At 48.3% G+C, this 144,179-nt stretch overlaps 1 protein-coding gene and 1 non-coding gene across 4 annotated transcripts; one reads left to right on the top strand and one right to left on the bottom strand.

The window, feature by feature from the left end:
• The first annotated feature begins 57,175 nt into the window (after positions 1 to 57,175).
• On the top strand, positions 57,176 to 128,823 carry PRKX (protein kinase X-linked). 3 transcript variants are annotated; one of them, XM_030306419.2, is made up of 9 exons: positions 57,178 to 57,570; positions 84,833 to 85,001; positions 98,644 to 98,907; positions 106,080 to 106,199; positions 111,796 to 111,891; positions 114,379 to 114,436; positions 119,889 to 119,966; positions 122,447 to 122,595; positions 124,401 to 128,823. In XM_030306419.2, the coding sequence occupies exons 1-8, from the start codon at positions 57,318 to 57,320 to the stop codon at positions 122,570 to 122,572; spliced, it is 1,164 nt and encodes a 387-aa protein (XP_030162279.1). In that variant the 5' UTR covers positions 57,178 to 57,317; the 3' UTR covers positions 122,573 to 122,595; positions 124,401 to 128,823. The 3 variants fall into 3 exon arrangements, with proteins under 3 accessions (XP_030162280.1, XP_030162279.1, XP_030162278.1); XM_030306418.2 differs by having other exon boundaries at positions 57,180 to 57,570; positions 124,407 to 128,823; XM_030306420.1 differs by lacking the exons at positions 122,447 to 122,595; positions 124,401 to 128,823 and adding an exon at positions 122,066 to 122,440 and having other exon boundaries at positions 57,176 to 57,570.
• On the bottom strand, positions 111,422 to 111,506 carry TRNAR-UCG. Its single transcript has one exon. It is a non-coding gene; the product is annotated as a tRNA-Arg (tRNA).
• Positions 128,824 to 144,179: the final 15,356 nt, after the last annotated feature.

Here is a 144,179-nt window from a genome sequence, read left to right as displayed (position 1 = left end):
CTTGCTCTAAAATAAATAAACATTTAAAAATTAAAAAAAAAAAAGAAAGAAATAGGTTCTTTGCAGATGTAATTGAATTACAATGAGGTTATTCTGGGCCAGATGGACCTGTGGACCCCACGAGTGGTGCCCTCGTAGAAGGGGAAGAGAGATTCACACAGAGCAAAGTCAGTGTGCACACAGAGGCAGACGTTGCAGTGATATCTCCACAATCAAAGAATACCACGCAATGCCAGCAACACCACAAGTGGGAAGAGGAGAGAAGGACCCTCCCCCAAAGCCTTCTGAAGCCAGCGTGGCCCTGTGACAACTTAATTTCAGACTTCTGCTCTCCAGGACTCTGAGAGAATATTTTTTTTTGTTATGGTAGTTTTAAGCCGTCCAAATGTGTGTTAATTTGCTATGACGGTCCTAGGAAACTAGCACAGAACCCAATAAACTTGAAAACTGTACTATGTGAAAACGCAAAATACTTTGCCCTGAAGATTGAAAAAAAAAAGATGTTTCTCAAGGAGTTTGGAGAATTGGTCACTTGAGACACACTCAACTTTATAGCATTTTCAATAATTCAGAAGCAAGAGGCAAGAGCGATTACATGGAGTTTTTGAACTTGCAAATAAAACATTAAATCAAATTATAGAACTAAATACTTCATCACACAAAGACAAAACGCCCTATCTATAAATATATGCTCTCCGGGGTGGGCCCGTGTTTGCAACATCACAACATCGTATTAATAAATATTTCATAGAAACACGCCTTTGGACTTAGGCAGAAGCGTTGTTCCCGGTAGTGGCTGAAAATGGTGTTTTTTTTTTTTTTTCCCCTCCCGTAAAGCACCACCCCGACATCACTCCTGGTGGCTAGAAGTGGGCATGGAAAGCCATTCTCAAAGCAAAGCAAGGCACCAACGTAGCAGGAGCAGGAAAGAAAGGAGGCGACCAGGCGATGGGTTTGGGATGAAGAGATGCATTTCAGGTCCCAGTACCGGAAGATTCTATTCCCCAAGCAACTCCGGGACTGTCTCCTCCCCAGGCACAATCGGTCCTGATGCTGAGCTCCTTTCCTTCACACCCACAATTCTGCCCGTGCTGTCCTTGCCCTGCAGTTTCACAAGCTGAGTCTCCCAATAACCCGCACTGCATGGAACGCATGGCCGAGTCAGCCCCGGGGAACCTCCCTTTGCCCCTTCCTGGGAGGTCCCCTCCTTTTCTTCTCCCAAGAACGGTGCCCCAGTTTCTTCCGTTTCTTCCTCGCCCGCCTCATTTGACAAGACAACCGTTTCCTTCACAGCACCGTCCTCACAACGAGCAGTCTCCCGTTAACCTCACTCCCCTGCACCTGCAACAACACCTTTCTCAAGAAAGCATCCCATTCTTCAGACTTCCGCACCCTCCCTCCAGCCTTGCTTAGTTAGCGCCCACCCTCCTGCCTTCAGGATTCGCTCCGGCCCGATGGGGAGGCCCTCCCCCAAATCTGAGAGAATCGCTCCAGATTCCCCTCGAGGGCGTTTCTGCATCGTTGACCTTCCTGGAACAGCCCACGGGAAGGCTTCGGTGTGTGCAACCAAGTGCACGCCATGTTTTGTCACGCTCGAGGTCTACACAGCAGCGTGAGATGCAGAGAAACCTTATTTACCCAAGCATCCAGAGGGACGTATTGAATCGCACACGCTCCCACAAGGAGCAAACTTTAATTCCCAAGTCGGGAAGCCCTTCGCATAAAGAGGAGAACCATAGTTTTCATGGCCGAGCTCCTCTGGGAAAAACCAACGCTAAAACAGTGCTTGGGGATCGGGGCTTTTATTTCCTCTCGTTCCCTGCCTCTGTCCGTTGCTTCCCTTCTAACCTCCAGGAAACAGGTGGCCTTCTGAGCCTCGTATTCGAAACGGGCTCCACTCGCTCAAACCTATTTCCGTTCCTTCAGATAAACACAGGGGAAGCTTCCACTTTGTCCCTCCAAGGACGCACTTAAGTTGCCAGTGGAAGACGACCCCTCAGGCTCAGACTGGGGACTTATCATTCTCTCAGTCGGACATGTAACAGGACGAAACTCTCCTTTGCAGACCCAGCAGCTCAGATGCGAAATCCTTGAGCACGTGGCACTCGACAGGATAACGGAAGACTGCTGTTCGGAAAACCTGTCTACCTCAGTAGAATATGTTTTCGGTTTGGGGAGAGAAAACATACCCACTCGTTAGCTCATTTTATACCACGATCACAGTGGTTAAAAAAGAATCACGAGGGGCGCCTGGGTGGCTCAGTTGGTTAAGCGTCCGACTTCGGCTCAGGTCATGATCTCACAGTTCGTGACCTCAACCCCTGCATCAGGCTCTGCACTGACAGCTCAGAGCCTGAAGCCCATTTCAGATTCTATGTCTCCCTCTCTCTCTGCCCCTCCCCTGTTCATACGCTGTCTCTCTCTGTCTCAAAAATAAAATAAAACATTAAAAAAATTAAAAAAAAAAAAAAGAATCACGAGACCTTCTAAGGCAGTGGTTTTCCAAGGGGGTCGTTGGGCCAGCAGCATCAACACCCCTGGGAACTTATTCCAGATACAAACCCTCAGGACAGACGCCGATCTCTGGACCCATAGAATCAAAGCCTGTATTTTCACAAGCCCCCTGGGCGTTTCAGGCACACAGTAAAGCCTGAGAACCACGCTTTAAGGGTGCTTTTCTCCTAAGTAGGTTAATATCCTATTTGGTGTCTGGCTTCTGGAATCACAGTCATGTTCAAACCAACCACAATGAGCAGCAGCCACTGTCCAGATAATGACTCTGTCGTCCGTGTGTCTGGTGAGATAGACCGAAACAGACCACCCGGAGGGAACAAATTCTCAGGGAAACGATACGTGACCTCTTTTAGAATACCGAGGCACATCAAATTGCTTTTCCCGTATGAAGTGTCATCTGGAACATGATGGGTTTGCCTTGGGCTTGTCTGCGAGGACATTTGGGATGACACATCAAGAACGGTCACCAGTATGGCCCCCTGAGCACACTCACTCCCCTGGTGAGCCGACGGAGTCTGCAGACTCGGTTAGTCTCCCTTGGCCTGGTTCCCCTAACTTCAGCCCCTCCTTTTAAATGAAGAATGCCGGGTGTATACCCAACAGAAGTGAAATATGGACCTCAGAGGGATATCTGCACCCCTAAGCTCGCTGCCCCATTATTCACAACGGCCACGATACGAAAGCAACGTGTCTACTGACAGGTGAATGGATCAAGAAATTGTGGTCTAAATACACAGGGGACTATTGCTATTCAGCCTCAGAACAAGAAGGAAGTCCTGCCATTTCCAACAACAGGGATGAACCTAGAAGGTGTTATGTTAAGAGGAATAAGCCACACGCAGGTGCCACTTACACGTGGAATCTAAAAACGTTGGACACATAGAAGCAGAGGGCACCATGGCAGTTGTCAGGAGCTGAGGCTACGGGAAACGGGCGACGTTGGTAAAGGATACGATATTTCGCCCGCGTAGGACGCATAAGGTCCGAAGATTTAATGGACAGCATGGTGCCCATAATTAATTAAACTGCACTGAATATTGGAAATCTGCCAGGGGAATAGATCTGAGGGGCGCTCATCACACACACAAAAATGATAACTATGTGGGTAGATGGGTGTGTTAATTTCTTGACCGTAATCATTTCACGACGTATAGGTCTATGAAAACACGTGGAACGCCTTAAATATATACAATTTTATTTTAACAAGAGGAACAAAAACATTTAAAACCTAAAAAAAAAAAAAATACAATGACTACAGAGATATCATTTGCATTTGGATTAGACTTAAAACACCACATCAACTTAGTATTTTGCATTTACCCCAAGATGATGGTTCCATTGGAGAACCTTCTCTCACCAACATTGCACGAAGACCCATCACTTTGGCCCCGGACCGCTTTGAAGAAACGATCCCATTGTCACCTCTTCCAAACCCTCATCGTGACTCCACTCTCAAAGGGCATTGAGGAAAGCTAACCTTCCACCAAATGGTGCTTTTCTGAGAGCTAAATTATTCCTTCAGTTCTGCTTAAAACACCCTCGAGTAGAAGCCATTAAGAGATATGTATCTTTGGAGACTTTAGCCCACAGAAACAAATGTTCAAATACACATTGGGTGACACATTCATATATTTTGTTTTATTACCTAGAAAACTTTCGCCAAAATGTATGTCGTGGGAGAGACACTTGAAATTTTAAAATTCTAAGAACATTTTCCCTGGAGCTGGAGTCAAGGTTAACATATGACTTAATAAGAAAAGAAAAGAATCCTACCATTCTGTTTCTACAAAAAGTAGCTTACGGTGAGGAATTGGTGAACATTTGTAGACCCGGGCGGAGTCTATGCTTAGTTCTACATTCACTAATTACCGGATACGTACTAACATCCCATGCAACGCTAGACAATGATTTTTGTCCCCGAAATAATCAAGGAGCTGAGATCCTTGCTTACCATCTTTCTGTTTCATTCAGTGTAGAGGGAATACTACACGGAAACACTACATGGTTAGCACAGTGATGGACATTGATGTGTTTACACTCAACACAACAGTGTTTCTCTCTCTTTTTTCTACTCCTGAAATTAACACACAGAGGATCCCGGTGGACGCTGACATCCTGAGCCGCCTGGCTTCACATGACTTACAGCCCTGAAATACCCACATCTTATCCCCATTCTGCAAGTGGGAAAGACGGTGTTTTCTATGTGACTTCCAAAAGCGTCCACCTTACGTATGTCATTTCCCTCGATAATAAACCGCCTGAGGGGGTTGGGGCCCTCCAAGAGGGAAGTGCAACAGACCGGCTCCCCAAACCACTAGACCACACAGCACTTTGTCAGGGGACGGGGTAACATCTTCACGAAATGTACATTCTCAGAGTCCGGCTGTCATAATATTGAAGGATGCCTCCAGCTCTAAAGTGTTGTCTCTTTCCACTCAGCTACGAAAAAGTGCATCCTGCCAGCCTTTAAAATGATTCGAGGTACTTCTTCATTGCCATAACTATTGAGATCGGAAATCTCAGTGTGAAATTGCATCATTAAGGGATGTAGTTGTTATTAAAAACATTGGCTGTCTTCCATTGATCTGTGATTGGCTTCAGATAATAGCATCACGAAAGTTCGTCTTTCAAGGGATGGCATGTATTATTCTATGAGAGAAAAGGGAAATCTAGTCTAGGAAAGAAATTGATATTTCTTTAAATCGGCAACACGGACAAAATGAGCCACCTGTGAATGGCCTCTCACTGGATACCTGTGCGTGAGAAGATGCTTCTCCAAATGAAAAAGCCGTCTGTATCCAACACGAGGTGGATTCAAAGAAATGTTTTAAGTCGTTCTATACAGAGTGACAGGTAAAACACCAAGTGTGACATGTGGTGCATCTCTGCAGAATTGAAGAAAAGAATAATAACATCACGTGGTATTGTAGTTAACTGGTTTCATCCAAGTTAACCGTAGTCATCGAATCCATTGATGCTATTCACCCTTTCCACAATGGTGCATACAATTTGGACTCCTGAGCAGTGTCTGGCTGGCTCCGTCAGTAGATCGTGTGCCTCTTCATCTGGGGGTCATGCGTTCGAGCCCCATGCTGAGCACAGAGATTACTTTAAAAAATAATTCAAAAAATAAATCAATAATTGTTTTGACTTCTGAGCACTCGCTCAACGATGAGATTGCTCTGACACACACAAGCGAAAACGAGTGAAGGCACAAACAAATGAAAATCAAACATCTATGTGAAAGAAAAGGCCTAACCATCTTTGCTGGGTGTCTCCCACGTGCCCTCATCATCCATGGGGACTCAGTTCGTCTGTCTCCACTCTGCTCCAAGCTCCCGGACAGTTCCTTGGATCAAAGTGTTCCCTTAGCTCTCATTTCCAGTCGGTCAGAAGGCTGGGAGATACCAGCAGAAGGCAGGAGCGAGAAAGAAGGGGGAAATTAGTCCCATCCCTCCCGGTCGAGTGTCCTTTCCCACGCACCCCACCCAAGCGTCAAGATTGTGGTCGGTCTTCTTCCCCCTGCTCCTTTGTGACTCACTTTCCTGCACTCTTGCCTCGGGGTTCCCTACATCCTTCCCACACCCTTGCAAATGGTTCTTTTTATTTTTTTTAATTTTTTACTTTTTAACGTTTATTTTTGGGACAGAGAGAGACAGAGCATGAACGGGGGAGGGGCAGAGAGAGAGGGAGACACAGAATGGGAAGCAGGCTCCAGGCTCTGAGCCATCAGCCCAGAGCCCGACGCGGGGCTCGAACTCACGGACCGCGAGATGGTGACCTGAGTTGAAGTCGGACGCTTAACCGACTGAGCCACCCAGGCTCCCCACAACCGGTTCCTTTTAAAACCCATCCTCAAATCACAAAACTGGAGCATGTCATGTGTTCCTGACCAGGACCCAGTCTGAACTCTATGGCTCTTTTGGAAGGAAATGTGGAAGTTGATTCAACTTTACAGACCCAGGCTCCTACTGTTACTTTGGTTCTTAAGACCAACAGGTCAAAGGTAGGGATGTGAAACTTTTGACCAGGTGCAAGAACACTTGGGAAGACCATCGCTGTGAGTAGGAGGAAAACATATAGCACTGGACAAATTTGAACAAAGTTAAGGAACACAAGTATTTTCATGCTCTATTGTCAGAGAAGGAGAGCTCCTACTTAAAGAAGCTTATTTAAGAAAATAAGCTTACGCAATGATGAAATAAATAGTTTCTCATTCCCTCATGCAATGAACACTAGCAGGACCCAGCCTTTAGTTGATGTCACAGCCGCCATCACTCCTCACGTTGGCCCATGGCATTATGAAGGCATCTCATTGCAGGTGTAAAGACATGGGTGGAAGGTATTGGGGAAAAAAAGGTGCATTTGAGGAAAAAATTCCTCCTACAATATGAATGTAGCATAAGCAAAGTGTGACGTGTTGGTGTGATACGACCAATTTCATGTTATATAGAAAATGTATCGTTGAGTATTGTCAACATGGCTTGGGAATTTCCCAAATGGCCCAGATGTCAACTTAAAATACACATGAAATAATTGCCCTTCGGGTCCAGGATCACAATTTGAAGTGAGGTAGGAAAAAAGAAATGAAAATGCCTGCTCTACGACATGTTTCTGAAAAACCTTACGTTTTTCCTGACACGCAGCCGAACATTCTTATCTGAGGTCCTCACTTCTCTTCCAACATCCCAACATCAGCTGATTCAGGGCTGCTAACCTAAAGTCACCAACGGGAAAGGGAGACATAGCGGGGTTCGGAGACAACATTCTTCTGATTCTAGATGAAGTTAAAACTTACAGAAACCATCATGTTATTGGTTATTTTCAGACTCAGATTCGTTGCCTAACCAGGTTACTCAATCACTTCGTGAACCATCGGGATGTAATAAATCCCAAAAAGAATTAGTGAGGGACTTTATTACAGTGGATGGACACATACGATCCTCTCCCTCCAGGTCCTCAGCTCTTGGCTTTCAAATTTCTCTTCCACCCCTTGGCGACTAAACCAGAGGGAATGTGGATGACTCGGCACCTGCTGGTGTGGGAGTTCAGGAGTCTCGGGGCATCTCCGCTGCCCACTGAGCTCTGGGAAACCAAGAGTGGGCAAGAGGGTACTAGAAATAAGGTGAGTACAACAACTCCAGGCAAGGGACGCGAAACGCAGTGGGATGTATGTGAATGCCGAATTTCATATAGACGGTGGTAGGAATCCCAGGTCAAAATGCAAACAGCAGAAGGAGCAAAGTGAACGTGGAAATGGGCAGATGGTAGAGAAAAACAGTAGGCAAGGGTCAGCATCAGAAGCCAGGCACCTGCTGGCAAGGAGGTGAGGAGGCCAGAAGTGTAGGACACACTGACAGACCATGGCCAGGGATCTTTCCAGAAAAATGGGATCTACTGGCTAATCAAAAATGAATTATTATTTTCAAAATATGTGAAGAGGACACATAAAATTCTAGGCGAAGTGTTCAGCCAGGCTTTCTTAGAAAAAACACCAATTTAGGTGGAGTAAACCTGAAATCAGCCAGAGAAAACAAAACACGTGGGCTCCCCAACATTTAAGTGACCTCTTGTTTTGTTTGTCTTTGTCACTTCAAAAACAATAATGATATATTCCAAGGAAAAATGAACAGTAGGAAGAAAACAAGTTTCAAGCTTTCCACATTAAAAGTGAAATTTTCCCAAGTGATGATTTTAAAGCTCTGAAGCCACAGGCACATGAAGAGTCTGTCGAAAAGGCTGCCAAATTCACCAGATAGAGACAGTTTTGGCAAATGTCTTTTGAAAGGTCCAAAAAGTTCAATGCTTTGGGCTCCATGAGCCACAGGATCTTGTTTGAAAATACTGAACTCTAGAAAAGAACAGGAAAGACTGAATTCTGTCATTGTAGCAGGAAAACACCATGGACAGTACCAACATGCAAATGAATGCATACGGCTGTGTACCAATAAAAGTTTATTTATGAAAGCAGACCGTGGGCAAGATGTAGCCCTCGGTCCGTGAATGACTGACACCCGAAACAGAGCAATGCAGCCATTTCTAGAAGTCTATGTGGCAGTGCAATCTCATTTGAATCATCCCTTCCCCAAATTCTCAAAGCAGGTGTCTCTGCGTGCATGCCACACCTTCACCATAAATCTACTTAAATTTTTAATGAGGAAGGTTCTGGAGACCCTCCCAGATGAGCTTTGGTGGCCTCCTTTGTTTCTGCATTAGTGACCACAGTTTTTCCAATAGTCTTCTGGGACAACGCCCTGCTCATTACCAGAGATTGAAATGTCAGCTCTAAGTGTTTTGTATTGAGCAATTAAAGTAAGCCCCATCAAGGAAAACGCAGGCCTCTGCTTGTGCCCTGCTCATTCTCTGTCTCTGTCTCTCTCAAGTAAATAAATAAATAAACATTAAAAATTTTTTTAGGGGCGCTTGGGTGGCTCAGTCGGTTGAGTGTCTGACTTTGGCTCAGGTCATGATCTCACAGTCCGTGAGTTCGAGCCCCACGTCGGGCTCTCTGCTGACAGCTCAGAGCCTGGAGCCTGCTTCGGATTCTGTGTCTCCCTCTCTCTCTGCCCCTCCCCTGCTCGCATTCTCTCTCTCTCTCTCTCTCTCTCTCTCTCTCTCTCTCAAAAAATAAATAAGCATTAAAAAAAATTAAGAAAAAAAATTTTTGGATTCCTGACAAGACTTCAATGTCGCCAGAGGACAACCCGTTTTAACCCTGTTAAAGGGACCATCCATGACAGAAGTCTCCCCGGCTTGTGCTGAAGCCAAGTCTGCCAGGCCAGCCCCAGTTTCCAGCCCTGGCAGCTGGTCCCCACCCTCGGGATGGAAGGACACCACCACGGATGGATGCGTGCTCCTCTCTGTGAGCCTCGCCCATCAGCAAATGAATGGCTCCCATCAGCATGGGTCTCGGGCTCTCGTTACATTTCCTCCTTTCTAGAACCTTGGATCTTAAGCACCCAGGTTATTGGTGCCAAAGACACCACTTGACTGGTCCCCTTTGTAAGACTATCGCCCCACATCGATGATCTTCCCCAAAGACTGTGTGGCATCCCACAACCACACAACATTCACAGCAACGACAGGGCAGACCAGAGTCGGCAGAAAACCGTCCATAACAGGACCCATGGATAGTAGTCTACACCACCCACCACTGCCAAATCCCCTTTAGAGAAATAGTAGACACCCTGCATTTGTTAATTTTCTCATGCCAACAGCAATTATTGGAGTTGGGGCTGAGTGTCTAGGACTGCACCTGATGCTAGGAAATATAACAGAAACAGCTCAGTACTCCAGGAACAAAGTTCAGATAAAGAACCGACTTTTGTCCACTGCTTTTGTCTCTATCTGTGGTGTTTATCATCTTCTTCATAAACAAGAAACTGGACACTATTTTCATATGAACTCGAAGGACCAGCTATGCACAAACACACACAAACACACACACATTGAGATATACATGAGATGTGTGTATATGTAACTTTTTTTTATATATATATGAAATTTATTGATAAATTGGTTTCCATACAACACCCAGTGCTCATCCCAAAAGGTGCCCTCCTCAATACCCATCACCCACCCTCCCCTCCCTCCCACCCCCCATCAACCCTCAGTTTGTTCTCAGTTTTTAAGAGTCTCTTATGCTTTGGCTCTCTCCCACTCTAACCTCTTTTTTTTTTTTTTTCCTTCCCCTCCCCCATGGGTTCCTGTTAAGTTTCTCAGGATCCACATAAGAGTGAAACCATGTGGTATCTGTCTTTCTCTGTATGGCTTATTTCACTTAGCATTACACTCTCCAGTTCCATCCACGTTGCTACAAAAGGCCATATTTCATTTTTTCTCATTGCCACATAGTACTCCATTGTGTATATATACCACAATTTCTTTATCCATTCATCAGTTGATGGACATTTAGGCTCTTTCCATAATTTGGCTATTGTTGAGAGTGCTGCTATGAACATTGGGGTACAAGTGCCCCTATGCATCAGTACTCCTGTATCCCTTGGGTAAATTCCTAGCAGTGCTATTGCTGGGTCATAGGGTAGGTCTATTTTTAATTTTCTGAGGAACCTCCACACTGCTTTCCAGAGCGGCTGCACCAATTTGCATTCCCACCAACAGTGCAAGAGGGTTCCCGTTTCTCCACATCCTCTCCAGCATCTATAGTCTCCTGATTTGTTCATTTTGGCCACTCTGACTGGCGTGAGGTGATACCTGAGTGTGGTTTTGATTTGTATTTCCCTGATAAGGAGCGATGCTGAACATCTTTTCATGTGCCTGTTGGCCATCTGGATGTCTTCTTTAGAGAAGTGTCTATTCATGTTTTCTGCCCATTTCTTCACTGGGTTATTTGTTTTTCGGGTGTGGAGTTTGGTGAGCTCTTTATAGATTTTAGATACTAGCCCTTTGTCCGATATGTCATTTGCAAATATCTTTTCCCATTCCGTTGGTTGCCTTTTAGTTTTGTTGGTTGTTTCCTTTGCTGTGCAGAAGCTTTTATCTTCATAAGGTCCCAGTAATTCACTTTTGCTTTTAATTCCCTTGCCTTTGGGGATGTGTCGAGTAAGAGATTGCTACGGCTGAGGTCAGAGAGGTCTTTTCCTGCTTTCTCCTCTAAGGTTTTGATGGTTTCCTGTCTCACATTTAGGTCCTTTATCCATTTTGAGTTATTTTTGTAAATGGTGTGAGAAAGTGGTCTAGTTTCAACCTTCTGCATGTTGCTGTCCAGTTCTCCCAGCACCATTTGTTAAAGAGGCTGTCTTTTTTCCATTGGATGTTCTTTCCTGCTTTGTCAAAGATGAGTTGGCCGTACGTTTGTGGGTCTAGTTCTGGGGTTTCTATTCTATTCCATTGGTCTGTGTGTCTGTTTTTGTGCCAATACCATGCTGTCTTGATGATTACAGCTTTGTAGTAGAGGCTAAAGTCTGGGATTGTGATGCCTCCTGCTTTGGTCTTCTTCTTCAAAATTCCTTTGGCTATTCGGGGCCTTTTGTGGTTCCATATGAATTTTAGGATTGCTTGTTCTAATTTCGAGAAGAATGCTGGTGCAATTTTGATTGGGATTGCATTGAATGTGTAGATAGCTTTGGGTAGTATTGACATTTTGACAATATTTATTTTTCCAATCCATGAGCAGGGAATGTCTTTCCATTTCTTTAAATCTTCTTCAATTACCTTCATAAGCTTTCTATAGTTTTCAGCATACAGATCCTTTACATCTTTGGTTAGATTTATTCCTAGGTATTTTATGCTTCTTGGTGCAATTGTGAATGGGATCAGTTTCTTTATTTGTCTTTCTGTTGCTTCCTTGTTAGTGTATAAGAATGCAACTGATTTCTGTACGTTGATTTTGTGTCCTGCAACTTTGCTGAATTCATGTATCAGTTCTAGCAGACTTTTGGTGGAGTCTATCGGATTTTCCATGTATACTATCATGTCATGTGCAAAAAGCGAAAGCTTGACTTCATCTTTGCCAATTTTGATGCCTTTGATTTCCTTTTGTTGTCTGATTGCTGATGCTAGAACTTCCAGCACTATGTTAAACAACAGCGGTGAGAGTGGGCATCCCTGTCGTGTTCCTGATCTCAGGGAAAAAGCTCTCAGTTTTTCCCCGTTGAGGATGATGTTAGCTGTGGGCTTTTCATAAATGGCTTTTATGATCTTTAAGTATGTTCCTTCTATCCCGACTTTCTCAAGGGTTTTTATTAAGAAAGGGTGCTGGATTTTGTCAAAGGCCTTTTCTGCATCGATTGACAGGATCATATGGTTCTTCTCTTTTTTTTGTTAATGTGATGTATCACGTTGATTGATTTGCGAATGTTGAACCAGCCCTGCATCCCAGGAATGAATCCCACTTGATCATGGTGAATCATTCTTTTTATATGCTGTTGAATTCGATTTGCTAGTATCTTATTGAGAATTTTTGCATCCATATTCATCAGGGATATTGGCCTATAGTTCTCTTTTTTTACTGGGTCTCTGTCTGGTTTAGGAATCAAAGTAATACTGGCTTCATAGAATGAGTCTGGAAGTTTTCCTTCCCTTTGTATTTCTTGGAATAGCTTGAGAAGGATAGGTATTATCTCTGCTTTAAACGTCTGGTAGAACTCCCCTGGGAAGCCATCTGGTCCTGGACTCTTATTTGTTGGGAGATTTTTGATAACTGATTCAATTTCTTCGCTGGTTATGGGTCTGTTCAAGCTTTCTATTTCCTCCTGATTGAGTTTTGGAAGAGTGTGGGTGTTCAGGAATTTGTCCATTTCTTCCAGGTTGTCCAATTTGTTGGCATATAATTTTTCATAGTATTCCCTGATAATTGTTTGTATCTCTGAGGGATTGGTTGTAATAATTCCATTTTCATTCATGATTTTATCTATTTGAGTCATCTCCCTTTTCTTTTTGAGAAGCCTGGCTAGAGGTTTGTCAATTTTGTTTATTTTTTCAAAAAACCAACTCTTGGTTTCGTTGATCTGCTCTACAGTTTTTTTAGATTCTATATTGTTTATTTCTGCTCTGATCTTTATTATTTCTCTTCTTCTGCTGGGTTTAGGCTGCCTTTGCTGTTCTGCTTCTATTTCCTTTAGGTGTGCTGTAAGATTTTGTATTTGGGATTTTTCTTGTTTCTTGAGATAGGCCTGGATTGCAATGTATTTTCCTCTCAGGACTGCCTTCGCTGCGTCCCAAAGCGTTTGGATTGTTGTATTTTCATTTTCGTTTGTTTCCATATATTTTTTGATTTCTTCTCTAATTGCCTGGTTGACCCACTCATTCGTTAGTAGGGTGTTCTTTAACCTCCATGTTTTTGGAGGTTTTCCAGACTTTTTCCTGTGGTTGATTTCAAGCTTCATAGCATTGTGGTCTGAAAGTATGCATGGTATAATTTCAATTCTTGTAAACTTATGAAGGGCTGTTTTGTGACCCAGTATATGATCTATCTTGGAGAATGTTCCATGTGCACTCGAGAAGAAAGTATATTCTGTTGCTTTGGGATGCAGAGTTCTAAATATATCTGTCAAGTCCATCTGATCCAATGTCTCATTCAGGGCCCTTGTTTCTTTATTGATCATGTGTCTAGATGATCTATCCATTTCTGTAAGTGGGGTGTTAAAGTCCCCAGCAATTACCACATTCTTATCAATAAGGTTGCTTCTGTTTATGAGTAATTGTTTTATATATTTGGGGGCTCCGGTATTCGGCGCATAGACATTTATAATTGTTAGCTCTTCCTGATGGATAGACCCTGTAACTATTATATAATGTCCTTCTTCATCTCTTGTTACAGCCTTTAATTGAAAGTCTAGTTTGTCTGATATAAGTATGGCTACTCCAGCTTTCTTTTGGCTTCCAGTAGCATGATAAATAGTTCTCCATCCCCTCACTCTGAATCTAAAGGTGTCCTCAGGTCTAAAATGAGTCTCTTGTAGACAGCAAATAGATGGGTCTTGTTTTTTTATCCATTCTGATACCCTATGTCTTTTGGTTGGCGCATTTAATCCATTTACATTCAGTGTTATTATAGAAAGATACGGGTTTAGAGTCATTGTGATGTCTGTATGTTTTATGCTTGTAGTGATGTCTCTGGTACTTTGTCTCACAGGGTCCCCCTTAGGATCTCTTGTAGGGCTGGTTTAGTGGTGACAAATTCCTTCAGTTTTTGTTTGTTTGGGAAGACCTTTATCTCTCCTTCTATTCTAAATGACAGACTTGCTGGATAAAGGATTCTCGGCTGCATATTTTTTCTGTCTAGCACCCTGAAAATCTCGTGCCAATTCTTTCTGGCCTGCCAAGTTTCAAAAGAGAGATCAGTCACGAGTCTTCTAGGTCTCCCTTTATATGTGAGGGCACGTTTACCCCTTGCTGCTTTCAGAATTTTCTCTTTATCCTTGTATTTTGCCAGTTTCACTATGATATGTCGTGCAGAAGATCGATTCAAGTTACGTCTGAAGGGAGTTCTCTGTGCCTCTTGGATTTCAATGCCTTTTCCTTCCCCAGTTCAGGGAAGTTCTCAGCTATAATTTCTTCAAGTACCCCTTCAGCACCTTTCCCTCTCTCTTCCTCCTCTGGGATACCAATTATGCGTATATTATTTCTTTTTAGTGTATCACTTAGTTCTCTAATTTTCCCCTCATACTCCTGGATTTTTTTATCTCTCTTTTTCTCAGCTTCCTCTTTTTCCATAACTTTATCTTCTAGTTCACCTATTCTCTCCTCTGCCTCTTCCATCCGAGCCGTGGTGGTTTCCATTTTGTTTTGCATTTCATTTAAAGCGTTTTTCAGCTCCTCGTGACTGTTCCTTAGTCCCTTGATCTCTGTAGCAAGAGATTCTCTGCTGTCCTGTATACTGTTTTCCAGCCCAGCGATTAATTTTATGACTATTATTCTAAATTCACTTTCTGTTATATTATTTAAATCCTTTTTGATCAGCTCATTAGCTGTTGTTATTTCCTGGAGATTCTTCTGAGGGGAATTCTTCCGCTTGGTCATTTTGGATAGTCCCTGGTGCGGTGAGGACCTGCAGGGCACTTCCCCTGTGCTGTGGTGTATAACTGGAGTTGGTGGGCGGGGCCGCAGTCAGTCCTGATGTCTGCCCCCAGCCCACCGCTGGGGCCACAGTCAGACTGGTGTGTGCCTTCTCTTCCCCTCTCCTAGGGGCGGGATTCACTGTGGGGTGGCGTGGCCCGTCTGGGCTACTCGCACACTGCCAGGCTTGTGATGCTGGGGATCTGGCGTATTAGCTGGGGTGGGAAGGCAAGGTGCACGGCGGGAGGGGGGGCAGGCTTAGCTCGCTTCTCCTTAGGTGATCCACTTCAGGAGGGGCCCTGTGGCAGCCGGAGGGAGTCAGATCCGCTGCCGGAGGTTTGGCTCCGCAGAAGCACAGAGTTGGGTGTTTGCGCGGAGCGAGCGATTTCCCTGGCCGGAACCGGTTCCCTTTGGGATTTTGGCCGGGGGATGGGCGGGGGAGATGGCGCTGGCGAGCGCCTTTGTTCCCCGCCAAACTGAGCTCTGTGGTCCGGGGGCTCCGCAGCTCACCCTCCCTTTGTCCTCCGGCCTTCCCGCTTTCCGAGCAGAGCTGTTAACTTATGACCTCCCAGACGCTAAGTCGCGCTTGCCGTCGGAGCACAGTCCGTCAGGCCCCTCCGCTTTTGCGAGCCGGACTCGGGGGCTCTGCTTGGCCGGCGAGCCGCCCCTCCGCCCCGGCTCCCTCCCGCCAGTCCGTGGAGCGCGCACCGCCTCGCCGCCCTTCCTACCCTCTTCCGTGGGCCTCTCGTCGGCACTTGGGTCCGGTGACTCCGTTCTGCTAATCCTCTGGCGGTTTTCTGGGTTATTTAGGCAGGTGTAGGTGGAATCTAAGTGATCAGCAGGACGCGCGGTGAGCCCAGCGGCCTCCTACGCCGCCATCTTCCCCTCCCTCCAGTGGTATGTCTGTATATGTAACTTTTATTCTTTTTTTTTTTAAGGCTTTGCGGACCATTCTTTTTTTTTAACGTTTATTTATTTTTTCAGAGACACAGAGCCTGAGTGGAGGAGGGGCAGAAAGAGAAGCAGACACAGAAGCCAAAGCAGGCTTCAGGCTCTGAGCTGTCAGCACGGAGCCTGACGCGGGGCTGGAACCTATGAACCGCGAGATCATGACCTGAGCTGAAGTTGGATGCTTAACCGACTGAGCCACCCAGGCACAACAATATGTTCTTGTGCACACATTCTTTTATCTGTATATGTGTGTGATATATATGTGTAACTTGCATCCATGTGAAACACATATATATGGACAAAAGAGCGAGTGTTTGGGACACCTGTGTGGCTCAGTCACTAGGGCATGTGGCTCTTGATCTCATGGTTGTGAGTTCAAGTTGAGTGTAGAGCTTATGAAAAAAAACATTGATTCAGATATAGATATAGATATATAGATATGTAGATATATATACACATTCATAATATATATATATGTAGTACATATAAACATATAAAAGAATAGGTTTATATACATGTACATATGCACACATTCTTTTATATATTTATAAATATTATACATACACATAAAGTATTTATAAATGAATATATTAAATAAAAATAACATACATAAAAAGAAACATGGTAGATACGTAGATATGATGGATGGATCGATGGATGGATAGACAGACATGACGTATGGGTAGATGGATGGATGGAAGGATGGATGGAAGGATGGAAAGATGATAGATAGATAGATAGATAGACAGATAGACATGACATATGGGTGGATGGATGGATGGATGGATGGACAGACATAATGTATGGGTAGATGGATGGATGGAAGGATGATAGATATATAGATAGATGGATATGATAGATGGATAGACAGATATGGATGGATGGAGAGATAGATAGATAGATAGATAGATAGATATGACATATGGGTAGATGGATGGATGGATGGATGGATGGATGGATGGAAAGATAGATAGATAGATAGATAGATAGATAGATAGATAGATATGATGGATGGATAGAAAGACATGAAGTATGGGTAGATGGATGGATAGAAGGATGATAGATAAATAGATAGATAGACAGATAGACATGACATATGGGTAGATGGATGGATGGATGGATGGATGGAAAGAAAGAAAGATAGATAGATAGATAGTCAGCTAGATAGAACCCCTCGTTCTAGGTGAGGCATTCTCAGCCTGAGCTGGGAGCTGGATGACAATGCCACGTGGGGCCTGCTGACCACTGTGGCATGTTTTGCAGCATCCCATGGTATCTCCCCACCCCATGCTGGGAACACACATCCAGATTTTGCTCTCAAACCAAGGAGTCTCTGGAACCCGCCCTGGTGTGTTCATGTTCTTCAGTGCCCAGCGTCCACCCTGCCATCAGCCATCAGTGTGTTAACAACCACTGTCATCTCTGTGACAGTGACACCAGCACCCCGCTTTGCAGAGACAAGGAGACTGCGGCAGAAGGGGGCTAGGGTGCCTTCCAGGGGAACCTAAACTAGCCAGGATTGCTGTCCAGATTCATTTGGTCTCTCTGCTTTGCTATTTTTTTTCCTCCAGGGTGAGATGTCATTCGCTCAGAGCTGCTCAGGCTCCTGTAGAGGCTGGCTCTGTAAAAGGGGAACAAGTGTCCCAAGTGGTGAGCGCCCTTGAAAGTGGCCATCGTTCCTCGGCTCCTGAGCAGAAACTCTGAGCTCACTCCCAGCTCCCATCTGCCCTTGAACCACCAGGCTTCCTCGGCAGACAGGATACAGCTGTCCTGCCCCCGTCCCAGCCTCACTTTGTTCCTTCATGGTGCAGGGGGACGGGGGAGGGGGCAAACTGAAGGAAGAAGGTCGGGCCGGATGAGCCCAGAGCCAGCTCACGGGAGTGGACAGACCGCGCCAGGGCAGGGGACAAGATACCACAGCGACTCACCAGCAGGGCCATCTGCCCTCGGCCAGACCAGATCGCTCGCCAGCCGCTGACATCAGCCACGAGAGCAGCGGCTGCCTGCAAGTCCTGGAACACCGACAGGCAGAGCTGAGGTGGCCGCAGACAGCACCTGGCAAGCTGCCCTCCTTGCCCCATTCTAGAAGCCACCGAAGTCCCCTAGCAGAGCCCAGATGTCACTCGGGGACGGCGGGTTCCCTGACGGGATTGTGTCAACGCATAGACTGGACTAAAGTAACCTCATTAGTGAAATTCTAATTCCCTTGTGCATCTAGGATGGGTCACCCAGAGACACACATGTATGCATGCATATACATGCACACCACACACTGCACACATGTGCGTGCACACACATGCACACCGTACAATGTGTGATGATGTGTGGATAAACAGGTACACATATAGATGATAGATAGTAGAGAGAGAGAGAGAGAGATGGTAGATAGATAGATACGATGGATAGATGGGTAGATGGATAGATAGAGGTAGATAGAGACAGAGACAGAGACAGAGACAGAGATAGAGACAGAGAGAGAGACAGAGATAGAGATAGAGACAGAGATAGAGATAGAGATAGATGGATGCATGGATGGATAGATAAATAATAGATGGATAGATAGATACATACATACATACATAGATACATAGATACGTAGATAGACATGATGGATGGATGGGTAGATAGATATGATGGATGGATGGATGGATGGATGTAGGGATGGAAAGATGGATATATGCATGGATGGATGGATGGATGGATAGATGATAGATAGATAGATAGATAGATAGATAGATAAATACATACATAGACACGATGCGTGGATGGATAGATATGATGGATGGATGGGTAGATAGATATGATGGATGGATGGATGGATGGATGGATGCAGGGATGGAAAGATGGATGGATACATGGATGGATGGATGGATGGATAGATGATAGAGAGATACATACATACATACATACATAGACATGATGCGTGGATGGATAGATATGATGGATGGATGGACAGATTGCATCCACACACTACACGTGTGTGTACATGAACACGCATGCAGACACACATACATACCACACACTGTACACACATACGTGCACACATGCACACCACAATGCATCCAGACATCACATGTACATGCACACATACACGGTAATCCACGCTGCCCATGTATGCACAAGCACGGCACATATGTTTGCACACCACACATGCGAGCTGTGCGTGTACCACATGTGTGCATACCAATGCACACACCACAAATGCAGGCAGACGCCACAACACGCACGTGCCCACCACAGATGCATGCACGCACACACGATCATGACACACCACTTGCACACACACCCCACATAGGCACATGAGCACATGAAAACACATGTGCCATGCACACGTACAGAAATGCACACACATACACTGGCTCACCGCTCGTCCCTGGGAGGATCACATGATCTCATCTTGCCTACACACCTGAACACTCCTGAGCAAACACAATGACGGGGGATCTGTGAGTAACGAAGCCTGAGTCTTCCTTCCTCATGACACAGAGGACGCTCTTCTGAGACGCTTCCCTCCTTGTGAAAATCGATAACCACGCTGCTATGCCTGCAGTTGTGAAGACATGACCATACCAACTAATGTCAAGCAGTCTTGAGCCTCATGTTAGCTTTTCTTTCTTCTATGTAATCCAAACAGTAGATTTCACGGAACGATCCACATTACCCATCAAAAAATCATCTTTGTGACTATGCTCAATCCTAGAACCCTCGAAAGCACATCCTAGAACCTCGAAAGCACAGGCTAGAACCCTGAAAAGCACATCCTAGAACCCTTGAAAGCACATCCTAGAACCCTTGAAAGCACATCCTAGAACCCTCAAAAGCACAGCCTAGAACCTCGAAAGCACATTCGAGAACCCTCAAACGCACATCCTAGAACCCTCAAAAGCACAGCTTAGAACCTCAAAAGCACAGCCTAGAACCTCGAAAGCACATCCAAGAACCCTCAAACGCACATCCTAGAACCCTCGAAAGCACAGCCTAGAACCCTCAAAAGCATATCCAAGAACCTCGAAAGCACATCCTAGAACCCTTGAAAGCACAGCCTAGAACCTCGAAAGCACATCCTAGAACCCTTAAAAGCACATCCTAGAACCTAGAACCTCTAAAGCACATCCTAGAACCCTCAAAAGCACATCCTAGAACCTCAAAACCACATCCTAGAACCCTCGAAAGCACATCCTAGAACCTCAAAATCACATCCTAGAACCCTCAAAAGCACGTCCAAGAACCTTGAAAGCACAGCCTAGAACCCTCGAAAGCATGCATTCAATACATACACAAGAACCGTCGTTCACTAATACGTTACCTGTCCTCAAGGCTGTTTCTCCTGCTTGGCAGATGAAACACCTCTAAATGTAAGTTCTATATTTTTCCATACCCACATAACTCATCTTGTGTTGCGGGTGCAACATACAAATACATACAAAACCGTGAGTTACTTATTGTAGAGATGTCACCTGAATTAAAGCGCACACACACACACACACACACACAGCATTTGAAAGTGCTATCTCGTCCAGAGCTACAATGACAGCAAGCACCCAGACACACAAAGCCACGCACGTTTCGCTTGGGCATATTTATCCTGCCCGCGTTGGGGACTCAGGCCTGATCTCCATCTGCCACGAGCACCCGGCAGACCCAACAACAGACCCCCGCCCAGCAGGGCTGGTGCAAAGGCTCGCATTTCCATCTGCCGCGTGGGCACCAGTGTCAACAATGGGCAGAGAGCCCAAGGCCCGCCTCAGTGACAAGGCAGCGTCCCATCCCAACCAAGGCAGCGAAAGGCAGGGACACAGGCTGTGGCAGAGTCTGTGTGTTTCGTGTTCTCCCTCATCGGGCGTTGGGACGACACCCATTTACCGCGATCACTTCATTCAACATCCCGATAACACACTTCAACCTCATGGGCAATTTTGTATAGATTTAATTTGTTTAGAACCAAAGACAGTAAAAGATCTGTGCTTGCCAGGGATCCTGGGGACCGAAGGATGAATTAAAAAAAAATACAGAGCAGGTGTTACCTGGTTGGCTCAGTCCAGCGAAGCGTCCGACTCCTGCTTTCCGCTCAGGTCATGATCTCAGGGTTCATGAGTTTGAGCCCCACGTCAGTCTCTGCACTAAAGAGCCTGCATGGGGTTCTCTCTCCCCCATCCCCAAAGTGTCACTTTCCCCCATCGTGCGCTCTCTGTCAAAAATAAACATTAAAAAATAATTTTAATAAATGGAGCACAGGAGAATTTTAGCACATTGGAACTATTCTGTACGTACAATCATGGCGGACAGATATCAACATCCATTGTTTGGAGCCCATAGGGTATAGAAGACACAAGCGAGGGACCCTAGTTAATAATAGTGTAGCAATTGTACCACATGCACCACACCGATGCAGATGTTAGAAACAGATAAAATTGGGCGTGTTTAGGAAGAGGCAGGGCATATGTAAACTGTCCATACTTTCTGCTCAGTGTTTGTATAAATCCGAGCTCTGTCAATAAATAATACCTATTATTTTAAAAGTCGAATAAAGCTTTAAAGTAAAAATAAGTAAGCCATCCTCTCAATCTCTTTATTTGCCCTCACAAAGCTTTGATGTTGAAAGGAACATATTGGATCAACACAAGAGAGAAGAAATTGGAACTCTGGGTGATGATGGACGTTCTCCACATTAACCGTGGTGATCCTTTCTCAAAATACACACATATTGAGGGGCGCCTGGGTGGCTCAGTCGCTTGAGCATCCAACTTCAGCTGAGGTCCTGATCTCACAGTTTGCGGGTTCAAGCCCCACGTCGGGCTCTGTGCTGACAGCTCAGAGCCTGGAACCTGCTTCGGATTCTGTGTCTCTCTCTGTCTCTGCCCCTCCCCTGCTCACACTCTGTCTCGCCCTGTCTCTCAAAATTGAAAAAACATTAAAAATTTTTTTAAATATATAAATATTGAATCATCATGTTATACAAACGTAACTCATACAGTGTTATAGGTCTATTACAGCTTGATAAAGGGGCATCTCTTAGTTAGCAAATACATGAATTCTCTGCAAATGCTGCTATTTCTAAATACTATCCAGTTATTTTTTACATTCAAGTCTCCATGAACTTTAAAAGAAAATGTGCTCAGCACACAACATCCTTAAATTTCCTAAATGGTGTTCCTCGTACTTAAAAAAAAAAAAAAAAAAAAAAAAGATCTATTTTTTTTTTTTTAATTTTTTTTTTCAACGTTTATTTATTTTTGGGACAGAGAGAGACAGAGCATGAATGGGGGAAGGGGCAGAGAGAGAGGGAGACACAGAATTGGAAGCAGGCTCCAGGCTCTGAGCCGTCAGCCCAGAGCCCGACGCGGGGCTCGAACTCACGGACCGCGAGATCGTGACCTGGCTGAAGTCGGACGCTTAACCGACTGCGCCACCCAGGCGCCCCATAAAAGATCTATTTTTTAAATTATCTTTTTCTATCCAGGAATGACAAAATGCTTAAAAAAGGAAAAACCTAAAGGATAGTGATCTAAAATGATTACGCCCGCCCCCCCCAACCAGTGTACTTTATTTCCACACATAAGTAGAATGTGGGTTTCAGGGACCTTGAAGGGGCTCAGATATAAGTACAGATTAATGAGGAATAACGTTTGTAGTTCTGTAACGCAAAGTAATTTACCTACGCACGTGTTAACGTTTCTTAAGAAACAGGAAGTTTCCAAGCAACTCACAGTAGATCTGATCATATTTGGCATAATTAAAAAAAATTGTTTTTAATGTTTATTTATCTTTGAGAGAGGACGGAGTGCAAGCAGGGGAGGGGCAGAGAGAGAGAAAGGGAGACACAGGATCCGGGGCAGGCTCCAGGCTCCCAGTTGTCAGCACACAGCCCGACGCGGGGCTCGAACTCACAAACCGGGAGATCATGACCTGAGCCGGACGCTTAACCAACTGAGCCCCCCAGGAGCTGCGGATCCTCACTTCTACATAACAAACAAACAAAAACAGACCACATTGCAGGAAGTTAGCAAGGCAAGGCGTAGAAAGAGAGGCAGCGTCATGCCTGCAGTAATGACTCGCCCCAGGGAACTCAGGGTCAGGGTTGCACAGGCTTGTTCCAAAGTTGCTATCGGACGCGGATCTGTCCTCTTAGGGCCACACGCCCCACACAGGCTCAGCTACAGCCTTCATTGCATTGAAGAAGCAATGTTTGTGTCCAACAGTGGCACAGGTCACGTCTTCAGGAGAAAGAACCCAGAGGAAACACTGCGGGGGTCCCCGTGGGCTGGACTCCTATGTTACACATGACTTATTATCATGCCGCAAATCCCTTCTGAGCTCACGGGTACATCAGGACTCATCCACCCCCAACTCACAAGTACATGAGGGTTTTTTAAACACAGCCTCCCGGGACCTCCAACCTCCTGCCTTTATCTGGCTTTGTGCTTTTTAAGATGCCCCGCAGCTGTCTTCTTGGAACTTGCAACTTCTAAGTGCCTGGGTCTGGGTCCCGGATGCCCCTTGGAAGACCTTGAACACATGACAGTCTCTCCACGACTCGTTTCCTCTGGCTGGAAAATGGGCATCTACTAATACGTTATGGAACGACATTATTTGGCATTGTGTTGTGTGATCTATTATATTCCACGGGTCCGTGCCTTGCATGTGATCCCTACTTTCCGAGCACCGGGACTCAGTTTTGCCGTCCCAAGAACCCCTCCCCCCCCCCCAACCGAGAAGCTTCTCACCACTCTCGCCGGGCGGCCATCCTGCTCCCTGCATCCCTTGTCTCCCTCATGCTCCCTCTCTCTGTCTTCTCAGACTGCATCTTCCAGTATATTCCAATCAATTGCGCAGGTGCAGGGGAGGTTCCACCCTGAGGCGGGCATCCTGCACCCGAGAGACCAGCCGCCTCTGTCTCCTGGGGAGCCCCTCCCGTGGCATCACCGGGCTGAGTGTGCCGTCCCGGTGTTTGCCCTGCAAAACGGTGACAGCATTGACTGTGGACTTCGGGTTTCCAGCGCCTCTGTCCCACAGTGCAATCCCCTGTTTCTTTCTGGACTCTTTGCACGAGTCTCTGTCTCTCACTGCCTATCATTCCAGGTTTCCTTCGGGCCCTGAAAGGCCCTTCGCGCCTCCTGGCGAGGCAGACCCCCGGGCGTTCTCCTCCATTGCAAGACTTTCCAGACATTCTCCTGCTTCCACTTCCGTCACAGGTACAGGCAACCTCGTTGTACTTTGTCTAATCTTCTGGGCAGCAAGGTCAAGGGGTAGGAGCCACAGTTGGACCTCTGCATGCTAACTAGGTCTGACGTCTACGGATGGCGCCCATCCATCTAGGGAACACGTTTCTGATGGCGGAGGTTGTGAGGCTCCGGGGGGACAGGGCGCGTGGAACCTTGCAGGTGCCCTTGTCCCCCTCTTCGTCTGTGAGAAATTATGGGAAACGCAGGTTTATAACCAGAAAAATGGGGGAGCTGCTGTATTAAATGCGGCTGCTTAATATTTATTCCCTCTCTCTCCGTCTTGCAAAACGTACATACGTTGGCATTAAAGAGGAAACTGAGGACAGACAGAAAGAATGTGTGAGGAGGTAGCAGATAATAGATGATCCCGGAAAGCTATGGCACGAATTGGACCAGGGCGGTTGTCAAGGTGCCACCCGAGGCTGGGCTGAGAACAAGGGAACTTGCTTGAACCCCCCCCCCCCCACGCTCCTTGCAGCCAGGCGAACACGTCTTTCCAACTTTGGCAAACTACATACAACGTGTTCTTTGGAATCGAGGACAACTGGGCAAGGATATGGACAAGGAAAGAAAGCCCGCCCCTCCTAGGTAGATGCGTCCACAGCACTGAAAACAGGGTCTCTAGCAAGCACGCACATACACGCATATTCGGAGCAGTGGTACTTGCGAGACGCACAAGGTTGAACCAAGCCAAGTGTCCATCCATGGATGAATGGAAAAACTCAGTGTGGTCCGTCCGAGCTGTGGATATGACTCAGCCGGTGAAAAAAGGAGCAAAGGCCTCACACCTGCTACCACACGCACAGACGGACCTTGTGGACATGGTGGTCCGTGAGAGACACGGGACACACAGACAGCACGGTGCATGACTCCATTTATATGAAACATCCAGAAAATTCATACAGTGAGAAAGATTAATGGGTGGGCAGGTGTCTGGGAAACAGGGCACAATTACCTAACAGATTCCTGGTTTGGGGTAGCGATACGCATTGTCTGGAACTAGATCACGATGGTAGGTGCCCAACACTGTGATTGTACCAAATTCCACACATTGCTCACTTTGTAATGCTTACTTGTACGTCATGAATTTCACCTAATGGAAGGAAGACAGAAAGGCTGCAGATTGCACGTTGAAATACCCCTGTCCCCATCGTCCTCCTGGGCATTCAGAAAGCATTTCTGCTATGATTCCTGCTCGAGGAAGTGACTGACCCATAGTGTTCACTACGAATTGGACAGCAGTAAAAGAAAAAGAATGGAGTATAAGAAAGAGCTCTTGGAATTTATAACGCATGGCAAAAACAGTATTCATAACATGTCTGCATGGTAACAAATAAGCAAATCATCTAGAATAAAGGAAAGAAATAACACACAGAGACACAGAAAGTCGGAAAGAAGAGAAATTCGAGTTGGCCTCACATCTGAAAAATGGGAGTTTCAGGGAAAAAAAAAAAAAGAAAGAGGCAACAGAGAATTGGAATGATGAATTTGACAGTCCAATAAAATATTCCAGAATGGAAGGATTTGAGTGTGGACTCAAGGGGCCCATCGTGACAGAGAGGAAGTTAGGTGCGACCCGGAGCAGATGGTAAAGAGAGGTCCAGGCGGCCCCCACCCAAGCCAGAGAGCCCACATCACCTGCTCCACTGGGACAGAATCCCATTCGAATGCTTAGAAATTCGGTGGCAGAAACAGCGTTCACTTTTTTCTGCTTCAAACGAAGGCAATTCAAGGTGGAAGACAGACAGTGAATATATCCCCTTTGGTGAGATCTTTGTTTTACCCAATTCAAGATATTTCAAATAAAACAACCAAAAAAAAAAAAAAAAAAGGATGAGTTACTTGGTTGCATAGGGCGTCTCCATATTTTCAAAGATTAATGCGAATAGAGTCTATCCGTGCAGCGTGTGAAGAAGGTTGCTTACATACAGGCCTCCGTTCCCAACAACATGGAGGCAACCAACGTGTCTGTCATCGTTCTCAGAAATGTCACAGAATCCCTTGGACAAAAGTCTCTGCTGAAAGTTGCTTTGGTGTCTCTAGTTCGTCAGTAAAGGTGTTTGTGTTATTTCATCAATAATAATAATTGTGTTATCATCCAGCCATTGCACGGGCAGCGGCCTTTGTAAATGAAATGAGGGGACAGCCGCTCTATAGAACGTGGATCCCAACACGGATGCAACCCTCCAAAATACAAGTCCCTGCCCCACGTCAAGGTCTGCATGGTTCAGACCCAAAGACTCCATGGGGTTCCCAATCTGCCACGGGTGACTCAGCACCACCCACCCAGTGTGACCCAGCAGCGTTTGGGTCTTTGGAAAAGTACCAACCAACCAACCAACAATAGACCAAGTCTGTAACGACCGCCATGTCATTTTCCAGCGTGTGACTCACAGGTCTGATTGAAATGCAAACGTGTCTCCAGCTCAGGCACAGAGCCTGTGACCAGGGCCTGCCTGTCCTCACGGAACCAGATGCTTTTGTGGGTTGTCACATGACCATATCCCCAAGATCTAAGAACAATAATGGTGTGAGCTATGGTCAGGGGCGTGTTCCAGCCCAAGGAAAACACCAGGGGATGGTTGTGGTGAGCACAGGGGCATAAGCCCAATGTCGTCCTGCCGGAAGATTGAGGGCAGAGATAAGGAAAGAAGGTTCAAATTTGAAAGATCTGATAAACACAAAGTCAACAGGATGTGGTAGTAACTGTGTTCTGAAAACTAGAAGACAGAGATCACTTCTGAGTTAGGACCCGAGAGGTTTAAACAGAAATGTGTGTTTTTTATTTGTTGTTCTGCTTTTTAACAACTGAGAAAGGGAACCCAGATTGGTCAGGGGAAGATGGGAAGAAATGAATTCACTTTTTATTATTTTCTTACTCTATAAAATCAATTTTAGACCCTGAGCACGTGGAAAGAAATAATAAGAAGAAAGAAATCTTGGAAGCACATTCTTCTTGCTGTAATGTTCAAGAGTCAGGTTCCACCACGACCACATAATATGCTCCGTTTTGGGTATTCGCTGAATTTTAGGTTATCTTATTAACAGGTGAAGTAATGCAAAAGTGCACTTATCAATGAACAGTGAATTGTTTTCACTTTGACAAAGCCAAAATACTTCTAGACGAGCTCATGACATGAGGTCGGCTTGACTTCTTGCCTAGAGAAAGATCAAAGTCAACACACTTGACAGATGTCCAGTCGCATGTGGGGTATGTTGAAAGATTTAGTCAGATTCCATTAATTTCATTTTTTTAATTTGTTCTTTAAGTTTCTTTCTCTCTCTCTCTATTTTTTTTTTTTTTTTGAGAGAGAAAGAGAGAGAGAGAGAGTGCCAGGAAGGGCAGAGAGAGAGACAAAAAGAAATAATCCCAAGCAGGCTCCACGTTCTCAGCATAGAACCCAATGTGGGACTTGATCTCATGAACCATGAGATCATAACCTGAGCCTAATCAGACCCTTAACAGACTTTGCCAGCCAGGTGCCTCTTAATTTGTTCTTAATTTCACGAATCGTCTTTACTATCTATTACTCCGTTGTGTGGGTATTACTCAATGACCATTTGGATGGTCTTTGATCTTTGCTACTACGAACATCGAGGCCATGAGCGTATTCCTATATGCTTCTTGGCACACACCTTTTAAGAGTTGTTAGGGATAAGCCATCAGCAGAATGGCTCGTCCTCACTAACGAATGCCACATGGTTCCCCAAAGCGCCATAACCAACGGGCCCATCTATAGGCAGATTCTGTGAGTTCCCTGCCTCCACGTGTGTGCCCTGCTTTGCTCCTCTCCAAATTGGCACTTGGGGTTTCACTTTTGTATCCCCTGCCTACCACCTCTCAGTGAGGCACGTCCATCTACTGGTGATTTCCACTTCCTCTTCTTTGAAATGCCAATTGGAGGCTCTCATCTCTCTGCAACTGGGCGGTCTTTTCACATCGACCTGGAGGAGTTCTTTATGTACGAGGAATACTAGCCTTCTACTAATTCTTTACAGCAAATATGTGCTCGCAGTCCATGCCGTGGTTTCACTCTTTTCCTGGAGTCTTGAGGCAACAATTCTTAACTGTCACGCAGTCAACCATATCACTCTTTCCAGTGGCTTCTCCTTGTTCGCCCCTGGTTGAAGAAAGTCTGCCTTAATGCAATGTCAGAATGTTATTTGCCTGTCTTCTTCTCTACAAGGGGTTGACTTTAGCCTCTCATACCTAACAGCTCAACCTGGATAGCTGAGAACTTTAAAGCTTGGTCTGGTCCCTCTGGATAACCCAGTGTCCAAACGCCATGCTGAACAGCCCATCGTCTTCCCACCAAACAACACCAAAATGCCTTCCGGTAATGGTCTTTAATCCAGCCACCCATGCTGCATCGCAATCAAACGATGGCTTCTTGAATGGAAATGATACCGGCCGTGATAGTCTCCACCTGATTTTTTTACGTATTTTAGCAGTATTGGCTATTTTATTTTATTTATTTTATTTTATTTTATTTTATTTTATTTATTTTATTTTATTTTATTTATTTTATTTTACTTGTTTAAGAACTTTAAGTACTCTCTACACTCAACATAGGGCTCGTACTCACTACCCAGAGACCAACAGTCGCACCCTCCACCCACGGAGCCAGCCAGGCTCCCCTGCATATAAATTTCAAGGTCAGATTCTCAAGCTTTGCAAAACATACTGATGTAACTAGGATTAAATGACAGAAAGAGACAGAGAGAGGGTGTCCCCGTCTTTATGTGTCTTCATGCTACTCAATTGTCAAACTTTGAATATGATATGTTTTCAGCACATTAAGTAAAGAGGTTTGTAGTTTCTTCATTTGTTCTTACATTTCTTTAGCTAGAATAATCCCATTATAGTTATTATACATTGCTTATTTTCTATTATAAATATAATAATTATTATCATTTATATTACATACTATAATATATCATATATAAAATAACATATAATTGTATGTTACATAGTAACATAATTATGTTATAATTATGTATAGTATATGTCATATATTGTATATAATTCTAATTATGTTATATATTATTGTATATTATATATTGCAATATATAATATAGCATGATTATATAATATCACACTACATATTGTAGTATACGATTATATATTATAATATATTATATGTAGTATAGTATATGATGTATTTTAATTATATTGTATAATATATTATATACAGTATAATTATATATCTAATATTATCTTATACTAAGCATTCTTGTGTGGCTATATTAAACGGAAATTCACTTTATTTGATGATTTTATAAATGACAGTTTGCTAAACTCTGATTAATTCTATGTTTTATCTAGAAGTTGATTGGGGGGGTAATGGTTTACACATATAGAAAATACCTTGTGTAAACAGGTATTTTCCAACTGGTGATTTCCTTCTTTCCAACGCTTGTATTTATTGTTCTTGTTCGGTCTGACTGCACCGTCTACTGCCCCCACGACAGCATCAGGTTGATATATGATAAGAGCTATCCTTGAACTGTTCCTTACTTTTAAGGAGATCACTTCCATAATTTCACTAATATATGTTGCACAATAAGTTCACTGGTAGAAAGCGTTTCCCCAAGTTTTTTGGATTTTTGTGCATGTGTGTGTGTGTGTGTGTGTGTGTGTTTACTGGGCTTTGGTGTAAAAGTATTTCCAGCCTCATAAAATACCGTGGAGATGTTATTTCTTTTTCTCTCGCCTGGAGGGGTTCAGATAATACTGGCATTTTCAGCAACCTGATGAAATCACCCAGGGCTAGCATTTTCTTGATGGGTAGCCTTTTAACCACTGATTCAATTTATGAAAATGCCATGATACTATTCTGGTCTTATATATCTCCTTGAGTCAGTTTTGGTTGGGTCAAGTTTTTAAATGTACCGGGACACTTACCCGTAACATTATCTCATTTTCCTTGTAAACACAGCTGCCTCTCAAGTTATGTCTCCTTTTTATTCCTGGTATTATTCATCGGCACATTCTATTTTCTTTTTCTTTTCTTTTTTTTTTTTAACGTTTATTTTTTTTTGAGACAGAGAGAGACAGCATGAACGGGGGAGGGTCAGAGAGAGGGAGACACAGAATCTGAAACAGGCTCCAGGCTCTGAGCTGTCAGCACAGAGCCGGACACGGGGCTCGAACTCACGGACCGCGAGATCATGACCTGAGCCGAAGCTGGACGCTCAACCGACTGAGCCACCCATGTGCCCCGTTTTTCTTTTTATTTTCAATGTTGCCAGAATGTTGTTGCTTCCACTATTTCTAACTTATTTACTATATTTTAATTTTTATGACAAATTAAAATTTCATGTGAAAATAAAACCAATCTGTTAAAAGTAAAATGTAAAAAAAAAAAAAAGAAATTTAAAAAAACTTTTAAAAATGTTTTTATTATTTCTTTTAGAGAGAGAGAGAGGGAGAGAGAGCATGTGAGCAGGGGAGGGGCAGAGAGAAGGGAGACACAGAATCGGAAGCAGGCTCCAGGCTCTGAGGCATCAGCCCAGAGCCCAACGCGGGGCTCGAACCCACGAACCGTGAGATCCTGACCTGAGCCGAAGTCAGACGCTTCACCGACTGAGCCCCCCAGGCGCCCCCATGTTATTAAAATTTTGTTTAATTATTTTAAGTATCTTCTTCGGAAACCAAGCTTGTGTGCGTAAATACGGGGCACATGGGGTCTAAATAAACATTCGCCAGGTGCCACGGCCACTCCATTCCACCTTCTCTGCGGTGCCTTTGGAAAGAAGGGACGCTTTCTCAGGCTTTCAGGAAAACATGCGGGCACGGCTGGAGGCAGGGACAGGATGCCCTGAGTCCCTTAACTCACGGGCACTCCTGTCACTCAGCGAGAAACCAGCAGACAGATGGATCTCGGCGCCTTTGGCTTTGTGCTAAAAGTATCTGTCACCGTGTGGCTGAGGGACCCGAAATGGCACCAGCAAGACCCAAGTGGGAGAACGCTCCAGAAGAGAATTAGCCTCCCTTCCTGTGGGTTCCAGCGCTCGGGGAGATGCTCCGTGCCCCCAGCTTCCTCCGGGTGGAGGACAGGGGTCCCTGCTGGCTTCCAAGGGGGACCGTGGGGGCAGAGGGCTGCAGGAAGGGGCCCGGGCACAGACCACTGCAGGGAAGCTGGGCTCAGTGTCCCCGGGAAGGTCCTGTCCATCTTCGGACTGCTGCAGCACCCCCCACCTGTGCTTCCCCAGCAGCACGAAGGCACAGAAGGAACCAGCCTGGCCCAGCATCCCGTGTGGGTACCGATCCTGACTTTGGATCCCCACGCTGGCTGGGGGCTCCTTCTGCATGGACTCGTTGCTTTGCTGACATCCGTTCTGAGTCTTCGTAAAAAACATCGCATTAAATACAACCTGCAGGGGGGCGCAAATCCTGGGGGACGGGCAGGTGCACCTTCGGTGGGAAAGACATCGCGCCCGCGATGCTCATGCCCCTTGAGCCCAGCTTTGTGACGACACTCGGCACGCGGTCCAAACAGCGGAATAAAGGACACCGAAACCAACCAATAAATCCAAAACCAAACAGGCAAAGAAAAACAAAAAAACAAAAACAAACCCCTCTCTTCCCCCCCGCCCCCCACCCCAGAAACCATTCTCACAACACTGTGATTGCTTTGTGAACGCCGGGGACACAGCTCGACTTCCTTTCCTCGCAGAGAAACGTGCTCCCTTTATCTGGAAAACTTCTGATTATATACTCATTAGATTCGTAATGGCACTTGCATTATGCGCTAGATTAGATGGTTCGCGTAATTATAGCAACCGTTGAAATCTGTATTAAAACCATGTAATTGCTTGGGAAGGGCCACGCGGGACCACAGGCCGATTCTCTGGAAAACGTAGATACTGAAGGAAACCCTCCCCCACCCTCCAGGACGCCCGTCCCTGACACGATCCTTTCGACAACAGAGGAGGGTTCTCAGCAGTGGCACACTGCCCAGAGGAGACTTCCCAGTAAACCATGAAGCAGGGAGAAAAAAAAAAAAAAATTGGCGGACAGCAGAGCTCTGTGTGAGCGTTTCGAGTGTTTGGGTGGTCGCAGAGAGTCAAGCAGGAGGCTGGGCTCTGAGTCTGTTTGAAGAAAGCATCCGTGTATTTTAACGCGCTAGTGGAAATGCACGCTGCAGAAACACGTTTCTGCTTCCTTGTCAGCAGCCACACCGAAGGCAGAGGGTGTGGCCAGTGGAACCGTTAGAGGGCCCCATGTGGAGGGTTGAATGCGTGGCCCCCAAATGTATGTCCCCCCGGAACCTGGGAACGGAACCTTAGTTGGAAACAGGGTCTTTGCAGATGGGAGTAAGTGAAGGATCTGGGGATGAGCCCATCCTGGATCACGGGGGACCTAAATTCATAGCAGTGCTTTAAGAGACAGAAGGGGAGAGAACAGAACAAGAAGCCACGTGAAGAGGGAGGCAGAGACGGGAGGGAGGCGGCCACAAGCCCAGGGACGCCTGGAGCCCAGAAGACGGAGAGGCAGGAAGGACCCTCCCCTGGAGCCTCAGCAGGGAGCACAGCCCTGCCTGGATCTCCGTGGCCCTGCCCCTCCTGGGTCTCAGTGGCCCTGCCTGCCTGGATCTCAGAGGCCCTGCTCACCTTGGATCTCAGCGGCCCTGCCCTGCCTGGATCTCAGGGGTCCTTCCCTGCCTGGATGTCAGTGGCCCTGCCCCACCTGGGTCTTGTGGGCCCTGCCCCTCCTGGATCTCAGTGGCCCTGCCCTGCCTGGATCTCAGCATCCCTGCCCTGCCTGGATCTCAGTGGTCCTGCCCCTGCTGGATCTCAGTGGCCCTGCCCTGCCTGGGTCTCAGTGGCCCTTCCCTGCCTGGATCTCAGCGGCCCTGCCCTGCCTGGGTCTCAGCGGCCCTGCCCCTCCTGGATGTCAGTGGTCCTGCCCCTCCTGGATCTCAGCGGCCCTTCCCTGCCTGGATCTCAGCGGGCCCTTCCCTGCCTGGATCTCAGCGGCCCTGCCCTGCCTGTTTCTCAGCGGTCCCTGCTCTGCCTGATCTCAGCGCCCTTCCCTGCCTGGATCTCAGCGGCCCTGCCCTGCCTGGATCTCAGCGCCCTGCCCCTCCTGGGTCTCAGGCGGCCCTGCCCCTCCTGGATGTCAGTGGTCCTGCCCCTCCTGATCTCAGCGGCCCTTCCCTGCCTGGATCTCAGCGGTCCTGCTCTGCCTGGATCTCAGCGGCCCTGTCCCCCTGGATCTAAGACGTCTGGTCTCCAGAGCTGGGAGACGACCCATATGTGGTGTACCCTCTTCCTTCTTTCTCCTTCCCGTGTACTTGTGTCTGCCTCCCAACAACGTTGTGCCCGTAGCATCACACGCCAGCTGCCCTCTGTATCTTCCGCACCTTGGAGTCTCCCAAGTGGCCTTGTGTGGAGAATGCTCTTCCCCCAGTTCGAAACCCAACCGAAACACAAATAATCTCTTTTCCTCTGTTGGGGATAAAACCCCCACAGACTGGGTGGTTTCAACACAGAAATTGACCGCCTCCGGGTAGAAATCCCAAATCAAGATGTAGCTTGCACGGCTCGTTCCTGCTGGAGGTTTTAGGACACAATCTATCCCAGCCTGTCCCCAGCTTCTGCTGGTTTGCAGACAACGCCTGGCGATTTTCAGCTTGGACGTGCCTCCCCCCACAGACCACCCCCATCTCCTCCTGTGTCCTCACACGGGCCTCGCCCTGTGTGTGTGCACGTCCCTGTATCCAGGGCCCCCTGTTTATAGGACACCAGTCCCGTTGCATTGGGCGGGGGGGGTGCCCTGATGAACTCACTTGAACTTATTACACCTGCAACAGCCCTATTTCCAAATCACGTCACCGTCTCAGTAACTACAGGTAGGAGCTTCAACATACAACATGTGGGGAAGCTAGGGGGCAGGGGGAGACGCAATTAAGCTTAATACATACCCTTTGATAAAGAAACCCCTGACGTTGACATAAGCAGCTGTCGGCGACCCAGGAGCGAACCCTCTTCCGGAAGCTCCTGCCACAGGGAAATATCCCCAACCAAAAGCCAGAGCAAGGCAGCAGATGCCTCCTTTGGCCGTTTCTTCCAGCTTGTACATTCCAATCGCCCCGGGGAGCCTTGTAAACACAGCAGCCTGGGCCTCACCCCTACTTCTATGGAATTGGAAGGCCCTTGGGTGTGGCTATTTTAAAATATTTTTTCAACGTTTATTTATTTTTGGGACAGAGAGAGACAGAGCATGAACGAGGGGAGGGGCAGAGAGAGAGGGAGACACAGAATCGGAAACAGGCTCCAGGCTCCGAGCCATCAGCCCAGAGCCCGATGTGGGGCTCGAACTCACGGACTGCGAGATCGTGACCTGCTGAAGTCGGACGCTTAACCGACCTGCGCCACCCAGGCGCCCCAAGGGTGTGGCTATTTTAAACAAGCCCCCGGTGTTTGCCTGTGGCAGGGACCTTGGAAGGCCTGAGCCACCCCAGCCCTGTGCTGTGAGCTCCCAGGTCTGAGCAGCACCCCCCTCTCCCCACCCCCGGGTGGAGCGCCATCAGTTGGGTGAATGATCCAGGCCTGGAGACACCCGGGTCGTTGCAGGAGGCGGGACATAAAACGAGACGTACAGACCAGACGTGCCTCTTACGTGCCTCCAGGTTGAATTAGCGGCTGCTTGATAGACAAGAAACAAACACCGTTGCCACAGAAATCCAAATTTTCAATCGGCGAGGATTAAAAAGGCCTCATTGCGGGATGCGGTGTTAGAACCTGTTTCTGTTCATTTCCTATCGTTTGGAAGTCGGAAAGAGGTGACCCAGGCTGTCACTGGGTCTGAGGTGGACGGGTGCTCTCGGCGTCCGATTCCCTGCTCGTCGATCACGTGAGAACCCACAGTCCCTGGTTCAGGGGCCGGTGAGCCCACGGAAGAAGAAAATGCCTGTAATGTGCTCGGGGCCGAGTCAACAGGGGTTCCTCCTCAATCGTCGGCTTTTTCCTCAGTGGACCCTGCATCCCTTCTCCGTCTAAGAGAATCCCAGACAGAAAGAAGCCCACATCTGTTCCAACCGGCAGCCTTTTTGTCCAGACAATCTGTTCTAGGGCCATAATCACAAAGGAAACGCAGAGTTGCCCGATGATGGACAACCCACGTGCAGACATGGAAACTCAGGGATATTGAAAGCTTGCCCAAATGGACAGCTTGTTGATTTCTCAGCAAATGAGTTGGCAAATGCCTTTGCCCGATGTCACTGCACCCACCCCTAGAAACCACACCTGGACCCACGCCTGGAAACCACATCTAGAACCCCCCCTAGAAACCACACCTGACCCACACCTAGAACCACATCTAGAACCCACACCTAGAACTCACACTTGGACCACGCCTAGAACCCACCCCTAGAAACCACACCTGGACCCACGCCTAGAACCACACCTGGAACCAGGTTCTCCAGCACATCTCCCTCAGAAAGTGTCATGCCCAACCCCACACCTTAGGCCTAAGAGCAGGTAAGAACACACTCCTTCCTGACTTAGAGTCAAGCTCTGTTGAGGGCTGGTGCCCCCGACCTATTTCCTTTCACACGGTTCTTTGTACTTTGTCCTCATAGATGGCGCAGTTCGCCCATGGCCCTGGTCCAGCTCTGCGTGCCTAATCTTCTAGACCCTGAGTTCCCTTCCTGCATGGCCTGTCTTATACCTTCTTTCCAGATCTCAGTGTCCACAAACTCAACACCTGCTTTTTGTTCGTCCTTCCCCAATACACTGCCCGACACAAAAAATGAAAGGAACCAGACATTTGATTAAAATGCCCCCAAGAACACCACCTCTCCCAGACGGGTGGCATTGGTTCCCTCCCTACAAAAGCTGTGGCTCAAAGCTGACAATCCCCAGTTGCCACGAGATATATTTTACCCACATCACTTCTTGACATATACCTCTTCCAATTCTGCAAGCAACAAGGGTCATAGAAACCCTCTGAGAACATCGTAGACAAGATTCCTAATCTACCAAAACCCGTGTGTTCTAGCAATTCTATGCACAGAAATGGAAACACAGGTTCATGCACAAATTCATCCATGCATGTCCATAGCAGTACAATGCCTAATAGCCAAAGTGTGGAAATCACCCTAGGGACGCATGGATAAGCAACACGTGCCCCATCCGTACCCCGGAATATCATTCAGCCATAGAAGGAATAAAGTTCTGTCACCTGCTACAATACGGATGAACCTGGAAACCATGATGGTAGGTGAAAAAAAAGCAAGTTCCAAAAATACCCCGTGACATGTGTCTACGAATACGAAAGCCTGGAATAGGACAAAATCTGGAAAATCTGGAAAAGCAGAACACAGAGTGACGGTGGCTTTGGGCTTGTGGGGATGGGAAGGTGGTAGCTGAAGTGCAGCATCGGTTCCGCGCAATAAAATGTCCCATGTTGACGTTTATTTATTTGGAGACAGAGAGAGACAGGGCATGAACGGGGGAGGGTCAGGGAGAGGGAGACACAGAATCGGAAACAGGCTCCAGGCTCATGAGCACAGAGCCTTATGCGGGGCTCGAACTCACGGACCGCGAGATCATGACCGGGAGCCGAAGTCGGCCCGCCCAAACCGACTGAGCCACCCAGGTGCCCCAAAAATGTCCCATTTTGGACTGTAGTGATGATTGCTCATATCTGTGAAAGTCCTAAACACCAACCAGTTGTGCACTCTGAACAGGTGCATTGTACAGAATGTGAAATACAGCTCCTTAAAGCTGTGTTTTAAAGAAAGCTTTAGGGGCGCCTAAAGTGGCTCAGTCAGTTGAGCCTCCGACTTCGGCTCAGGTCACGACCTCACGGTTCGTGGGTTCGAGGCCCTCGTCGGGCTCTGAGCCTGGAGCCTGTTTCAGGTTCTGTGTCTCCCTCTCTCTCTCTGCCCCTCCCCCACTCACACTCTGTTTCTGTCTCTGTCTCTGTCTCTCTCTCTCTCTCAAAAAGTGAATAAACACTGAAGAAAGAAAAGAAAGGAAAGAAAGAAAGAAAGCAAGCAAGCTTTAAAAAAGCTTAAAAGAAATATATACATTTTGGTCTTCATTTCTCCCCCCACCCTCCTCTGGCACAGAGCTCCTAAAACGCTTGGAATTTCTAAGTGATAAGAGCGGAAGGTGTCTTTTGTTATGTGAATAAGGTGACTTTTGGAAAGGCCCCAGGGATGGGGGCCGTTGCCAGGGGAACCAATTCTAGGATTAAAGGCCAGAACTTCTGTCCCCCTGGTGGGAGGGAGGGCTGGGAGGTTGAATCAATTACCTGAGGCCCAGGATTTAATCAATTCTACCTACACTGGATGAAGCCTCCAGAAAAATCCCAGAAGGACGGGGTTAGGAATCCTTCAGGCTGGGGAGTCGGAATGCTTCCTACTCGTCTCTGTGACCGACCCCAAGCTCCATGGAGACAGAAGCTGCTTTGTTCTGGACCTCAGCCTGCGGGTCTCTGCATGGGGCAGCTGACTGTTACCCTAATAGCCTCTGTCCCTTTGTATTAAACCAGCAGATGACCTACTGGGTAAATGAGCTCCCTGAGTCACTACAGAATTAATGCAACCCACAGAGGGGGTCTTGGGAAAGTCCCATCTAGAGCTCCAGGTAGACTGGGTCACATCTGAGGTGCATTGAAGATCCCCAGCCGGTGTCTGAGAGCCGGTCATCTGGGGAAGCCGTCACCCCACACGTAGGAAACGGCAAGGATTCTTGTGACAGGTGTAGTTGATGATGGGGTTTTGGGGGTGATGGTTGGGGGGGTTCAGAGCCAAAGGCCAAGAAAGAATTCTTGAAGATGTCTTTGGTGCAAAATGGATTTTATTAAAGCACGGGGGACAGGACCTTGGTGCAAAATGTGATTTTAGTAAAGCACCGGGACAGGACCTTGGTGCACAATGTGATTTTATTAAAGCACGGGGACAGGACCTTGGTGCAAAATGTGATTTTTATTGAGGTTCTTGTAGGAACGAGGGTGGGGCGAGGGCGTCATTAGCAAAAGGAAAGAAGGCTTGTTCCGGACAAGGTCAACTTCTCCCAGGGGACGGGCAGGGGTTTTATTACCTGGATCACCTCACCTCTCTTGGGAGGGGAGCAGGACGGAGAGGGCCCAGGGGACAGGATGCCCCCCTTGCTGTTTGATCAGAGAACGCATTCCCAACGGACCAGTTAAGACTTCATTTCCAAGGGAGGTTGCAACTGGCATCTGGACAGGTATTGAGCCCCAGTTTGGTGACTTGGACGAAATGGCTCCATGCGGGGCTTTAACAGAAGCGTGCGGGGCGCCTGGGTGGCGCAGTCGGTTAAGCGTCCGACTTCAGCCAGGTCACGATCTCGCACTCCGTGAGTTCGAGCCCCGCGTCAGGCTCTGGGCTGATGGCTCGGAGCCTGATTCTTCTGATTCTGTGTCTCCCTCTCTCTCTCTGCCCCTCCCCCGTTCATGCTCTGTCTCTCTCTGTCCCAAAAATAAATAAAAACGTTGAAAAGAAGCGTGCCCCAAATATCAGCTGCCCCGTGGCCACGGCCCCGGCAAGAAGACACAGGTGAGAGAAAGGAACCCAACCAGAGAACCGGAAACCCGCCCCCCACAACCCAGGTAACTCAGCTAGGATCAGAGGTGATGATTTTCAGATACTCTGAACATAGTGCTCACCTCTCCAGAGCAGTTATTCACAACCGAGGCTCATTTTGCTCCCAGGGACACTGGCAAGGTCTGCAGGTATTTTTGTTGTCACAACTATGGGGAAGGGCTTGTTCCTGGCTTATGGTGGGTGGAGACCAGAGACGCTGCTCAGCACCCTGGGATACACAGGATGTCCTACAGCAGAGAGCACCCGCCCCCCCAATCTTCACAGCGCTGAGGTTAGCACTGACTCACACGCTGCGCTCACCTCCTTCTGCCAAGTGCAGTGTTTTAGACCTTCCTGTCCAGAGATAAAATGTCTGTGCAACTTTCTCCCACCGCTCGCTACAGAACAAAGACAACACTGGGGTCATAAGGCGCCTTCACAAGGACCATACAAAAATACTTGAAATGTGTGACGTTTAAGCATGCACAATTTAGACTTTTTTTTTTTTTTTTTTTTTGTCCGTTGCTTGATTTGTTGGAAAACATTTGATTCCACTCGAACATCCAAAACTGTGTTTTCGGAAATGCATTTGGGTTTGCAAATGATTTTCGTAATAAGAGAAGGGTGTCTGAGTAGAGCTCACGAATGTATTTCTCTATGCAAAAATAGACAGTCAAGCCACTTGGTGAGATCACACAATTTTTCCCATCACTAGTCTCGCGGGCTATTAAATAATTTGGATGAGCTTTTGAAATTCCCAGAAATAAACATTAGCTCCAGACAGTTTTGTAAACAACACCAAACACACTCTCGATTAAAAACAGACCGTTCAATAGGTGCAGAATATTTCACAAAAGCCAGAATTATTTTATGAATATCATTCTTAGCAACTTCAGAGTGGGAAGGACCCTCTTCATCCAGTAATATAGTTTCTTTTTTCTTTTTATTTATTTACTTATTAAAAAAATTTTTTTTAACGTTTATTTATTTTGAAGACAGAGAGAGACAGAGCATGAACGGGGGAGGTCAGAGAGAGGGAGACACAGAATCCGAAACAGGCTCCAGGCTCTGAGCTGTCAGCATAGAGCCCGACACGGGGCTCGAACTCACGGACCGCGAGATCATGACCTGAGCCGAAGTCACCGCTCACTGACTGAGCCACCCAGGCGCCCCTAGTTTTCTTTTTTTTTTAAAGCAATCATTTTCCTTAATGGGAGGGCCATTATTCAAATCGCTTCTAGGTAATCAATACCTAACTGGGGGGCTTGGCCAGAAGCCCATCCCTGTGCTATCTGGTGGTGTCCACGTTACTTCAAGCACAGTCTCCACGGCGCAGTTGAGGTTTCTTCAAGTTAACAAAAAAAGAGAGAGTGTTTTAAGAATATTTGAATGAATACTGGAGTCCCACAATCTCAGACCATTTGAGAGGATAAAGCCTCAAATCCGGGTTACAATCCCAGTATGCCTCAATTCTACCTTCTTACTCAAGGAAGGAGTATCATTGTAGCAGCGAATTCCATACTTACCACACCATGTGCCTCCGTTACCCCCATCGTAAATAAAGTCCACTTAAATAGCAGAGTCCAATCACATATTGTTCTATGAGTAGAAGTGCTTTATTGCAACCATCGGCATAATAACCACTATTGAACACAGAACTACTAAGCCTTGTGTTTCTTCCTCTAAAAAAGCACGTTTCACAAAATATTAAATGAATGTAGGCAGCAATGTCGCTTTGCGCATAGAATTTGGGACTGCTTTTTTCAATTTGTGGCATGTGCACATGTGGCAAGGATTTCCAGGTCAATAAAAGGCAGATGAATGAGAATGAATAAATGTTCCAGCGGCATCATGTTGGGACAAGCAATCCTGTTAGTAACTGTCAAGGCTGTGCACAAAACCATCATGATGCCCAGGATGTGGCCACCTGGACACACGATCCCACTGGAATCTCGTTCTACAGACAAGAATCAGAATGCCATGGGATGAACTTGACTTTGCCTTTCAGTGAAGTCGCTCTACCCATCCACCCAGCTGTGCAGCCATCCATCTGTGCAGCCTCCATCCACCATCACACCCATCCACCCATCCATCCACCCATCCATCCATCCATCCATCCATCCAGCCAGCCATCATATCTATCACCTCTCGTCTCCATTCATCCATCCATCATCCATCCACCCATCCACCCATGCACCCATCCACCCATCCTTCCATCCATCCATCCATCATCCACCGGTCCCAGCCATCCATCCACACCCAGCAGCCAAAGCCCCACACAGCCAGCCAGCAGACCGAGGAACCGCGGGCGCCACCAGCCAACCACCCAGCCAGCCATCCACCCACCCAGCTACCCAGCCAGCCAGCCACCCAGCAGCCAGCCAGCAAGCCAGCCAGCCAGCAGAGCGAGCACAGCGGGCGCCAACATCATCCACCATCCATCACCCATCACCCATCACCATCATCCACCCATCCATCCACACATCCATCCACCCATCCATCCATCATCCATCCATCCATCCACCCACCATCCATCCATCATACTATCACCTCTTGTCTCCATCCATCCAATCCATCCATCCACCCATCCATCCATATATCTATCTATATATATCATCTCATCCATCATCCATCCATGATATCCTAACCATCATCTATCTATCTATCTATCTATCTATCATCTATCTCAGCCCTCAAAGTCTAAACACCTAAAGTGTATTCATTATCTGCTTCCACGTCATGTTAAGGTGTTCATCATACAAAGGCAGCATATATTTGCAGCAAATTGTTACTTTGGAAAGAGCACTTCAAGGTTTTCCCACTGCTGTTCCTGGAGAAAAGCTGCATTTGGGGATTCCTTTCCAAGACATGTTCTTAGTTTCTGCATTAGTCTGCTGATGTTTAAGAAACTGTTGCTATGAGCTTGAGAAAGCTGTCAAGGAACAAATCCCATAAGTTTCTCCAGCTTCTCTAAGAAAACCAGACACAGGCAAGGCATTCCCATATATGCAACGCTGTAATCATGCTACTCACATGGTTTACAAACGAAAATAAAGTTAAATCAGAACACGCCTCACCCTACCGAGCTTTTACGACGTAATACAAATGTGCCACAGTTTTTAATTTTTGTGCTTTTTTTTTTTTTGCCACTGTGATTTCTGTATTGGATTTCTCACTATCCTATTTTCTGTACAAAATAACCTCATCTTCTGGAATGGAGTTTCTTTCATGGATTCACAAGGCAAAGGAGAGTTTCACAACTCGTGGCCGGTCTGCATTGTCAACTATAGACTGGAAAAAATTGCTTCATTGGGTTTTTTTTTTTTGTCACAGGACACATATGTGGCTACTTGCTCACTTTGTAAGATTATTATTTAAGATTAAATGGAAACCAACCCACATTAGGATGTGTTTTCCTTCAAATGGAAATTGTAGCCAGATTCAAAAAGGTAATTTGACCCTATCTAAGAAAATATGTCTAATATATAATCGGATTAGAATTTCTATCTATCCATATGTATCTATCTATCTATCTATGATATTTATGTATCCATCTATCCTTTCATCCATCTATCTATCCATCATCTATCACTCATCTATGTGTGTATGTATGTATGTATCTATCTATCCATCCATCATCTATCCAAACACTTATATATACACACCCACACATATAAATTAGGTCTATGATCGGTGTTGGATGTAAATTATACATTGTACTAAGACAGTAGTTCTCCACCAGGGATGACATCCTTTCCCTGCAGGGGCCATTTGGAAATTTGGGAGGCATTTGCTTGTCACAACTGGGGTGGGAAGATGCTACCAGCATCTACTGAGTGACACCAGGCATTCTGCTCGACACCCCACAATGCACTGAACAGCCCCCTGCAGCCAATATTTATCTGTTCCCAAATGTCAATAGTGTCAAGGTTCAGGGACCCTGGGCTAAAGCGTAGGAGGAAGCATTCAGCATGATGCATTAAACACACATGGAAACATAACCCCATCTACTCCCTATCTTACATGAGAAATAACAGACCGTCCCTAAACAATTTTAATGAATTTCTAAATAAACGAATGTTTTCTTTAAACCATTTTTAATGCCTAAAAACAATGAAACCCATCCCGAACCCCCAAAACCTCAACCACACCTTGTTTGCACATCAAGAGATGGGTTTGTCTGCACACAGCAGCAGGAAGTGCTTGTGGGGGGGTTGGCTGTAGGTGGCAAAAGTCCCGGTGCGTGTGGCTTTGACAACTCTAGGAGGTGACGTTCTGGAAGGTGGACGAGGGGAAGATTCTTCTGGCTTCACTCGTGCAGACTTCACTCGTCTTCACTGATCGAATGCATTTGACGTAGTGTGAGTACTTCACGCAAACTATGACTTGCCACTGTCCCCTGGAAAAGAGGCATGTGGAAGACAGCATCCCTGACTGTCTTTCCCAGAGAGGACCTGACATGTCCCATGACACACGTTCTTCTCCTGCCCTCCCCAATTAAGAAGTGGGGGTCAAGTCAATGTCCTTCCCCTGGACGTTGAGTCGGCCTCACCCTGGCCCCCATGGGTTGATCTCATTTCAAGATCACTATTGACATCTACAAAGACCCGTTTTCCAACTAAGGTCCTATTACCAGGTTTCCAGGTAGGCACATCTTCTTTTTGGGGGGGGGAGGGGTGCGGGGTGGGCTAGGGAGGTATCCACGTTCAGCCCAGAACCTGGTCTATTAAACACAAGATTCAGAGCCCATGTCCATTGACCTTGCAACAACATGGCAGAAGGCCGACGTTTTGGTGAAGGATTGGTGAATCCGTAGTGGGGATTCACGTTTATGCAGAAGCCTTCGGATTCCTTAATAACGACACCGTAGGCATTGTAGACCGCTCAGAAGGGCTTTCAAAATCCGATCTATACCCACCCCGCAGTCGAGACGGCTTCTTGGTCTGCATTAAAATGCCCCCTGTCCTCTCATAGAAGCTAGGTCCATTGACAGACCAGTTTCCCCCAAAGTGTGCGACTCAGTGCACTGAACGCTGTTTTCAGTCTTGAGGAAATCTGAGTCTCTTTTCACGGTCTCTGGACAAACCCACAGATACCCTTCCCGTTTCATAGCTAAAGCCCTGCAGTACAGAGTTTTGTGAACTCCGGCCTACAGAGCAGATAAATCCATTCCTAAACCTGTGTTATGTCCGTATTCCTCAGGGATGTGACAGCACGGAAATTCCTTATCCCATGAAGGTCTGTTCTCTTCATATTTACCCAAGCTTCTCTGCAAAGCTTACATCATCTTTCTTCCAACGCCTTTGGCAAAATCCCAAACAAGATACACAGCACTCCCCAGCACTCGTTTGTATAATGAGCTGCTGTTGTTTATGTAAATGCATCCTGCCCTTGGTGGTGCTGATGGCCCCGATATATACACATGAGGCACAAACTTTGTTGTCCCATATCTGGGTTTGATTCCAGCCGTGAGCTACTGGCTGATGCGGGATCTCTCTCTCTGTCCTTGCGAACGATGGGGTGGGATGTTTTCAGGGCACCTGTTGGAAAGTTCCAGTATTATCTGCATTTATTGAGGACTATGCCCCTGTTGCCTAAGGCTGTCCTGAACTGGACTTCTCGGGGGTCATACCGACTGCCTAACTGTGGTGCACAGGGACACCTCAAAAGGAAAGAAAGCAATCCCTTCTGTATCTGCCCCCTTCTGCAGAGAACACTATTTCAGACACAGGGACGTCTTCCAAGATGCAGTCAGGGTCTCAGCCTTCCATGGGGGTGCGGGGTGGGGGGCTGAGTCTGGACCCTTGTGGTAACAGTGACCCCCAGAAGCGACCTCATCCCAAACAGGCTGTGTGCCATTGGCAGGGTCTGTGTGCTGAGAATGCAGATGTCCACAGTCTCGTGGCCCTCGGCTGCTGGACCACGTCCTTCATCTTGGACACTGGGACTCTCCCCACGGTGCTGTTGACTCAGGAATACGTTCAAGGTGCTTCCTTCCCTTCCCTCTTCCCAGACCCGTTTCTGTGGGAACTTGACTCTGGACGGGGAGGGCTCCAGAGTTTCATTTCTGCAGTCCTGAGGAAGCTTAACGTTTCCGCAGCTCTATCGTATACCAACAAAACCCTCCCTGCATCCCAACACGCGGCTGAGCTCCGTGGGTCCCTGGCCTCGGCCCCCAGGTCCCACCTGGGACTCACAGAGTTGTGTCTTTCACGACTCTTGCGCAAGAGCACCCTTGGGCATCATCTTTGACCCCAGCCTGGTGCGTTCCTGAGGAATACGTTTACCTGCAACGTCGTTTCGTCTAGTCCTTACGAATCTCAAGGCATCTTACAGTGACAACTGTCGTTATAAATGCAAAAAGAAAGCAGCAGTAATTAGTGGCATCAGATATTCCCAGCCCATCATCTGGAGCCCCACGTGGGTTGCTCTAATTACACCCAAGAAGCCACAAAACATCGGAGTGGGCAGATGTTTCTCTCCGTCGAATGTGGGACCTATCGCGTTTGCTACAGGGGCCTTATTTTTGTTTTATTATTTTATTTTATTTTATTTTATTTTATTTTATTTTATTTTTATTTATTTTATATATTTTATCATTTTATTTTATTTATTAGTTGTATTTATTATTTTCTTATTTTAGTTTATTATCGTTTGATTTTATCATTTTATGTTATACCTATTATTTTGTTTTATTTTATCATTGTATTTTATTACTATTTTATTTTATATATTTTATCATTTTATTTTATTTTATATACTTTATCATTTTATTTTATTACTTTATTTTATATATTTATCATTTTATTTTATTATTATTTTGGTATTTTATATTATTATTTTAGTTTATTTATTCTTTTATTATTTTGTTATACTATTATTTTGTTTTATTTTATCTTGTATTTTATTATTATTTTATTTTATATATTTTATCATATTTATTTTTATTATTTTATTTTATATTATTTTATTTATTATTTCTTATTTTAGTTTATTTATCGTTTTATTTTATTATTTTATGTTATACTATTATTTTGTTTTATTTTATTAGTTTTATTTTATTATTTTATATTATATTTTGTTTTATTTTATTTAGTTTAGTTTATATATTTTATCATTTTATTTTATTATTTTATGTTACTTTATATTATATGTTAGTTTATTTATTGTTTATTTTGTTATTTTATGTTATACTATTATTTTGTTTTATTTTATTATTTTATTTTATTATTTTATTTTATTTTATTGTACATATTTATAATTTTATTTTATTATTATTTTATTTGATATATTTTATCATTTTATTTTATTTATACATTTATCATCTTATTTTATTATTTATTTTATATATTTATCATTTTATTTTATTATTTTATGTTATACTATTATTTTGTTTATTTTATTATTTTATATTAATATCTTGTTTATTATTTTATTTTATTTTATTTTTATTTATTTATTTTATTTACTTTGAAAGAGAGAGAGAGCAGGGGAGAGGCAGACAGAGCTCGAGAGAGAGAGATCCCAAGCTGGTTCCGAGCTCAGTGTAGACCCCCTGAGATCGTGACCTGAGCCAAATTAAGAGTCAGATGCTCAACTGACTCAGCCGGCCAGTCTCCCCTCAATTACTATATTTAAAAAATAATTACACAAGAACATCTTCTGTTCAGAAACTCAAACTGAACAGAAGTGGTTGAGTGTAATCCCTCCCACCACCCTGAACTGATTTACCCTCCTCAGAGCAAAGCCCTGTTTTCAGGATCCATTCAGCACTGTCTGCAAAAATCATGTACGAAACCCCAGAAACGCTTATGCTTTTACACCCTTATAATGAAAGAATTGTTCATTGTTTATTTGCAATTCACACGCAAGTGGTTATGTAGTAAGTACCCGTCCCTAATGCAGTATTCTGCATTATACGGAAACAATTATTAACTGTTTACCTGAAATGCAAATTCGTCTTGGCGTTTAGCAAGAGTATGTCCCAAATATTGCATGGGCACATATTTCATACATATATTATCTGACATTCAGATTTAAGTGACATCCTGCATTTTTAAAGATTAAAAGAATCTTTTTAAAGAAATTAAGATTAAAGAATCTTTTTAAAGAATATTTTTTTTAATTTTTTTTTTTAACATTTTTATTTATTTTGAGACAGAGAGAGACAGAGCATGAACGGGCGAGGGGCAGAGAGAGAGGGAGACACAGCATCGGAAGCAGGCTCCAGGCGCCGAGCCGTCAGCCCAGAGCCCGACGCGGGGCTCGAACTCACGCGAGATCACGCAAGATCTCGCGAGATGATGACCTGAGCCGAAGGTCGGACGCTCAACCGACTGAGCCACCCCAGCGCCCCTAAGACTTTGTTTTAATGTGTATTTGTTTTTGAGGGAAACAGAGAGCAAGCACGAGCAGGGGAGAGGGCAGAGAGAGAGGGAGAGCGAGACACAGAATCCGAAACAGGCTCCAGGCTCTGAGCCATCAGCCCAGAGCCCGACGCGGGGCTCGAACTCACGGACCGCGAGATCGTGACCTGGCTGAAGTCGGACGACTTAACCGACTGCGCGCCACCCAGGCGCCCCTAAAGAATATTTTTAAAGAAATAAAGATGTTCTTTATTTTTTTAAGATTTTTATTTTTTTTTTAAGTAACGTCTACAGCGAAAGTGGGGCTCGAACCCACAACCCCGAGGTCCAGAGTCACACGCTCCACCAACCGAGCCGGCCGGGTGCTTCTCATGTTGTACTTTTGTTGCTTCTAGGGACACACCTTGTGTGTGTCCCTGCTACCCTCCAAGGTCAGGCCACACTGTCCCTGTCACTCCCCAGACAGGTGCTCACGGACTCCCTCCCTCCTTCAGGTCCTTGTTCAAATCCCAGCATCTGGGATAGACACACACGTACGTCCCCCTCTCTATGTGGACATATTCCCATGTCTCTGCACACACAGAAAACCGTATGATACATACGATTACCATACACTTATATCCATGTAATTATATGTACCCAGGGCATCTAGGCGATTCCTGACTTGCAAACCCTCCCCTCCCCCTGGCTCTCCACCTTGCTATTTCTGGTTTTCCAGCCTCCATGTCACATCCTCTAACCATCCATGGCTGGCCAGTGGAATCTGACCCCATGAGACGGGGATCTTGGCCGGCTCACCTTGGCTTCATCCAAGTGCCCACATCAGGAGTGCAATCTTTTTTTTTTTTTAATTTATTTTATTTATGTCGAGAGAGCGCAGAGAGCGAGGGAGAGACAGAGAATTCCAAACGAGCTCTGTGCTGTCAGTACAGAGCCCAACGCGGGGCTCGAACTCAGGAACCATGAGATCTCCACCTGAGCCGAGATCAAGAGTCAGATGCTCAACTGACTGAGGCCCCCAGGCGCCCCCAGCGTTTGGAACTGGAAACTCTGTTGCGGTGGCCTGTCTCCCCCAGACACCTTCACGCACCTGGGCGCATATCCCCACACGCAGTCGGACGGCAGCATAGTCCTACACAGCGCCCCGTGTGGGTTGCGTCTCTGGGGACCACCACACCTTCCAAGTCACAGTATGGGATTGAGGCAGCAGAAAGGGCAGGAAAGTACCTTTCACGTTAACATTTGCCTTCAAAATTGGCTTCTGTACTTTTAGGGGCACCTGGGTGACTCAGTCGGTCAAGCCTCCGCCTCTTGGTTTCGGCTCAGACCTCCCACGTGCGTGGGTTCGAGTCCCACATCGGGCTCTTGCACGAACTCCCCCCCACCCCACCGTCAAAATAGGCAAAGGACTTAAAAAAATAAGTAAAAGTATTATATACGTTTAAATTATGTATACTTCAAATGATTATAAATATAGGTGTAAATACATATATACCAACCTAAATATGTACAAAGATGTGTACTTGTGGCTTTATACATATTAGGTTGTTACAGATTTATGTATGTGTACATATTGTCCTACTGTGCATACATATATGTATATACTATACATAATATACATATAATATAATAACTATGTATAAACTATATATGTATATACTATGTATAAACTATACATATAAATTATATATAAGTATATATATATACTACATACATATAATATGTAACTGTATAACTATATATGTATATACTATGTATAACTATACATATAAATTATATATAATATATATATACTACATACATATAATATGTAACTGTATAAACTATATATGTATATACTATGTATAAACTATACATATAATTATATATAAAGTATATATATACTATATATATAATATATAACTATGTATAAACTATATATGTATATACTATGTATAAACTATACATATAAGTTATAGGAAGTATATATATACTATATACATATATATAAATATATACACTGTATATATACTACATACAAACTATATATAACATACATATACTATATGCATATACAGGGCTCCTCCTGTTTGAAAACTTGAAATCACCACGCCCTTGCCCGCATAACTCCAGAACAACGCCTTTCTCAATATCTTTTCAGCTGCAATACCAAACTATTTTTAAATTTTTTTTAATGTTTTTTTATTTGTTTTTGAGACAGAGACAGAGCATGAACGGGGGAGGGTCAGAGAGAGGAAGACACAGAATCCGAAGCAGGCTCCAGGCTCTGAGCTGTCAGCACAGAGCCCGACGAGGGGCTTGAACTCCCGACCGTGAGATCATGACCTGAGCCGAAGTCGGACGCTCAACCGACTGACACACCCAGGAACCCCACTAAACTATTTTTAAAGTCCCGCTTTATCGGGACAAAACCTCATGCCCACGTCATGACAGTTCTCCGTTTCTCAGAAACCGAGAATCCTGGCTCTCACGCGGGTTCTTGCTCATAAACATTAACCTCTGTTTGCAGGTTGTGATGCACGCTTTGGGAGGACGATGCTGGCCCATTCCGGAGGCATTACACTACCGACAAGGCCCGGGAGGTGTTTCTCTTTACTCACACCTCTGGCACGGCCATCACCCCACTTCTCAAGTTTTCGTCCTTATGAGTTTTGCCCTGATAAGTCCTGCAGACTGAGTGAAACCATCCAGTTTGCAGACAAGCCCTGATGGCCCTCCTGGAAATGGTGATTAACTGTAAAACCACAGCTCCTCACCAAGGCCCAGGCTGACTACATGCACATCTATCACTTTGCAAAAACTGGTTTCCAAACCTCTCCTATTTCTTCTCTTAGTCCGCTTCCTCATTACAAGGAAATTTGGGAAACATTGAAAAAAATTATAGAGAAATTATAATCCAGACACAACCTTTTGACATTTTCCTACCTTTTTTTTTTTTTTTCAGGTCATTTTGTTTTGTGACGAAGATTGGAGTATGTGATAGCATTTAGATTACCACCTAGATTACTTAAAATTACTTTTTTTTTTTCTATTATCAAGGGTGTGATATTTTTCTCTATCGTTAAAAAACTGCCTTAAATAATGGATGTGTTAGATTGCCATAACAGAACACCACAGCCTGGGATTAACACAACACACATATTGTCTTGGGGTCCTGGAGGCTGGGAGTCTGAGATCCAGGCAGGGCTGAGGCTGGGAGTCTGAGATCCAGGTAGGGCTGGAGGCTGGAAGGTTGAGATACAGGCAGGGCTGAGGCTGGGAGTCTGAGGTCCAGGCAGGGCCGAAGCCGAGAGGCTTAGGTCCAGGCAGGGCCGAAGCTGGGGGTCTGAGATCCAGGCAGGTCTGAGCCTGGGGGTCTGAGATCCAGGAGGGGCTGAGGCTGGGGGGTCTGAGATCCAGGCATGGCTGAGGCTGAGAGTCTGAGATGCAGGCAGGGCTGAGGCTGGGGGTCTGAGACCCAGGCAGGGCTGAGGCCGGGGGTCTGAGGTCCAGGAGGGGCTGAGGATGGGAGTCTGCGATCCAGGCAGGGCCGAGGCTGAGGGTCTGAGATGCAGGCAGGGCTGAGGCTGGGGGTCTGAGACCCAGGCAGGGACGTGGCTGGGAGTCTGAGATCCCAGGGCTGAGGTTGGGGGTCCGAGGTCCAGGCAGGGACGTGGCTGGGAGTCCGAGGTCCAGGCAGGGCCGAAGCTGGGGGGCCGAGGTCCAGGCAGGGCCGAGGCTGGGCGTCCGAGGTCCAGGCAGGGCCGAGCCTGGGAGTCTGAGATCCAGGCAGGGCTGAGGCTGGGGGTCCGAGGTCCAGGCAGGGTCGAGGCTGGGGTTCTGAGATCCAGGCAGGGCTGAGGCTGGGGGTCTGAGGTCCAGGCAGGGCCAGGCTGGGAGGCTGAGATCCAGGCAGGGCCGAGGCTGGTTCCTACTGAGGCCCTCTAGGAGTTTATGTCTGTGTCCTAATGTTCTAAGGACACCAGTCCTATGGGATCAGGACCCCCCACCTGACCTCATTTTACCTCAGTCCCCTCTTTAAAGACCCCACCCCGAATAGAACCACATCCTGAGGTGGCTTCCACGTGTGAATTTTGGGGGACGCTATTCAGCCCATAGCCACGGGTATCTTTGATCACAAAGCTTTCGACGTTCTCCAAAATTTAATTTTAAACATAAATTTGTAGACATAACATGACTGGGCCAAAATGTATGGTCATTTCTAACACAGTACATCCTTCTGCTATCGGACATTACAGCTAAAAGTGTGTGAGAATTCTTTTGTGGGCAGGGAGTAACCCATGCTTGTAGTATTAGATGGATTTTCAAAATCAGCCGCCACGTTTTGTTGATACATTTCTTTCTTTTTCTCCCTCTGTGAATGCCCCTTATCTATGCATTTCTTGGGGGTTAATTGTGCGTTAATACCCTTTGACCACATATCAGTCGGCTTACGTCGCGTATACGTTTTTAATTTCATTTATATTTCCATAACTTTCTTACGTGTTTGGGTGGTCATATCTTTTTTTTTTTTTAATTTTTTAATTTTTTTTTAATTTTTGTTTTAAATGTTTCTATTTAGTTTTGAGACAGAGAGAGACAGAGCATGTGCAGGGGAGGGGCAGAGAGAGAGGGAGACACAGAATTAGAAGAATGGCTGGTTGAAAAGCGGGCTGTGTTTTGCAGGGGAGAGCAGGGCGGGCCGGGCACGCGGGCCAGTGCGGTGACCCCGGGGGTATGTCGACGGTATTTTCAAGTTCACAGTTCTTCTCATGTTGCTTTGTCAGACTCTCGAGTTACTTCAAAGCTTCAGCGACTAGCCCGGGAGCAAGGCGTCCAGGCAGAGCTATGTGACCCAAGTGATCAGGGCAGGCCGTTGGTTTGCATTTTGCCAAGCGTTATGCAGCTCTGTGCGCTCCACAGCACGGCTTAGATTTTTCCAGAAGCGTCTCCAGCATCTGAGGACCGAAACCTCTCACGCACATCTTGGGCGAAGAGTGAACTCAGCAAAGTCTAATTCCAGGCTGGTGCGGCCCAGACAGCGTTACCCCTCTCTGCGCTTCCTCTACGGTTTCCTTTGAAATCACTTTCTAGAAGCCTCGGACTAAATAGGCACGTTCAGAAGCGTTATTTTTAGAAGTGTGCGCTCCATGCAAGAATAAGCCTGTCTGCTCAGATTTTTAACTTTACTTTGGAGAGACGGTGCCTTAGGGTTTGGCTTGACTTTAGTGATTGATGATTCATTGATATTACTTAAATGCCCAATTATCGGATTGCTCATGTTTCTACCCAGTGAGTTAATTGCTGTGAGCCCATTTGGAACTCGCGACCTTCCTGCCCAGGGAAGGGTTTGTGAGGTCTCCAGGGTGAAGCTTCATTTCCATCACCAGCCTGGGTATTTATTTCTTTTTTCTTGTTTTTGTTTTTCATTTATCTTAAAAAAAAAAAAAAATTTTTTTTTTTTTTTTAATGGGTATTCACTTTTGAGAGAGAGAGGGCAGGGGCACAGTGAGGGAGACACAGAATCCGAAGCAGGCTCCAGGCTCCGAGCTGTCGGCACAGAGCCCGACGTGGGGCTCGAACCCACGAACCGTGAGATCGTGACCTGAGCCAAAGCTGAACGCTTACGTCACCGAGCCACCCAGGCGCCCCGGGAGTGGGCACTTCCAGATCATTTGGTTTCAAGACATATGTTGGGCCAGGGCGGCATTTCTGATACAAGTGAGGGTGTAACATGGGGTCCCCCGACCCCCCGAGAGCCAGCTACCGAAATACAGCCCTGGGTGTCTATGCAGGCTGCTTGCGGAAGACGGTGACTCAGCGGGGCTCACACTGGAGCAAGCCTCCGTGACTGTGGCCACACATACAATTATAAAGCAAGTGTCATCATGTCTGATTCGTCACCAAGGGTCCGCCTCCATGCACACAGGCCCAAGTGTCCGGGATGGTAAGAGAACATGGCCCACGAACTATGAATTCCCATGAATTCCCAACGCATTAAACCAACACAGACCCCCCAGGGCCGTCCAGTGACCGGGAAGAAACCAGAAGCAGAAGATTGCAAAGCTAAGAGCAGTAAATGCCGGCCAGTCCTGGAGACCCTCCTTGCTGGCCAAAGGGTCATCGGTGATCAGCGAAAACTCGCGAACCCCGATACATGGCTTTGCCACAGCTCATCTGACAAAGTGGGGAGCAATGTACTGACGATGGAAATGACCCTGTTATATTCCTAGTAAACACAGGACACCTGGTACAGGGCCTCGCCTGAATTACAGGAAAATCTAGCTGCTGAAATCTGAAACCCTAATCCCGTAGCTAAACATCCATCAGAATTTTCTGCCTGCCCGCAAAGAGCAAACCTAAGTGGGCATATTTCCAGGCATCCAGCGATAGAAATATTTTCATCCCTGGCTGCGTCCACATTCAAAGCATTCCTACGTTGTTGAAAGGATTGCTTTCCGGAAGTCCTGGGAAGGCTTCTTCCAAGCATGTATTAAAACCCACCTGGATACTTCCAAAGTATGAGTTTACCTGAGTGAGAGATGCTATACAGACACGTATTTAACTCAAAAGTATAAATATGTATTTTTGCATATATAATATGCTTATGAATATAGACTGCCATTTCTGTAAAGGAATGCTTGTTGTTTAGAATATATGGATTAGAATTTATAGTAAAATACATTAGAATATATATTATACAATATTAGAATACAATGTATAATACATATCTAACATTATATATAACTTGTAACGTCTGAAGGCAGCTGAACATGTTTTTTTACTTGTTTAACTATCAATTTATTTTTTATTTTATTTTATTTAAAAAAAATTTTTTTAACGTTTTTATTTATTTTTGAGACAGGGAGAGACAGAGCATGAACAGGGGAGGGTCAGAGAGAGAGGGAGACACAGAATCGAAAGCAGGCTCCAGGCTCTGAGCTGTCAGCACAGAGCCCGACACGGGGCTCGAACTCACGGACCGCGAGATCGTGACCTGAGCCGAAGTCGGCCGCTTAACCGACTGAGCCACCCAGGCGCCCCTCAATTTATTTTTTAAAGTTTATTTATTTTCGAGAGAGACAGAGCGAGTGGGAGAGGGACACACAGAGAGAGAGAGAGACAGAATCTCAAGCCGGTTCCAAGATGTCAGCACAGATCCCAATGCAGGGCTTGGACTCACGAACCATGAGATTATGACCCGAGTGGAAATCAAGAGTCAGACGGTTAATTGACTGAGGCACCCCAATGCCCCTGAATATGTTTCTTAGAATAGAAATGTTAGAATGTATAATAAAATATATTAAAATATAAATAATAAAATACATTAGAATATATTACAGAATGTTAGAATATATATAATACCCAATATTATATATATATATACATACATATATATATAATGTATATTTATGTACATACAAGTTGTAAAGTCTTTGAAGGGCCATAAGCATGTCTTTTAGAATATCATAGTAGATGGGGCGCCTGGGTGGCTCAGTCGGTTGAGCATCTGAATTCGGCTCAGGTCATGTTCTTATGGTTCATGAGTTCGCGCCCCGTGTCGGGCTCTGTGCTGACAGCTCAGGGCCTGGAGCCTGCGTTGGATTCTGTGTCTCCTTCTCTCTCTGTTCCTTCCCCATTCATGTTCTGTCTCCCTCTCTCTCAAATATAAAACACAAAAACATTTAGAATATATAGAATACATGTCATAAAACACATTAGAATACATATTATAGAATATATCAGAATATAATATACACAGTATGTAATATAATAAGTATAAAGCCTGTAAAGGTAACAATATACTTTTTAATTAAATTTTTTTAAGTTTGTGTATTGTCTTTTGAGAGAGAAAGACAGTGAGAGCAGGGGAGGCACAGAGAGAGAGGGAGAGAGAGAATCCCCAGCAGGTTCTGTGCTGTCAGTGCAGAGCCTGATGCAGGGATCAAACCCACGAACCGTGAGTTCATGACCTGAGCCGAAACCAAGAGTCAGACGCTTAACCGACTGAGCCACCCAGGCACCCCCGTACTTTTAATTTTAACTCACTATCTCTACACTCATACACACACACATCACACATACGTATACACACACATATGTACAAGTATATACCTAACTCTTCCGAAAGAACGACACGTATCTATACTCCCGCTGGCTTAGAAAACTACACATTTATTCCTCTTGCATTGAACACCTGGACGGGGTGCTGCGTTAACCTCACGGTTCACGGGACTAGAGACAGGACCTCCTTGTTTGCACATGACAGAGTTCAGTGTGCCCTCCCCGCACCCAAACGTCATGTCGCAGCCCAGAGGCTGTACTGACTCCTTAATGCCTAGCTTACAGGGTTCTGTTTTTTTTTCTTTCTTTTGTCTTTCCGAGTCATATGCTGTGGTTTCTGAAGAACTTTTATGATCGTCCCGGATGAAAGCTGCTTTTGTACAGCAAGGTGTTGCCGAAGCTGGCCAGGATATTTATAGGAAGACGTAGGTATGTGGTCAGGCTCAGGGGTGGGAGAGGACCGAATCACGTCAACTGGGCCACCTGGCCTTATAATGATCCTGAAAGTTTTTCTGGAACCCTTGCTGCCTGGGTGCAATCGGAAAGGAAAAAAAGATGTCCCTGATTGAGCCAGACTTGACCACCAAGCTTAGTCCCCTAGCACCATCGCAGGGGCAAGTCCCCCGGGACCTTCCTGAACCCCACAACCCCTCCGCAGGGCAGGGCCAGGCAGGACCTGGTGCCCAGAGCCCCTCCTAGTTCCAGCCCGGTGCCCTCGGCCTGCTCAGGGCACGCATTTTTTTTTTTTTTCCACCTCTCTGGCAATAAGCGACCAGACCCAGCGCTCTGCCTAATGCCCTGGGGAAAATGCCACCCACAAAGTGTAGACGAAGGGTGGGGCGAAGCTGGCAGCCCGGGGCCAGAACACCACACCCAGAGCCGGGTTCTGGTTTCCTGTCGCCCCTCCCACTTGGCCAAGCCCGGCAGGCATGGCCTAGTCTCGGTGAAACGCTTCGCTTCTGACTTAGACGTGGCCTTGCCTTCTGGACCGGCCGCCCCTGCCCCCCCGAGCGGACAGGGTGGCCAGACACAAACAGGACGCGCCGTGACATTCCAAGTTCACATACACACTAGTCGTTTACTCTGGAAGTGTGCCCACATGGGATCTCGGACACGCTTAAACGGGGGCGGGCGGGTGGGTGTGGAGACGGAGCTGTAAATGCAAATGGCCTGGGGCGCCCTGCCTTCCTTCCCCACACTGTGCCTGGTGTCCTGAACACAGGGAGCCATCAGAGTTGGGGGCACTGCCTTCGGGCGTCCTAGCTCTTAAGTCTGGCTCTGGTTGCTTTTGTTTGGGAAATAATCATGGATTGTTAGCAAAGCTTGCGGGAAACTCACGGGGGGGGGGGTCCTGCGCGCTCGCCCCCCGCCCCTGCCCACCCCTTCCCCTCCACTCCCGCCAGCATCTTGTACCAGTTTGGCTCCCCCCCCCCCCCGCCCGGAACCAGGAAGCCGACCTGGGCGGGGTCTTAGGATTCGCCAGACCCGGCGAGCGCCCCAGGGGCCGCGCGGGCCGCGCGCCCTGGCGCACTCAGCTCCGGCTCCAGTTGGATCTTTTAAGTTTACTTTCGTGCCGGCCACGCCCTCCCGGTGCCCAGCCCGCCCCGCCTGCCAGCCTTCCGGGCGAGCTCGGCGGGGACCCCGGCCCCCGGGGCGCGCGAGGGGCGCGGCCGCCACCCCAGCGCCGCCCCCCGCGCGCCCCGGCCTGGCGGGGGCGCTCCGGGGCGCGGCGGGGGCGGAGCGCGGCGGCGGCGGCGGCGGCAGCGGGGACGCCCGGGTCCCCGGGCCGGGCGCGGGCGGGCGGGAGAGCGCGCGCCCCGCCCAGGCCGCTTCCGCCCGGCCCCCCTCCCTCGGCGCGCACGCTGCGCCCGCGCGGGTGGCCGCGACTCGGCGGCGAGGGATGAACCGGGACCCCGCGTCGCCCCCGCCGGCCCGTCCCGCCCCCCGCCTCGGCCGCACCGCCCCCCCCCCGCCCCCGCCGCCCCGCCGCCCCCCCCCCGGGCCCGCCCTCCGAGGCCGCCGGCTACTCCCACCAGCTGCTGCTGCTGCTGCTGCTTCAGTGAGCGCCGCCCCGCGCCCCGCCATTGTCCCCGCCGCTCCGCCGGGCCGCGGGGGACGCGCATGGGTGGACGCCGCTGATGCCGCCGCCGCCGCCGCGCCGCCCTCCGAGGCTGCGTCCCGCCGAGCCCGGCCCCGCGCTCCCCGGACTGGAGCGCGCCCCCATGGAGGCGCCCGGGCTGGCCAAGGCGGCCAAGGCGACCGAGCCCGAGGCCCCGGGGGGCCGTGCCGACGCCCCCGACGGCGCGCCCGCGCTCTGCCCCAGCCCCGAGGCGCCCTCGCCGGAGCCCCCCGCCTACCGCCTGCAGGACTTCGACACGCTGGCCACCGTGGGTGAGTAGGGCGCGCGGGGGACCCTGCCCGGGGGACGCTGGCATCAGACAAAGGGCGCGCGTGTGCCGTCGCCCGGCCGCCCCCCTGACCGGCCCTGGCCGCTCGCGTCTGCGCGGGGAGTCCCGGCCGTGCGCCCCTGGCCCCTGTGGGCGCCCCGAGACCCGGAGCCAGTCCCCTTCCAGCCCCCCGCGAGCCTCCCCGCCTGCGGGGCGCCCGGGCCCCGCGCCCCAGAAACCCCTTTAGGTAGGACTCCCGTCCCCCGGCCGCCCCCGGTGTCCGTGGCACCCGACGTCACGAAAGTTCCTGGGGGGGGGGTCACCTCACGTTGGGGTCGTCACCCGCCCTCCCAGCCAGGGGCCCCGAGCGACCGAGGCGGCGGCCACACGCACCTGCACAACTCTTTCTGGGCAGCGTCCCTGTGCCCAGCGTCAGGATGCTTCCGCGTAGACCTCACCGGGTGCTTGGCGGGGACAGGTCCCGGGCGCCCGTCACGGGGCGGGCGGGGGGCGGCGAGGGACACGGACGCCTTCGGCGCCTGAAAGTTGGGGCTCCTTCCCGGACACTGATTTCCCTTTGTCCCGTCCCTTTGACTTGCATGGAATTTCCAGCGAGTTCCTTGGGCGCGCGGATCCCCGGACGCGCTGGCTTATGGGGCCGCCCCGAGTGGGGTCAGAAAACCCCGACCGCCCGGCGGTGCCGGGTTCAGGTTGTGGACACCCATCACCTGCCTGTGGCCACTTAGCACGTCTTCCTGCCCACAGGGTTCGGGGGACGTGCGCTTTGTCAGAAAGCGCGTGGGGAAGGGGCCGTGTCACCCTGGGACAGGGTGTTCGGGGACTTTCCTGGGTCCCCTAAGCCTGTTTTGGGAAGGAGGAAGCTGGGCGGGGAATCAGGAAGCCTTGAACTCGAGGTCGTGGCCTAGGGTCGGTCGCGCCGGCAGACGCAGCCACAGACCTTCTCTTTTCCCTCCGGGGGCCTCCCCCTGCCCTGTGCACTCGGCTGTGAGGAAGGGTCTCCAGGAAACCCGATTTCGGGCGGACGGCCCGGGTCGCACGTCCTCTACCTCTCCTTGCTTGCCTGTCGCTGTTTCCCTCATCCTTCTGTCTGTCTCTCTGTGCCCGTCTCCCTCCCTCCCTCCCGGAAGCCGGCTGGTGGAAAAGCGCGCTGTGTTTTGCAGGGGGCAGCAGGGCGGCCGGGAACGCGGGCCAGTGCGGTGACCCCGGGGGTATGTGGAAATCCGAGTGAACAATGGAAAGTTGCTGGGGGACCCGCGGAGCCTTGGCACGCAGAGCCACCCATTGTATTGCTTCTGGGCACAGGCATGGCTCTATTGTCAGACGGGCCCCGGCCACGGGCCAGGACCCGCGGCAGGGTGTGGGCGGGCTGTGGACCTGACCTCTCCTGCCGCCTGCAGTCACGCGGGGCCCCGTGGGCATAGGTGCCCAGCCGGTCGTCTTGTCCTTAAAAATAGAAGGTCGCCGCCTTTGGGGATGGAGAGGGGCGGCTGTGGGAGGGTGACTGCTTCCCTCCAGCTGCCTCTTGGCCTCTCCTACTGGGGACGAGGCTCCTTCCTCAAGGATAACTTCCTGCGGGCTCCAGGGGTGTGGACGGAGAGCTGGGGGCGCGTGTTCAGCTGTCAGGTTACAGAGCGTGGTCAGGGGCCCAGGGTGTGTGTGTGAGAGAGAGAGACAGACAGACAGACCCAAGTATGTGTATGTGAGAGACCCAGGGGGGTGTGAGTGATGGAGGTGTGTGCAGTTTCTGTGGTGTGGTATCTAACCTTGTGCTTCAATACTGAGGAACGTGAACCTGAGCCCGCTCGGCCCCGGAGACTAAGCCTGGAGGGACCCCCCGGCCGTCCCGCCCCGGCCGTCCCGTCCCGCAGCCCGTGCGTGTCCCTTCCAGCTCCCGACGTAAGGTGCAGTGGGTCCCAGGGGGACGAGCAGCTGGGCGACCTCACGGGGCCCCAGGCCACACGGGCACCCATAGACCATCTCTATGCGCTTTTCCTCGTGAGAGTGCAGTCCTTCGTGACGGGAACCCACCCTACACCCTACACGCGGAGGGAGCGCTCCCCAGACACCCCCAAGCCCTCCGCACCTCTGTTTTCCACCAACGTGCCCACGCCCAGAACCTTCTGTGCAGGATGATTCCGGACGGGAGGGCACAGCCCGGCTCCGCCCCGGAGGAGGTTTCCCTTCATGGTCGTGGCACACAGTGTGGGTTCCCGTTGCCCGTCTCCCCTTGGGTGTGTGACTCACTCTTGTCCTCCCCCCGACCCTGCCGTGTTTTCACCCGTCACTTGTGCCTGCCAGCTGGGTGCTCCGAGGGGGCGGGGGCGCCCACGGGACAGGACTGCCGAGTCCCCGTCGCAGGTCTGGCTTCGGCTCAGGTCATGATCTCGCGGTTCATGAGTTTGAGCATCAGGGCTCCGTGGTGACAGCTCGGAGCCTGGAGCCTGATTTGGATTCTGGGTCTCCCTCCCTCTCTGCCTGTGTCGCGCTTGCCCTCTGCCTCTCTCGCTTTCTCAAAAATAAATAAAACAATAAAAAAGTAAAAAATATACATACATGTTTTGAAACAACTATACACTCGCAGGAATCCCCAAATCCGTCCCGTGCACCCTTGGCAAAGCTTCCGTGCATCTTGATTCCTTCTTGGCCCAAGATCCCAACCAGGATGTTGCCTTTGGTTCAGTCGGAGAGACCGTGGACCCCGTGCAAGGCGTCCCAGTTTCTGCAGGCACGGCTTTCAGATTCTGCGGTGGATGCATTTCTCTCCAGTTTTACCCTGTGCGTTTATTCCCCTATTTATTTATTCATTAAAAAAATTTTAGTGCTATTTTTGAGAGAGAGCGAGAGCAGAGGAGGGGCAGAGAGAGGAGACACAGAATCCGAAGCAGCTCCAGGCTCTGAGCTGTCAGCACAGAGCCGACGTGGGGCTCGAACCCACGAACTGTGACATCGTGACCTGAGCAGAAGTCAGGAGCTGAACCGACTGAGCTCCCCAGGCGCCCCCATCCTGTGCATTTCTATGGCGACCAACACCCCCAAGTGGAGGCCAGGGCGAATTCCCTTCACACAGCCTGGGGGCTCATGGTCACCACCTGCTATTTGCTTCGTTCACACGTGGCACAATCACAAAGTTGTATTTCCTTAAGATCGAGGACACCTTGTCCGTGAATCACTGACTGTAGGCGGATCTGCCTAAAGTCCTGGCAATCATTTTGCTTCCCCACCGATAGGACTTTCTCCCGCGCTCTCGCTTCCCCCAACTTGGCCCTAATCCCGCTCCCGCTGCCCTGGGCTGTGTGTCTCCCATAAGGGAGCTCATCGCAGCCCCGGGGGGACCCCAGCGTCACAACCTCGCCTAATCTTAAACACGTTCCCAAGGCCCACCTGCAAATGTGAATGCCATGACGCTGGGGGGCACGGCGGGGACACAAACATTCATCTGCGTCAGTGCGTAACTCCCTCCATCCCCCTCCCCCAGCCCCTGCCTCGGGACGGGGACGTGGGAGGTCATAGACGACTCAGCACGGCGCTCGCTGCCTCTCGAGTTTACGCTGCGCTGAGACGGGTGCACGGTGGGTACCATTGGCGGGAGGAGAGCAGCGTCGTGGGATCGGGGCCACGGCACGCGGAGGGCACCGTGGGGTCCGCCGTTCCCAGGAGGAGATGTTTGATCGAATCCTGGAAGGTGAGGCAGGGGCTCCCTTGCGGACAAGACCGCGGGCACCGTGGCTGGTCCTCAGGCTTGGGCCGCGTCACGATCCCCTGCAGGGCCGAGGCCGGCCCCGCCCTGGAGATTTTTCCTGGGTCCCCTCCCTTGAGCCAGAGCCTGTGACTCTGCATTCCTCACAAGTCCCCAGCGATGCTGCCGGTCCAGAATGTGCTCTGGAACCCCAGGGCCACCTCGGGGCCCCGTGCACGTGTTCCAGAAGCTCTCAGGAGGTCCTGTGGCCGGTGTGGGGCCGGGCAAGCCGGGACCGGGAGGCACAGAGCAGGGCTGGCTGGGTGTGAGCACTGGGGGAGGGGCTGCAGGATCTTGAGCTGTGACCGCATCTCCCGTGGGTTCAGAGGTTTTTGTTGGGGCTTGTTGGGGGCAGAGGCTTGGGAGCATGCACCCTTGAGGATGTGGTGGATGGTGGTGTTTAGAATCGGGGACATCTTACCAGGTGCTCAACTTCTGGGACCATTTGGAGGTTGAACCCAGACGATTTGCTGTGTGAAAGTGACCGTATTAGCCCAGTAGAGCCGCTGGGAGACATTGCCACAGAGTGGGCGGCTTAAACCGCAGACCTTGGTCTCTGGAAATTCTGGAGGCTGAAGGTCTGAGGTCAGGATGCGGGCTGATTGGGTTTCTGGTGAGACTTTGCTTCCTGTTTCGCAGATGGCCATTTTCTCATCGTGTCCTCACGTGGGCTTCACGTGCAAGCAGAACGGGTAGGGGTGGGGACAGGATGCGTCCTCCCGTGTCTCTTCCTACAGGGACACTTAGAAGGGGTTCTGTTGGGTGAGGACCTCACCGTTAGGACCTCATTTCACGTTTGTTTCTTCCTTAGAAACTTCGTCTCCAAATACAGTCACACTGGGATTTATGTCTCAAAGACGTGAATTTTGCAGGGGGGAGGGGACGCAGACATTCCGTCTGCAGCAGTGACTTAGAGAACTAAGTCATGAGTAGCTTCAACTCCAAGGTTTTTGGGTTAAATAATGGGAAAGCTGGTGCTGCATCAGGCAACGCAAGGTGGGCTGTGGATACATCTGTGTTTGAGAGAGAATCACCACGTCATCACCATCACCTCTGTCTATGCTTGTCCCTGACACCTGCCCACATCCTACCTCCTCCATCATGTTTATCATCTTAACCACCACCATCGTCACCAACACCATCATCATCATGGCCACGGTGACCACCAACACCAACCCTATCGTCATCATGACCATCATCATCATGGCCATGGTGACCACCACCACCAACCCGATCATCATCACCAACACCATCATCCCCACCATCGTCACCAACACCATCATCAGCATGACCATGGTGACCACCAACACCAACCCTATCGTCATCATGACCATCATCATCATGGCCATGGTGACCACCACCACCAACCCGATCATCATCACCAACACCATCATCCCCACCATCGTCACCAACACCATCATCATCATGACCATGGTGACCACCAACACCAACCCTATCGTCATCATGACCATGTCACCATGACTCACGACCACCACCACCAACCCGATCATCATCACCAACACCATCATCCCCACCATCGTCACCAACGCCATCATCAGCATGGCCATGGTGACCACCAACACCAACCCTATTGTCATCATGACCATGTCACCATGACTCACGACCACCACCACCAACCTGATCATCATCACCAACACCATCATCCCCACCATCATCACCAACGCCATCATCAGCATGGCCATGGTGACCACCACCACCAACCCTATCGTCATCATGACCATGTCACCATGACTCACGACCACCACCACCAACCCAATCATCATCACCAACACCATCATCCCCTCCATCATCACCAACACCATCATCCCCACCTTCCCTTCAACACCTGCCTGCATCCTCCCTCTTTGTACCCTCTTTGTCATGATCACCGTGGTCCTCGTCACTTCCGACACTCATGAAACTCTTTTCAATTGAAATTCACGTGACATAAGGTAATTTGGCAGTGAACAAACCAGAGAGCATTCGGCACATTCCCAATATGCAACCCTCCCTTCTGTCTTGTTCTTAAACAGTTCTGTCGCCCCAGAAGGACACCTTCTATGCATTCAGCAATCACTCTTTGTTCCCCTTCCCCCTGCCCTTGGCAACCACCCGTCTACTTTCTGTCTTGATGGGTTTGTCTATTCTGGACGTTTCATGTAAACGGAATCATACAGGATGGGGCCTTTCTTAATTTGTTTCTTTCACTTGCATGATGTTTTTGAGTTTCGTATGTATAGGTAGTATATTTCAGTATTTCATTCTTGTTTATGATCAAGTAATATTTCATGGGATGGATAGACTACATTTTTTTTTTTTTTTTTTTTTTACCCTGTCGTTTGAGTTTGCCTGGAGAAACAGCACTGCAGACGGGCGGCTTCAGCAACAGACATTTATTGCTTCACAGTCCCGGAGGTCCCGGAAGTCCAAGATCCAGGTGTGGGCGGGACCAGTTTGTTTTGAGGCCTCTCTCTTGGGCGTGTAGACACCATCTTCTCTCTGTGCCCTTACATGGCCTTCCCTCTGTGTGTGTCTACGTCCTAATCTTCTCTTATGAGGACACCTGTCCTACGAGGTCAGGGCCCGCGATACTGACCTCCTTTTACCTGAATCCCCTGTTTTAAGACCCCATCTCGGGGCGCCTGGGTGGCGCAGTCGGTTAAGCGTCCGACTTCAGCCAGGTCACGATCTCGCGGTCCGTGAGTTCGAGCCCCGCGTCAGGCTCTGGGCTGATGGCTCAGAGCCTGGAGGCTGTTTCCGATTCTGTGTCTCCCTCTCTCTCTGCCCCTCCCCCGTTCATGCTCTGTCTCTCTCTGTCCCAAAAATAAATAAACGTTGAAAAAAAAAAAAAAAAGACCCCATCTCCAAATACAGCCACCACAACCCTTCAACCCTCAAGGTGCCTTGTGCATTCAGGTAGCACCTCTAGCAAAACTCTGCATGGGGTGTGGACGTTCTTTAGTCCTTGGGAAGGGATGGCTGGTGACAGGTGTTACTGGTTCCCCGGGGACCCTGGGTGCCACTTGTGGATCTGGGATGCTGCGCGTTCCAGGGGCTTTCCTGGGGCGCTCTGTGGGTCTGCTTCACGCTCCACCGAGAAGGGCGAACGTCCACCCCATCTGGTGGGATGTCTGTGGGACCTGGTGTATAAATCTGGGTCCCTCCACGTCTTGGGAAGTCACCTTCCGTGGCTTCCACGCCGTGTGGTCGGGCAGCCCAACTTTCTCATTCCTTTTTTTTTTTTTGTTTGGAAAACGTTAAATTTTTTATTTTTTATTTTTTTTAATTAAAAAAAACTTTTTTAATTAAAAAAATTTCTTTTTAATGTTTATTTATTTTTGAGACAGAGAGACAGAGCATGAACAGGGAGGGTCAGAGAGAGAGGGAGACACAGAATCTGAAACAGGCTCTGGGCTCCGAGCTGTCAGCACGGAGCCCGATGCGGGTCTCCAACGCACGGACCGCAAGATCATGACCTGGGCCGAAGTCGGACGCTCAACCGACTGAGCCACCCAGGCGCCCCTTTTTTTTATTTTTGAGAGAGAGAGACACAGAGAGGGAGACACAGAATCGGAAGCAGGCTCCAGGCTCCCAGCCGTCAGCGCAGAGCCCGCGGGGCTGGAACTCAAACCGTGAGATCATGACCTGAGGCCAAGTTGGACGCTCAACCGACTGAGCCACCCGGGCGCCCCTCTAATTCTTTTTTTTTGAAAAATTTTTTTTTATTATAGTGATATAACATAAAATTCACCATTTTAACCAATTTTAAGCGTACAACTCAGTGGCATTAAATTATTCACAGTAGTATGCAACCATCACCACCCCCTACTTCCAACACTCCCGTCGCCCCCAAGCGAAACCCCACACCCGTTAAGAAGTCACGCCCTCGTGTCTCCCTTCTTGAGACCCTGCTAACCTCTTCATCGTTTTCTGTCCCTATGAAACCCCTGTTCCAGGAACTTCCTATCAGTGGAGTCCTACGGGTTAATCCTCATGGGCTGCTTTCTTTCTCTCAGTGTAACGCCTTCAGGGGTCATCCACGTTGTAGCCTGTGGTAGTGCCTCATCCATGCTTTTGCCCTGCCTTTCTTCTTCTTTCACTACTGGAGAGTGGTCAGTGCACTTACGAACCAACAGTGTGTTAGGGTTGGCGCTCAGGGCTGAGTGACCGGACAGAAACCATGCCTCCCCAGCACCGTATTCCCAGCTCCGTATTCACTAAATGGGTAGAGTTTCCTGATGCCTGTGGGCCTGGCTCTTCATCCCCACATTTTGCCCACATGGTCCTCGAGCAGGGGTCAGTGAAGGGCTGGGACGCTCCGTGGTCGAGGCGGTCACGCGCCAGATTCACTTTTTCACGTAGTGCGGTGGGTGTGTGTTGGGTTTTATTGTGTCCTTTGAGGAGGGCTGTGGAGCTTCAGCCATGAGCACGAGTGTCTGCTGTCCTTTGGCATCAGCTAGGAAGTAGGCACGCCTCACCAAGGCGAGCATCGCCAACATCATCGTGGCCATCATCATCGTGGCCATCATCATCGTGGCCATCATCATCCTCATCATCGCTTCCCAAGCGTGGTGCAGGCTCGTCATTTCAGGGACGGATGGTGGTGGTATTTGTCTGGATTTGGAGCTTGTGCCATTCAGTAGGTCTTGAATCTTCCGCATATGCTTTTCTGGAGGCCGCTGAAGAGTCTTCACCACCACCCCCTGCCCCGCCTCTTTGTTCCATCTCCTGGTTTGGGAGTTGGGGTGCGGGGAGGGGTCCCAGAAAGCCCACCGCAAGGTCATCTCTGCTTACTCTCCCATTGTGATCACTCTCGGGGGCCTTGTCTCTACATGAGTCTTCCACGACTGCTCTAACAACTTACTTCACACTTAGTGGCTTAAAATAACACGCATATTTTAAATCCCACAGCTGCGCAGGTTAGGAGTCTGAAGGCAGGTGCCCCTGGGTTCACATCAAGGGTGAGCGGGGCTGCGTTCCCTTCCGGAGGCTCCAGGGAGAGTCCGGTTCCTTGCTTTCTACAGCTTCTAGATGCTGCCCGCCTTCTTTGGCTCATGACGCCTTCGTCATCTTCTAGCGCAGCATAGTTGGGTCAGGTCTCACGGTTCCGTGTCTCCGTTGTTGCTTGCTTCCCTGCCTCCCTCTCCCACTTGTAAGGACTCACCCACCGCACCGATGATCATCTCCCTATTTCGAGTCACGACTTAGTGTGTAATTAGCACCGGGAAACTCAGTTTACCCTCTGCCATGTAAACTAACATTCACACGTTCTGGGGATTTGGGTGACAGGTAGCACGTTGGTGGTGAAGGCATTACTCTGTCTCCAGCACCCGCTTAAGTCGCACCAGCTTAGAGAGTGGAGTGGGGTGGGGCGGCTGTGTTCCTGCCTGGCCTTCCCCCTTCTCCAGTCGCACCGACTTCCCTAAATGGACAAACCGCATTAACAATAAAACTCTTCCATTAGGAGGAGAAATGCTAGGTCTGATTAGCTATGCATGAAGTTCTAAGTGGGTGTGTGTGTGAGTGAGAGACGGGGGCGGGGGGGGGTGGAGAGACAAGGGATTCATTGAGTTAATTGACCATCTTACCTCTGTGCCCTCCTCTGCCTGGACTAATTGCCACCTCTGTGGGACCCGTCCCCTGCGCTGGGCAAGCAAAACCAGTTCTCCTGTTACAAGGGAGCCTTGGTGGTGGCGTTGCTCAAAGCGGAGGTGACACCACCTTCCCTTCTAGAAGCTTCAGTCCGGTCCCGGATGCACAGTCAGACACGCAACTCTGAACCGGACGGAAGGCTCGCCACATGGCATCCCAGAAGCAGAGCTCGTGTCCACCTGGAGGAGTGAGATCAGGAGGACAGACACGATTGTTGGCGAGGAGTCTAGAGCTGCTTGACTGATTTGATAACACGGACACTTCTTTTGGCTTCACTTGCCAGGCTCTGTTCTCCGAGTTAGCTCGTAAGACAGTAACACCACCAACACGAGGAAAGCCTGTAAGGAGCTAATTCCGGGAGCCTTTTCCCCTGCTTGGGAATAGGGGTCTCCGCGTCTATGCCGGGTGGGATGGACCCCGTGGGCCATTTCTGCCTCAGCGTTAGGGCACTTACATGGGAGTCCAGTTGGCATTCGGATTCCATTTGAAGAGGAGACAACGCGGTCCTTAGCCGCCCGATGCCTTCGAAGTTGGCCAGCGATTTGTCCTTTCAAGCCTCCCGAGCTCCGAGACGCGCCCCAGCAGGGCACCTGTATCAGGGATGTAAGTGGTGCACATTCCGGGGTGCAGATGCCTCCCTGCTCCTCCTGCCACGAGGCCAAGCAGAGACGTTCTTCAGGGTGGGGGGCCTCCAGCCCCGCGGGTCAACCGTGTCCGGGTAGGAGTTTCCTGTGGGACCCTTCTGGGCGATCCTTCCAGCTCAGGTGTCCCGTGGGCTCCCCAAGACCTGCTTGGAGCTTCCCATGCCGCTCAGGGCAGGAAGCCTGCCGAGGCTGGACCTGGGGCGTCCCAGGACACCTCCCACCTGGGTGGTTCCATGCTTGAGACAGACATCCACCTTGGGTACAGCGTGTTCTGTGCCACAATGCGTGGAACTTCAGGGTCATATTGAAATTCATACTGGCCTTTCCGCCAGTAGCCGAGGAAGGGTACCGTCCCCCAAGATCCCTGCCGAAATGGACGAGTTGCTGCCCGCCCGTCGCACCCGCTGCCCCATTGTCTTGCGCGGCTCTCGTGTGCGGAAATTACAGTCCTTGTCTTGAGGTGGTTCGTTTGGACATATTCTTGACGAGGCAGCTCATCAAAGAGGTTCGGAGGGCAACCCCCAGAGAGTTCTTTTAAAGTGGTTGACGATTAATTTGGCGGATGATTTCATCCTGCTGCATCATTATCTCGGGAGCCACTCCACGGAACAAAGGGCCGCGCACATGTGGGGCCGGGTGGGCCAGCAAGAGCTGGGGCTCCGAGAAAGAGGGCCTTTGTCATGCTCGGGGCCCCCGGGATGGGACTGCGGAGGGCGGACAGAGGCAGGACTGTGTGTGTGCCCGGGCGTGCCTGCTGGGGGGCGTGTAGCTGGGCCGTCGGCCGGAGGATTCTGGGCCAGCTTATGTTTGGGACAACCTCAAAGGAAATCATTCTGCAGAGTCGGAAATCTAGCTGGGAGTGATTACTCCCAACCGAAAGGGCGTTAAAATGGTAACGTGTCCAGAATTTCCCCTTCCTGGGCCCCGGATCCCGTTATCCTTACACTTTCAAGAAAAAGCAGGGGTATGTACAAAATAAAATTGGTAATGAATGGGGTGCCCGGGTGGAGGCGTTGGATAAGCATCTGACACTTGATTTCGGCTCAGGTCGTGCTCCCGCGGTTCATGGGTTCGAGCCCCCCCCGCGTCGGGCTCTGCTCTGACAGCTCAGAGCCTGGAGCTTGCTTCGGATTCTGTGTCTCCTCTCTCTGCACCTCCCATGCTCATGCTCTGTCTCTCTCTGTCTCTCAATAATAAATAAACTTAAAAAAAAAAACCCTAAAATCAGGAATGACTCCCCAGTCCCCGAATAGTCGAGTTATATTGTCAGGTGATTTTACTTATGAAGGCTTTTCTGTCTTTGGTCGGTATCTTTTTTTTTTTTTTTTTTTTTAATTTATGATTCTACTTATTTATTTTTTTTTTTATTTTTTTTTTTTTGGTTTACATCCAAGTTAGTTAGCATGTAGTGCAACACTGATTTCAGGAGTAGATTCCTTAATGCCCCTTCCCCATTTAGCCCATCCCCCTTCCCACAACCCCTCCGGCAGCCCTCTTTGTTCTCTGTATTTAAGAGTTTCTTATGTTTGCTCCCCCTCCCTGTTTTTATATGATTTTGGCTTCCCTTCCCTTGTGTTCATCTGTTCTGTGTCTTAAAGTCTTCCTATCGTGAAGTCGTATGACGTTTGTCTTTCGCTGACTAATTTCACGTCGCATAATACCCTCCAGTTCCCTCCACGCGGTTGCCAACGGCCTTTGGTCGATATCCTTAAACAGTTCAGTCTTTTATTTTGGGAACAGAGCCCAATGTGTCCATTGTATTGATCTTTTCCAAGAACCAGCTTGCTTTTTCTTCGATTCCCCGCCCCCCGCAGTCGACTTCCTGTTTTCAATTTCATGGATTTCTACTTGCTTCTTGTTACTTTCTTTTGTCTGCTTGGCTTGTCTTTCCTCTTCTAGCTGTTTGTTTTTCTTTCTTCCTTCCCACTTCCTTGATGGCTCTCATTTTCTATGTTCTCTCTGCTCACCCCAAGTGTCTTCTTTTGATCAAGATTCTGGCTGCAAGAAGGTTGCTGGGAAGATTGCTCAGAAATGCCCAGCCCTTCCTGGATTCACAACCGCCTCCCGGGGCGCCCCTTGGTGCCCCCACCTCCTGTGGGGGGCTCGAGTCTGCTCCTTGGAAGCTCGTGGCCCGTTGGTCTTTGCACGGGGCCGTGCAGTTCTCGTGGGCTCGGGGTGTCACTCCCAGCTGGGGCTGGCGTCGGCCTGGCTTCCTGCCACCACACAATTACCCACCCTCTGCTGCTTCCCCCTCGCACAAGCCGCGAAAGGGGGTGTGAGGAAAACAAGTCAGCGGCCACCTGCTCCAGAAACGTGATCCCCAAATGCGCTGCATCTCAGGACAGCTGCTCTGAGTCCCGGGGGGCTTATCTTCCTTCACAAGGAAAAGTAGAGGGGCGCCTGGGGGGGCTCACAGTCAGGTTAAGCGTCTGATTTTGGCTCAGGTCAGGATCTCACGGTTCGCGGGTTTCGAGTCCCGCGTCGGGCTCTGGGCTGACGGCTCAGAGCCTGGATCCCGCTTCGGATTCTGTGTCTCCCTCTCTCTCTGCCCCCTCCTGCACTCCCTCTCTCTCTCTCTCTCTCTCTCTCTCAAAAATACATAAACATTCAAAAATTAAATAAAAAAACAAAAGAGGAAACAGTTGAGTAACACTGCCATCCGGCTGGAGTGAGTCTAGGCGTGAACTTGAGAACACCGTTCAGAGCTTGCGATGTTGGCGTCAAAAGCCATCAATGGGAAGCTTTGACAGGTTGCTCTGTGGTCTGGACTCTTTCACCTCTTGTATCAGCAGGTGGGGGTCCCTACCTTTAAAGGTGAAAACCTACCGTTTTTTGTTAAGTTGGGTTAGGTATTTTGTGGCGTGTTTTTCTTCTCACGTTCGTTAGCGCACGGGACGTGTGCACACGGTCTTGAGTGGAGGATACGCAGCGGAAGGGGTTTGGCTGATTGGGGACGTCCCTTCGGGCACTCGACATACTGTCCTTCTTCGGATTTTGGCCAACAGGGCGGCTCCACCGAGACCGGCTGCCACATTATATGGGGAAGCAGCGTCCGGCTCCAAAGCTGGGTGCCCGGGGGTTCTTCCTCAGCAGAACAGGTGGTCCCCTGCTCCACCCCAAAAGGTGGCTTGGAAATTGTGCCTTTGGACGGTCCTTGTTCCCGAAGCGGTGTCCCATACCACGGCTGGGCATCCGGGCTTCTTCACTGAACGTCACACGCTGGTAGGAAAACATACAGCAGGCGTTTGATAAAATTCGCCATTCGCCAAGGGAATGAATAACTCCGTAGTGCAGAGAGCAGTCCTGTTCGATGCGTTTGCTTGACAGATGGCACATGTCACGGGACGGGGGAGGCGATAAGACAAGGTGAGTGGCATATCAAAACCTCTTGAGGGAATTGGGATATTGTCTCTGAGAGACGGTTGTGAGGGGGACGTATTGCATCACACATTCTCCAGGGGCACCTTTGGTCCCGGAGGAAAGGTTGTGCTTTGACGCGGGAAGCCTTGGGAGCACGCTCCGTGGAAGGCATCCTGCATCCGGCTGTGATACGCAGGGTGGCGTGCTGTTTGCTCGAGACTTTCTGAATGCCCGGATTTCGTGCGTGGGGCCCTTTAACGATCGCCACGGACGTGTTACCGCAGGGTGACAAGGGCGCATCGTAAAACCTTACAAACGAAACGTTTGTGTCCTTTGCAGAGCAGAAACTAACCGATATCGAACATATACCTTCGTCGTGTTCGCAGAACTGTGCCGGGTGCAGAATACTCCCATTTAACGCCCCTTGGAGGACCTTGGCGGTTGCATGATGGGTCGCCATGGGGAGCCCAAGATAGTTTTCCAAGTGGGGCCCGGGACCCGCGGGGCTCCCCTGAGAACGTCTCAGGGAAGTGCATGGGGTCACGCCTCCATTCACCATAGCACGAAAATATCCTTTGCCCTTTTCCTCTCTCCATCTTGCCGGGGAGTGTCTGGTGGTTTCCGGAGGCTTCCTGAAGGGTGCTGATGTCATCTCTGGCCACCAGTGGGGTGCACTAGGTCGCTCTTGTGTGTTTTCTATATTTGTTTTCCTCGCTGATACGGGTTACGCTCTCCAGATAGTAACACACCCGCAGGCCAACAACGCAAGCATCGTTTAGAGTCCTTGATCTGTTGCCAGGGTGCCGAAGAATCCCGAGATCAGGGCATTTGACGACTGCTGTTCCAAGCCAACGCCCGGTCTCAGAGGATCTTGAGTGGGCACCGGAATGCAATGACCGATTCATGGCGATTTGCGTATCTGGCGACTCTTCAGAACATGAAATGCTTCCTTGCGTCCAAAGAACGTGCGTTGAATTTGTTGGGTTACATCTTCCGTCCAACCAGCCGACGTGGTCACTGGTGCTCACAATTGGATCCTACCGATTGCGTTGCTTCCTTCCAGCCCTGGATGTCCCCAATGCATCGCGGTTTGGAGTTCGCTTCACAGAGGCGTTACTTAGAGAAAGCGGTTGTTAGCACGTCCTTGTCCTGCGTGCAAGGAACCCGTAACGCTTCATTGGGGGACGCGAAAACACAGGATTTCAAGAATCGCACGAACGCAAATAGCTCTAAGAAAAGGTCAGTGTTTGGAAGGATTATAATCAAGGGTGCCAAGAAGGAGCTAGCGATTTGATAACACATGTTCAGTGCCGAGTAGGATCTGGGTAAACACGACCGCGGCGGGGACGCAGGGCTTCTGGGCCCGCTCCGAGATAATGCTTCGCTCTGAGAGCCACCCCCGCTCCCCATGCGCACTCCCTTGTGGAAACTTTGAGAGTCACTCTCTCTGGTATCGTCTCATCTTAAACGTGGCGGTGGAGGGGGGGGGGGAGACCGCAGACCTGATGTTTATCAGCAGGTTGCACTGTGCGAGGCATTAAGATAACAAAAGACATGTGATCCCAGCAGAAGCCGATCATTCAGGGAACCCAGGAGAAGCTTGATTAAAACAAAAAGAGGAACACGGGAGACGTTTGACACATGAGACTTACGTGGAGTCCCCCTTTTAGAGAAGTTGAAGATACTGTTCCCATCAGCGAAAATAGGATGTGACCGTAAAAGAGAAGCAGCTTTAAATAGGATGGCTGAAAATTTAAATGATTAAAGAAGAAAAGTCTCAAAGATCGAAGGGTGATCTTGGCCATGCTTGTGACTTCGGTCGGTGGGAGCCGTGGGCTCCCAGACGCACACCTGTAACCTACATCTTTCTCTTGAGTGAGCACTGGACTGGAGAGCGTGTGTCCAAAGCAACGCCCATTGAGGGGTCCTTGTCTCCCCACCATCCAGGAGTGTCTTCCTGTGGCCCTCCTAGCAAATCACTGCGAACACACAGATTTGTGTTCCCATGGTTGTGGAGACCAGAAGCCTGAGATCCAGGCGGGATAGGGTTGCGGTGATCCAGGCAGGGGGGCGGGGGTGGGGGGCAGAGATGCTGAGGTCCAGGCGGGGCAGGACCACAGTCCCTCCAGAGGCTCCAGGGGAGGGTCCTCCCTGCCTCTTCCAGCTTCTGGGGCTCCAGGCGCCCCTGGGCTCGTGGCCGCGTCCCTCCCGTCTCTGCCTCCCCCTTCACGCGGCTTCTCCTCTGTGTCTGTGTCTCTCCTCTTCTATCCTTTATAAGGACACAAATATTGGATAAGTGCCCACCCTACTGGCGTCCTTTGATTCCATCTGCTCCTTCCCTTCCTCCCCTGCCTCCTTCACTGCCTCCCTCACCCCCTTCCCTTCCTCCCTCACCCCCTTCCCTTCCTCCCTCACCCCCTTCCCTTTCTCTGTCACCTCCTTCACTTTCTCCCTCACCCCCTTCCCTTCCTCCCTCACCCCCTTCCCTTCCTCCCCCACCTCCTTCACTGCCTTCCTTCACCTCCTTCACTTCCTCCCTCACCCCCTTCCCTTCCTCCCTCACCCCCTTCCCTTCCTCCCTCACCCCCTTCCCTTCCTCCCTTACCTCTTTCCCTTCCTCCCCCACCTCCTTCACTGCCTTCCTTCACCTCCTTCCCTTCCTCCCTCACCCCCTTCCCTTCCTCCCTCACCCCTTTCCCTTTCTCCCTCACCTCCTTCCCTTCCTCCCTCACCTCTTTCCCTTCCTCCCCCACCTCCTTCACTGCCTTCCTTCACCTCCTTCCCTTCCTCCCTCACCTCCTTCCCTTCCTCACCCCCTTCCCTTTCTCTGTCACTTCCTTCACTTTCTCCCTCACCCCCTTCACTTCCTCCCTCACCCCCTTCCCTTCCTCCCTCACCTCTTTCCCTTCCTCCCCCACCTCCTTCACTGCCTTCCCTCACCTCCTTCACTTCCTCCCTCCCCCCCTTCCCTTCCTCCCTCACCTCTTTCCCTTCCTCCCTCCCCTCCTTCCCTTCCTCCCTCACGTCTTTCCCTTCCTCCCCCCCCTCCTTCACTGCCTTCCCTCACCTCCTTCCCTTCCTCCCTCACCTCCTTCCCTTTCTCCTTCACCTCCTTCCCTTCCTCCCTCACCCCCTTCACTTCCTCCCTCACCTCTTTCCCTTCCTCCCTCACCTCCTTCCCTTCCTCCCTCACGTCTTTCCCTTCCTCCCCCACCTCCTTCACTGCCTTCCCTCACCTCCTTCACTTCCTCCCTCACCTCCTTCACTTTCTCCTTCACCTCCTTCCCTTCCTCCCTCACCCCCTTCACTTCCTCCCTCACCTCTTTCCCTTCCTCCCTCACCTCCTTCCCTTCCTCCCTCACACTCTGTCCGTCCTCACCCACCTCCTTCACTGCCTTCCTTCACCTCCTTCCCTTCCTCCCTTGCCTCCTTCACTTCTTCCCTGTCCCCCTGCAAAGCAGCCTCCAGCCAGAGCCACCCTCCTCTTTCCATTTTGAAACTTGACTTCCTTGAAAGGGAATGTCTTTTCTGACCCCTGACCCCAAGGTAAGTTCCATCCTTTTCTTCCTCCCACACCTGTCTGACAAAGTCACAGAGCCTCCACAAGCTCAGGAAACCCCAGTAAGCTCATCAAGGTTCTTATTGCTATTATAGCGAATGTTTGCTGCCTGCCCACCCGGCCTGGTTGTAACTAAACTGAGTGAACGCAGGAACCGCCTTTATATTGTGCCTTCCTGCATCAGGGGCGTGTGAGCGTCTGACACACAGTGAAATACGAACCGCGGTGGAAACAACAGCGGGCCTCCTTGTATTGACTCTGTCTTTGTTCAGAGACCTAGGTTGTATTCATAACACGGGTGAGCTGAATGGTAGAACTTTATTATTCTTAAATAGTTATTTATTTTTGATACAGAAAGACAGAGTGTGAGCAGCGGAGGGGCAGAGAGGGAGGGAGACACGGAATCTGCGCTGATAGCTCAGAGCCTGGCGTGGGGCTTGATCTCATGAACCACGACATCATGACCTGAGCTGAAGTCAGATGCTTCACCCACTGAGCCACCCAGGCGCCCGTGAACGGTGGAACTTTAAAGCAGTCCAATATGGTAGCCACGAGCCACATGCAATACAATACTAGCATGGTCTCATCAGCTGGTCTCAATAGCCACATTTCAGATCCCCAGTAGCCCCTGTGAGCTTGTGCCTTCTGTGGTGGACGGCAGGTTGTGGAAGGTTCCTGCCCCACAGAAAGTCCTACCTGCCAGTGCTTGCTCCATGGCAAGGGTTCGTAACTAGGGGCACTTCCGTTCCCCCTGGACACTTGGCAATGTCTGACCACTATTGGTTGTTACGACTGGAGTTTGGAGGGGGTGTGGCACAAGCGTCTGGTGGGTGCAAAAAAAGCGATGCTTTTCAACATTCTACAGTACTCAGGACTCCCCAGATATCATTTATGCCAAGGTGGAGGAAACTGTGGCTTAGTGTGAGAGATTCTCTCTCTCATTTGTCTGCCTATGTATGTATGTATGTATGTATCTATCCATCCATCCTATCTATCCGTCCTATCTATATCTATCTATCTATCTATCTATCTATCTATCTATCCATCAATCCATCTATCCATCCATCCTATCTATCTGTCCTATCTATATCTATCTATCTATCTATCTATCTATCTATCTATCCATCCATCCATCCTGTCTATATCTATCTACCTATCTACCCTATCTATCCATCTTATCTGTCTATCTATCCATCCATCCCTGTTTTGATCTATCTATCTATCATCTATCTATCCATCATATCCATCCATCCATCCATCCATCCATCCATCCATCCATCATATCTATGCATCCATCCATCCCTCTATCTACCTATCTATTGATCTATCTATCCATCCTATCCATCATCCCTCCATCCTGTCTATATCTATCTACCTATCTATCCTATCTATCCATTTTGTCTATCTATCCATCCATCCCTATTTGATCTATCTATCTATCTATCTATCTATCATCTATCTATCCATCATATCTATCTATCTATCTATCTACCTACCTACCTACCTTCCTATCATCTATCCGTCCATCCATGTATCTATCCTCTATCATCGTAATCATGTATCATGTGTCTATCATCTATCAATCTGGTGGTTGTTTTCAACCATTGGTGCTTTCTGTTTCTCCACACACACTTGACAATGTCTGGGGACATTTCTGGTTGTCACACCTGGGCATAAGGGTTGCTCCTGGCATCTGGTGGGTGGAGACCAGAGATGCTGGTCAGCACCAAATGGAGCACAGGACGCCCCGCCCCATAGAGTTGCCCAGCCCCAAATGCCAAGATAGTCCTGAGGCTGAGAAACCATGATCTATAGGGCTGTACATTTGGGGGCATTTGAGGGGTTTCTCTGACACACGCCCATCCCGTCCTGGATACAGGTTAGGGCTGCGCCTTTAACCTGGCCAGCTTGTATTGTGAACGTGTGAAGACCGAGCTTTGTTCATCTTGGTACAGACTCAGCCGAGTGACATTAAAAGCTGCAGATCTCCTGCTTATAGGAGCACTGAAGCCGAGCCAGGAATTCGAAGCATTTCCCTTGTGGGACATTTGCTCCGGCTGGGGGCGCGCAGGAACTTCCTGTGTTTCTGTTTTCGTTCGTGATTACCTATTTTGTGTCTTTGATGGGGGAGAGGATAATTTAGTAAACAATTTGTAAATAGGAGAATTGTGGTTCTAAAATGTCTGTTCTATGTTTATCTTTTAAAATAGAACAATGTGAAATTGAACGTGGCTTGACTCAGCAAAGTTTTGAGGGAGTTACTTGTTTAAAAACACAAAAAGCTGTCTAGACAAGCGATCTCGCAAAACAACCCCCTCCCGCTCAGTGCTGAGCTGAATTGTCCAGTTTTTTTTTTCAGCTGATCTTTGAAGTAAATATTCCAAGTTAAAACAAAGAACCTTCATGAGATTGTCCAAAGTACACCTTTTCTGTAAGTTTTGCATACTGAGAGATACATAATTCACAGACCATAAGAGTCACCCTTTCAGAGTGTCCAGTTCTGTGTTTTTAAGTTAAATCTCAGAATTAGCAGACATTTTTTTTTTAATTTTTTTTTCAATGTTTATTTATTTTTGGGACAGAGAGAGACAGAGCACGAACGGGGGAGGGGCAGAGAGAGGGAGACACAGAATCGGAAACAGGCTCCAGGCTCCGAGCCATCAGCCCAGAGCCTGACGCGGGGCTCGAACTCACGGACCGCGAGATCGTGACCTGGCTGAAGTCGGACGCTTAACCGACTGCGCCACCCAGGCGCCCCAGCAGACATTTTTTTCAGGGCTTTTTCCCCCCATAGAACAAAAGTCTGGCTGTACTTGTCTGCAGCAGTAATTTTCAGGATTGCCTTTTGAAAGGAGAATTGCATGCGTTAGACATTTATTATTTCATACATTGTAGCTTATAATCTTTTCTGATATTACCAAGAGGGGGAAAATGCAAAAAGGAAAGGAAATGGGTTTTGTGATGATAAGTTCATATATTATGATGTAGTAATTATAGTTGACTCTCGAATAACATGGGTTTGAACTGCATGGGGCGTCTTATATGTGATATATATATACATATATACGTATATATATATTTACAGTAAATTGAGTACAGTACTGTAAATGTATTTTCCTTAGGATTTTCTTTTTAAAAATTAAAAAAAATATATTTATATATTTCTGAGAGAGAGAGAGAGAGAGAGAGACAGAGTGTGAGCAGGGGAGGGGCAGAGAGAGAGGCAGACACAGAATCCAAAGCAGGCTCCAGGCTCCGAGCTGTCAGCACAGAGCCCGACGTGGGGCTTGAACCCACGAACCATGAGATTATGACCTGAGCCGAGTTGGATGCTTAACCGACTGAGCCACCCAGGCACCCCTTCCTTAGAATTTTCTTAATCACGGTTTCTTTTCTCTAGCTTACTTTATTGTAACAATATAGTATGTCATACATGGAACATACAAACCGTGTGTGAATCAACTGTATACGTTATTGGGAAGGCTTCCACTCAGCGCTAGGCTATTAGTAGTTAACGTTTTGGGGGAGTCAAAAGTTGCACGTGGATTTTCAACTGCATGGGGGGCGGTCCAGTACCCCTAGCCCCCGGGGTTATTCAAGGGTCAGCTGTATTTTGCAGTAATTACTTAATGCATCAATTTCATGTAATTGATCCTTATGTAGATAAAACGTTTCTATACTTTGAGAATAAAAAAAAAAAAAACTAAGAAAATGAAACTGTGAAATGCATCTCTGTTTTTGTCCCCGGTCTGTCCTCTCCCGTGACCCCCTGGTCCCCATCTTAGCGTCCTGTATCTTTTCACAGACATCCTTTCAACACATAGAAGCCACCAACACTATAAAGCGGGGACAGATATTTTAATGACCAACAGGCTGAATGCTTTTGGCCTCCTTAGCAGTTGTATGCTTTTCAGTTGCTTTACACATTCCCAGGCTGATTTCACCAGGTCCAAATAGAGTTCCGCACTTCCCGGTACAGGAGGACGCCGCTAACTGGCTCGTGTGGTGTCCCCTGGTGGGAAGGGACCCTCCCCAGATTTCTCAGGATGTCCAGTGACTCAGCTGAGTCCGAGATCCTTCCCGCTGTGCACCAGCCTCACGTTAGGAGTCTGCTGAATTCCTTCAGGCCACGTGGCATATGCCGGGTGAATTAAGGGTGCATCATGTGCTGCCACGTCCCTGTCATGCACACTGGCTGCATCTGGGGGACACAGGGCCTTGAGGACAGGGGTTTCTGATCCTCAGGCAGTCTTGGGTGTGAAGCACAGTACATACCCCCCGTATCATCCCACGTACCTTAATGTGCCGCGTGGACGGATGAGGAAGGAACGTGTTCCCTCCCAACCCAGTGTGTGCCGTAACTGTCTGGAGTAGTTTGGACTGTCCCAGCGTTGTGTGGGCTGTTAGGAAATCAAGTTGGACGTTCTGGGTTATTGCCAGGTGGGTTTTGGCAAAGTTTTATTTTCTATTTGGGAAATAAGCATACAAAGTAAATAAATGTCTAAAGTTAATTAGTGTCTATCTGTTCATCTTTCTATTTATCTACAAAGCTAGTATGTTTCTGTCCATCCATCTGTCTTATCTATCTCATTTATCTTCTCTATTCTCTATCAATGTATGTATCAGTAATCTATTTATTATTGGTCTATGTCTGTAGAGTCTATTTATTTATGTGCTAGCTCTCATCTATCTCGTCTGTCTTATTAGATCACTCATGTGTCTACCTATCAGTCGTCTGTGTATCATCTTTGTGTCTGTTTATATCTATCTGTCCATCCATCCATCCACCCATCCACCCATCCATCCATCCATCCATCCATCCATCATACCTATGTATCCATCCATCCATCCATCCATTGATCTATGAATCCTGTCTGTCTGTCAGTCTATCCATCCATTTGTCTGTCCGTCTGTCCATCCATCCATCCATCCATCCATCCATCATACCTATCTATCCATCCATCCATCCATCCATTGATCTATGAATCCTGTCTGTCTGTCAGTCTATCCATCCATTTGTCTGTCTGTCCATCCATCTATCTATCCATCCATCCATCCATCCATCCATCATACCTATCTATCCATCCATCGATACATACATCCATACATCCATCCATTGATCTATGAATCCTGTCTGTCTGTCAATCTGTCCATCCATTTGTCTGTCCGTCTGTCCATCCATCCATTCTATCTATCTATCTATCTATCTATCTATCTATCTATCTATTATCCATCCATACATCTATGCATTCTATCTATTTATCTATCTATCTATCTATCTATCTATCTATCTATCTATCCATCCACTTACCCACCTATCCAGTCATCTATCCATCTATCTGTCATCTACCCATGGATCTGTCTGCCTATCATTTACTGTGCATCTATCCATCTTTAACTCCTTTTGTGACTCTTCCTGCCTTGGGATCAGGGAACACATATCCGTGTTACCCAGTCAGAGTCTATTTCATGGCACAGAATAAAACTGTATTCTCATATGCCAAGTAAATAAATAAATGAAATGGGATTTTATATTTTGGGTGTGCCTTTGGGGAGGAGGCAGGAGGCCCAAATACAGACACATTCACATCAAACCCAATGTCCAAGTCCGTCTTTGTCTTTGTTTCAAAGGAAACGCCTTCATGCAATTACTTGTTTGAGTGTGAATACTTTTATACAATTGCAATTGGTACTGTTTTACTCTTACCTGTGTGGGCTGGCTTGTGGGTTTGTTAGTTCCTCTTGGGACCTATTATTACCTTCTCCTTGTTCTTTTCCACAACGTTTAAATGGTGAGGTCGTGGCTTAGGTATTTGACATTCTGTGCCAGGTCTGAATGTGCTTACGGACCTGTAGCGTTTTGTGGTTCTTGTGTGTCTGTTTGATTATGAACTCCTTAAGAACTGAGAAAACCTCCTGTTTGTAGTTAGTTGTATGTTTGTAGCAGAAAACACCATGGGGTGCCCATTAGTGAGGAAACTTTGTGTAAAGGGAGGCTGGAGAGAACACAGTTCTGTCTCCAGGAGCGTGCGTTGCGGTTGGGAACGGAATTTCATTTCCCTCTGTTTTCTTCATTTTTACGATCACCAGCAGTCAGTCAAGTTTAGTGGCACCAGGTACGATGGACCCGTCAGTGGCATTGGCTTAAAAACTTACAGGGTCAGTATCAAGGACATCGTTAAGAGTCTTTTAGAGGAAACTACAAGAAATGCCTCCTTTCAGTGCTGTCAAAAAACGGTCAAAAACCGAAGCAGAACAAAACAAAAAACAAGTAAAGCAAAAGTTAGAAGAAATAAAGTAACCGAAAGAAAACTATCCAGGAAGGAAAGAGTCACAGCTGGCCCAGTCACCTCTGACAATCACTGGATTCTAAGGAAGCAGACTGAACAGATGACTTTGGAGGAAGAGACCTTCTCACAGACGCTTTTACCAAAATATCTGCGGGCGAATCCTGAACCTGTGCATTTAGGGTGTAGGCCTTCTTGAATATGGTCACACAGGATACTCAACTTGGGTTTAAGGTAGAGATGATTTTTCCTAAAATTTCTTACAGGAAATAGTCCGACTCTCCATAACGTAAGACTCTTCAGAATTTGTGAAATAGTGGACAGGAGACTCCCCATGTGCCCTCACCCCCAGGGATAATATCTTCCATAATCAAAGGACATCCGTGAAACCAGGAACTGGCTTCTCTGTGATCCCATTAACAACTGTGTGGACCTTCTTTGCGTTATTGTGGATGGACTTCCTCAATTTTTTTTTTTTTTGGCAAATATATGGAGGTACTTTAAATATTCCTTGTTGCATTCCCTGTGGAATCGGAGCTATTTAGGGCCAAAGGTGTTAGTACCATACACAGGCCTGAGATGCCACCCTGGGTTGTCACCTTCTCCTCATTCCTGCTTCTCAGTCTGGGCAGGCTTCTCTCACTTTGTCCACATTTATCAAAGGACTTTCTAGTCTTCTGTCTTCCTGTAGCAATAGATTTGTTCCCAGTTCCCATGCCCTGTGTGGGATCCTTTCCCCATGAGATATATTCTACCTTTCAATTGAGGGTTGACGGATGTCTGTATCCAGGGCCCCAAAGAATAATGGGTGGAAACAAATTCCATCTCTGTTTCATGGAGCTTACTTAAAAAAAAAATCTGTCTCAGCCCAAATTTTTTGGTGTGGGGGTCAGTGTTCTTGAGGTATAATTTACAACACAATTCACCCATTTTAAGTGTTTGCATTGATGAAGCGCTCTCTCTGTCTCTCTCTTTTTTTACACAGATGGAAAATTCATTTATTACATTGGTTGAGATGCTGTGTCGTGTGCCCTGTGTGTGTTATTTTATTTAAACCCTGTTGGGGTAGAGTTTTGTTTTTGTTTTTGTTTTTTTCAGTTTTATTGAGGTGTTATTAACGAGACTGTATTAGTTTAAGGTGTATAGCATTATGACTTGAGAAATACATATATGTTGAAATAATTGCCACTAACTAGTTAACGTGTGTCTTCTCATACAGTTAACCAAAATTCTTTTTCTTGTTACGAGAGCTTTTGGGATTTACTGTCTTAGCAACTAGTACCCTGCAATTGTTACGTTGACCGCCTTCAATGCACAGAGCACAACGACAACGTGAGTGGTGTTGGCTATAACTCATAAGGCCGTTCTTACGTACAACAAAGCTAAAAACTGGAAGTTTTACTTTCTTCTTTAAAAATTTTGTTCTTGTTTAACATTTATTTATTTATTTTTGAGAGAGAGAGGGAGACAGAGCAGGAGTGGGGGCAGGGGCGGGGAGAGAGGGAGAGAATCTGAAGCAGGCTCCAGGCTCTGAGCTGTCAGCACAGAGCCCCACGCGGGGCTCGAACTCACAGCCTGTGAGATCATGCATGACCTGAGCTGAAGTCGGACGCTCCAGGGACTGAGCCAGCCAGGCGCCCCTGGACTTTTGTGTTTCCTACAGGCAGACACTGAGAGCTGGCGGTGTATGTTGGTGAGCTTCCCAGCACCAGGTGGGAAAAGCCCTGTTTGCCCATTTCTTCCCACCACCTTGATGAGTTACAGCCAACACCACTCACATGGTCGTGTGTTCTGTGCATTGAAGCTGGTCAAGGAAACAATTGCACTGTAGTGGTCTCGTCCCCCTCGAACAAGACTGTTTACTTGGTCCTGGAATCCGATGGCGTCCGGGGACTGCCCGCGTCCAACAGGGTGGCACGGGCTTTGGCTCTCACGCAGAAGTCCTCCGTTTTGAGTTCTGTGTGTTTATGGCTGACACCGCTCAGAGGGAGCTTAACGCAAGTGGCCGGGAGAGACACAGAAAAATCTGGGTCATAGCTGGTGTGTTTCACGTACGTGCGTAGGCACAGACAATGTCCAGGTGCAGATCCGACTCAGGTGCTGAGAAGCCAAAGTATCATCTAGTAAATGCAGTCCAGGGACCAGTAGGGTTCTTCTCGGGGGCAGTGGAGAAGCATGGGCAGAAAGCACGGTAGCAGAGTGTAAGATCTAGGCACGCAGCCTTCTTTCCATCATGGGCGTCTACCCAGTGGTGTGGCTGTCCTTTTATGTTCCCCTGAGGGCTACCTGTTCTGTTGGGGAGGTGAACAACAGAGGCCAAAAAGGATTAAATGTGTTTGTGCGAGTTCACGGATCACATAAACGGCGAACCTTGCATCTGACCCAGTGGAAACATCAGCATCGTCCTAAAAACGAGTCAACATTGCCAATTCACTCTCTGTACAGCCTTCCTCCCCACACGCTTCGTGCTTTTGTCTTGATGGTGCAGAATTTCAGCAACACGCTCCTGCCTTAGCCTCTTTACAGTTCTGTGTTTGCTTCCAAATTCTTCTGATGAGCAAATCTACTTTGAAAGTGTATCAGCCCCTCATCATTTCCTTCTTCTTACACAGCACTTTCTTTTCTTGGCTTTTGTTGATCACTTTCTGTTTCTCCCGTGGTCAAATATTCATGATCGGAAACTGCATCTAAAAGCCAAGGTTACTACTCACTGTGCCTTCTCCGACCCCCACGAACCCCCGCCCGGGGAGGCGAGGAGATTTATTTCACAGCCCGGCAATTCTAATGTGTAGAAAATGCTAAAACCAAATGTCTTGCCTGACTGGGACTTTGTTCTCTTTTCTCACGTCACCGTGTGCGATTCCAAACTCTGTAGGACAAAAAAGGAAATCTGTGGCTGTGTGGTTATGTTGGCGGAGAGAATCCCTTTTCTTCTCAGCATGCCTTGAATTTCTTTCTCCCTCTTACCACATTAATTGGCATTATTCCAACCAGAGAGCCCCAACTGTTGGCCTTCTTCCCCGGGAAGACCCCTTCCTCCTCATTATTGCCTAGACAGACATTGATGGAAAACACAGCCGCCATTGATAAGCTCCGTGGGCACCAGGTACCTGGAGGCTCACAGGTACAGATTTCCATTTTTCTCTCCCATCTTTACATCTTTTCTGGCTGTCGATAAAATGCCCTTGGATCTTTGATCTCATATTTGCATTAAGTGGTTGCCAGCCTGGGTGAGGGCTCCAAGGTGGCCACCATGCCCCCCCTAGGAATAGAAGGGTCTGGAAGGGCCGGTGGAGGTTGCATTTGGGTTGGGAAGGTCCTGCCAGGGTATAAAAGGTTTGATTTCCTTGCATATTAGTAGGGATTGCAATTTTTAAATTTCAACCCGCTCTCACACTCTAATCCTTTATATCCTACCTGAATACGTATATATTCCCCTATCCTATTGGTATCTGTCCCATATTCCAATCCTCTGCATATTTTAACATAAAGACCCAGCTGATGAGTGTCGCGTGCCCGATCCTTTGTCTTTATTCAGAAAGTCTTGAAGAGGAAAAAACACGTTGAAGAAATGCCTTTACTGAAACTTTCCCTTTTTTTTTCTATTTCATTTTATTATTTTTTTTAACTTTGTAATTTAACTTTATTTTTTTATTTTTTAAAATTTACATCCAGAGTAGTTAGTATTTTGAAACTTTCCTTTCTGTCTGTCCCCGTCTGTGTGCGTGCGTGTGCGTGCGGTCTGTGGGATGACTCATCTACAGAAACGATGGCCGGCTTCCCCACCCCCCCTCCCCACCCCACACTGTCCCCCCGAATTACAGAACATTTCAGAGGCAGGTGACTGACTGTATGCACATCACATGTGCCCTCCCTTGAAGCTCCTAGAAGGCAGCTTGTCCTAGATTCTCAGCCCTCCCGCTGTATCCTCGGGTCGTGAGCTTTGAAGCTGCTGGAATTTCCTCAAGGTCCTGATGCAGCCTTGTGCGCTGTCCCCCCTCCTCCAGGCACAGGGACGTTCGGGCGGGTACAGCTGGTCAAGGAGAAGACGGCCAAGCACTTCTTCGCCCTGAAGGTCATGAGCATCCCTGACGTCATCCGGCTGAAGCAGGAACAGCACGTGCACAACGAGAAGTCGGTGCTGAAGGAAGTCAGCCACCCGTTCCTGGTCAAGCTGTGAGTCCCTCCCCACCGCCCCCTGCCGGTCCCCACCCTGTCTCAGACCCCAGGTGCTGGGCGGTGAGGTCACAGCTGGCCCTCAGTCACCTGCTCAGCCTCATTCGTGCAGGCCACTCGTTGGGTTTCTAGTGGACGATTCTGTATCTCCGTTTAGATGCACCACAGACCCGTCCAGTTGAGCATGCCCAGCACTGAACAAATACATCTCTCTCCTCTCATGCTCTTTGCTAGCAGAGGGTAAGACCGTTCTGCACCCAGGTGTCAGAGGTGGGATGCCCAGACGTGGCTGTCTTTCCATGCGGCACCCATGGGTGTGGGTACCTTCCAACCAGCGTCCATGTCTTCCTTTCTGTCGTCTTCCTCTTGCTCCTTCTTATTCCCACCCCCCTCTCCTGCCTGATCCAGGCCCCCTGTCTCTTCCCTGAGTTTTGACACGGATCTCGCAGCAGGTTTTGCCCTGCAAGGCCTCCTTCCCGCCAAGGCGGTCTCCATCTCACAGCTGCGGAGGTCGTCCCGAGAGAGCTCTCTGGTGACCTTCGTTGGCACCTGCAGGTCCTCAGGGAATCCTGAGGTCCCCAGAGTATGGCCCCAGTGGCTTAGTGTCCCTGAAAGGCTCCCTGTGGATGCACCTCTGGCCTTCCCTTCTGCTTGCTGCCTCTTTCCTACACCCTGTCGTCCCCTGACCGATCGCAGAGCGCCGCCTGCAGGAGAAGGGGTGCACGCCGTCGCTCCCCCGCGTCCCTCGGGCCACCCCTCCCCTGCAGTGCCTCCTTCCTGTGCATCTCCCCTCTGGACACCCCTGCACCTGACCAACTCCTGCCCTTCTCTGATACACCTGTCTGCACACAGACACAGGAACCGTTCGCCACGGCTCCGAAGCATCTCGCGTGCATCCCGACTTAGGGACGGACGCCTCCAAGCACAAGGCCGCCAGGGCCCCGTCCTCCAAGCCCAAAGTGGCACCTTACCCAGAACAGGGCCATGTTGCGTGTTTAACGAGGAGGAGAATGGAACCGGTTGATTTTTTTTTTTTTTTTTTTTTTTTTTTTTGGTTTTACTTTCCTTTTCTGGAGGTGCAGGTGATTCTGTGCCGATGCGGAGGGCTGACTACCATCTCGTGGTTTCAACGTTTTTTTATTTATTTTTGGGACAGAGAGAGACAGAGCATGAACGGGGGAGGGGCAGAGAGAGAGGGAGACACAGAATCGGAAACAGGCTCCAGGCTCTGAGCCATCAGCCCAGAGCCCGACGCGGGGCTCGAACTCACGGACCGTGAGATCGTGACCTGGCTGAAGTCGGACGCTTAACCGACTGCGCCACCCAGGCGCCCCATCATCTCGTGGTTTCAGGTCACAAAAGTCACCAGTGATTCAGGGCACTCAGTGCCGCCCATTCAGTCAGTGGTGAGCCTCCCGTTTGGTCCTCGGGGCCAGAGCGGTTAGAAACACGAACGCACGTCGATCTTCCTCTGGGATTAAGGGAAGCTTCCAGTTCTGTCCCTTGCATAAACGAAAATAGCGATTCCCGGGAAGAAAGTTTATTTATTCATGTTTGAGAGAGAGAGAGAGAGAACACAAGCAAGGGAGGGGCAGAGAGCGAGAAAGGGAGAGAGAAAGAGAGAGCATCCCAAACAGGCTCGAGATCACGACCTGAGCCGAAATCAAGAGCCCGATGCTTCACCGTCGGAGCCACCCAGACACCCCTAAACAAATATTAGGGAGACCTGCACTCCTTTATCTTATTCCCGGGCTGTTCTCCCGTGTCTTGGGCTTCCTTCCAAAGGTAGGGAGTTTCCAACCAATCTTGCGGTTCACGGGATGCAGGGACCATGTGGGGACGCGGGGAGCAGCCTAGATACTCTGGGGTCTGGACTGGCTTTGCGACTCGAGAATCTAGGTCAGGGGACTTCCCAAGATGGAACCCTCGAACTTGCGGAAATTGAACACGCACGCGGAAAGACGGGAGCTCGCACGACATAGCTGTCTTGAGTTCTTTCTGCCTCCTCCTTTCACCCCTGACTTGTTTCCATCACACATTCTAGAAGCCTAGATTTCGGCGCAATACGGGCTGATCCTGGGTTATCCAAATAGCCTTCTTTTGCTTTTTATGGAGTGTGATTTCTCAACAGCCCAGGAACAGGTCACACAGTCAAATGTCGTCTTTTTATTTTTATTTATTTATCTTTAAACATTTTACTTTTTTTTTTTTTTTTAATTTTTTTTTTTTTCAACGTTTATTTATTTTTGGGACAGAGAGAGACAGAGCATGAACGGGGGAGGGGCAGAGAGAGAGGGAGACACAGAATCGAAAGCAGGCTCCAGGCTCTGAGCCATCAGCCCAGAGCCCGACGCGGGGCTCGAACTCACGGACCGCGAGATCGCGACCTGGCTGAAGTCGGACGCTTAACCGACTGCGCCACCCAGGCGCCCCAAAACATTTTACTTTTTAAGTAATTTCTACACCCATTATGGGGCTTGAACTCACGACCCCGAGATCAAGAGTCGAATGCTCTATGCACTGAGCCAGCCGGGCGCCCCCAAGTGTGGTCTTCATATGTCAAGTTCAATGTCGGGTGTGGCTGAGAAGAAGGGAGTTTTTCCTCATCTTTAAATCTACGTGGAATTTAAGGAACATTTAGATATTCGTCTTGGAGGGCTGAAACTCACAGGTTTGGGGAAAGGGTGGCAGGGCCTCATTTAAAAATCTCTCTACTGGTTTCAGTCAGTTTTGGGGTTTTCCCCACAGTCCTGAGATGCACAAGACGACGCCCGTTGTCATGTGGGCTCTCCTGGAATGCTCAGGATCTAGAGAAACGATCATTAGCGGTGGATCCCCTTGACACGTAACAGCAATCCAGATTTGAAGGTGACCCTTATCAAGAATTCTAGAGAATAAGTGTGTGCGTTTCGGCTGCCATGGCGTTATCACAGATGGGGTGGCGTCATCAAGGGACGTTTATTCCCTCCCGGACCCGGAGGCTGGGAGTCTGACGTCCAGGTAGGGTTGAGGCTGGGAGACCGAGATCCGGGTTGGGCTTAGGCTGGTTCCTCCCGAGTCCTCTCTCCTTGGTGTGTAGATGCCATGTTATCCCTGTGTCCTCACGTGGCCGTCCCTCTGAGCGTGTCTGTGTCGTCATGTTCTAAGGACCCTAGTCCTGTGGGATCAGGACCCATCCTTCTGACCTCAGTTTACTTTAATCCCCTCTTTAAAGACCCATCTCCAAATACAGTCCCATTCTGAAGTCCTGGGGTGAAGGCTTCAACATGTGAATTTTATGGGGACATCATTCAGCTGTAACACCTACTTAGTGAGTTGCTAAGAGTAGGTCTTTAAGAGCATAGCACAGAGGGCACGCTGTGCCTGGATGGGAGCCACAGGGTGTCCGAGGGCCACGTGATGAAGGACATATCTTCCTGGGACAGACCATTAGTGGAGAACGCATTGAAGCCCTCCAGCTGGGCACTTTCTCTTGTGAATGAGCATCGCGTCGCCCAACATCTGCTTCCCATACTGTCCGGAAACACGGAGGGGGTTTTGCTTGCATGTCTGGAGGCCGCGTGGAACACCGCTGGCTCCAGATATCAGGCTGCACAGCGACTGTTTGGAGTCTGACGTTCCAGCCGAGTGGTTTGGCAGCTTTGCCCATGGCATTGTCCAAGTTCAGTATGTGAACTGCTCCTTCGGTATGTTTGAGAAGAGGCCAGGGCGTTCATTAAATGCACATTAGAGAACATGTTCTATTTGGGGATAAAGCCCTTCTGAAGGCCAGCTCAGCCCGTGGAGATAATTCTACAAGAGCTGAGTAGCTCACTGTCCGGGGTGCAAAGTCAAGATTTCCCTGAGACCAAGGCTGGGGGTGTGCCCAAACACCAGCGTCCCGTGTCTGCTTCTCATCCTTTTGGGCATATAGAAGTCGCTGGTGTCCTAGAGTTGTCTGACCCCAGAACAGGGGTCCTCCGTCTCGGCACTGTTGACATTGGGGGACCAGATCATGCTGTGCGGTGGGGCTGCTGGTGTGTGTGCTGTCGCATCCCTGTCATCCTTCCTCTCACTGCCCCTGTAGTACCCTGTCCCCAGTGGTGACAACCAAAAATGTCCCGAGACATTGACAGAAAACCTCCTATGGGGTGAAATAGTCCTGCATTGCAGACCACCGCCATAGAGCTATAGACAGATACTAGATAGCGATGCATAGATTTGATGGATGGATGGATGGATGGGGAAAGGAAGGAAGGAACGGAGGAAAGAAGGAAGACAGGATGGATATATAGGATAAAAGATAAATGATGTGTACGTAGATAGGTATTTGATATAGAAAGATTGACGATATAGATAAATATATGGACAGATAAACAGATGATAGATAGATAGGTGATAGATACATAGGTGTGTAGGTAGGTAGATGATAGATGGATAGATAGATGATAGATAGGAATTTGATAGGTGATTGATAGGTAGATCAGTCGATAGAATGATAGATAGATTACACAGAGATACATCATAGGGACATAGGTGGGGAGGGAGGGAGGTAGATAGAGAATGTCCCATGCTAAGGAAAACTTCTCAGCTTCCGCACTGCTGACATTTGGGGCCGGTTGACTCTCCCATGTGGGGTGTCCTGCATGCTCTAGGGTCACGAGCGGCGTCCCTGGTCTCTCCACCCTCCACATGCCAGTAGAACTCATTGTGACACCCAAAAACGTCTCCACGTTGCTGAGCGTCCCCTGTGGAGAACCTCTGCCCTTGGGAGATTGACTGCTACGAACCCGGTCACCGCAAGGCGATGGGTTAACCGGAAGGCCACTTGGTCAGGGTCCAGGAAGACAGAAATCTGGGGAGGGTTGACTTCCCTGCACAAAGAGTGGGTGCCAGCAGATTAAGGAGGGCTCTCCTTGCCTGTGGTGACCGGCTTGGTGAGACAGGACTCGGGGACATCGTCGTGACACCAACCGGCTGAAGCTGCCATGTCTGCTCTGGGAGACACCTCGTGAGGGACGCCCAGTGAGGCCAAGCTGGCCTGAGGCTGCCCCCCGGTCATGCACCTGCAGGGGACGTGAGTTGTCCACTCCTGCACTGAATCCCCGAGGCCCCCCGGGTGTCCCTCCTCCCCCCTGGTTCAGGATGTACCTCATCCTGCGGTTGAAGTCGATCAGCTGGAGGTTGGTCAACTCGCTTCCCATATGGAGTCTCTAAGTTCTCTTTCGGAAGTGCTGTGCAACGGACCCAAAATTAAGACATGGTGGCACGTCGTAGCCAGAAGCTCTTCCCTGACACCTGTTGACCAGCTGAAGCAGGTCGGGGACCACAGGACACTTGTCTCCTGCCAGCTGCCTGCCCCTTTCTCTGGCCGATGCTGGTGCTAGCTTCTAGGTTCTCAAGTCTACTGCGTCCCAGGACAGGGTCCTCCCTTCCTTCTGGCTCAGATGCTTGCTCTGCAAAGAAGCTTCCAGCCGGACCGGGCCTGGGATGACCGCACTGGATGCCTCCCGTGTCCCTATTGTGTGCCACCTCCAGTGATCTCCACAATCTGCTTAAGTACTTGTATGTCAGATACAATTCCAGTGAAGGCATTAATTCCGAGAAATCAAGTCAAACCAAGGAGTAGCTGGCTTTTTAAGAACATTGACTTGATGGAAGTCAGTGAACATATAAGAAATTCAGGACAGGGGTACCTGTGGGCTCAGTCAGTTGACCGTCTGGCTCCTGCTTTCGGCTCAGGTCATGAACTCACAGCTTCGTGAGTTGGAGTCCCACATCAGGGTCTGTATTGGCAGCATGGACATTGGGATTCTCTCTCTCTCTCTCTCTCTCTCTCTCTCTCTCTCTCTCTCTGTCTCCCCCCCTCCCCCACTTGCACTGCCTCTGTTTCTCTCAAAATAAATAAATTAAAAAAAAAAAAGGGAGGCCCCTGGATGGTTCAGTTGGTTAAGCATCCAACTTTGGGTCAGGTCATCATCTCCTGGTTCGTGGGTTCGAGTCTCACCTCGGGCTCTGTGCTGACAGCTCGGAGCCTGGAGCCCGCTTGGGATCCTGTGTCTCCCTCCCTCTCTCCGTCCCTACCCCGCTCACGCTCTGTCTCTCAAAAATGCATCAACATTTAAAAAAGTTGTTTTTAAGAATTCAGGGGGAAATTGCATGTTACCTTTGGGTGCCGAGCGGTCTCTCTTTATACACATGTGATCGCGCAGAGAATTCAGCATTATTAAGTAGTTGGCGGAAAGGTACCTACCTCCCGCCAGCCTGCATCTTGCTGGGATGTGATGCTGCTAAGGTCTGGCCCTCCTAAAGCTATGTAGGGAGCAGATGTCCATGCCAACCGAAGTAAGTAATGTAGCTCCCATAGGGGGCAGCGTGTAGGGGCTCTGGAGGGAGACTTGGTCACGCTCCTCCCCAGGAACCCCGAGAGACACCGCAGGCAGACGCGGGGAAGGGAGCCTTCCCTGGACCCTCACTGTCCATCTCTCCTGCCCGCCTGTCTCCTGCTAGCTCACCAACCCTCAGACATAGCAGCTCACTCTCTTTGTGCCTAGAAAGGTGTGTGGCCCATGGCAGGTGTTCAGACTCAGGGATGTTGAGTACGAGGATGGAGTTGGTGGTGGGGGTGGCATCCTGGGTACGTGAGACATCACGATCCCGACGACCAGAACAGAGAGGCAGATTTGAAGGGATCGACTCTCTCAACTGTCCGACTGCAAGCTGGCGACTCAGGCAGGGTTTTTATATGGTAGTCAAGTCCACAGGCAAAAATTCCCTCTCCCTTGGAAACCTCATGTTTTTTTGGGGGGGGGTGGGGGCGGTGGGGGCTCGTAAGGCCATCGACTGATTAGACGAGGCCCACCCATACAAGAGAGACTCATGTGCTTCTTCTAAAGTCAATTGACACTAGATGTTAATCACGTCAAAAAAAAAAAAAAAAAAAAAAAGAATCTTCATAGCAATATCGAGGCTCGTGCTTGATCAAATGTCAGTTTTGTCCTGGTCCGTTCCGCCCCTCGGCTGGTCCTCCCGCGTTCCCTCCCCGGCCAGCGTCTTTCAGGCTGCGTTCTATCCACGCCCGAGCCACAAGGGCTCATTCTCTCGCCGCCTTCTCTCGGACGCCTCGTGCTGACGAACGTGGTTCGGATCAGCTTACGCCTCCTCGTGGGGCATCGTGGGGAACCGTGGGACAACGGTGAGCGGTCAGCGAGCAGGGATATTTGGGACCGGTGCCTTCTGCCCAGCTACAGGTGTGCCGTGCTGTCTGCCATTGCACGGAGTCAGGCTTGCAGACGGTCACGGGGGGCTGATTCCGCCCATTAGGGGCATTATTCCGGAAGCCTCCTTCTGATGCTTGCGTCCTGTCTGCCGGAATGGGAAAGAGTGCATGGCACGGCTCGAGGGCTCCGTCCGTCTTTCCCTCTTCTTTTTAAATGTTCACTTATTTGAGAGAGAGAGAGAGAGAGAGCGCAGAGTAGGGGCTGAGCGAAAGGGAGAGAGAGAATCCCAAGCAGGCTTCGTGCTGTAGAGCACAGAGCCCGACGCGGGGCTTGAACTCAGGAACCGTGAGATCACGACCTGCCCCGAAATCAACAATGGATGCTTCACCGACTGAGCCCCCCAGGCACCCTGTCTCTATCTCTTCTTCTTAGTGGTCCCGGGGCTTGGGCTTTGTCCCCATGACGTTGCTGCTTCTGGATTGCTCCGCCTGGGCACTGCTCACATCCGGGGGCGGATGGCCGTCTGACCTGGGGCTTCCTGTGCCCTGTGGGTGCTGACCGACATCCCCGGTCTGCACCCACTGATGGCAGTGTCCCCTCCTTTCCCAGTCGTGAGCATCACAGTAGCCCTGGGCGTTTGCAGGGAATGCTGTGGGCCCCCTGTGCACTTGCCGGGGACTGGCTTCCAGGCAGCCCCGGGAGGCGGTCACCTCGTCTCCGGCTGGCAGAGTGGTGTATTTGGGGTGGGCACACGCCGAGCAGGGTGGGCGGGTGATGCTGTAGATGCCACTTTGCCGACGAACAGGACGCAGCTGTCTCTGCACGGAGGAGGCGCTCAGCCCCCTCAAGGTGCCGTCAGACTGAGCCACCGAGGGCGGGTAGGGGACCCTTGGGGAACAGAGCCGGAGGACACCCTAGGCTGGGGGATGAGGCAAGGTAAGGGTGCCTCGGGGCAGGGCTGGTTGCCATGGAGCCTGGGTGGAAAGTGGAAGGAACTTTCCAGAGCCTCAGGTTGCACAGAGACATGAGTCCAAAGGGCTAGGGTGATGCCCAGGGATGGTGTCTGCTTTTCTTGTTTTCATGGTAGAAGCCCAGCTTTATACCTCGGCATCGGGAGACAGGACGACAGCCGTTGTTAAATGAAGGAGGCTGACTTTCGAATCGGCTACGACGGCCACACGCTTTGCAAGGGAAAGACGGTGGGGTGGTCGGTGTCAGAGGTCGAAGGTGTTGCTGGGGGTTGTGGTCAGGGTCAAGCTGCGTTTGCTTTTCGTAGATTCCCACGTTCTCTGGAATGCATTTCAAAACGATCATTTCTTCATTGCGCTAAAATGCACCTGAACCGAAAATTGGCCATTTTACCTATTTTTCAGTGCACAGCTCAGTGGCAGAACTTTCCATCTCCCCAAACTGAGACTCTGCCCTCTTAAACACTGGCTCCCTTCCTTATCCCCAGCCCCCGGTCCTACCATCTACTCCCATCTCTATGGATGTGATGCCTTCAGGGACCCCGTATACATGGAATCACGCAGAATTTGTCCTTCTGTGTCTGGCTTATGTCACTGAGCATCAATTCCTCAATGTCCATCCTTGTGGCAGATGCAGAACATCCTTTTTCAAGACTAAGTCATATTCTACTGTGTGCATGAACCATGTGGTGTTTATGCATCTGTCCACCCATCCATCCATCCACCCATTTTCTATCCATCCATCCATCCATCCATCCATCCATCCATCCATCCATCCATCCATCTGCCAACCCAACCACCTATCCTTCTATCCATCCACTTACCAACTCACCCATCCATCAACCCACTCATCATCCATCCATCCATCCATCCATCCGTCCATCCATCTGTCCGTCTCTCCATCCATCCATCCATCCATCCATCTGCCAACCCAACCACCTATCCTTCTATCCATCCACTTACCAACTCACCCATCCATCAACCCACTCATCATCCATCCATCCATCCATCCATCTGTCCGTCCATCCATCCATCCACCCATCCATCCATCCATCCATCCATCATCCATCCATCCATCCATCCATCCATCCATGCATCCATCCATCCATTGACACTTGTGTTGTTTCCACGTTCTGGCTCTCATACTTCATGTTAATGCCAAGTATCTGTTCGTGTACCTGCTTTAACTGCTTGGCTGCATTTTCCGTGTCGAGTTATATCTCCTTCCTGTTTGTGGAGGAGCTGAAGCATTTTCTCTTGTTGGTTTTCTTTTCTTTTTCTGCTCCCCTTGTGTAGGGCTTTCCTTTGTCTCTTCTTCCCACCCTCCTTCAGTGCCAGGTAATCACACGGACAGTCTGATACAGATCTTTGTGTCCTTAAAGCGCACACACACACACACACACACAACTCAGGCTCTGTGCTGTCAGGGCAGAGCCCCACACGGGGTTTGAATTCAGGAGCCATGAGATCATGACCTGAGCCGAGGTCAAGAATTGGACCCTCAACCGACTGAGCCACGCAGATGCCCCTACATACTGAATTTTCGACCCAGGAATGCCTCCTTTTCTCATCCCACTCGTGATAAACCCACTTAGTTCTTTTTGCCCTTGCATTTTCATTGTTTTTTAGCCTCTACTCGAGGCGCGGAGCCCCGCAATGAACTGGTATTAATTAACAAGCGGATTGGCCGACATGATTCATCCTGTTTCTCCTTCTCTAGGCTCAGATTTTAAGTCATTTGTGGCCACCTGGACCCCTCGTCTCTGCCCGCAAGCCCCAAGGGATGACTAAATACTTGACATTGTGTCTTTGAATATTGTGGCTCTTATCAGTAACCCCCCACGCGTTGCCCATTCTCTCCATACGAGGAAAGCCTTAGTAATGGAGGTTTGAAGGAAAGATGAGCCAGGGGCACCAGGGCCCTCAGGATTTTTTTTTTTTTTTTTTTTTGTAGCCTTGTTTTTCGACTACTTGGGGAGTACTCCACAGCACACTTGATATATAGTGACTTTCGTAGGATTGTTATTGATGCTTTGTTGGATCTTATTGAGAGATTTGTGGGACAGATGTGTCTCCATATATCCATACACACCACTGTCCTGTGCCCCACCCAGTCGTTACTGTGTGACATTTGTCACTGTGATGTTGGGATTTTTGGCAAGAAATAGATGTTTGCTCTTTGTCCCTGGCACCGAGGCCCTAAAACCCTTGGAATTTCCTAAGTGAGCAGTGACAAAGGTGGCTTTTGTTATGTGAATGAGGTGACTTTTGGAGAACCTCCCCGCCCCCCCCCCCCAGGGCAGAGGGCTGGTTGCCGGGGAAACTAATCCTGTAATTGGAGGCTTGGGCTGCTCAGACCCACCCCACATCTCCGGGGAGGGGAGAGGGGCTGGAGCTTGAGTTAATCCCCAAAGGCCAATGATTTCATCAACCTCGCCTGCTTGATGAAGCCTCTATGAAATCCCAGAAAGACGGGGTTTGGGAGTTTCCGAGTTGGTTGGTGAACTTGGGGAGATTTGGAGGAGACTGCTCACCTGGAGAGAGCACGGACGGTTCCCCACACCTGACCCCCCGCTTCTCTTCCATTTCGGCCATTCCTGGCTTCTATCTCTTTATCTTAAGCCCGTGATTTACCTAGTTACGTGTTTCCCCTGAGCTCTGTGAACCACTCTAGCACATTAATGGAACCCAAGGAGGGGTCTTGGGAACCTCTCGTCTCTAGCGGGTCAGTCACAAGCACAGGTGACAAGCCGGACTTGGAATTGGCGTCTGAAGTGTGTGTGCTGGGCCACTGTTTTAGGATTGCGCCCTTCTCCTGTGGGATCTCTGTGGTCTCCAGGTCGACCGTGTCAGAATTGAGTTGAATTGTAGGATGCTGGGTTGGTGTCCCAGAATCGCTTCATGGTGTGGGGGAAAGAACAGCGATGCGTGTTCAAATTGGGAGCAGAAGGGTAGACACTAAGTCCTATCTTTGCCCAGATATATCTATATCTCAACCTACTCGTGCCCCAAATTGCAGTTCAGCTGGAATGCAAGTGACAGACTGCTATCGTTGACCCACTCCTTCTGCCTGGATCTCCTGGTCTCCACCCATGCAGTCCTTGGGTCTATGCACCTTCCACTTGGCTGATTAATCCCAAAAGCTCCCTTTCATTCCTTACCACTGGCTGTCTCTTGGCCCTGTTCTAATCTCCCCCATTGTGAATTCTCTCCTGTGCCTTTGAAGGGTGAAATCAGGTTGCATGAAAACATGGCGATGCATTGTTCTCTAGAGCTGAGAAACGATCTGCGTGGATTTTGATCCTGGCTGTGAATCGTAGGAGCGACAATAGGATGTATCCACAGAATGGGTGCATCCTAATTGATGAAGAGACTGTGTGCGCATGTGCGTGCACATGCATGCACGTACTTACGCATTTGAGAGGTGGGAAGGTAGGGTTCTGCGTATTTTTTCAGCTTTTCAACCAAATTCACAGCTGTAGAACACGCTAGTGCCGTGACCTGCGTAGTTTTGGCCACTTGGGGTCTTTTCAAGGGCTGAGCGCCATGCCCAAACTCCGGAACACCATGCTTTTTCCGACGGGTTCTAGCCAAATTTACCACCCGTCCTGTTCCAGAGAAATCCAGAACGTCAGGGGCTTACATACAGGTTTCATTCTACACGTGTACCACCCAGGTGCTATCTGGAGCCCAGACCATATTTGCCCACCAGAACGGTGGATTCATTGTTGGGTCCCCACGACAGCAGAGTGTGCCTGCCATATGCATTTGTGACACCGAGCCTTGGTAGTGAAGCTTCCCCGGAAAGAATGTTCTTGCTGTACTAATCAAGAAGTCAGTCGGTGGCCCAGTCGGTTAAGGGTCCGTTGTCGGCCGGGGTCATGGTCTCGAGCCCCGCGTCGGGCTCTGTGCTGACAGCTCGGAGCCTGGATCCTGTTTCAGATTCTGGGTCTCTCCATCTCTCTGCCCCTCCCCTGCTCATGCTCTGTGTCTCTCTGTCTCTCAATAATAAATAAACCTTAAAAAAAATGAAAAAAAAAAAAGAAGTCAAGGGCATGTGGCCGCAAGGAAATACTCCTCTGGACTTTCAACGCTAGAAAGAACGTGGCCGTCTGGTCAATCTGGGTCACTGCAAAAAGATTTCTCCAGAAAGTCTGAAGAGCAGCAGAACAGGACCCCCGCCCCCGCCAACACCGTTCGCGCTCCCCGTATGCCTTCACGCCTCAATCCCGCACATCATGGGCCTCCCAGCGGCAGGAAGCGAGAAGGGGAAGCAGGAGACCCGGGCTCGGCTCTCAATAAGTGAAACGGACTTCCTGCACGTCCTCACGTCCGCACTCCCTGTACCAGCTTGGAGAGAACACGGCATCCGTGCAGAGGCCGCGAGCGAACAGGTGCCGTCCCGAAAGGCATCCTCACCCCGAAGGCGCTGTGCGTTTGCACACGCATTTCATGGACGCCTTTTGTGTATACGACTGTGGCTTGGTAGCACGTGTACCCGTCAATGGTCAGCAAAACGAACATGCATTTTAATTTTGATTTCATTTCTTATTTTTCTAACGTTCGTTTATTGTTGAGAGAGACAGACAATGAGCAGGGGAGGGGCAGAGAGAGGGGGAGACACAATCCGAAGCAGGCTCCGGGCTCTGAGCTGTCAGCACAGAGCCCGATGTGGGGCTCGAACTCACGAGCCGCGAGATCGTGACCTGAGCTGAAATCGGACGCTTAAACGACTGAGCCCCCCGGGCACCCTGGTGAGCTCATTTTACCTTAATCCCCTCTTTAAGGACCTTATCCCCTAATACGATCACATTTTGAGGTCCTGGGCGTAGGGCTTCTGCATATAATTTTGGGTGACAGAATTCAGCCTGTGGGACACTTTGTTATCACAACATGCTCTTGGGGCTCAGTTGGTGAAGTGGCTGACTTCAGCTTAGGTCATGATCTCACATTTTGTCAGTCCGAGCCCCTCATTGGACTCTCCGCTTAGCACAGAACCCGCTTCGGATTCTGTGTATCCCTCTGCCTCTGTCCCTCCCCCGTGCGCGCGCTCTCTGTCTCAAAAGTAAAATAAACAGCAAAAAACAAAAAACATGGTAACAGATTACATCTATATACGCATATTCAAGCATCTGTTCCCCTATATGAATATCTCAATATCTAAGTATATGGCACCTTCCCTTTTTTAAATTTTATTTATTTATTTAGAGAGAGAGAGTGGGGAAGGGGCAGAGAGCAAGAGAGAGAGAGAAAGAATCTGAAACAGGCTGTTTACTGCCAGTGCAGAGCCTGATGCAGGGATCAAACCCATGAACCACGAGATCGTGAGTTGAGCCGAAATCAAGAGCTAGATCCTTAACCGACTGAGCCCGCCCCGCGCTCCTGTCCATATGGCATCTTACTGTCCGTTCACGCCCGCGCCCTGACGTCTGTGTGTCCCTGGCGCAGCTCTGACTCCCATGTGCCGTCCCGCAGGTTCTGGACGTGCCACGATGAGCGCTTCCTGTACATGCTCATGGAGTTCGTGCCTGGCGGTGAGCTTTTCAGCTACCTGCGGAAGCGAGGCCGCTTCTCCAGCAGCACCGGGCTGTTCTACTCCGCGGAGATCGTCTGCGCCATTGAGTACCTGCACTCAAAGGAGATCGTCTACAGGGACTTGAAGCCGGAAAACATACTGCTGGACAGGGATGGCCACATCAAGCTCACCGACTTTGGGTTCGCCAAGAAACTGGTAGACAAGTAAGTGACCGTTTTCACGCATTTCAGCCCGCTCGCCCGGTGCCGCGTCCGGAGGCCAGCGTTGTGTGCTCCGTGGCCGCGAGTGTGTAAGTGACGTCCTGCTCTCTTTGTCTTCTGTGCCGGACTTCCCTTCCTTGCATAGTGGCCTCAACTCCATCCGTGGGGTTGCAAATGGCGGGACCTGCTTTTTCGGGGCTGAATAATACTCCCCCGTCCACCAGGGTTCCCCTTTCTCCGCATCCTCGACAACACCTGTCCTGTCTTGCCTTTTTGATTCCAGCCCTTGACAGGTGTGCGGGGGTGTATGTCGAATTAGTGATTCTTTTTATCACAATTATACAGGTGCATGTGTACTGTGCACAGAGCTCTCTCCCCTCCCCCGCCCTGGCCATTTCTTTTTTTTTAAAAAATTTTCTTGAATGCTTATGATTTTTGAGCGACCGTGAGAGTAAGAGCACAGATGCTGGATCGGGGGTGAGTTGAGTTCCAGGAGCAAACAATAATTCTATAAGGTGAAATCTTACACAGTTGGGCATACGATGCCTTTTTTTGTGTGTGCTTCGCCCCATGATCCGCAGTGCTCCATTTAGCTGAGGACATGTTCGGACCTAGTGTGTACGATTATAGAATATACAACGTATAAACGTCCAGCCTTTAGCGTAAGTGAGGCTAATGCACTTGTAACGCCCGTGTGTGTTGATTTCCACGGGTCTTTAAGTGCCGCCAATCACAGAGACCATATTCTCTCTCCGTGAGGAGTAATTCAGCCTTTATAGACACAATTCAAGGCAGACAGTACCGTAAATCCCATGCATTTAAGCCCGGCGCATTCGTGGCATATTTCATCAAAGATATCTCATCAGATATTTCATCAAAAATATTTCATCCAAATAACCTGAAAACAAAAGAAACAAAAAAACCTACAAAACCGATGTGCGATGTGATGGGAGTGTCTACACAGCGTGAAAGAAAATTTTCCACACCCGTCTCTATATCCTTCCGCCTCACTTGCCTCTTTGGACTCAGAATCTAAAATTCTATCCAAAACCAAACCTTTAGACCCCGACAAGCCCCACATACTGAGTCACCCAGGTGCCCCAAGAAGCCTTGTTTTAAAAAGCAAAATTTTAATAAGATAGCATACTTAACCCACTGCATCTCAAATATGATTATTCCAACACATAACCCGTGCAAACAGTTGGGCGCGGTTACGTGAATTTTTGGTGCATCTCAGGGTACTACGTTTTCATCAGAAACACTTGCTCTGTGCTTTAACCCATAAAATTTACAGTTGGGAAGATAGATGCACATGGCCAGGCTTTCCAAAAATACTGGAAACTTTCTCAGCAACTGTAGTGAGTATTGGGTTTTAAATTTAAGTGTAGGGGCACCTGGGTGGCTCAGTCGGTTGGGTGTCTGACTTCGGCTAAGGTCATGATCTCGCAGTTTGTGAGTTCGAGCCCCGCGTCGGGCTCTGTGCTGACAGCTCAGAGCCTGGAGCCTGCTTGGGATTCTGCCTCCCTCTCTGTCTACTCCCTCCCCCGCTCGCACTCTGTCTCTCTCAAAAATGAATAAACATTAAACAAGTTTTAAGTTTAAATTCATTAAAAGTGGATTAAAATTTCAATTCCATAGTCATTCCAGGTCATGATCTCAGGGTTGTGAGTTTGAGCCCCATGTTGGGTGTAGAGATTACTTACAAATAAAATCTTAAAAAAAAAAAGAAAAGAAAGAAAAGAAAAATCTCCCCATATTTTTCCATTTCTTGATGACGTGGGGATGGCTAAGGTGATAATTCTATTCCTCATGTTATGGAAACGTCTGCATTTATGAGAACATTGATTTTGGTCGGGAGCACTTTTGCACGTTGTGATGCGGTCAACTTCCATGTGATTATCCCCTGTGGAATTTCCGGTATTCCCTTTGTAAGAATAAGGCCCATAAAAGCAAACTGGTCTCCCATAGCCCTGTGAACGGAGACCCTATTAACACATCGTAGCTGGTTTAGAATATTGGGGCCGTCCCCCGTTGGCATCACGTCGTAGAAAGTCCTTACACCCCCTTCTCCGCTTTTCGTTTTGTTTAAGTCCTTTTATTTGGAAGTCTGGTTCCAACCATCCCGCCTTAAAATGTTTCACGCATTCGCTTGCTTCTAAGTTTGGCGAGCGGTGTTCCTCTGCAGTTAACCCATCGTGTCCATTTAAGACTAAATGGATGATGGTGGTGTTGTAGATAACGTCACGCGGTTAATTTACTTAAGACGTTGAGTTCGGGGAAAGAAGGCCTCATTACCATCTCGATCTATTGCTTTGACAAACAACTTCATTTTTTTTTTTTAATTTTAATTTTTTTTAACGTTTATTTATTTTTGAGACAGAGAGAGACAGAGCATGAACGGGGGATGGTCAGAGAGAGAGGGAGAGACAGAATCGGAAACAGGCTCCAGGCTCCGAGCCATCAGCCCAGAGCCCGACGCGGGGCTCGAACTCACGGACCGCGAGATCGTGACCTGGCTGAAGTCGGACGCTTAGCCGACTGCGCCACCCAGGCGCCCCTCTTATTTATTTCTGAGAGAGAGAGAGACAGTATGAGTGTAAAAGGGACGGAGAGAGAGGGAGACATAGAATCCGAAGCAGGCTCCAGTCTCCGAGCTGTCAGCCCAGAGCCTGATGCGGGGCTAGAACCCACGAGCCGCGAGATCACGGCCTGAGCCGAAGTCGGACGCCCAACCGGCTGAGCCACCCAGGCGCTCCTGCAAGAATGGTTTTGAACACATAATGTGGAAAAGTGTGTTTCTCTTGTCTTTTTAATAACATCGCGTGCAGTGTGGTTGAGCACGTAATTCGGTAGTCCATCTGCTTTCGTAGTGACTTAATTTTTTAAGCTTTCCCTCGGTTCTCAATAGCAGGTGTATTTTTTCCCTCCTGTGTCTTAATTTTACAGAACTCTTATTTTCTTAGGGTGAGTTCTTTTTACACTGGTGTTTCTCATTGTTGCGTGAAACTATTTATCACACACTTTCTATTATGCACGTAGCCTTCCTAGCAGATGAAGGGGCACGCTAGAATTATTTTCCAGTTTCTGAAGTGATCAAAAGATAATACTGACACATTTACTTCAGTTATTCTGTTGTAGTTTAAAAAAAATTTTTTTATGTTTATTTTTGAGAGACATTGAGAGAGAGAGTGAGTGAGGGAGGGGCAGAGAGAGAGGGAGACACAGAATCTGAAACAGGCTCCAGGCTCTGAGGTGTCAGCACAGAGCCTGACGCGGGGCTCGAACTCACGGACCGCGGGATCATGACCTGAGCTGAAGTCGGACGCCTAACCGACTGAGCTACCCAGGCGCCTCTGTAGTTTTTAAAATTCACATGTTTCATTGAGTGCCGTCCTTTGGATTTTCGTGCCTGACATCTTGCTAGTAATAAGTAACATTGTTCCCAGTCTTTTACAATAGTTCCTTAACGTTCTCAAACACCCACCAGAGGGGAGAGAATTGTTGACCTTGAATCCTGTATGCCTCTCACCCAGATTCAGTGGGCATCAAACCTTTGCCACCTGATTTGAGGGTTTTTTTTTTGGGGGGGGGGGGGCTTTATTTATTTATTTTTTTTATTATGAAATTTATTGTCAAATTGGTTTCCATACAGCACCCAGTGCTCAACCTGATTTGAGTTTTTACCTCTCCCACATTTTTGTTTCTTACATTATTTACTTTTTATTTTTTCAAACTTTTTTTTAAGTTTATTTATTTTGAGACAGACAGAGCAAGTGGGGGAGGAGTAGAGAGTAGGAGAGAGAGAATCCCAAGCAGGCTCTGCTCTGTCAGCACAGAGCTTGACGTGGGGCTTGATCTCATGAACTGTGAGATCCTGATCTGAGCCAAAACCAAGAGTCAGATGCTCAACTGACTGAGCCACCCAGGCGCCACTGTTTGTTACATTATTTTAAAGTAATTACTCACCATGCTATCTCTAATGAAGAGTGATTTAAAAAAATAACATCAATACTTTATCACATTTTTTTTGATGTTTGTTTATTTTTGAGAGAGAGAGATAGAGAGCAGGTGAGGGGCAGAGGGAGAGGGAGACACAGAATCCGAAGCAGGCTTCAGGCTCCGAGCTGTCAGCACAGAGCCCGATGCAGGGCTTGAACCCATGAGCTGTGAGATCATGACCTGAGCCGAAGTCCCACGCTCAACCGACTGAACCTCCCAGGCACCCCAATGCCCTGAGGATATTTGCCATCCATTGCTTTGCTCATCGGTGAAGTGAAAATTATTCCTACTCCTTAGGATTGTTGCTAAGAATGGATGGATCTGCTAATTGGAAAGTACATACTTAGGACAGTTCCAGGCACATAGTAAGCACTGAGCATACATATGTTGCTTCTGACTTTATCATCCCTGCCATCAGTATCACCACCATTATCACTATGACCATCCATTGTCATCACCTTCATCACCATCACCACCATTATCATCATCACCTTGACCATCATGATCACCATGATCACCAAGATCACCACCATCACCATCACCACCATGACCATCATCACTATGACCACCATCATCATCACCTTGACCATCATGATTACCAAGATCACTGTTGTCCCCATCACCACCCTGACCATCATCACTATGACTGTCATCATCACCTTGACCACCATGCCACCATGATCGCCGAGATCACCACCATCACCATCACCATCCTGACCATCACCACCATGATCATCATCACCTTGACCATCATCATCACCATGACCATCATCACCGTGACCGTCATCATCACCTTGACCATCATCATCACCATGACCGTCATCATCACCTTGACCATCATCAATATGACCACCATGATCGCCGAGATCACCACCATGACCATCATCACTATGACCGTCATCATCACCTTGACCATCATCATCACCATGACCATCATCATCACCTTGACCATCACTATGACCACTATGATCGCCGAGATCACCACCACGACCATCACTGCCATGACCATCACCACCATGACCATCTCACTGTGACCATCATCATCACTATGCCCGTCATCATCACCTTGACCATCATCATCACCATGACCATCATCACTATGACTGTCATCATCACCTTGACCATCATGACCACCATGATTGCCGAGATCACCACCACGACCATCACTGCCATGACCATCACCACCATGACCATCATCACTATGACAGTCATCATCACCATCACCATCATCATCAATATCATCACCATCATCATCACTGTCCTCACCATCACAACCATCTCCATCACCACCATTACTGTGGACTGAATTATGTCCCTCCAAAATTCATATATCGAAACTTTAACCCCCCGAAGTGACTGCATTTGGATACACTGCTTTTAGGAGGTACTTGAGGTTAAACGAGGTCAGGAGAGTGAGATCCTAGTATGATAGGATTGATGGCTGCCTCCTCACCGTGTCCTCACATGGTAGAAAGAGATGTCTCTGTCTGTCCCCCTCCTTATAAGGACACCAGTTACCGAGTTAGTCTATCTTCATCCAATATGACCTCGTCTTAACTTGATTCCATCAGCAAGATCCTATTTCCAAATAAGATCACATCCACGGGCTCTGGGGTTTAGGACTTTTGGGGGAAGACCGTTCACCTCCGTACAGGTGCCATGAGGAGCGATTCGAGGTGCGCTTTGCAGAGTCGTGTTTTTCTTCCGTTAACGCGCCCAAGGCAGTGGAAGTGATAGCCGTGCGCAAACTGAGAACCTCGGGTGTCCCCTTGCCTTCTCTCCGAGAGCCGAGTGAGCTGAGAGACATGAGACCAGGTGCATAGACAATTCACAGCCTGCGCCGGCGGTCTCTGCATAACATCCAGGGCTGTCTGTCTGTCTTTACCTACTTACTGAGGTCCGAAGCTCTCTGTTGCAATTTATGCCTCTCTGTGCAGCCAAGAAGCACTAGACGTTTTAGCCGGAGGCTCTTCCTCTAGAGAGGTGTCCGCCTACCCCAGGCCACTTAGAAATTCCCTCTGTGCCCCTTACGCTAGGACAGAGCCAGAAAGATACTCCCCTTTCCAAGTGGAAGTGGAGACGCTGTACCTAATGTATATATAATGCGGCCACCTGTGCATTTAGGAGCTCAGAGCCCGATTGCCAGCTGGCCTCAGGCAGCCTTGGGAGCCCGTAAGTTGGCAAGGTGGGCAGAGGTGTTCTGGAGATGGGCTCAGGGTCTCACGTGTCAGAGTCTTAGTGGGCGAGGGGTCGTCAGCCATCCAGCGAGACCACGTGGGAGTCAGTATGACCGTCTTCTGGACCTCCAAACTTGGGTTTTCAGAGGTTTTCAGTTCCCTGCCATCAGTTGGCTTATGTTCCCTTAGACGACACACCGTGTCCCGTAGAACGTGCGGGTCCAGCCCGCAGGTGCTTCAGAAGGAAGGTTCTGCGTGTGAGTGGCCGGCGTGGGGAGTGCGTGCCTTTCCCACGGCTGCCGTAACAAAGCACCGCGACCGGGGGGCCTCGGATGACGACATTCTGCGGTTCCCTCACTTCCAGCCCACGGTCCTCTGCGCAGGGCTAGAAGCTAAATTTTTGGCAAGTCTCACCTCCTCTGTGGAGAAAATCCTTCCCAAAGCCCCCCCTTGCTCCATTTCAACCCCAAATATCCCAGGGTCCCTTAACCTCAGGATTTCTAGAAGCCACTGGGGAGAGTAAAATGACCTTGAGCCCACAGACACCTTGAAAACACGTCAGATCTTTTCGGGAGCAGGTGGAAAGTTCACAGCATTTCCTCCCTGAGGACAGAAGTACTTTGTTGCTGGGGGCTCTTGATGGGACCCCCAAGACAGGAGGTTATGAACAAATTCTTGCATTTGTTTTCTGTATCATTGCCTAGGAAAACCGGTACTGTGGCTTTTTTGCGTTTCGAGTAATAATGGTGAAGCGACAGCCAACGGCGGGTGGTGGTCATACCGAGCGTGTAGTTTTGCTTGTATTGGGATAGATGAGTGTTGGTAAGGGAACGAATCCTGGTCCACAATGCCAGTATCTCTGTCCAGCGCGGTGTGTCTGCGGGATGGGGAGGGACATGGCTGTGATGGCCGAAGCCATTGTCACGCGTGGTCCTCCTGAGACGCACGCGTTCGCCAAGCACAGCTAACTCTTCTGTGCGTGCTGTTCTCTGTACCCAGGACGTGGACGCTTTGTGGCACGCCCGAGTACCTGGCCCCCGAAGTCATCCAGAGCAAAGGCCACGGGAGAGCTGTGGACTGGTGGGCGCTTGGCATCCTGATATTTGAGATGCACTCGGGGTGAGTAGGGCTCCCGTGGAGAACAAGGAAGTCCACTTGCTGACGGGGTACCTCCCTTTCCTGCTTCTAGAACCGTGCTTTCCGCTGGCAAATACCTGTGCCAGTTTCCCAGTCGGTGCCAGCATGACCACGGGGACCCACAGGTAAGTGCGCTTTCGTAAGAGCAAAAGCGCCCACCACAAGCACCGGCCGTTGGGACCTCTACCCTGTGTCTAAGTGTTCCCGCCTCCCGTGAATATAATATTAAATCTTCCGCTTGGACCCTTTTGGAGCAGTGGACAGAGCTAAGCAATTAGAGCACGTTTCGGATGGAAGTAAATAAATCCGCATGGAGTTCAGGACGTTATGAAGGGGCAGCGAGCCAGTAAGCAGAGAGCGTGCCCATGGTCGCTTCGCGTGAGGTTTGCGAAGTCACCCTGTCCCATCGTCCGGATGCCAGAGGTGTGTCACATGTTACCAAGGCATCGTCATGGTGAAAAACTCCAGTCTGGCTTAGGCGTGGCGCGGGTGTGATCCTCTTTTACCAGAAGCCTAAAACAAGCATCGCACGCTTAGCAAGTGTGGACGTGGGGATTCCTCCTGGTCCCATGGAGGAAAGCTCTTCTCTGATGGTGCGGACGACGGGCATCCGGTGTGTCAGGTGCCAGGAGACTGGCCGGGGGCTCCTGGATGCGCGGGCCTCGCTCCCTGTCCTTTGTCCTCTGTCTTTAGCTTGCTTGTTTCCTGCTGGGGAGGTCAGCAGACGCTCGGCCAAACCTGGACCCCATTCCACACCTGATATCCCTGTAGGGCAAGACCAGAGCTTTTTGCCTGGAAACCTTCCCCTTCGGCTTGAAAAAAAATGATGGAAATGGGTGTATTTCTGCACGGAGGGTGTGGCCAGCGTGGAATCTGTGAAAGCCTGAATTTCTTTGTGTGTCTATTGATTATCTCAGTATTTATCAACTGTTTACCCATATATTTATCATGTTTTAGCTATCATGTGTCTGTCGTCTATGATCACCTCTCTATCTACTAGTCTATCCATTCTGTGTATCTATCCTATCTGTTTGTGTATCCAATCCACTTGTCTCTATATACCTACCTGACTGTCTGTCTGTCTATCCATCCATCCATCTATCCAGCTCTCCATCTATATTTATCTATCTCTGTATCTATCTATCATCTATCAGTGTGTCTATCTGCCTACCTATCTGTCTTTCTGCCTATCTATCTACCTACCTACCTACCTACCTACCTACCTACCTACCTGTCTATGTATCTATCCAATCTTTCTGTCCATCTGTCTGTTTACCTGTCTATCATCTGTGTATGTATCTATCTATCCATCTATCTCTCCCATCTCTCCATCCATCCATCCACCCATCCATCCATCCATCACCCATCACCTGTCTGTCATTTATCTGGTCTTCTGTATTTTCCATTAACTCTTCGCTCAGACGTCTCTAGCAAATCGCGCAGAAACAAATTTCTTAATAGACACCCAGCCCGTGAAGTGCCAGGCAGACCAGAAGGTTAATATGAATCACACACAGGGTTCATCCGTCAAGAAGATAAAACGGTTGTGAATATTTATACGTCCAAATTCATCAGATTCCCCTCAGATGGCCTGCAGCATATATTCCTTCCTTCATATTATTGACCGCTAGAGGTCACCATTGCTTAACAATAAATGAACCTTGGCGTCCAGGGCTTTAATAGATGAGGTTACGAGCAAGGTTTTCTTTGTATTACTAGGTACGTGCTATTAGGATACATTCTACTTACAGAATTTAATAATGGGAAATATTGTTAGTAAGTACAGTTTTGGAACATATTGTTAGACTATAAGGAAATTATTGGAATTAAGTAGAATAAAATAAAATTAGATTATAATAGGACATATTCGAATGAATATATTAGGATAATTATGTAAATATTGGGATGATTAAAATACTATTAGGATATATATAATCCATTCAAATATTAGAAAACACTGTATTAGAATATTAGAAAATAGAACGTTTCTGTTTTTAATGGAATATCATCGATTTCTAATATATTTCTAATATAATATCAGGAGTAGAATAGAAAATAGTGCAGGTATGTATGCGTTTACATTGACATATTTCTGTTTTACACATCTCCAGTTGGAGTGAGTCTGGGTTTTCTGGAGGGATTTCTTTTACTTTTCTTTTCTTTTTAATATTTATTTATTTATTTATTTATTTTGCTTATTTAGTTTTGAGAGACAGAGAGAGACAGAGCATGAGCAGGGGAGGGGCAGAGAGAGAGGGAGACACAGAATCGGAAACGGGCTCCAGGCTCTGAGCTGTCAGCACAGAGCCCGAAGGGGGGGCTTGAACTCACGCGAGATCACGCAAGATCTCGCGAGATCGTGACCTGAGCCGAAGCGGGACGCTGAACCCACTGAGCCCCGCAGGCGCCCCTGGAGGGATTTCTTGACAGTGATGACTGTCTGTGCCACAAGCCTGGCTGCTCCCTCCTGGGCATTCCTTGGTCCCTGCAGTTGTACGAGACTCCGCCCTCACCTGGACCCGTTCTGAATTTCCTCCTTGCCCCCTCCAGCTGCTCCCTGTGTTGGCCAGGGGACATTTCCCTGGCAGGAGCTGGAGTTGTCCCTCCCCCCCCCACACCAACCAGGGCACCACTGCTGGAGTTGTATGGGGAAAACAAAAACAAAAACGTATGCACATTCAGCTCTGCCGTCAGAAAAAAAAAGGCCATCGCAACACTCCTCAAAGACGCTTAAGGAACCCTAGGGTTCCCTGGGACCCCATATTGAGAATCGTGGCCAGCCGGCTTCACCGAGTGCCCCTCAGACTCTTTCTTACCCTACACTCGGCCCCTCACCCCCTCGCACAGCCCAGCTCGTTGTCTTTGCCCCTTTTGCTACAGGACGCACGTTTTACGTTTTCTACGCAAGTCCCAGGTCTTTGAGGAAAAGCAGCGAAAAGAATGGTGAACGGGTCGCACCTGCCCTTTCTGTTTTCTCTGCAGAAAAGTTCTTTCTTCTTTTTTTTTTTTTTTAATTTTTTTTTTTCAACGTTTATTTATTTTTGGGACAGAGAGAGACAGAGCATGAACGGGGGAGGGGCAGAGAGAGAGGGAGACACAGAATCGGAAACAGGCTCCAGGCTCCGAGCCATCAGCCCAGAGCCCGACGCGGGGCTCGAACTCACGGACCGCGAGATCGTGACCTGGCCGAAGTCGGACGCTTAACCGACTGCGCCACCCAGGCGCCCCAGAAAAGTTCTTTCTTCTTGACAGACTCTTGCCTCGAACCCGTGTCCCCCAGGCTCGCCCCCAGTGTGGTTTTCTAAGAGGGTGATGGGGAACGTGACGTTGGCACGATGTGGTGCCTCTTTCTGGACGACCCATTCTACTGGAAGGTGTAGGTGGCTGGGTCGGATCTGGAAAAGGCATCATGCAGTGATGATCTTCTTTTTCCGCTTGTTAAACTCCTGCTGACATAGCTTCCCGGTGACGCGGTCCTGTAACGCCTGCTTCCTGAGAACACTTTGTTTCATGCCGTCCTTAAACGTCGTTAGGTACATATGACACATCTTCTCCTGGTGTCGGACGAGCGCGTTTCCCCGATGAAATCATACGGCCCGGTGTCCTCAGATGGGCCCGCCACCCAAGAACGGACGACGACGACTCTCCCAACCCTGGTTACACAAAGCATCCGGCAGACGAGGGAAGGTTGACTCGGGAGCTGTTAACTTGATGGGCGTAGTCGGATGGTGAGGCCCGACTGAGAATCTGCGTGCGTGTAGACCTTTCCTCCCGAGCCTGGTCTGGCCAGGTTCTCAGTACGAGGCAGCTCGTAACTCTGGAAGCAGCGGTGGTCGGAGGAGTTGGGATCACGAAACCCTAATCACCGGCCGCTCCGAGACACGGCGCTTGTCTGCACGACGCTGAGTCTCTGTTTATGGATCTGGAACGTCACTTCGGAAAACAACGCGATTTCATGCCCGCATCACCCACGGCCACACGTTCACCTTTATGCAGCGTTTTCCACGTCCCCTTCTCACCTGCCTCCTCTCCCTCAACGTGCCCATTCATTTCCTTTTTTTGTACGTTCTGTTCTGTTGTTTTTTCCATTTTCCACTTCTCTGGAATATACGTGCAGAGGTAACGGGTCTATTCTGTGCATCAGTAGCTGGCAAGACAGATGGCTAAAACCAAGGTGGCTTGGGATAGGAATTCATCGTTTTTCCGTTCTGGAGACCCGAAGGTTGAGATCCAGGCACGGGCAGGGCTGCTGAGATCCAGCAGGCTCCAGGGGACGGTCCTTCCTGCCTCTTCCAGCTTCTGGGGCTCCAGGCGTCCCTGGACTCGTGGCCGTGTCCCTCCCGTCTCTGCCTCCCCCTTCACGCGGCTTCTCCTCTGTGTCCGTGTCTCCTCTTTTGTCTCTTACGGACATCTGCCGTTGGATTCAGGGCCACCCTCAACCAGGATCGGCTCATCTCCGACCCTTCACTTACCCACATTTTCAAAGAGTGTCCAAATAAGCTCATATTCACAGATTGGCAGGGTAAGAAGGTGAAAAAAATTGAAAAAAATAAAAACAACTGTACTCTTTTGTTTTCTGTCATTTGTTTTTATTTTTTTCAATTTTTTGTTTATTTTTTTAAATGTTTATTTTTGACAGAGAGAGAGAGAGAGACAGAAACCATGAGTGAGGGAGGGGTAGAGAGAGGGAGACACAGAATCAGAGGCAGGCTCCAGGCTCTGAGCTGTCAGCACAGGGCCCGACGCGGGGCTCGAACCCACGAACTGCGAGATCATTAACCACTGGTTGTTTCACTTAATTAGAGGTTCCACTTCTAAAGAATCCAATTAACGGTTATACTTTTGAGTTGAGGGTCTTAGCCTTGGGAAGGAACTATGAGCCCGTATCCAAAGTACAGCCTGTGCCTCGGGCATGTAGGTAGGGATCTGGGATTTATTTCTTGATTAACTTCTGGATTTTCTTGGATTTTTTTTCCTCCTTGCAGTTTTAACTATATTTCTTATTTACTTGTTTCAGATTTTTTTTTCTATTTCAAGATATTAGAGAAGATACATATGTTGCTTTCTCTTTTTATAAATTAAAGAAGGTTTTTTATGTTTATTTTTGAGAGAGAGACAGAGAGATAGAGTGTGAGCAGGCGAGGGCCAGAGAGAGAGGGAGACACAATCCGGACCAGGCGCCCGGCTCCGAGCTTTCAGCACAGAGCCCGACGTGGGGCTCGAACCCACGAACCGTGAGCTCGTGACCTGAGCCGAAGTCAGATGCTCAACCAACTGAGCCACCCAGGCACCCTGTGATGGGGTGACATTTTTAATGCCAGAGACCGACCCCCACCGTCGATCACGTGCTCTAATGGTCATTGCCTTGTCTACGCTGGCCATTCCTCTGCTGCATTCCTTTCCTCCTGGAACCAGCCGTGCTCCGTGTGTCCCAAGATTCCGGCGTCCCCAGCGCGCAAGGAAGGAGTCCATGTGCAACAAATTGTGCCCTGCATGGGTGTTGAGTGGAAATCGTTAGGAAGCAGGATTTTTTCCGTGCTTGCTCCCCGCTAAAAATAGATGTTTATTTTTCTTACAGGTTTCCTCCGTTTTTTGATGACAACCCATTTGGCATTTATCAAAAAATTCTCGCGGGCAAAATAGATTTCCCCAGACATTTGGATTTCAGTGTAAAGTAAGTAAACCGTTTTCCCCCCTCCTGGTGGGGGTGGTGGGGGCGTGTTGATTTGGAAAGGACATCAGATTTCCCAGACACGGCATCTGCCCAGCAGGATAGCATCTTGCATTATGAATGTGTCATGACACAACTCTTTGGGTCATTCTCTTTTCCCCTGGAAGGGAAAACGTTGTCATTATTCTCGTATAATGATGCTTCCCCTTTTCACGACTCTTGGCCGGATTTTATGCCCTTTGAAAGAAATGACATTTACAAGTAGCCAGTGAAGGCATTTGTTAATTGCATTTACTAAGAGAGCCCTTCGGGTATTTGACGAGAAGGGTCCCCCCTCCCCGTCCGCCCCCCCACCCCCGCCTCCTCCTTTAGCTAGTTTTACGGTTGGCAGAAACATGGATGGCTTTAGCAACGTTTGTCTTTTATTCTCCTGCTTGAATTATTTTCCTTCCTAAATTCTTTCTTTCACGCTGAAATTTAGACTGATGAACATCTGCTGCAAGAACTTTTCTGTGGGTTCAGTGTTAGTAACTTTGGGAATGCATTTCATGAAATTTGTGGCGGTGGGGTTGCGGAAAACTAAGTTTTTAAAAACACAAGAATGGTTTCTTTTTAAATTTAGTTTTCACGTTTATTTATTTTTGAGAGACAGAGACAGACAGAGCGTGAGCAGGGGAGGGGCAGAGAGAGGGAGAGACACGGAATCCGAAGGAGGTTCCAGGCTCCGAGCTGTCAGCACAGAGCCCGACATGGGGCTCGAACCCATGAACCGTGAGATCGTGACCTGAGCCGAAGTCGGACGCTCAATCAACTGAGCCTCCCAGGCGCCCCTCCAGGCAGGCTTTAAAAGACTAGCAAGAGGAGGTTCCATTTAAAAATAACCATCCAGAAGGGGGACACCCTGTGCCGTGAATACGAAGACACTGAGATGCCAAGACAGATACAGCACGCAAAAAGGTTTCTTTTCTCTCGAAAGAAATGAAAAATATTGTATAGAATTTCCATCCCATGGTCCAACCAGGGACCCTGGGACCCTGGACCATTACGTAGATCACCACGGGTCTTGGGATCTCAGCCGTCCCAGCTGGTCGTGGAGCCCGGGGTGTGGTGTGAGTCTGGCTATGTGCTCCTGAGCCCGGGACATCAGGCACATCAGGAAAGCTTAGTCACTGAAAGCTGCATCATGGAGTTTTTGAATCTGGGCTGTGGGTCTTTCGATTGGCCTGGGGGGTTTCGATATCTATTTTTTTTGCATGTTATATTAAAAGGCTCATTTTCTGCACAGCGATTTTTTTAAATGTTTTTAATGTTTTCTTTATTTTTTTTCATAATTTAAATCCAAGCTAGTTAACATAGCGTAATAGTGATTTCAGGAATAGAATTTAGCGACTCATCACTTAACGACACTCAGTGCTCGCCCCAGTAAGTGTCCTCCTTAAGGCCCATCATCCATTTAGCCCATCCCCCACCTACCTCCCCTCCAGCAGCCGTCAGTTTGTTCTCTGTATTTAAGAGTCTCTTATGGTTGGCCTCCCTCTCTCTTTTTATCTTAATTTTCCTTCCCTTCCCCATGTTCATCTGTTGAGTTTGTCAAATTCCACATATAAGTGAAATCTTATGGTACTTGTCTTTCTCTGACTAATTTCGCTTAGCATAATACCCTCCAGTTCCATCCACGTGGTGACAAATGGCAAGATTTCATTCTTTTTGATTGCCGAGTAATACTCCATTGCGTGTGTGTGTGTGTGTGTGTGTGTGTGTGTGTGTGTGTATACGCCACATCTTTTTTTTTTTTTAATTTTTTTAATGTTTATTTATTTTTGAGAGAGACCGAGACAGAATGCGAGTGGGGTGGGGCAGAGAGAAAGGGAGGTACTGAATCCGAAGCAGGCTTCAGGCTCCGAGCTGTCAGCACAGAGCCCGACGCGGGGCTCGAACTCACGAGCGGTGAGATCATGACCTGAGCCGAAGTCGGATGCTCAACCGACTGAGCCACCCAGGCGCCCCCCACATCTTCTTTATCCATTCGTCCATCGATGGACGTTTGGGCTCTTTCCATACTCTGGCTATTGTCGATAGTGCTGCTATAAACATTGGGGGGCATGTGTCCCTCCGAAACAGCACGCCTGTATCCCTTGGATAAATGCCTAGTCGTGCAATTGCTGGGTCGTAGGGTATTTCTATTTTTAATTTTTTGAGGAGCCTCCATTGTGCTTTCCAGAGCGGCTGCACCAGTTTGCATTCTCACCAGCAGCCTGCACAATGATTTAATCCACGTTTCCTCAGCCCTGTGATCTCTGTGTAGCCCACCCAGCTTTGCATACGTTACTTAGAAACTGATAATCGGTTAAGAAACAAGGGCTAGAAAAGGTTGAGGCCAAAGGGAAATTGATCCTCTCTCCAAATGCCGACCGTGTGGCTGTGGCCATCCTGTGCTTGCCCGGTTCCATATCAAGATGTGTATACTTTCTGTCTCTTTCCCCCCAATAGGGACCTCATTAAGAAACTGCTGGTCGTTGACAGAACGAGACGGCTCGGAAACATGAAGGTCAGTGTTTGTTTCCGTACATATCACCACTCTTTGCCCCGTCACTTCTCACCATACATCCCTATGTATGGAAACAAAGGCACGGTATTGGTGTTTGATGATTGGACAGATTTCAGATCTGGGTGTCTGGGTGTGCCCCGTCCGACTGGGTCTACACCCCATCCCATTTCTCTCCCAACGAGGAAATGACTCAACCGTGATCTCGCGGCTCTCGGTATTTTGCTGGTTTGTTTCTGCTTTTCGAATAGCGTTACTGACCTACACGTCACATACCGTATGCAGCCATCACCACATTCAATGTTACAGAAATTTCCTTCATCTCAGAAAGAAACCCCTTCTGCTGTCGTTACGCTATCCTTCTGTCCCTCCTGCCCTGAGTAACCACTAATCTACTTTGTGTCTCTGTGGGTTTCCCCATTCTGGGCTTTCCTGTAAATGAATCACACCATCAGTGACCTTTTGTGACTGGCTTCTCTCCCTGAGCGTCACGTTCTCAGGGCCCATCCGTGGGCTAGCAGGTGTTAGTGCTTTATTCCGTTTTATGACTGAGTCACACCCTGATCATGGATGGACCCCGTTGTGTTTCCCTATTCGCCTGTTGATGGACACTTGTGTTGTTCCACCTTTGGGCTGTTGTGAATGGCGAGATAAACTTGGGTGTGCACATTTGCGTGCGAATTAATCACTTGAGGTGGACCTTGTGTATGATTTCCGCACGCTTTTCACGTGGAGGGCAACGTATTTAAGGGATTGTTGCATAAAGGATATGGTATCTTCTATGCATGTTGTGGTTGTGTTATGGGATCTCCGAGCCTAAGAGAGTCTGTGAACATCTTCTTAGCTATTTCTAGTTCTGGATGTCCATGGAGGAGCTTAAACTTGGGCCCGTGCATTGGCCTTGTCTGCTCTAATCTTGGAGGACACAGACCCGTGTGTGAGGCTTGGTCTCCAGCGAGCTCTCGGGATGCTGTGTGTATGTGGGTGTATTTGTGTCACTGTGGCTGCTGCAACAAAGGACCAGAAGTTTGAGATCCAGACGGGGCAGGACCACTCAGATCCGGGCAGAGCAGGGCTGGGCACCCTCCTGAGGCTCCAAGGAAGGGTCCTTCCTGCCTCTTCCAGCTTCTGGGGCTCCAGGCGTCCCTGGGCTTCTGGCCACGCCCCTCCCATCTCTGCCTCTGCCTTCACATGACTTCTGCTGTGTGTGTGTGTGTCTCTCCTCTTCTGTCTCTCATAAGGACACCTGTCACTGGATTTAGGGCCACCCTGATGACCTCGTCTTAACTTGTTTACATCTGCAAAGACCCTATTTCCGCACAGTTACACTGACAGGTACCAGGGCTAGGACTTCGATGTATCCCTTTTGTGTAGGGCACAATTCAACCCGTAACAGTGGTCTCATTTGTCCTTCACATCATTCACGGACACTGGCTCCTATGTCCACGTCTCCAAGGAGGGTCTTAAATGTTAGTTTATGGGATGTTACTGGTGCAGGGAACACATCCACGAAACAGATTAGTTCTCCGTTCGATCTTACTGCCGTTTTTTGACCAGTCGTATGAAAATTGTCGGATGGATTCACAGCTAAGCTCCAAGACCATGCCTTGCTAGAATTGCTTGCCATGTGACTTCTTTATGTTGCCCGATTAGAAATGGTGTGATGGGCTTGTGAGGGCTGTTATCCATAAGAGGCCAGCGCCTAGGACTCTAACTTGAACAACCAAGAACCCGGCCACTGCACGTGGTAGTCGGATGCCACAGCCACGGAGTAGTAGTGAGGGGAACCCTCCAGGATGAGAAGCTCTCCCTACTTTTCCTCAACCTGATGTTTTAAAAATAAATGTTGCTTTTGCAGAAGAGTTTTAGATGTGGAGAAAAACTAAAAAGATAGTACAGAGAGCTCCCGAATACTCACACCCAGTTTCCCTCATTCTGAACATCCTACTCCAGCGCGCCATGTCTGACATGATTGGCTAAAGTCCAACTCTGTCCGATGTTGTTCAGTCTCCCCCACTGTCTTCTTTGTGTTCAGGAATCACATCGGCATCCCATACTGCATTTCGTCATCATGTCTCCTTTGGTTTTTGTCTTTTTTTTTTTAATGCTTATTTATTTTTGAGAGAGAGAAACAGAGCGTTGGTGGTGGGGGAGGGGCAGAGAGAGAGGGAGACACAAAATCCGAAACGGGCTCCAGGCTCCGAACTGTCAGCCTAGAGCCCAACGCGGGGCTCGAACCCACGAACCGTGAGATCGTGATATGAGCTGAAGTCAGTTGCCCAACCGACTGAGCCACCCGGGCGCCCCTCCTTTGGTTTTTCTTGACCGTGGCCCCTTCTCAGGCTTTCTGTGTTTCTGAGGATCTTGAGAGTTTGAAGACTTACCAGTTATTTTGTAGAATTCAGCTCTACTGGGATTTGTCACATGTTCCTGTCAGGATTAGCCTGGGATTATGGGATTTGGGGAAGATTTCCCCCACCCAACCAAAGACCCCCCAAACCCACAGAGATAAATTGGATTTTCTCTGTTCCTTTCAGTTCCTATAATTTCATGTCATCACTTTGGTCTGTCACATGCATTTTGGAGGCGGGGGGGGGGCGGATATTGCCTGTGTTTGTGTTTTCAAGGAGGCTCCTCCCATGCGAGGTGTAATTGACATAACATTGTGTTGGTTTCGGGCATGCGTCATAACGACATGACGTTTGTTTGTTTCCTGTAAGGAGCAAAGATAATTCTTTCACGTGGACATCCCGCTAAAAACGTAGGGGCGGCGTGTTGTGTGTCCTAGAAAGTCTTCGGGACCTGCTTCTGTGTGTTGACGTCCAATCAAACACAGCTCTGGTGACGGTTAAAATGTACAATGCATGTGTCACTCGCGTCCCTGGTGCGCCGCATCCAAATAGAGGTAGAGGGGGCTGGCCTGCTGTGCTTCCCTAGGTACCTTGGCCCCTGGGGAGGTGAGCCGGCCTGCCTGGAGCAGTTTGGGTTTGCAGAGAAGGAGGCACAGAGCTAGGCCATGGGTGCTCCGGGCTTTCATCTGAGCCCCTCCGTCCGGGAATGCGGTCTGGACGTGTCCTCGCAGCAGCCTCTTCTTACGAGTGGACACGTGCCGTGGTAATGCCACAAACACGCAGCCAGGAGCAGGGTCCTTGGCCATGACTTCAAGGACGACGCAGATGCCCCATCGGTAGAACGTGACGGGAGGAGCTCATTGACCACGCCAGGCCTCCTGGGATGTTCCGACCTAGGGAATCTGGAAAAAGCACACACAGACATCCAAGCTAGGACTTACGGTCTGGGTGGGGTTTCGCCATGTGGACACTGGCTGGAAGAGGCTACAGAGACTGTCTCATCAAAATGAAAATATGTTCCCGAGTAGTAAGCGGTCTAGTGCAGGTTGCGTGTAGATGGACGTGTGTGCTTTCGCCAGGCTGACCGTCTCTCCCTTCTGCGTGGTGTTGTTGTCCTTGTCAGGGTGTGTCCCTGCCTTCCGGGATGGTGGTTGTAGCTTCCCTCTGCACGTGTGCCCGTTGTAGGCTTTCTCCATCCACGCACTCATTTGTCTATGGAAAAGGGCGTGTGTTCCCAGTGTAGAGCCCAAGGGCCTTAGCTTGGCGTTCACCGGCCTCCTGCTTCCTCCCCAGCTCAGCTTAGGGTGCACTGATCTTCATGGTGCAGCCTCGCGCCAGCCGTGGTGGGCTAATCACCCCTCCACACAGCTTTCTCCGTGTTCACTGCCCACCTTGCTGGTTTTCTCCTGTTAATGCCCTTTATCTGCACTCTTTCTTCCTTGTGTTCTACCTGTCTCCCTGTCTGCCTATTTGTCTATCATCCACCTATCCATCTATCCACCCTGTATATCTATCTATCAATCTATTATATGTCCATCCATCCATCCATCCATCCATCCATCGTCTATCAATCAATCATCTATTTACCCATCATCTATCCTTCCATCTGTCCATCCGTCCATCCATCCATCCATCCATCCATCATCTATCAATCAATAATTATTGATCTGTCATCCATCTATCCATCCATCCATCCATCCATCCATCCATCGTCTATCAATCATTCATCTATTTATCTATCCATCATCTATCCTTCCATCTGTCTATCCATCCATCCATGCATTCATCCATCCATCATCTATCAGTCATCTATTGATCTATCATCCATCTATCTATCTGTCCATCCATCCCTCATCTATTTATCCATTATCTGCGTATGCATTCATCATATCTATTACCACCTATCTGTCCATCACCTGTCATCTATCTATTATCTATCCATCATCATATCTATCTATCTATCCATCCATCTTATCTAACTACCTACCTCTTTACTTATCTCTATCGATATAGTATAATCCGTTACCACCCATAGTAGAGTTTCACTTACTTGAGAGTAAACTTCCAGTCTTACTTGCCTTCTCTCCACATCACTCACAGTAACACTCAACAGGTATTTGCTGTTTGACTTAGAAGTGAAGGGAGAGTATTTTTTTCCCAATAGGGAAAGAGGAATGGTTGTCAAAATAATACGATTAGGAAAAAAGTGGAAACAATTCACATCACCATGTCTTTCCTTTTGTAGATACAGTAATTGAGAGCTTTGTTGTTTGAGGATGAAAAATTGAAAAGGTTAAAAATATGAGCTCTACACTGTAAAACATTTCACAAACGAAATGTTACATTCAGATCCACTGGCTTCTTCCCATGTCACAGAATTCGTGTATTTCTCCCTCCGCAGTTTCCAACATTTAATCGATTAAAAAAGTTGCTCCGAGGACCATAAAAAGGGAGAATAAAGGGAGGGTCGAAGGCCGGACACTTGGGAGGGGTTTTCAGAGGCCATGCTGCCGTCGGTGTCTGCAACGTGGCCATCGGATCACACTTGAGAAACACACAGGCGTTAGCACACCATTACTAGTCCACAAACACACTAAGACTCTAATTGGAAGGTACTGCTGAGTGGGTGGCTGTTCAAGATCTCTGAAGTTGGACATCGTGGGTTTGAGTCCTAGTCATGTGACTTAATAGCTTCCCAATACCGAGCCAATTACATCCTTCAGTGAACCTTGGTTCCTATGTCTGTATGATGACGATACTAAATACCAAGGAAAATCATCAAGATGAACACAGGTGACAGATTCAGAAATGACTCTGTGTCTCTCTCTTTATCTCGGGAGCCTGTGCTGGCATCACACGTTCATGTGTGGTCCAGAGGTTGCTGCTATGAAGGAAAGTGAACAAAACACAAAGGGCTTCATTGACGGGTGTCCCCCTCATAGCGTATGGTCCAGGGACAGTTACTCAAAACATAGCAAACTTTGTGTGTGCGTGCATGTGTGTGCCCGCACGCACTAACCTAAGTACAGTAGACCTTCTCTGGAATATTTTCTTTCCTGTCCTGTCAAAATTCTGTCTGCTGATGGTGCCTGTTTCTTCTGAAGAACGGAGCGGAGGACGTGAAAAGACATCGGTGGTTCCGAACTGTGGATTGGGAGGCGGTCCCACAAAGGAAACTGAAGGTACAACATACGTAAGCGGGTGGGTCTCAGCTTGGCGTCTTTTACTTGTCGTCACCAACGGGCACAGAGTGACCCTGTGACTCGTTTGTTTGTGGCTGACACCTTGTTTAATTTGTGTAACAGAGCAGAGCATCTCAAATCGTTAATACAACAACATCCCAGTTCGGTGTTAAGTCTTAGCGATAAAGAGACACCTGGAGGTCACGGGTTGAGACCCCTGGCAGTAGATTAGATGAGGAATATTCTCTAGATCGTTCTTTGAAGTGAATATATATATATATATATATATATATATATGCATATATAAAAATATATGTAATTATAAATATTTAAATAAAATGAAAATAAATAATAATAAATAAAGTTAAGTAATTACTTATGTTTTTAATGTTTGTTTATTTCCGAGAGAGAGGGAGAGAGCAAGACAGGGAAGGGCAGAGAAGGAGGGGAGCAGACAACCTGAAGGAGGCTCTGAGCCGACAGCAGAAAACCTGATGCAGCCCTTGAACTCATAAACTGTGAGATCATGAACTGTGAGTTCAGTGCCTTGAACTCATGAACTGTTGCAGCCCATGAACTCATGAACCGAAGTCAGATGCTTAACTGACTGAACCACTCAAGCGCCCCTAAACTGAATGTAGTTTTGAAAAAAATTTTTTAAGTTTATTTATTTATTTTTGAGGGAGAGACAGAGAGAGTGACTGGGGAAGGGGCAGAGAGCAAGGGAGAGAGAGAGTCCCAAGGAGGCTCTACGCTGTCAGCATGGAGCCCGATGTGGGGTTCGAACCCACAAACTGCGAGATCATGACCTGAGCCGAAACCAAGAGTTGGACGCTTTACCCACTGAACCACCCAGGAGCCTCCCTAAACTGAATGTACTTTTGACACGACTCCTTAACAGTGACATTCTCAACCTTATACTTCTTGGACTCGATGGAGAGACCTAAAAAATGCTAATGCTTGGCCCCCCAACCCAAAAGCTAACATTCAGCCCAGACCACCAGTGTCTCAATGAACTGCTTTTAACTTTTAAGTATTTTATTGTCTTAACTGACTTACTTTTTCCAATTCAATAAGTAACATATTTGCGTTGTTCAAAAACCAAATAGAGGGGCGCCTGGGTGGCTCAGTCAGTTGGGCGTTCCGTCTTCGCTCAGGTCATGATCTCGTGGTTCGCGATTTCGAGCCCCATGTCAGGCTCTGTGCTGACAGCTCGGAGCCTGGAACCTGCTTCCGATTCTGTGTCTCCTTCTCTTTCTGCCCCTCCTCCACTCATGTTGTCTCTGTCTCAAAAATAAACACTAGGGGCGCCTGGGTGGCGCAGTCGGTTAAGCGTCCGACCTCAGCCAGGTCACGATCTCGCGGTCCGTGAGTTCGAGCCCCGCGTCGGGCTCTGGGCTGATGGCTCAGAGCCTGGAGCCTGTTTCGGATTCTGTGTCTCCCTCTCTCTCTGCCCCTCCCCCGTTCATGCTCTGTCTCTCTCTCTGTCCCAAAAATAAATTAAAAAAAAAAAAAAAAAAGTTGAAAAAAATAAACACTAAAAAAAAAAAAAAATGAAAAAAAAAACCCAAACCAAATAGATATTAGAAGGTATGCATTGCCATGGCTGAGTGTTAGTCTCTTACTCTATTTCCTCCTAAGCCCCTTGCTTATTTTTTTAAATTCTCATGATTATTTATGTATTTTGATAGAGACAAAAAGAGAGCTCACGTGCGCGCACATGGGGGAGGGGCAGAGGGAAAGAGACAGAAAATCCCAAGCAGGCTCCACCCTGTCAGCTCAGAGCCCTGCGTGGGGCTTGAACCCACGAACCATGAGATCGTGACTTCAGCTGAAATCAAGAGTCAGCCACTTAACCTACTGAGCCACCCAGGCACCCTTGCCCCTTGCTTATTTTTATAAATAAAGTTTTATTAGTGCACGGCCACATCCCTTCATTCACATTTTGTCTGAGGCTGCGTGACCCTGGAGTGCCAGAGCTGAGCGGTCACAACGAATTCTACAGCCGGCAAAACCAAAAATATTTACTCAGCGGCCCTCTACGGGAAACCTTGGCCGACCTCTTATCCAATGCCGATCACCTCATTTTATCCACGCAGGACTGAGGCTTGACATCTTTCTGGGATTTTCCCAAACTCTGGCCACTGGACCAGCTACCTCAGAATCCCTGAGACCGCGGCTGGCCTGGGAATCTGCATTTCACAAGCCACCTGGGTGGTTCTCCCTCTAGACTGCAAGGAGCAACTGCTGGGTAGCGTGTTTCCTCTCTCCGTGCCTCAAACTGGCACCGTCTCAGATTCGAAACTTCCCACGTTTGTAAGCAAAGGAAAGACGGCTTGGGTTCTCTGTGCTTTTTATTCTTGTTTTTCAATCCCTCTCCATTTTTACGTAAAGCCGTAGACACGCTGCGACGCACGTCCCTTCCCGGTGCGCCTTGTTCCTTCCTAACCGTGCCTTTGTGTCTTGCCGGGGCCCCACAGCCACCCATCGTGCCCAAGCTGTGTGGCGAGGGCGATACCTCCAACTTCGAAGCGTATCCCGACAACGACTGGAACGCGGCCCCTCCCGTCTCGCCGAAGGATTTGGAAGTCTTCAAGAATTTCTGAGGACGCGAATCCACACGTGGAAGGTATGTCTTCTTCTCCGTAATTGCACTCCAGTGAGGTTGACACGTCCCTCATCAAGGGGATGTTGCGTCGACCAAGACGGGCGCTTCCCTCATCCAGTGGGACACGAGCGGGGGAGCAGAACATGACCTGGTCCTTCCAAGCATCAGCTTGTTTAAGAAGCGTTCCCCCACCCCCGGCCCCCCGGGGCATGTCACTCAAGGTTACTCAAGGTGTCACTCAAGGTGGCCCAGAGACAGTACTGCGTCCCACACCCTCCTCCCCAGACAGACCCGAGGGGCACAATCCGTACTTCTGAGTAAGAGCCCTGCGAGGTGTGTGCGTGCCCGAATGTAGAGACGCATGCCTCCTTCGTAAAACTCCCTGCGTTCTCAACTTTTCTGGAAGCCCTGAGCTCCACTCCACTTTCCCCGTAACACTTACCACGTATTTCCAAAAAGGTATTTTTTTTTTAGGTTCCTTCTCACCAAAAAGTGATCATACCAGCTTACCCCTCGTATGAAATGGGCTAAGCTCAGTGTGACATTTAGAAGGATGGGTTTTGAGTCTGTCATGTCTTGGAACCTGCGAAGGTCTCTGACTCTGTGTCTGTGGAATGTCTGAGTTTATGGCTTCTCACGTCAAGGCAAGAAAAATGATGTGAAGGAAGAGAGGCGACATATTGCCAGCGATATGCCTACGTGTTGACTTTCCTTGATTTTCGTATTTTTTTTAAAGTTTATTTATTCTGAGATAGAGAGAGAGAGAGAGAGAGAGAGAGAACATAAGCAGAGGCAGAGGCAGAGAGCAGGCGAATCCCAGGTAGGGTGCGAGCTGACAGTGTAGAGCCCAACGTGGGGCTTGATCCCTGAGATCATGACCTGAGCCGAAATCAACAGTCAGACACTTGACTGACTGAGCCATTCGGGCGCCCCAACGTTTTAATCTGTCTCCATCATTTTGCACACGGGGTGGAACAGAGATCCGGCATTTTCCGCGCTCAGTCATCAGGGGTGAGTCTCCGTGCAGGAAGGTATTTTTTCGGGAAACGAAATGGTCTGCCACGGATGAGAGGCAGGCTCAGGGTGAATACTGCCCTCCAGAGCTGACTGATAACTGTATGTCTTAACTGTTCATCTTTGCGAGTGCCTTCTCCATGTTTTTTAGACCAAGGAAGACGATGTTAGGACAGCTGGAAGGGAGATACCTTACACTTGAGCTTTTATTTGACCTCAGAATAAAATGTGTTCTGTCTAACTAGAAGGTTCTATGGTGAAGCCCATCGAGACAGGATCGAGATTTGCTTGTGAAATCCATGTGATCTATATGCATGACACCATCATACCACATTTGAGACCCACCTTTAAAAGAATGCTTAGTTTGGGGGCCCCTGGGGGGCTCAGTCGGTTCAGTGTCTGACTTTAGCTCAGGTCATGATCTCACCGCTTGTGGGTTCAAGCCCCGCGTCGGGCTCTATGCTGACAGCTCGGAGCCTGGAGCCTGCTTCGGATTCTGTGTGTGTCTCTCTCTCTGCCCCTCCTTGTCTCACGTTCTCTCCTCTCTCTCTCTCTCTCTCTCTCTCTCTCAAAAATAAACAGTAAAAAATTTTTTTATAAAAAGACTGTTTAGTTTTGTTGTGTTTTGTGTTATTAAGCATCTCACACCCCTTACGATCCCTGCTTGTGGATGTTTGGAATAAGAATTTCATTGAAAAAGTTTCCTCCTGTGTGTGCGTATCGTTGAGTTCCTTTTGAGTTATTGCTGTTATTACAAAATTGACCCCGTTATTTTGCAAACTAACCAAATCCTTTATCTTGTCTCCTGGGAGAAACAGGACGATTTGAACCTGCCGGGGACACTGATTGCTCAGAAGAAGGGTCGTCTACGCGGGATAAGGACGTTTCCGTATTTCTATATATCTGGATGTATATAAAGAGCCTGGACACCCGTAGAAAGTCATGGACCTGGCCTTATTTAAACAACTGGAAATCTACTGCACAGTAGGAACTTTTGGAAAATTGTTTGGTTGTAGATTTTGTCTTCTCTCTTAGTGCGATGAACCTACTGTGATATCTCGGTTTTCCTCCCAGACTTCACTTTATGAGTTTGAACTCAACGTGTTCCGCCGTCACCACAGATGGCGTGCGTGTGCGTGTGTGCGCGTGTGTAAAAAGACTGTATGAGTGGCGTGCAAATCGTGCGTTGATGTCCATGTTCGTACTTGGCACAGCCTGTGATTTTTATTTTTCGAGTTGCTCTTTCAAGAATCTGTTTCCTTGGGGACAAAACCTAAAACGGATACGGTGTGTGCATTTTGTGTCGTCTTCTGTGCATTTCGTAGGTTGTGAAGAAAATTTCGTGTGGTGGGTCCGCGTCTCTTGTCTTTAGTGCGTCATACCTGGTGACGTTAGCTCTTGAAACCAGAAGGGCAGAGACACATCTAGCAACACGGTGAAAAGGCAGATGTGGAGTGGTCCACACTGAGCGTGTTGCTAGATGTGGTTCTTCCCAGGACACGGGACGCGCAAAGATGTCCTCGGGGTCCGTGCTGTCCGTGATCCATGACCTTCTGCCCTGTGTTTCCGCTTCCTGATTCTGAACTTTGCTGTACGGACCTCACGGGATTGCCCGTTCCCCCCTGGCTGTGAGTGTTCTGGAAACGCAGAGCTCCTCACCTCTGTCCGTGTGACTGGTCGTAGGGCTCAACCAGGACCTTCTGCTGCAGGGATGTCTGTGCACTTAACTAGTAGGTTCCAGAGCCTAGGGCGACGCCAGGAGGACACCTCCACAGACGTCCAAGACCCCTCTGTACCCTTCCTTTCTTCCCATGCTCGCCTGGAAACATCCGTGTCCTCGGGCAGCCAGGAGGGGAGCTGCGCATACCCTGGGAGGTGTGTTGGAGAACTTGGGTGTGGGGCGAGGGTCGCCTGAGGACCCTCTCAAGGTTTCTGCAGCTCAGGTGTTCTTGACTCACCTGCTGGGTCTGCACCATCGGAGACACTTTTCCAGTGCTGCGCTTGCGAAAGCCTTTTCTGTGCATGGAACCAGTCTTCTCATTTTTTTTTAATGTTTATTTATTTTTGAGAGATCAAGTGTGAGCGGGGTAGGGGCAGAGAGGGGGAGACAGAATCCGAAGGAGGCTCCAGGCTCTGAGCTGTCAGCACAGAGCCCGAGGTGGGGCTCGAACCCACGAACCGTGGGATCATGACCTGAACTGAATTGGGACGCTTAGCCGACTGAGCCACCCAGGCGCCCCCTCCGACCTCTTCTACAGCTACATCTTCAGGTATAACGACCTGCCCTGTGGGGAAGTCAGGCATTTTTCTGAAGCAGCAAAGTGTCAGAGGCCATGCAGTGGTCTTTCAGGTCCGGCCAGATGCCACTCACACGCCCAGGAGGCCGGGGCTGTTGGTACTTGAATGTAGAGTGAACAGCACATAAAAAAGCTTTTAAAAGACCGTGAAATTCAAGGCGTCCAGCGTGTCCCCCTTTCCCGTAAATGACCTGCTCTTCAGGTAGACCTCCGATGAGAAGGTCAGAGTGAGTACAAGATTTAGCAAAATAAACTCTTTATAATGACGAACTCGACAATTCTTTTCAAAGGGTGTTTCAAAGCGGTGCTTTCAGTCTGTGCTGAGCGATCCCCATCCTATTTGGACAAAGGAGAGGGTCCAGAATGGGCCACACATCCAGTGGATTCTAAACTATTTCACCATTGAATGTTCCAAAACGGAATCAACAAAGTCACTTTGTACGCTCCGATATAAACCCACAAGGGAGAGCAGAGATCTCGCCTTCTCTGACGTATAAAAATAAATTATTATTATTATTATTTTGGAACTTTGTGCTTAAGAAAAATAAAAATAAATGAAACACCTTTCTTGAACACGATGAAACATTGTGCGGAGATACATGGACCCATACGCCTATTTTTGGGTTTCGTGCTCACCGTCCCGGATTTAATATCTGGCATGAAAATTGCATCAAGATAGCACGGAACGCATTGCCTTAATTTTGGACAGATACGTACACACACAAAAACAACCCAACGTTGGAACGCTTGGACCACACGGTTCTTTAAAAACATTGTCATCCGCCATCAGCCATGCAAAGCAAATTAAAAATTAAAAGGAATTCCAAGAATACCAGATGGTGTTAAGCTCAGTCTTGCCATTTCAATATTCCAGGTGGCACAAGCCATGTGTTAACTGCCCGTGGCTGGGCTGTAAATGAAGCAGGGTGATGTCATACAAACACTGGCTTAATCAAAATGAGTCCCAACCCCCGGGACCGTCACTATATATAACTGAAAAATAGTTTACTTGGTGGGGGGCACTCTCAAATCTTCAGGGATCATATCAAATATCCGTGTGCAAAAAAAAAAAAAAAAAAAAAAAAGCCGTGAAAAAACATCATGGAAATGTTCGCAAAATTCGCACCAGAAACAAAACTGTACAGTCCTTTTGTCCTATGCAATTTTATGACTTGGCAATATTTTCTGAAATACAAACACCGTTAAAAAAGCATCCTCAGGAAATGAATATTTTGCAAAGAAGTACGTAGGGGTGGGTGTCGTTTTTTTTTCTTTTTTTTTTTTCTTTTTCCTAAGGGGATGGGCACCAGCCCGCCTGGATACACGTCTTCAAAACTGAGAAGGTGATAAAGTCGCAACTGGCCGTAACCGCATATCCTACATGTTGTTGGACGACATCCAGCCCCTTCTTGCAGAACACGGGTGGGAACCCTCCGTGTCGTGCACAGGTCTGTTGAGGCAAGGGCCACATCGTGGTTTCTGAGGCTGGAGTCAAGACGCGTCGAAAGAGAGCCCAACTCAACGTGTCAGCCGCGTGCCCCGCTCACACCATCGTGAGGCTCTCACATCGCTCTCCCCACCCCTGCCCAGCCACCTGTGAGTAAGCATCTGCTGCCCTGCTGTGTTTCACTCTCTCCGCTCTACTCAAAGGCTCCCGTGGGTGTTCCCACCCCCAGAATCCCCAGTACCCCAGTCGCGTCATGTGGGACGCATTGGCCCTTTCTCCGTATGACCTGAGTTGCCTCCGGATTTTGGACCACTTTAACTGTGAAAATATGAATCCGTGCCCTCACCTAAAGACCCCAGCGCCCCACCCCGTGGGTCCCCAGGGCTGCCCCCGCCCTGGGAGCGCGTCACGCCGAGTCCCGTCCCACAATGACTTCAAAGTTGTCATCCCACCTACGTGGTTATCATAGTGTGGGAGAAATACTCGGTTGGATTTTGTTTTTCCAGCCAGTTGATTTTATATCCGGAAACAAATAGGTTCACAGAAGCCCGTGATGGCTCCCACAGCAGGGATCCCGGCATGGGAGGCTTGAGTTCTTTTCCCGGAGGTCCGTCCACCGAGTGTGGGTTTCGTCGGCGTGGGGCCAGTCCTGTGTGCCGTGTGTCCCGTTTTCTCACGGAGGTGAGAAGATCCTTCTCATGATGCCGCCTTCAGGGGGCGACATCCACCTACCAAAACCAAGAAGACAAGCACACGACCGCTGGTGTTAATGATGCGTGTGGGCAGTTTGGTGTGTGTGTGTGTGCGTGTCTGTGTGTGTGCGTGTCTCAGTGGCGGTGGAGGGCAGGACATGAGTTTTCACCAAGCGTTGCGTGTTCCTATGGAGTCTGCTTTTCGCATCCCAGGGAACAGACCTTCACAGTAGAAAGCAAGTCCTGTGTTACAGTTCCCTATAAATTACTGTGTTGTAACCCGTTCTGTTGCACTACCATGGGATCTTCCGTGGTCGGCCCCTGTGTTTAGAGTAACGGAGAGAAAGTGTCGTTCCGTGGGTGCTTTAGCGGGTGGGAGCTGTGGCCTTCTGACGCTCAGCGCGCCTTGCGCTCTGAGATGGCTTTTCAGCTCTGGGTGACGACTGTAGCTTCCTTCTCTCTTGCGCTGCGCTTAACGGGGCCACCTGGCTGGGTCGCCCGCGCATCGCGGGGTCCCCGTGGCGGTCCAGCGGGGTGGCCGCAGACACGAGACGGAGTGCCTTTGCGGGTGCGGTGCGCCCCGGCGAGCCAGCACGGGGATTCCTGGGTGGGGGTGGGGAGGGTCATCGCAGCTTCCCACGTGGAGAAAGAAAATAGCCTGTCGCTAATCCTTTCAAATCTTGCACAATGAAAATCACTGTGATTTGTATATATACCCTAGGAAAATTTTACTGCTGCCTAATTTATGTAATAATACTATTCATTCCAGGATTGTTTAATAAAACTTTGTATCTTTTAAGGAGTCTGCTTCTGGTCTGCTTTTTCCAGTTACAGAATAAGCTTTTTTTTTTTTTTAAATTTTTTTTTCAATGTTTATTTATTTTTGGGACAGAGAGAGACAGAGCATGAACGGGGAAGGGGCAGAGAGAGAGAGGGAGACACAGAATCGGAAACAGGCTCCAGGCTCTGAGCCATCAGCCCAGAGCCCGACGCGGGGCTCGAACTCACGGACCGCGAGATCGTGACCTGAGCTGAAGTCGGACGTTTAACCGACTGCGCCACCCAGGCGCCCCTCAGAATAGGCTTTTCTATATTCATCTAGTTCGGGGCCAGCCCTGGCTCTTTTTCAACTCAACTTTTAATTTTTTTATTGAGGTATAATTGACATATGACACTATTTAGTTTCGGGTATACGACATAAAGATTGGGTGCCCACATATATTGCAGAAATGATCACCACAGTAGGTGTAGCCAACATCCATCACCACACATACTTAACAAACTTATTTTTCCTGTGTGGACAACTTTTAAATTCTGTTTTCTTAGCAACTTGCAAATACACGATACAGTATTATTGTATCATTTTTTTGCAAAGGACCAGATGCTAAATGTTTTCAGCATTACAGGGCACACTGTGTCTGTCAGCGAGCGCGAAAGCTTCCCTAGACAATATGTGTTCCAATAAAGTTTTATTAAAACAAAGCACTGTTCAGGGGCCGGATCTGTTGTTCAGGCCACGCTTTGCCAGATTCTTACCTGGTGCTTGAGAGTGACCGTGCACATTGCCTTTGCCGCTTGTTAAAAATGTGCCTCCGTCATCGTTATCAAGAAATACGTTATTTGATTGCACGTTCCCTCTACTCACGTGGCTTGACCCTTGCTGCTTGGTAAAAACATCCTGCCTTCATCACTGAAGCCCACTCGTGTATAGTTGATAACACTGATGTCACTTGCAGCCGGGGAGCAGAATGTCGCGACCAACTGACAGTCACACAGAAGCCTGTTTACCGGGTGACCAAGCTTGTGCACCCCTCTCGTGGAGACCCCTTGGAAGAGGGAATCTTTCAGGGACAGGCAGGCCAATGTAGGCTCTGGTTCCACATCTTCCGGGCAGGGACTGTTCCAGAATTTCTGTAGAGTCACTGCATACTGTGTTCATGCAAGTCTCTTACCGTCCTTTTGCATTTTTGTGAGAAGGATCCGATAACCTTGTCCCCAGAATGTTAAGGAAAACTTAGGCGCTTCTGTGTCACATCTCTTTTATCCATTCATTCATCGTTTCCATATCTTGGTTGTTGTGAGTAAATAGTGCAGCAGTGAACAGAGCTGTGCACACATTTCTTTGAGATGCCGATCGAAACTACAGTGAGCTATCACGTCCCCTTGTTAGAATGGCTCATCAAAAAGACAAGACGTAACCAGCGTTGGCGAGGGTATCGAGAAGTTGGAACCCTTGTGCGCTGCGGGTCGGAATGCCAACTGGTGTAGCCACTCTGGAAAATAGTAGGAAGGCTCCTTTATTTTTTTTTTTTTTAATTTTTTTTTCAACGTTTTATTTATTTTTGGGACAGAGAGAGACAGAGCATGAACGGGGGAGGGGCAGAGAGAGAGGGAGACACAGAATTGGAAACAGGCTCCAGGCTCCGAGCCATCAGCACAGAGCCTGATGCGGGGCTTGAACTCACGGACCGAGAGATCGTGACCTGGTTGAAGTCGGACGCTTAACCGACTGCGCCACCCAGGCGCCCCAGGAAGGCTCCTTTAAACGTTAAAGCATAGCCAGCAATCCCACTTCCGGGCACACATTATCATCTGGGACTTAAATACTGTGAACGATAGGATATGTGTCCACTTAGCAGAATTGAGCCTGAGAAAGACTAAGTCATTTTTTTGAGATCTCGCAGTTAATACGTCACGGAGCTCAGATTTATGCTACATCTGGTTCCTCCTCATTCCAGTGAACCATGTGACCCTTCCATAATAAAACTAACGAGACGTTCATTAAAGAGGCTAAGAACCAGATTCTCTGTGTTCCTTCTCCCGAAAACACTGGACGCTGGATAAAACTGTCAAATGCTCAAGACCTACAGTGACTGTGTTTATGCGAGAATTTGGCATTTGATGCTTTGTTTTGTTTTACACAGAAAACTACCATCTCCTTAAACCCCCACTCAGTCTGCCGGTCCCAGGGTTTATTTGAACAGGCACGTTTCCTTCCAGAAGTGCATGCGAGAAACGGTCTTGTAAACCCTGTGAACTTGGAAGCTGAGATAAGCTTTTATTTTTTTTCGATGGTGGTAAGAAACACATAATAGGAGATCGACCATCAACAAAATGTTCAGTCCACTTTACTGGGTTGCTAGGTATATGCACGGTGTGGGACAGTACATCTCCGAAAAATGTTCATCTTGCGTAACCCAGACCTCATACCCACCAAACAGCGACTCCCCATTTCCCTGTCTCTTCCCCAGCCAAAGACCAGCCGAGGCGGAGACCTGCCGGCCTTGAGTTTCATCCGAAACGATCTTCATTCTCAAGGACATCGCGGAGAAAAGACTCGGGCTTTTGTATCTCGTTATACACGTCTGGCTTCCAGCCCGGTGCAGACTCAGCTCTTACAGTCCCCTCGGGAGCAATGTCTCAGAAAGCCACTGGCCAAAGAACGAGTCTTAATAATGAATCAGAATTTGTGTGCAGGACGCTTAAAACCAGTGCCTTGGGAAAAGGGGGGAACCCCACAACGGGCAAGGTTTACAAAGTGGCATCAGTCCAGTAAGTGGGAAATGAACAAAGGTCAGAGATCTGAGCTCTTGGCGTTATAATGCCCTGGAAATACCCATTTTGCCGTGGACAGAGTTCGGCACGTGACAGAGTTTCTACACGTGACACTGTGCTCATCACATGTGTAGCCACCATGGGCCATCATACTGCCACTTTGTTCTCTGCATTTATGGGTCTGTTTCTGCTTTTTGGTTGCTTGTTTATTCATACGTGTGGCTTTTCAGATTCCACGTGTGAGTGAAATCATAGTGTTTGTCCTCCTAAGTCTGACTTACCTCACTTAATGTGATACCTTCTAGATCCATGTCTCAAATGGCAAGGTTTCATCCTTTTTGATGGCCGAGTAATGCTCCATTGTATATATAGACCACATCTTCTTTATCCGTTCATCCGTCGATGGACATTTGGGTTGCTTCTGTATCTTGGCTGTTGTAAATATTACAACAGCTGTAAACGTAGGCGTGCGTGTGTGTCTTTTTGAATTCGCGCTTTTCTTTTCTTTCTTGAATTAACGCTTTTGTTTTCTTTGGTTAAGTACTCAGTGGGGGAACTATTGGATCGTAGCGTAGTTCTATTTCTAACTTTCTGAGGAACCTCCATACTGTTTTCCACGGTGACTGCACCAGTTTGCATTCCCACCAACAGTGCATGAGGGGTCCTTTTTCTACACATCCTTGCCAACACTGGGTATTTCTTGTCTTTTTTTTAAATTTTAGCTACGGAATATAATCTTACACAGCCTTGGGGCTTAAGAGGCGATCCCATAAGCTGTGATTTTTCAGACCCTCACTGTGGCGTCTTTGGCAGAACTATCTGGAACTCACACACACACAAACCCAAACCTGAAACCAAAGGTGAGCAAGAAATACTGACTTGTGCTAATAATGTAGAAATGGTGTTCTCAAATGTGGCTTTATTAATGTGTAAATAGAACACTCTTTCATTTCAAATTTATTATTATTTATTTTTATTATTGTAATTATTATTTATTTTGAGAGAGTGAGAAAGACAGAGAGAGAAAGAGAGAGAGAGAATGCAAATAGGGGAGAGGGGCGTTGTGGGAAAGAGACAGAATCCCAAGCAGGCTCTACGTTCAGCGTGGAGCCCGACCTCAGGGCTCAATCCCATGACCCTGGGATCATGACCTGAGCCGAAAACAAAACTCGGACGCTCAGTGGACTGAACCACCCAGGCGCCCCTTTTTAGTACTAGTGGGGACCCAGCGAATTGAATGCATGACCCACGCTTCCGTCTTGGTCCGTGTTAGAAAAAACACTGACTCTCTTTACTTTTTCGTGTTAAATCAGAGCTTGGTATTGGCGATTGAAGGCAGGATCGAAAGCCAGCTGGGGTCGAGAAGAAACCTGTTGCTGTCTTTCCCATGACATCTGTGAATCAAGAGCTGGAATCCATTTTTTTTCCATTCCCATGATCCCACACGGCACACACCCACCTTCTGGCCGATATAGGAGCATTTTACAAGGCAGTTATTAATGGTCCGTCATTATGTAATATTTTCTTTTCCACAGCTCTGATTCTCAATCTCTATAAATTTATACTTTGACAGAAAACGGGTCCAACTTTTTTTTTTTTTTTTCCTTTTTGGTTGTTTCTGTTTTACAACTTTGGGTCAAAATTCCCATGGTCATTGGATATTGCCGTTACATTTTACAGTCTGCTTTGGGAATCTAGTTGGATGGACCTCCCTTCCTAATGGAGGTGGAATATCTTTGTCAGCTCTTGGCAGCTGGTGACGAGGCAGCCGGACCCTGCACGAACCTTTCCTAATTCTTGTGCACAATCTGCACAGGCGTCGGGAATTCTCGATACACTGGAGTGTTCTCTTTTCCAAGGAGAAAGAGGTACTGGGGATTTCCAGGCATTTCTCTTGACTGCTTCAGATCAGAGGTGTGGCTTCTGAGCCTTAAGAATCCAGCTTGTGCTGGGCGCCTGGGTGGCTCAGTCAGTGAAGCATCTGACTTTGGCTCGGGTCATGATCTCATGGTTCATGAGTTCGAGCCCCATGTTGAGCTCTGTGCTCACAGCTCGGAGCCTGGAGCCTGCTTCGGATTCTATGTCTCCCTCTGTCTTTGCCCCTTCCCCTGCTCATGCTGTCTCTCTCAAAGACAAATAATCATTAAAAGCATTAAAAAAAAAAAAAAAAGAATCCAGCTTGTCCTTGCCAGCAATGGAAGCCCCTCAAATACTCAACCATGTACCCTCTCTCAACCCCAGACTTTTATTTTCTTTCCTTGATCTATTTTCATTATTCCTGTTTTCTGTGCATGGGTCTTCTGAAAATCTGCTTCTGCACTTTGAGGAACATTCTTTAAGTAATGATGAAGCACACTCATTGTAGGGTTTTGGTACAGTAGCAGATTTTGTGGATAACCCACTTTTAAAAGGGGATAACCCACTTTTAAAAATCTTTGTTTTTTTGAGGTGTGCGTTGGCCCCCTCACCTTTGTAACATTGAATATTTAAAATTAATTGTGGTAAAACCTTGGTTTGTGAGCGTAATTCGTTCCAGAAACATGCTTGTAATCCAAAGTGCTTATAGATCAAAGCGAATTTCTTCATAATGGTGGAAACTCAGATGATTCGTTCCACAACCCAAAAATAGTCGTATAAAAATGATTACAATACTGTAATGTAATACCAAATAATAAAATACAAAATGAAAACAATAAGTTAACCTGCACTTTCCTTTGAACACCTTCGGGGCTGGTGTGAGGGAGACAAGAGAGAGGAGGGTTATTGTGTAGGACGACTTTCACTATCACTAATGGAATCACTTGTATCTATTGGCTCAATGGAATGTTTTTCTTTATGTGCAGCTTTAACAAGGAACCTATTCAGTGACACTTACCTTTGCGTCCTTTTGAGGATTTCTCAAAAATGTGACACTGCATTGACGATCGCCCACAATCCTGCAGTGACAGGGAGAGAGAGAGAGAGAGAGAGAACACCCATTGGCTCAGTTCTGATCATGTGCCATTCCGCATCAGGTACCACTTGTATTGTGAGACGTAACTCGTTTATCAGGTGAAAATTTATTAGAAATTTTTGCTTGTCTTGCGGAACACTCATTGAACAAGTTACTCGCAATCCAAGATTTTACCATCTTTGAACACTTTTAAGTATACTAATACATAGATAGCGTGATATTTAGTTAATGTGGTAAATATCCTATGTCTTAAACATAGCACAGGAATAAAACCTACTTAGCCATGCATAAATTCACACGACTGTCATCAGTGTCTACTCTGGTCATGGTTACGTCGACTTTACAGTTGTATTAAACTATATAAAAGTATAAGTGCCCTTTCTCTATTGTTTTTACTCAGACTGTCTATTTATAAAATATTCTTGGCTAATGAGACAGGCTGTGGTATTCTCATTAAGAAACCCTGGGGCTTCCTGATTTTAGTGTTACCTTTTCCTAGTTTTACCTCCAGATCTACCAACAACACCCCTTGTAACGTCGGCCCTGACTACACGGTTCATTCTTGGGCTTTTGGGGCCAGATCACTCTGGGGTGGGGCGTCCTATACACCATAAGGTGTTGAGCGGTGTCCCTAAGTTTCCACCCACCACATGCCAGTAGCATCCCCCTCCTTTCCAGTAGTGACCACCCAAAATGTCCTCAGATGTCTCCTGGAGGTAAAATCACCCCGGGTTCGAAACCACAGTCTTAAAGAGTATTTTGATGTCAGGGACCATTGAAGGGTTGCTAACAAAGAAAGCAAAGAGGAAAACAAGACCTCAGTGACCAGCTTCATTTAAACGCTTACAACGTGATTGATCCTGGTGCCCAAGCAAGAGCCTGAATCACCACACTTGGAAAGCTCGGATGCGTCTCACCAACGCATCAAACCAGGAGTGTGAGCTCGCCTTGTGCAGTCTTCCAGTTGGATCCAAACCAGTTCACGCAACCAGAGGTCCGCCCACCGAGACAGACAGAAAGAACCTAACAAAGGGAGGAAGGAGCTGTTGAAGATGCCCATGTGGGGTGTGCATTTTGCTGTGGGGTGTGCAAAGGCATTTTTTCATGGATTCTCTTTCCTACTTCTGACTCTGTCTTGGAGTTTCTCCTGAACGTCACCAACGTTTGATCCCCTGCAAAGACAAAAATATTTAAACGAGCAGTGTGGGGAATCGTAAGCAGACGGAGACGTGCTGGGTGGTTGGAGGAACCCTGGACGCTGATTCAGAGACCTGGGTTCGAGTCCAGGTTATGTGTTTACCTGGAGCCAAGATGGCGGCCAACCTAGATGCACTGTGCTCCCATTTACTCATTAGTGATGCTTGCTCTTCTCCTGCATCTCTGTCTGCATAACACCACACAGTGGCTCCCCGTTGCACCGCGAGCAAAGACAGCATCCTCACAATGTGTGCAAAGCCGCCCACGCTCTGCCGTCCGGCACGTATGACTCTGTGTCTTCTCTGCTCACTCGGTTCCGGATGCCCTGGCCCCTTTGCTGATTTAGAACATCCCTACAGCAACGCCTGCCACAGGACTTTTGCCTGGCCCCATTTCTGTCTTTCCCGAGTCTGTCTTCTCCCTGTGTATACAAGAGTCCCCTTGTTGGACATTCCTGCTTCCCGGGATACCCGAGTCTGACTCAAGACTCTGTGTTTGCTTCCGTGAGTCTGTCAACCCGATAGATAGCTTCTCTTTTCCAGCACGACGTGCTCTCCCATGGAGTCACGATGTGGAACACACGTTATAAAGAAATCATTATACATCACTCTACACCATCCATTCACCTTGTGAACTTAGCCCCTGATCCCCTAGGGAAGGTCTTGCCTGTTATTTTAGGTTATGAATGCCAAATAAAACTTTCATTAATTTCATGTTTCACTGGTGGCCACTTTATATTTTGAGTACGGTGTGTGTGTTAACGTTGGGAGGTGTGGTAGCCAATGTGGGCCCACCGTATTTCTAGAATATTTGAAAATACACGAGCACATCTTCTAAAGTACGTTATTGTCCACTTGCTGTGAATAGCCAGGAGGTTACAGTGGACGGTAATTCTTGGGTCCGAGTAGAAGCCGATGGTAGCATATTAATTTATTGTAGTAGTTTATTAATTTATTATAATCATGATAGTATCTTAATTTATGACCTATAGCATTATAATGCTGATAGTATATTAATTTGTTTACGAGGTCTTAGGCAGTGGTGTTGCCTGAGTCACTTCTCCCGGGGAAAATAATGCTGACAGGGGCCTGGGTGGCTCAGTCCATGAAGCATCTGACTTCAGCTCAGGTCATGATCTCGTGGTTCTGTGGGTTCGAGCCCCGCGTTGGGCTCTGTGCTGACAGCACGGATCCTGCGTGGGATTTAAAACAATTTTTTTTGCCAGTTTTGTAGGCAAAAAGTACTATTTCACCTTGATGTGTGACTTTTTAAAAACTTTCTGGGATTTTAATTTATTTTCATTAAAAGTTTTTTTCAACGTTTATTTTTGAGAGAGAGAGAGAGAGAGAGAGAGAGACAGAGCAGGGGAGGGGCAGAGAGAGGGGGAAACACAGAATCTGAAGCAGGCTCCAGGCTCTGAGCTGTCAGCACAGAGCCCGACATGGAGCTCAAACTCACGAACCGTGAGATCATGACCTGAGCCAGCTCAGTTGTGGCATTTTTTAAGTGAACTATATTGACCGTCTCTTCTATGTTACTTTCTACATGCTGCTTTTCAGTGGGTGAGATATTTATTTATGTTTTCTGCCCCTTCTGTTACGTTTTCTTAATGATTTACATCTGCAAGACACGTACGAACAAGGTACGACATCGGTACTCTTGAATTTTCTTGCCGGGGACGCACCTCGCTTACCGAAACAAAGGGCAGCGAAAATTTCTCTGCAGTGGGATTATCAGACCGTTTGTTTTGTTTTGAGTGTTCTCAATGCAAAGTACTAAGAAACTAACCAAAATAAGAGAAAAGTGGCTTTGGACATAACCATCAACTAAATCTTGAAAGGGAGAAAAAAGCTCAAAAGATAAAGAAACAAAATGGATAAACGTCTGTTTTGTGTCAGGAGAAGATTTCTAAGACCTACCGACATGTAAAAAGCGATTTGCCAAATTCGGAGTACGGCGTGACTGCTTCTGGGGTAAAAAGGACGCCCCCTGGGGGAACTATATACATCTGTCAGTGTGCATTTGTGGGACCCGCATCCAAAAGAAAGTTCTGGAAGCCTAGCCAGGAAGCATGTGGCAATGGTGGGAAATGGAGGCAGATTGTCCAGAGCAACTTGGAATGGGTTCTCCGCCGTTGCCCTGTAGTTTGGGTTTCGACAACAAAGCTCATGTTTAAATACCACCACCGTGTTGTGGGCGAGTGCGGCCCCCTGGACAGACAGACCCCTTCTCTCTGGGGCATTTCCAGAGGCAGCCTCGGTGGGCCGTGTCACAGCAGAGGCACAGACTTGTGTTAGGCATGACAGGCATGCACAAGAAAGCAAATCCTCAGGAGACCATACATCACAGTTCTTAGAAATAGGTAAAGGATGCCCTTTCAGAGTAATTGGAAAATTACCGTTATGCAAACGTTCAGTCTAAATAATGAGGCATTCCCAGTATACACTGCACAGTATCCCCCTTCCCCCATCAACTAGGTAACTACAGGTTATCAGGAACAATGTACTTTTTAATTTTTGGCTCATTAGAGGGAGAATGGTGATTATTTTTGTACGTTTTCATGGTTTCTTTCTTTTTTAAAAAAAATAGGGGTATCCCATCTAACGGCTGCTCGTTAGTTTCCTACAAGCCTCAAGCCAGATCATTTCAGAGTCTATTTTGGGGTTATAGTGTGGTGCCTGCAGCATCGGAAAAACGCAGATGTTTTAATGTATTGCAGGAAGTTGCCAAAAGTCGAAAGCACCTTTCCTTTGTAAAAATATATTTCGGTGCGGGCAGCCTTGGCTGGCTCAGTCAATACAACATGTGTGTATGAATCTCAGGGTCGTGAGTTGAAGCCCCAAGTTGGGCGTGGAGCCTACTTAAAATGAAAAATAAATAATAAATCAATACAATGAATTCAAACATCTGTTTCAGTACCACAGCAAGTCTTCACGCGTTAAGAGATGGGTTGTTATTTTTGTCGTGTTTGGGCCACGCAACAGAGACCGGAGGGAAAAATCAACTCTGGTTCCGGCTTCAATGTGTTATGCCTGGTATACCTCCTCCAAATAAGGGTAAGGACCGTGTTCAAGTGTAGAAAACAACAGACAAGGAAAGGTAAAACCCCACTGTGAGTTTATGTTACGTGACAGATGAGAATATCAGGCTTTCACGGGGCCACTGTGTAGCAAGAGGGAGGTGTCAACATTTCTATTTTTATTAGTCCAGTTGAACTATTTAACAGTGCGGGACACCATTAGCACACCTTGAAATGGGCATTTAGCAGCACACAGAATGGGCTGAGCCTCATGCGGGACAGCCCATGAGAGCATCTGTGATTTGTCATTTAAAACAATTTTTTTTAATGTTTATTTTTGAGAGTGAGACACACACACCGAGCATGAGCAGGGGAGGGGCAGAGAGAGAGGGAGACACAGAATCGGAAGCAGGCTCCAGGCTCCGAGCTGTCAGCACAGAGCCAGACACGGGGCTTGAACTCATGAAGAACTTTGGGCTCATGACCTGAGCCGAAGTCGGACGCTTAACCGACCGAGCCACCCAGGTGCCTCTGTGCTTTGTCATTTTTCACGAGGGACAATGCCTTCGTTACTGGAATTCTCTTCTTCCCCATTCATTCATCAAGACCAGAGGTCAGGCACAGTGACCACAACCGTGATTATGGGAAGAACACAGGATGCGTGTGGCCCCATAGACGATGCTGCTCTTACGAGTTTTCTGTAGCTAATTGTGAAAGTGTTTGCTGTTGCCAGGAGACGGTTGAGCGAACTCCCCCATCCCGGCTGCTAGGAAAACATGATGTAAATAAATAATGTCGCCATCAACAGTAGATCCTATAATGATTTATAATGTCTGTTCAATGTCGGCTTTCCAGCGAAGAAGGCAAGAACCATATTTCTTGCATTAATGATGATGTACTTAGCGAGTCGCATGCACACACTGCAGAACTACACTGAAAGTAATTCCATTTCTGTTTGGACCCAAGAAGGACATTGGGAACGACTGATCTAGCTCTGATTTTCTCCTGCCTGGGGTCAGGCTGACCTCTGGCCGCGTTTGTTCCTCAGATACGTCTCCTCTGTGAATGGGTGGCCATGCCAACCAGGCTCCGTGGGGACGAGGTGCTCTCCAAATTCCTCTCTCTCCCATCATCCTGCAGGAACCTCTCTGGTAGGGACGGTTGTCGGCCATGTTTTCTCCAGATCACATGGGTCTCTAGCTCAAGTGCTCCAGACTACCCAGAATCCAGAATAGCCCCCCAGCGTCCAGAGTATCCGTAACAACCAGAGCCCCCAGAGGGCTCCTTGCCTACTTACCCCCTCCCCGGTAACCAGCCCCCGCTCTGCAAAAAAGCAGGGGCTTTGGACGTTCATGAGGAGGGCAAGCTTTCTAGAACTTGATTCAAGGAGAAACCATTGATTCTTGAATATTCTAGGAGACGCTGCTTTGTATTTTTTTGTAACAATGAGTACTTGCAACCTCTTCGTGTTCACCCTGTCTGTAATGTCTCAAGGCCCATGATGGTGCTGGGAAGCAGGGAAACCCCCTTTATCCCCTCACAGAGAAAGAAAAGCCAAGGGAACAGAAAGCAGGGATGAGTTAAGAAAGGAGGTCTCAGGCTCCCTGGGTGGCTCCGTTGGTTAAGTGTCCGACTACTGATTTCAGCTCAGGTCATGATCTCACGGTTCATGAGTTCAAATTAAAAAAAAAAAATTTCAATGCTTATTTATTTTTGAGAGCGAGAGACAGAGAGTGAGTAGGGGAGGGGCAGAGAGGGAGGGAGACACACAATCCAAAGCAGGCTCCAGGAACTGTCAGCACAGAGCCTGACGTGGGGCTCGAACTCACAAACCGTGAGATCATGACCTGAACCAAAGTCGGACGCTCATCCAACTGAGCCACCCAGGTGCCCTTCACAGTTTATGAGTTCAAACCTTGCATCAGGCTCTGTGCTGACAGCGTGGAACCTGCTTGGGATTCTCTCTCTCTCTCTCTCTCTCTCTCTCTCTCTCTCCCTCACCCTCTCTGCCCCTCCCTTGCTCTCTCTCTCTCTCGAAAATAAATAAATTAACTAAAAAAGTAGGTATCATGAGTACAGGGCTTGACTTAGGTACAAACACATAGGACAACCATTTGCCGCCTTAGGAGATTTTTGTTTTGTTTTGCCCCTTTTGCCTTTGTGGGCTTTATCCCAGACAGTTTCCATGGCTGAGCATCAAATTGCACAATGAGAGGGTCACACGTTTGGTGACTGGTGCGGACTTCTAATCCTGCAGAAACGTCTGGAGCAAATTGCCCCTGGTGGACAGTGACGTAGACTTAAGACAACATAAGGTCTGATTTGCAAAAGTGGCTACAGAAGGACCATGTTTAAATGTTCCTCCTACATCAAGATGGTATTATTATACTAACACCTGCTACTTAAAAACAAAAGCACTAGTTTCTGCTCGTAATGGTAGCTTTGCCAGATAAAATATAGGAGGCTCGGTTAAACTTGAGTTTGGGGTAAATGATGAATAATTTTATTTATTTTTATTTTTATTTTTAACGTTTATTTATTTTTGAGACAGAGAGAGACAGAGCATGAACAGGGGAGGGGCAGAGAGAGAGGGAGACACAGAATCTGCAACGGGCTCCAGGCTCTGAGCTGTCAGCACAGAGCCCGACGCAGGGCTCGAACTCACTGGCCATGAGATCATGACCCGAGCCGGAGTTGGACGCTTAACTAACTGAGCCAATGATGAATAATTTTAAAGTACCAGCATGTCCCACATTTGCATGGGACATACTTATCCTTTAAAAGTTACTCATTTAAGACAACTTATTTACTTAGACTTAACATAAGTAACTTTTAAGTATAAGTATGTCCCAAATTTCCTTGCAGCATACTTACACTGTAGAAATAGCTTGTTTTTATTTCCAACGTGGTTACTTATTCTTACAAATCATTCATTTTTGCCCCCTCCGTTCAAATGCAACTGGTTGATGTGTTAGTGGTAAGGGTAAGTGTGCATCCCGTATCCTCGTGTGCTAAACCATCAGCCATCGTCAAAGGACGATGTTACAAATTGTTTGTGACCGATGAAAAATCGTCCTGTGATCTCCACATGCTTTCACTCAAAAATCAGTCTAAATAGGATTGACTTAAAGAAAACAAATCTTAACAAATAAGAGAATGAGAGTCAGTCATTCCACCCAACATAGTTCTTTTGCTAACAACATGTAGAACTCTTCAGGTTGGCTTTTGTCCCAGAGTTGGCAAAGCTGTTCGCGTTACGGACAAGAAATTCAAGTGGGCTTGCATTTCTGCGACGGGGGCCGGGGGGGACATTGTCTGCTAGCATATCCTGCCGTCCACCAGGAGCACTGAACGATTCTGATGTTGTGTGCGGTAACTACGGAAAACATACTCTGTGCAATTTAGTAAATGTTTTATTATATTCCTATCAATTCAGGTTCTCACACTCATCTTGATGTTGCCGGGGACTTCAGTACTAATTTGTGTAGAAAAAATAAACATGAGACTCACTTCCTACTGTCTTTAAGGCTTTACAATAATAAGTAAACAGTTCATTCCTGGCCATCCCATATTTATACAGGTGGGCTTTATTTCCCTAGGCAAAGGAAAACATTTTGAATTAATAAATTTGCTGGCTTACCATGTGCTGTGACATTTTGTTTTGGTAAAACAATGACCTAGAAGGCAGAAGTCTATTGAATCCAAGTGTGGCCGACATGAGAGAGACGTACCGGCTTTAAATGAAGTTGTTTTTCCTGGAGACAAACTCAGTGTGTGCGAAATGTGCTTTGCACATGAACTGGTTGCAACAAATAACAATGTGTGCATCCACCGGGCAGTCATGACAAGTGGGTTTTTCCTGAGATTCTAGAAAAGGGAAAAGACAAGCCAGAGAATGTGTCTTCCAATGGTCACCACAAGACATCTGGATTGCATGGCTCCAAAACACAGAAGGAGTTTTAATGAACAAAAAGGAAAGTTTGGACCAGTAGTAATCTAAGGTACAGAGCCTCCATTGGGATACCTTAGATTTATGCTATTTTTGGAGCAGAGACCTGGGTTTTTAGAGTCATCACTTATAATACTTTATTGACATGTTGGGCCATGAACTATAGAACAGAAGTGAGTTATCGGAAGGCTCTTGACATGTTGGGCCATGAACTATAGAACAGAAGTGAGTTATCAGAAGGCTCATTAACGTGTGTCATGGCAGGAAAAGGAGGGAAGGAGAGAAGGAAGGAAGGAGGGAAGGAAGGAAGGAGAGAAGGAGGGAAGGAGGTAGGGTGGAAAGGAAGGAGAAAAGGATGGGATGAAGGAAAGAGTGAAGGAAGGAGGAAATGAAGAAAGGAGGTAAGGTGGGAAGGAAGGAGGGAAGGAGACAAGGATGGGAGGAAGGAAAGAGGGTAGGAAGGAAGGAGGGGAGGGAGGAAGGAGGTAAGGTAGGAGGGAAGGAGACAAGGGTGGGAAGAAGGAAAGAGGGAAGGAAGGAAAGAAGGATGGAAGGAAGGAAGGACAGAAGGAAGGGAGGAAGGAAGGAAGGAAAGAGGAGAGAAGGAAGGAAGGAGTGAAGGAAGGAGGGGGAGGGAAGGAGAGAAGGATGGTAGGAAGGAAGGAGGGAAGAAGGATGGCAGGAAGGAAAGAGTGAAAGAAGGAGGGAAGGTAGGAAGGAAGGAGAGAAGGAGGGGAGGAAGGAAAGTGAAGGAAGGAAGGAAGGAAGGAGAGAAGGAAGGAGGAAGGGAGATGAGAGGGACACTAACAGGTGACCAGATGGTTTAGTGTGCTAGAGAGACTTGTGTGTTGGTGACAGGTGTATACACAAGAGAGAAGAGACAAAATCAGTGAGTCCTACTGAGGAGGACTTGTGAGGTGTAGATGTGGGAGGGGTCACCTGCCCTAATTTCAGTGGATTTTACCTTCTTCTCTGGCCTTTCGTTTTCTGTCCATTGTTTTTCTGGTCGTGGACGATGCCATTGTGGCCAAGGCCATGCTTAAAAAAAACAAGCCACCCTCAAAACCTGTTGTGGGAGGAAGGTAATAGTATTACATCTCTCTGTTTTTTGGAAACAGTGTAAGGGAGAGAACACAAAGATTGGAGGTAGACGTGCTATGATCTCAGAATGATTTAAAAAAACTAAACAAGTCACGAGTTAATGGCTATTTTAGTAACAGTATGCGTGTTGTGTATTTCGTGTGTGTGGTTCTCCAGTACACGAGTATGAAGGGCTCCTCTCTGTATGAGAACACAACAGTTGAGGTCCAGCGGAATCGCATTTCCACAACCTCAGTGTCCGTAGAGAGGTGCTTGCTGATTGGGGGTGAGGGGTTTGTGGGAGGAAACTTTGGAGGAGTTAACCCCCCAACTCCCTACTTTTTGGTTGGATTGCTTGCGCTCTATCCAGAGCATTGCCTAAGGGACCAGTGGGCTGGGGCG

The sequence above is a fragment of the Lynx canadensis genome, chromosome X (genome assembly GCF_007474595.2).
Source record: "Lynx canadensis isolate LIC74 chromosome X, mLynCan4.pri.v2, whole genome shotgun sequence".
Taxonomy (NCBI): Eukaryota; Metazoa; Chordata; class Mammalia; order Carnivora; family Felidae; genus Lynx; species Lynx canadensis.
This window is presented reverse-complemented; position numbering and strand designations above follow the sequence as displayed.

What these genes read in the sequence shown, in the direction of transcription:
- PRKX (XM_030306419.2), top strand. Translation starts at nt 57,318, where the DNA reads ATGCCGCCGCCGCCGCCGCGCCGCCCTCCGAGGCTGCGTCCCGCCGAG. An exon ending in GCCAAGAAACTGGTAGACAA is followed by an intron (nt 98,908 to 106,079) that starts GTAAGTGACCGT and finishes CTCTGTACCCAG; the next exon opens with GACGTGGACGCTTTGTGGCA. An exon ending in GACGGCTCGGAAACATGAAG is followed by an intron (nt 114,437 to 119,888) that starts GTCAGTGTTTGT and finishes TTTCTTCTGAAG; the next exon opens with AACGGAGCGGAGGACGTGAA.